Source organism: Periophthalmus magnuspinnatus, chromosome 11, assembly GCF_009829125.3.
Source record: "Periophthalmus magnuspinnatus isolate fPerMag1 chromosome 11, fPerMag1.2.pri, whole genome shotgun sequence".
Lineage (NCBI taxonomy): Eukaryota > Metazoa > Chordata > Actinopteri > Gobiiformes > Gobiidae > Periophthalmus > Periophthalmus magnuspinnatus.
This window is the reverse complement of record NC_047136.2, coordinates 1,383,063-1,503,384: the sequence shown is the minus strand read 5'-3', so window position 1 is coordinate 1,503,384 and position 120,322 is coordinate 1,383,063. Positions and strand designations below refer to the sequence as shown.

The following is a 120,322-nucleotide window of genomic DNA, read 5'->3' as shown; positions in this document are numbered from 1 at the left end:
TCTGTTCCACCTTGTGATGTCATCGTGTGGCGATACAGGAAGTGCGCCGCTGTGTTTTTAAACTCCACACACCTTCATTTCTAGAATTGTTCGGATCATTTCGACTTCTGGAAATGCAAAGGTGAAAGGAGCTGTTTAACTTGAAAACTCCCACTTGATGACATCACAAGGTGGAACAGAGCATTTTGAGCTTTGGAGATGTCACAGACTAATAATAAAGAGTTACTCAAACGCGTGTGAATGAAAGAAAAACACAAATAACAGCACTTAAAAATGTCTTTAACCAGTTAAATCCTCACGTTTTCAGCAAACAAAATACATTTAAATGAGTAAAACCGAAGAATATTAATTAAATGATACATACATTTTAATTCAAACTGTTATATAATGATGTAGACGTGATGTTTTGCGGTGTGCAGATGTATAGTGCCTTCTGTTTTCTCTTTGTACAACAGTGAAGCCACATCCAAAAGCATCCGTCAACAAGTTTTTCTATGTACCAGTATATACCAATTATCATCTTAAACAGCTCTGTATTAAGGCAAAAATAATTAAAAACAACAACTTGTATATTTGACAGGATGCATTGTTTTCCAGTGGACCAGTGTCTGTATTCCAGCCTCAAACGATCGACATATCAGGGGGTGAGGTACATGTGGGTCTTGGTTTGCCAAACGCTAATGTTTATTTCTCTACAGCCCAAACGCTGCATTTTGTTGTTTACGATGTATATTATTACTCGAGAATGTTTCCTTGGTTTTCATTTTAGAAGTAAAAGTGTTGATGTTCTCGCCACGGACTGTAAATAGAAATGGACGTAGCTAACCTGCTAGCCGCCGCGCGTTCTAAACAGGAAGTGATGAGCGTAGGCGCGCGTCCGGCTCCATGGACTCCAATTCAAACAGCGCCCCCTCTCTCTGTACCTGCTGCTGCTCAGACTCGTTATTTTGGTCTTAAATGTTCATATTAATCCGCTCGACATGATCCTAGGGTTCTTTTTTTTTCCCGCTATTTTGTATTTTGAGTATTTTTTTTTAATTATTATTATTATTATTATTATTATTATTTTAAATTTATTTTTATTAAATTTTTTTATTTTGAGTTGTTTTTTTGTTATTTTGAGTATATTTAAATTTGTTTTGTTATTTTAAGTTTTTTGGAGTTATTTTGATTTTTTTTTTTGTTTTTTAGTTATTTTGAGTTTATTTTGATTTATTACTTTTTTGTTATTTTGAGGGGGTTTTTAAGTTATTTTGAGGTTTTTTGTTATTTTGAATTTATTTTAAGTTTTTTAATTTATTTTGAGTTTGTTTTTTTGTTATTTTAAGTTTTTTTGAGTTATTTTGATTTATTTATTTTTGTTATTTTGAGGTGTTTTTTAAGTTATTTTGAGGTTGTTTTTTTGTTTTGTTATTTTGAATTTATTTATTTATTTATTTTTAAACTGTGCCCTCTCTCTGCAACTGCTGCTGTCAGATTCGTTGTTTTCGTCTTAAATGTTCGTATTAATTTCTCTACATGATCCTGGGGTTTTTCTTTAGTGATTCTGTCCCTGAGTTAAGATCTGAACATTAATAACAGACAAATCAAGTCCTTCTTTCCCCGAGGTCGCTCCTGTTAGCGTTAGCAACAGGTTTGATTGACAGCGTTGCTAAGCGCCCGCTCCCTGCTAAACCAATGATGCGGGCGAGAAGGGGCGTTACCTTCAACCGCCTCGCTCCGGATTGGCTCTTTGGTTGCTACGATACTCGCGGCCGGAACACGACTCCAAATTAGCCGCTATAACTGCTAGCCTCGACGCGCTCGGGCGACGTCGCGCTCAGTCCGCTTCTTTATACAGTCTGTGGTTCTTGCCTGGGATCCAGAACACAAACTCCCTCAATTCTTTACGACGATGTCAGTCTGGAACCTCCCCGTTTTCCAGATGGGCGTGATTGACAGGTGGATTAGCCAATCAGGGACACGTCTGAATCTGGGTCTCCTTATCGTTAAAAAAAAATCGACGAAAAACATGACGGATTTAGCGTTAGCAAGAGGTTTGATTGACAGCGTTGCTAAGCGTACACTCACTGCTAAACCAAACGGTGCAGGCGGAAAGGGGGCGTTAGCTTCAACAGCCTCGCTCCGGATTGGCTCTTTGGTTGCTATGATACGATTTGGCCCCTTGAGCTTCTTTCCACAGACGATGGTCCAGACTCGTATTAAATAAATATAAAAAGTACAGAGAGATGGTTCTGGATTCTTCAGGCAAGTCGATGTTCATTTTTTCCACCTCTACATTTGATCAGTGTAACTAGCCCGATGTTTAAAATAGCGTGATGTTCCGTTGTTTAGAGAGATTGTGTTGCACTTTTGTTCATTTCTAGACCATTGGGTTTTCCAGTGGCTCATCTTTACTATCTCCATTGTTCATTTCCATATATATTTTGTATCTGGGAGGATTCTGTGAGTGTCGTGTTGGGAATGGTGACCCCGTTCCGCCATGTTGTGCCGTCATTTTGCCTACCTGGAAAAAGTAGTTTGTGGATCTGCTCTGGTTTGTGAGTTCAGTATTTGAGTTGTTTCTACCAGTTTTTATTAGAACGAAAAGAAAGTAAAAAGTGATTTGTTTATGATTATTCCTCTTGGTTTATTTTGTTTGTTTCAAGTGAAGGCGACAGCGTCTCCATTCACTTACGTCACTTATTAAAGAATGTTTTGCTGGTGGCGATGCAAACTTTTCAATCTATATCTGTTTTATATGAATGTTATATTTCAACAAACACTTCTCCATAAATCGGTGAATGATAATTTAAAGGTTCTGTATTAAACAAACTGACTCTTTTAGCTTTAATCCATGTTCTAATGTTGTTTCCTTCTCAAAAAACAGACCTGGAGTTGTGTTTTGTTTCATTCACACATGTTTGAGTCACTTTATTATTAGTCTGTAACATCTACAAAGCTCAAAATGCGACGTTCCACCTTGTGATGTCATCAAGTGGGAGTTTTCAAGCTGACAGCTCCTTTTACCTTTAGTTCAGTTGTAGATTGGAGCAATTTCACGGCTGAAATGATCCAAATGATTCTATAAATGAAGGTGTGTGGAGTTTAAAAACACAGTGGAGCACTTCCTGTAACACCACATGATGACATCACAAGGTGGAACAGAGCGTTTTCTCAGGTTTGTTTGTTTGTTAAACGTGTGAATGAAATAAAACTCCAGGTCTGTTTGTGACGAGAAAACAACATTAAACAGATGAGAGAACAGAGTCACATGGACCTTTGACCTTTAGAGCAGATCAGAGAATCATGTGAGACGTCCCCTTTAAGTGCAGGATGTGTCTTTCTTCTGCTCGTCTCCATGGAGATTAGAATGTTCCCTCTGGTGTTATTAACTTCCATCTTTCATTTACAAAATGACATTGTCGCTCTGATCTGGAACTCGCCCCTGTGCCACCTGCTAGATAAATGTAATGCCTTACTGTGGAACATTCCATGCAAGGCAGTCACATCTCCATGGAGACCAGCGGGTCACATGATAAACTCAACTACTGCCACTGATTGGTGCATTTCAGACTCGAGAATGTGATGATGTCATGAGCGACAGGAGACAGACGCTCCGGTTTCACTGGAACGAGACATTTCACCAAAACATTTCTAAAATGTGTCTGATCATTTCTATGAACAACTGGACCATAAATCGGAGGAGGAACAGGTACTCCATTTTGTTATTCAAGTAAAAGTACAGATACTGGGGAAAAAATACTCAAGTAAAAGTGGAAGTATCACATGGGAAAACAGACTTAAGAAAAAGAGTTAAAGTTCATGTTTAAAAAATGTACTTAAAGAGTAAAAACTAAAAGTATTTAGTATTTAGATTTTGAGTCTTATGAAGATTCAGATGTGGTGATTTTGATAAAGATTTGAGCAGAATTTTGTTCAACAGAAACAATTAACAGTGTCAAAGACATAAATTAGTGCACAACAACAACCTGTTCTACAAACACAGAAAATCAACATTAGGACAAAACAAAACAAACATTTTTTACAGACCAAAGATTATTATTACTGTAAATAGTGGCACAATTGTTCATTAAATTTTATATTAAACCAACAATGTTAAAACAAGTGTGAGCGGCAGAGCCACATGAGCCACATGAGCCACAAGTGTCACACTAATCACGGCCCCTGGTGGAACCTCAGTACTGTACATGGAAATACAAAATAAAAAACAAAATGGAAAACATATATATATATATATATATATATATATATATATATATATATATATATATATATATATATATATATATATATATATATATATATATATATATATATATATATATATATATATATTCCATTTTGAATGTAAGTAAAGTACAGATTCCAGAAAACTGTATTAATTTGATCTTATTAAACATCATTGTCTTATAGAATGTCGTGACGTCACCTGAGAAACAGAAATTACAGTTTTTACGATTCTCCCTCATGATTAAAAGTTTAACACTTAAAATATAATGAAAACACGTTCAGTGCTCGTCTGATTCGGTGTTAGATCATAGTATTTTACCAAACAAAAGACTGTCCCAATAATACAAAACAAACGAGAGCACATAAACGCTACACACGAGGGTAAAACTCTCCTTTCCCAGGTGTCCTTAAACGCCTCTGTGTCTCAGCTGGACTCGCTCACGTGCGGACAGCTCGTAAATACTGGAGTTTCAGAGCGCACGGGAAAAGAGCAGCACAGCAGCCCGTCCTCTGTGTCCAACACCACCACAGCACCACCACAGCACCACCACAGCACCACCACAGCACCACCACAACACCACCACGACACCACCACGACACCACCAACACCCAACACCCACCACAACCATCCACCGCCTCAGACACCGACCCACGGCTCTGCGCTGCACCGACATGGATGCGCTCAGGTCGGCAGGGCGCGCCATCATCCGGAGCCCGAGCCTGGCGAAGCAGACGTGGACCTCGGGCAGACACAGAAGTAAGACTCCACACGCGTGAACTTTAGTTTCACTGAAAAGTTTAGTTTTGTTCCACGGGAGTGAGATTCCACACGCGTAAAGTTTGTTTTGGCTCACTTTTGGCTCACTTTTGGCTCACTTTTGGCTCACTTTTGGCTCACTTTTGGTTCACTTTTGGCTCACTTTTGGCTCACTTTTGGCTCACTTTTGGTTCACTTTTGGTTCACTTTTGTCTCAGTGTCTCTGTTTGAGTCCACGTTGCTATGATCAGGACATAATTTGCTTCTCTTTATCAGTGTTACATTAGTTTTTTGTTGTTTTGTGTAACTTTCTGAGCTCTTGTCTTGACCCTCTCCCTCCTGGGACTTGGAGTTATTTGTGGCTGGTCTGTTTTGAAATGCTGTTTCCCTCTATTCAGAGATTTTCCGGTCAGATTTATTTTGAAAGTGGCTGTGGGCTAAATAAAGGTCACGTTTGGCGCTATCGCCGTGACGCAGACGCGGGGCTGTGCGCGTGAAGCCGCAGAGAGAAGCGCACAGGCGGATTGAACTTTCTAAGAATCTCACTGACAACAATCTGACATAAAAGCGCAGGAGGAGCCTCAGCTCGACCCAGAGCCACAGAACAGGCTGGAGGTCAAACAGTAAATCTCTTTAGCTCCGCGGGGGCTCGGCCTGTGCCCAAAAATAACAGAATAAATCACACAAAAAAGAATAAAAATAACAGAATAAATCACACAAACTAAAAGAAAACGACTTTAAAGCTGCGATTTTTACACAAAACTGACTCTTGTAGCTTTAATCCATGTTCTAAAGCCGTTTCCTCCTCAAAAACAGACCAGGAGTTGTGTTTTGTTTCATTCTCACATGTTTAACACACAAACCTGCAGATTTTGTGTTTCTCTCAAACTGAAAACACTCTGTTCCACCTTGTGATGTCATCATGTGGCGATACAGGAAGTGCTCCGCTGTGTTTTTAAACTCCACGCACCTTCATTTATAGAATAATTTTGGTAATTTCAGCTCCTGGAAATGCCACTTATCTCGACTGAACTAAAGGTAAAAGGAGCTGTTCACTTGAAAACTACCACTTCATGACATCACGAGGTGGAACAGAGCGTGTGTAAAAGGTCCAGTATCACACAAAACTGACTCTTGTAGCTTTAATCCATTTTCTAAAGTTGTGTTTTGTTTCATTCACACACGTTTGAGTCACACTTTATTATTAGTCTGTCACATCTACAAAGCTCAAAACGCGACGTTCCACCTTGTGATGTCATCAAGTGGTAGTTTTTTTCAAGTTAAACAGTTTCTCCTTTTACCTTTAGCTCCGTCGAGATAAGTGTCAATTCCAGATTTGCTGAAATGATCCAAATGATTCTATAAATGAAGGTGTGTGGAGTTTAAAAACACAGTGGAGCACTTCCTGTATCACCACACGATGACATCACAAGGTGGAACAGAGTGTTTTCTCAGCCTAAATCTGCAGGTTTGTGAGTTAAACATGTGAGAATGAAACAAAACACAACTCCAGGTCTGTTTGTGACGAGGAAACAACATCAGAACAGATCAGAGAGTTGTGTAATACGGGCCCTGTGAGGTAATATGAATTGGAATCAGACTCTCTACCTTCTGGTTAGTGGGTGACGCTGAGTTATACGGTTCCATTTCTTTGCGTTCACTTTGGTGCCGGTGCCAAGGAAAATAAACTTCTCTCAGGACGGAGCTTTAATTCTAAGAACACAAAATTTTGGGTGACCTCAAAGTTCCAGCTGGACGACCACAGGCGCCGCGTTTGACCTTTAGGACGGTGTAAGAAGCGCTGAACCGGAGGAAACTCGTGTGTTTATAAAAGCGGGTATTTGTGTCTGAAGGCTAATGCTAATGCTAACATAATCTAAATCTCAAAATGGAACACAAAACCACTTTATGAACGTGCGTCTCATGACAAGTCCATTGTTTTTCTCTGTAAAATCATTCAATATTTAATATTGCTAATTTATTTTCATTTAATTTAGCATTAGCATTAGCATTAGCTTTAAGACACAAATATCTACTTTTCTAAAAACGGAAGATTCCTCCAGTCAAGGTCTTAACCATGGACTGTTTATATAAATGGAGATAGCTAATCTGCTAGCCGCCGCGTCCCAAACAGGAAGTGATCATGAGCGCACATCTAGCTCCATCGGCTCCAATTCACTTTCTATTGATAAACTGTCCCTTCTCTCTGTCTCTGCTGCTTCAGACTCGTCATTTTGGTCTTAAATGTTCGTATTAATCCACTACATGATCCTGGGGTTAATTTTTATTTTTTATTTTGAGCTTTTATTAATTAATTAATTTATTATTATTATTATTATTATTATTATTATTATTGGTTATTTTATTTTATTGTTATTTTGGGTCTATTTTTGGTTATTTTGAGGGGTTTTTTGTTTTGTTTTTTGTTTTTTTTTTATTAAAAACTGTCCCCTCTCTCTGTATCTGCTGCTTCAGACTCGTCTTTTTTTTTTTTTTTTTCAGTTATTTTGAGTTTTGTTTTTTTAACTTTGTTTTTTTAGTTGGGATTTTTTGAAATGTTGAGGGTTTTTTATTTTTATATATTTTTTTTGTTATTTTTATTATATTTTTATTTGTTATTTTGAGTTTTGGGGGGTTATTTTATTTTTTTATTTTTTTTAACTGTCCCCTCTCTCTGTCTCTGCTGCTTCAGACTCATTCTGGTCTTAAATGTTCGTATTAACCCTCTACATGATCCTGGGGTTTTTATTTCACTATTGTGTCTGTAAATCAAGATCTGAACATTAATAACAGACAAATCAGGTCCTTCTTTCCCCGAGGTCGCTCCTGTTAGCGTTAGCAACAGGTTTGATTGACAGTGTTGCTAAGCGCCCGCTCCCTGTTAAACCAGTGGTGTGAGGCGGGAACAACAACATCATATCGATTTATTTTAGCGTGACTTGGAAATCTCGAAAACGCAGTGAATGGAGCGGGAAGTGTGAAACCGGCCGGCGTTTGTCCACAGATCTGAAGGTTGATGGTTCGAATCCCACTCTTGACATAAACATCATTGGTTGAGCGTCAAATCCACTGATCCATAGGTTGAACGCTGCTGTTGTGTCCTTGGGCAAGACACTTAACCTGGTGTATGAATGTGTGTGTGTGTGTGTGCGGTTCCTTGATGTAAAACGCTAAAGGTGGAAAAGCTCTGTGTAAAAAATGTTTCCCGTTTCCCGTGTGTTGTGCGAAGAAAACCCAGAGTTCGAGGAAAAACTGAAGTGTTTTTCCTGTTTGGACGGGGCAGGGGTCCGCGCTGTCTCACCCTCGGGGCCAGTCCGCCGCTCTTTGTGAGACTCAAGGGCCACTTTGTGAACTAAATCTCACTTGATCCGTCACATAAAGTTCTCCGGGGATGACGAGGAGCTTAGAGCCTCAAACCTGCGGCCGGCTCAAGACAAAGAAGGAATGTTTGGGGTCAGGGGGTTCACGGCCCTCGCAGCTCGGATTCCAGAGGGTTTTTTTATGAATTACAGCTGCGTTTGCTGTAAAAACTTGCGCCTGCTGCTTGTAACTGAGACAATTACCTTAAAAAAAATCCCACCGATGCCAAAACTATGTGAAAGGAGGAGCGTCGATTCCAAAGAGCAGATGGAGCCGAGTGTGGACTGTGCGGGATGGGCTCGGAGAATTAGTCAAGTTAATGTTTCTTTTTTTTTCCGTGACCCACTTCAGCTCACGTTTGTGTTTGCACAGAGGGGTTTTTACAGCGTGTGTGTGTGTGTGTAACTAACCGTGACCTTTGACCTGAGCTGAGAGGCAGAGTACAGTTCACAAAAGTCGACAAAAACACCGGAGAACAATCCCGACGTTTGAAAATACCGTGTCTGCAAAGTCTCTTAACAATTTAAAACCATTATTACAAAGGCGTTTGATCAGATCTGTTCATTCGATTTGTTCTGTCGGACTCGTTTTCCGTCGTTTAATCACCTCTTTATGTTCTCCATTAGTCGCGTTTGTTTTAGTTCAATAACGTCCCGTATCTTTGCTCGATAAACGACGTCTTTAACGCAGCCCCGCAGGAATAAACCCGGAGGTGTGACGTCTGAAGAATGTGACAGATCCATCTCTTCAATCCGACGTCTGGAAATGTTTGATTAAGGAACGAAAAACACAATCTTATTAAAAACATGTGGAACCACTGAGTCCAACCGAACAAATTGAATTGATTTATCTGATCACTTACATTTTAAAGCTGTGAAGAAAAACACAGACTCTTCAAGATCCTGTTTTACCATTTTACACCAAATATAAACTGTTTTTAGGTGAAAAATAATATAATAATATAATAATAATAGTTATATATAAAGGACCTGCCACATTCACACATTTTACAGTTCGATATATCGCTTAAGTAAATATAGACGATGATAATCAATAATAAACTCATTTACGCCACGGACACAAAAACCAAGAGCAGATTTAAACCACAAAAATTATTATAAATCTACAGTATTGTTAAAAAAAAAATCATGAGCTGCGATAAATAAACGTCAGAATGAAACACTTCAGTCGTTAGTTTGTGTTTGTGATGTTAAATCAAACTTTTAAATCTGATCAAATAGACAAAAAATAAACTAAAATAACTAAAGTAACAGGATAAATACTGACCCCAAAAAATATTGTTCCAGCTTTTATAAACTGAACAACTTGATTTAGTGATTTATAAATATTATAGTCCTTATAGTTTTATGGATGAGGGGGTCGCTCCTGTTAGCCTTAGCAACAGGTTTGATTGACAGCGTTGCTAAGGCGAATGCTAAGCTAAGAATTGGTCATTTGTAGTGTGTGTGTGTGTGTGTGTGTCGGGGTGTGTGAGTGTGTGTGTGTATTGATTACATTGTTTACATTTTATTTTGTATTTCTCACCTGCTCAGGGACGACGGGGGATGTTTGTGCACACTGTCCCCGTCAAATAAACTAATAAAGAAAGAAAAGAAAGAAAGAAAGAAAGAGAGCGCCCACTTCCTGCTAAACCAATGATGCGAGCGGGAAGGGGCGTGACCTTCAACAGCCTCGGTCCTGATTGGCTCTTTTGTTGCTATGATACTTACAGCCGAAAATAAACACCTTTTTCCGCACCGGCACTGATATCCGACACCAGGATCAGGTCGGAGCGTCGCTGTAAATAGTTTCAAGTACAAGTTTTGTGATGTTTTTAAATGACCAGGTCAGAATCTGCTCAGTTTGACTTAATCTTCTTTTCCACGCCGTCTGTTCATACGGCGAAGAAGCTGTGACATCGATACGGTCGTCCAGTCGACCATAATTGAATCCAACCGCCAACCAACTGAAAACGAATTTCTGCTCGCCCCCAAAATCCCCCGTGGCTCCGCCCATCAGCGCCGCACGCTGTAAAAATACACCGTTTCTCACATGTAACTAGAATGGATGAGTCCACTGAGGCCAGGGGCAGGTGACGGCGCCATTTATCCACCGCAATAGAGACGCTCTGTTTTCAAACGGCAAACAGCAGGGTCCCTCGCTCTCTCTCTCTCTCTCTCCCCTGTCCCTCTCTCTCCCCTGTGCCTCTCTCTCTCTTTCCCCGTCCCGCTCTCTCTTTTCTGTCCCTTTCTCTCTCTCTCCTGTTTCTCTCGTTCTCCCCTGTCCCTCTCTTTTCTCTTTTTTTCCCCTGTCCCTCTCTCTCTCTCCCTCTTTCTATGTCTCCTGTCTCTCTTTCTCCACTGTCCCTCTCTTTCTCTCTCCCTCTCTGTCTCTCCCTCTCCTGTCCCTCCTCTCCCTCTCCTCCTGTCTCTCTCTCTCTTTTTCTTGTCCCTCTCTCGCTCTCTTTCTCTCTCCCCTGTCCCTCTCTTTTTCTCTCCCTCTCTCTCTTTTTCTCTCTCCTGTCCCCCTGTCCCTCTCTCTCTCTCTTTCCCTCTCCCCGTCCCTCTCTTTTTCTCTCCCTCTCTCTCTTTCTCTCTCCCTCTCTCTCTCTTTCTCTCCCTCTCTCTCTTTCCCTCTCCCCGTCCCTCTCTTTTTCTCTCCCTCTCTCTCTCTCCCCTGTCCCTCTCTCTCTCTCTTTCCCTCTCTCTCCCCCCTCCCTCTCTCTCTCCCTCTCTTTCTCTTCTTCTCCCCGTTGCCCCAGACGACCTGCAGTGCCCGGTGCCAGTGTCCAGGAGCAGCCAGAGGAGTCTTGTCTTTAGCTGTGCCTTTTCTCAGACGGAGCCGTTACGAGCCGAGTGTGTGGAGTGGGGCTCCAGCTCACGGTGCTAATAATCGTCGGGGAGTCGTGTGACGGGAAAAACGCGGCTCCTCAGACTCGCGCTTGGCAGGAAAACGTTGGATGTTCTTTTTGTCGCATTGAGGCTTTAATGATACGTTTTAGTCTAAAATTCTTAGGTTTAGATTTGAGCCGTAGAGTTGAGCCGTAGAGTTGAGCCGTAGAGTTGAGCCGTAGAGTTGAGCCGTAGAGTTGAGCCGTAGAGTTGAGCCGTAGAGTTGAGCCGTAGAGTTGAGCCGTAGAGTTGAGGTGTTTGGTGTTTGAAGTAGGACGCAATTTCCACAAGACGAGATACGAGATTTTGCTGCACGAGATTTTGGAGAGACGAGATTTTAAGATCATTTTTAAAACTGAAGCCTGTGTCTGAATGTCTCCCCCAGCCCCTGACCCCTGACCCCTGACCCCTCACTCACTCTTTATCAGACTCTACAGAGACTCAGGTCGTTACTTTCAGGTCATGTGACTCCGGTGCCGTGTTTCTATTCGTCGGCTGCATTTAAACGACACTTACGTCACTCCCGGCGCGACGAGGCCCGTACCGTTTAATGCACCTGACAAACGCGGCCGACAAATGTGCCCTGCGTTTCCATGGAGACCAGCGAAGCGTGTATCCGAGCGGACTTCGCGCACGTCTGTCTCCCATCATGCACCGCGCGTCACTTCATCTACGGGAGAAACGAGGTATTTTTCTTAAAGTTACGTAATACTCGCTACAATCGGGAGGAAATCGCCTTTAACGTTATATTTGTCTGTTGATATTCAAAGGGAAACATTAATTCCTCACTTCATTCAGTCTAAACGGAAATAAACGACGACGACGACGACGCCTCGACTCTTCTTCAGTTAAATAATAAGTCATTAAAATTAAAACTGTAATTATTTCTCAGTCCATTTTACACGTTTAGTCCCGTTAGTCAGAGGTCGTCACGATTTCTAGGCGGCGTAATGTGGGCGCGCAGACAGAGGTTGACGTACGCTCCGTGGCGCCCTTCGTAGGCCGGGTCCTTTAAACCGTACTTTGAAGTGTGCAACCGTCGAATTGAGACACGACATTGGGTGAATAAAGTTTAAACTCTGATAAAACTCGATTTGCGTCATAAATACTGATCAGACTGAACTGGAACGAGACTTTATGGACTAATAATCAGACACGTTTATGTCGATCTGGATCTCACATACGCTAAGCTAAGCGGGTTAAGCTAACAGTTTATTTAGTGTTTTATTCATAATCAGGATCAACAGTGAGATAAACCAGCTTCTGTCGGCTTCATTCTGTCGTGTTGTTGTTTTTCCAAGCTGGACCAGCACTGGACTCTACTTTTCAAGGTGCATTGTGGGAAAATTTGAGCACTGGACCATCAGACGCCGCTAAAACTTTCAGATACAGCCTGAACGATTCAGTTTACAATGTTTTACTGATTTGATTTAATATGTTTGTTTCTACTTTTCTTTTTTTCTTGGAACTGTGAAAGATTTAACTCCTCAGCACGTCACTGCGTTTTGATCCAATCCAAACGTAAACACATGGAAGAAAAAATAAATCTCACAAGATAATTTTTCTCACGTGCTCAGAGTTTTGTACCGTCCCCAGTTGGGAGCAGAAAGTCGACAGCTGTTCAAGGGTTTGAGTCAAAGCTGCGAACTCGTGTGAACTGGAACAAACGACTACTACTCATGTTAAAAATGTGTCCAGACTTACTCTGGAGTTATCCGGGCATGGGACCAGCACAAAATGACACTGAAAAATGAAAATTGCATCACTCTGCATCAATCAAACCTGTTGCTAACGCTAACAGGAGTGACCTCGGGGAAAGAAGGACCTGATTTGTCTGTTATTAATGTTCAGATCTTGATTTACAGACACAATAGTGAAATAAAAACCCCAGGATCATGTAGAGGGTTAATACGAACATTTAAGACCAGAATGAGTCTGAAGCAGCAGAGACAGAGAGAGGAGACAGTTAAAAAAAAAAAAAAAACTCAAAATAACCTAAATTAAAAAAAAATAAAAATAAAAAATAAATCTAAATAAACTCAAAATAACTTAAAAAAGAAAAAATTCAAAATAACTAAAATAAAAAAACTCAAAATAACAAAAAAATTAAAAAATGAATAAAAATAAACTCAAAATAACAAAAAAAAATAAATGAAATAACAAAAAAATAAATAAAATTTTAAAATCTAAATAACTCAGGATCATGAAAATGACGAGTTTGACAGCAGCAGGTACAGAGAGAGGAGACATTTACATAGAAAATGAACTGGAGCCGATGGAGCTAGATGTGCGTCCACGATCACTTCCTGTTTGTAACGTGGTGGCTAGCAGGTTAGCTATGTCCATTTATATAGTCCATGGTTAAGGCCTTTAGTACAATGTAAATACTTGACTGGAGGAAGCTTCCGTTTTTAGAAAAGCAGATGTTTGTGTCTTAAAGCTAATGCTAATGCTAAATTAAATGAAAATAAATTAGCAATATTAAAATAGCGCAACCATCTGAATGATTTTACAGAGAAAAACAATGGACTTTTCATGAAATGCACATTCATAAAGTGGTTTTGTGTTCCATTTTTGGGATTTAGATTAGGTTAGCATTAGCATTAGCCTTGATGAGTTGATGGAGCCGGGAGTGCGCCCATGATCACTTCCTGTTTAGAACGCAGCGGCAGCAGGTCAGCTACGTCCATTTATATAAAAGGTCTATGGTTTCTCCTCGAGACTCATTGAAGGATGGGTCAAATGCAGTGGACACTTGACCTAAACTTAACCTGACTTAAGCTTCTCAATCCAGTACGAGGAATTATAAGCCGCTCTATGAATTAACTCCAAATGGAACAACTTTTTCCCATGTTTGCGCCGCGTCCAGCCCTCCAGCCTCAAAGGTCAGGTCTATTAGGGGCCCCAGTGGAAAATCTTGTTCAGTTTTAAGAACACGAAGAGCTCCCGCGGTTGTAATTTGGGTCAGTTTTTAGTTCAAACTGTTTTTTGGGATTAGCCTTTGGTCTTGTTTGCTCTACTCACTTTGTTCAAGAGCATTTATCTGAAATGTTTATTTAACTTTGCATATTCTCTCGGGAACCTCCCCTTTTCCTGTTTTGTTTATGCTTCTGTGTGGGACCCTTGACGTCACTCATCATAAACTAGTTTGAACTCGCGCTGCCTCCTCCTGGACGCTAATCCACTGATGGACTTAAACTTGTCCAGATTTGAAGTAAAGTATGAGAAGAGACGAGTCCATCAAGGAAACCTACTGACAAACTCTTTGAAATTTACACTAAAGTTGTAGGAAAAATGTTTGTCAAACTTGATGATGATGATTAAATGCATTGAGGTCACGCTGGGGGAGTTCTACGTGTATGTCTCTGGCAGAATGTTCAGCAGTTACCATGGTGAATGCACACATTAGCAAACGCAGCCAAAAAAGTTTCAAGATCGTCTAAAAACTCTTGGTAAAAAATGCAAAATGGATGTTTAGGAGGTTGATTTTACACAAAAAAGTGAAAGTAACTCACTGAAAAACTGTTGGCTAATGCTAATGCTAACGCTAATGCTAGCTTGAGACTGTAACGTCATTTGAGGGTGACTTGTTTAACAGCACAAATCAACTCATCTTTTGTAGTTCAGATAAGTCGGACTTTAATCTGAGCTTTATTTTAACGCAGTCTGAACAGAAAGAAGTAACAACACCTCAGACAGAGCAGTGCCCACTGTTAGCATCACACCCCTTTAGGAATGTTGATGACATCAGTTGCGAAGTTTCAGTTGTATCATTCTAATTATGTGCAAGTTAACACAAGAATGAAAGTGGATCAGCTCTGTGTTATGTTCTATGCTACGATGAAATTTACTTCCTGATTTTCCAGTTCAAACAAGATCAAACTGTTTATATAAATGGACGTAGCTAACCTGCTAGCCTCCGCGTTACAAACAGGAAGTGATCATGGGCGCACGTCCATCTTAACCCGCTCTACATGATCCTGGGGTTTTTATTTCACTATTGTCTGTAAATCAAGATATGAACATTAATAACAGACAAATCCGGTCCTTCCTTACCCAAAGTTACTCCCGTTAGCGTTAGCGACAGGTTTGATTGACAGCGTTGCTAAGTACCCGCTACCTGCTAAACCAGTGGTGTGGGCGGGAAGGGGCGTTACCTTCAACAGCCTCGCTCTGGATTGGCTCTTTGGTTGCTATGATACTCACGGTCGGAATTCCAAATAAAAAACTTGGCTCCAGATTAGCCGCTATAACTGCTAGCCTGGATGAGCTTCATTTTGAACGCCGTGGTGATGTCACTCTCACTCTGTCCTCTTCTTTACTCTGTCGGTGGCAGAGATGGAAGGTGCGTCTCATGCCAGCGCTGAGTGTAAATACTTATACAGTAGTTAAGTGAAGTTGTTGGCGTGGAGTTGGCGGTTGCTACGGCGATGGTGTTTGGCGCAGAGGCATAAATCAGGCCGAGCGCGAGGGCCGGGCTCCGATGTGCCCTCGCTCATGGTTTGACAATCGAGGCCTTTGTGAGGGGAACGTCAAACCTGGAGACGACGGGGTTTAGAACCAAACACAACATCCAGAAACATGTGATTTTATATGAGAAATGTGTTTTATTAAAGGAATATTAGTTCAGTTTTTTCATTTTTTAAATTGTTAAATGTATAAAGAGGAGGTATTTACTTCTGCGGGGTATTAAAGAGGAGGTATTTACTTCTGCCGGGTATTAAAGAGGAGGTATTTACTTCTGTGGGGTATTAAAGAGGAGGTATTTACTTCTGTGGGGTATTAAAGAGGAGGTATTTACTTCTGTGGGGTATTAAAGAGGAGGTATTTACTTCTGTGGAGTATTAAAGAGGAGGTATTTACTTCTATGTGGTATTAAAGAGGAGGTATTTACTTCTGTGGGGTATTAAAGAGGAGGTATTTACTTCTGTGGGGTATTAAAGAGGAGGTATTTACTTCTGTGGGGTATTAAAGAGGAGGTATTTACTTCTGTGGGGTATTAAAGAGGAGGTATTTACTTCTGTGGGGTATTAAAGAGGAGGTATTTACTTCTGTGGGGTATTAAAGAGGAGGTATTTACTTCTGTGGGGTATTAAAGAGGAGGTATTTACTTCTACGGGGTATTAAAGAGGAGGTATTTACTTCTGTGGGGTATTAAAGAGGAGGTATTTACTTCTGTGGGGTATTAAAGAGGAGGTATTTACTTCTGCGGGGTATTAAAGAGGAGGTATTTACTTCTGCGGGGTATTAAAGAGGAGGTATAGATCAATCTTCATGCTTCATTTTGTTGTTTTGAACATTCTATACTTGCCCAAAATACCATATTGTTATTTTAGTTTCACTTTACTTTCTGACACTCTGAGCCCTCCCTTTGCTCTCTGCGCTAAGCCCCTCCCCCTTCAGAGCACCATCACAACACAATCAGCTGCATCGCACTAATGAAACTCCTGCACATCACACCAGGTTTGTGAAGTCGTAGTGTACAGTTTTGTGTCATGTTTTTGTATATTTATGGAGGATTGTCCTGTGGGAGCGTGACGTCACGTAGGCTTGTGGGCGGAGCTTCGTACAGAATCTTACATCTAACCATAAGATGGGTTCGAATAAGGCCTGAGAGAGATCGCTAGATTACTCAAACATGACATATAAAACATCCTCAGACATGTTTTTGATGAAGGAACAGTGTTAGAACATGGCAGAAACCTAAAAAAGAACACGATTTTTGCTTAATACCCAACTTTAAAGCAGCACCTCATAACTTTCTGGTGGCTGCGCGACTCCAGGGAAATCGAAAGTTTAAACTAAACTTCAAAACGGTCTCCGCAGAGATGGATCTGGTTTGTTCCGTACTGTGGAACTTTTTATCTGAAGCAATTTCCATGGGGACAAGCAGGTGTCAAATTTGTCTAGTAAAATACGCTCATTTCTTTTTATTTAAGGAAAAGACCAACAACACAAAGAAAAACAAACAAAACACATAACTGCACAAACATTAAAACAGGAGCTGATCTAAATGTTTATCTCCACATTATTAAAGTGCGTTATACTGTGGATTCGACGTTTCCAGGCTCCCGTATCGTTTCCAGACCCGATTTCCTCTGCAGTCGTGTCATCTGAGAGCGCTCACCTTCGCCGCCCTCCATCTTGATTCTCAGAAATAGATCTGCCGGCGCTTTGCTCTGCGGTCTTGTACAGAGGGCTCACCTGGTTTCACTTAGCTTAGCCTCGATTCGCACTTAGCACTGAGCACTGAGCACTTAGCACACAGCTGTTTCCTTTCACGTGTCAGGACAAGTGACCTTTGCCCCCTGAATACCCCCCCCCCGTACACTGCACTGGCTACGAGGCGCTAATCCACTCACACCGGAGTAAAAGTAAAAGTACAGGCCGCTCCATCAAGAAAACCTATTTAAAAACACATTGAAATATAAACAAAATCTGTGTAAAAAAATGTGTTTGTGTTCTACATGTGTGTCTATGGTTGAATGTTGCGCTGCCCAAAAAAGTTGTAAGATCGTCTGAAAATACAAAAATTGATTTAAACAGTGTTTTTACAGGAGCCTGTGGTCAATCTGAGCGTTTGTGGTCGTGAAGTTTGATTTTTACACAAAAAGGAGAGAGTTACTGGCTAATGCTAATGCTAGCTAGCTTGTGACTGTAATTTGAGAGGGATGTTTAACAGCACAAACCAGATCACCTGTTGTAGTCCAGATAAGTCGGCTCTTTATGGCGTGTTTAATAAAACTCAGATTAAAGTCTAACAAAGCCTCAGACAGAGCAGTGCCTACAGTTAGCATCACACTCCCATCAATTATAATATGATTCAAGAAAGTACAGTACAGTTTGTCTAATTAACACAATAATCAAACCGGATCATCTCTGTTCTTTTATATTCTGTGTTTATTTACAAAAAGTTAAATTTTAAAAAGTCAAAGATAAACAAAGGCGTTGATCTGTGTTTTCCTCCCGTTAAATCCAACCTCCGTGCCAACCTCCGTGCTAACCTCCGTGCTAACATCCATGCTAACCTCCGTGCCAACCTCCGTGCCAACCTCCGTGCTAACCTCCGTGCCAACCTCCGTGCCAACCTCCGTGCTAACCTCTGTGCCAACCTCTGTGCTAACGTGCGGGCTAACGTGCGGGCTAACGTGCGGGCTAACGTGCGGGCCAACCTCCGTGCTAACCTCCGTGCCAACCTCCGTGCTAACCTCCGTGCTAACCTCCGTGCTAACCTCCGTGCTAACCTCCGTGCTAACCTCTCAAACCAAAGGCAGCTCTCGGCTCGTCCCGTGTGAGTGCAAACATGTGTGTGCTTGAGTGTGAGGTATGCGCTCCGTCCCACGGGACTCCGCGCTTCCAGGGAACGTTTCCAAGTATTTCTCCGTCTCACACTGCCCCTCCCACTGACCGCAGATCTCTCCTCTGCGTAAACACGAGCCGGAGGTCGGGGTCGGACTTCATCAAACCTTAACCGGCCTCTGTGCCCTCGTGACGGGAACTTTTTCTTCATTTGGCGGGATTGAAACTGTTGTAAATATAAATTATAGTTTTGTACCAATATAGAAGCAGTTTGCCAAGAAAAGTTGGAATATGTTGAAAGTAACAGAAGTAGAGATTCTTTCCAAAGGTTCGGCATAAGCTGAGACTGTTTATATAAATGGACAGAGCTAACCTGCTAGCCGCGCGTTTCAAACAGGAAGTGATCATGGGCACGACTCCAGCTGCATCGACTCTGGCTCCAATTCACTTAAAAAATCTTACAATGTTCGTATTAACCCGCTCTACATGATCCTGAGTTATTTAAAAAATTTTAATTAATTAATTAATTTTTTGTTATTTATTTATTTTTTTTGTTATTTTGAGTTTATTTTTATTCATTTTTTTATTTTTTATTTTTTGTTATTTTGAGTTTATTCTTTTTTTATTTTATTTTTTTAAGTTATTTAGATTATTATTTTTTTAGTTATTTTGAATTTTTTATTTTTTTTTAAGTGATTTTGAGTTTATTTAGATTTTTTTTTTTTTTCCTTTTGGTTATTTTGAGTTTATTTTATTTTATTTTTTTTAAGTTATTTAGATTATTATTTTTTTAGTTATTTTGAATTTTTTATTTTTTTTAAGTGATTTTGAGTTTATTTATATATATTTTTTTTTTCCTTTTGGTTTTTTTGAGTTTATTTTATTTTATTTTTTTTAACTGTGTCTCCTCTCTCTGTCCCTGCTGCTTCAGACTCATTTTGGTCGCTCCTGTTAGCGTTAGCAACAGGTTTGTTTGACAGCATTGCTAAGCACCCGCTCCCTACTAAACCATCGATGCGGAGCGGGAAGGGGCGTTACCTTCAACATCTTCGCTCTGGATTGGCTCTTTGGTTGCTATGATACTCGCGGTCGGAATTCCAAATATGAAACTCTGCTCCAAATTAGCCGCTATAACTGCTAGCCTCAATTAGCTTCATTTGGACCCGAACGCTGTGAGAAAGAAACACATTTTTTCTGATATTCAACAAAATAAAGGTGTTTTCTTATATTTGTATTTGACAGAGAGTTGCTAGGTAACAGTTATGGAATTTCCTCGTATGACGCCACAATTTCAAACCAGGAAGTAACACGGTGAGCTTAAAAAACGTCCAAATTGAGAAACCGATTGTGAATGTTTCTGCAAAAATCTTAAATATAAAGATGTTAACTGCGTTTGAGTTCGATGAGGAGGCGTCTTTAGGACACACACTTTGGAACGCTGCCATGTCCGTGTCCTAAACATGATCCGCCCGACTCCGGCATCTGGTGTAGTTTTGAGGGTGGAGAGCTGTGTTTGACTCCAGAAATCCTCGCTGGACTAAACACGTGCTGCCGATCGCTGAGGGTGTGGAAAAAACTCTGAAAAGTGTCTGACCCAAACTGCACTGACAAGACCACCCCTGCAGGGGGCGTCCGTGCAAAAACGACTATTTGTGCAGAGAAGCACCAGGAAACTGTATTTATATGAACATGGATGGACTTGTGGATGATTTAATCTGCGTTTTTTTCACAGATCCCAGGGCACTCGCTCTTTAACGTCTCTTTCTGCTGTTTGTCTCGACATATTTGAGTTTTTCTTCTGTTATAATTCTCATTTTGTTTGACATATTTTACCCGTTTGTGTGAAACTGTGATGGATGAAGTACTCAAACTCAACTTTGTAAAAAACATAATTAAAAAAACAGAGGTAAAAAGTTACTCGAGTAAAAGTATCACATGAACAAATTGACGTAATTAAAAGTATTTAAGTACCCGTTTAAAAATGTACTTCAACACAATAACAACACTTGAGTAAAAGTAAAAAGTAAAAGTATTTCAAAGTGTAAATGTCGTGATATTGATTCATATTTTGGCCACAGGAACAAATCAGTGTCTTAATTTTTCTTCTGAATTTTGCGTGTTTTATTTTTATTCAGGATTTTTCCCACAAACGTGTTAAAAAAAAACAACCTCAAATCACATGAAAAGTACTTTTTACTTTTCAGTCCAGTTCAGAAATGCAGTGGAGTAGAAAGTACAGATACTGCTCTCTATTGTACTGAAGTAAAAGTAAAAAATAATCACTGTAAAATGTAGTTAAGTAAAGTACAGATGCCTAAACATTCTACTTCAGTGTTAAAGTACACAGAAAATTCTAATAATTCCGTTTTATCCCAGGAATTTTGGTAAATCCCCAAACTGGGCTCATCACAAACATCATATTTAGATTATTTTGCTAAAGATTTGAAATGTGCTTTTAACGTTCACAGCCGTCCCGTTTGTGAGTTTGTGTTTTTTTTCTGTGCTTGAGCCGATGTTTTTCCCCGTGTTTTTCCTTCCTCCGTGTTATTCCAGCGTAAACCCCTGGACGTTTTTTTTTGGATCTGAAATATTGACTTTATATTGCGACACCTTTGACCCAGAAAGAGCCCGGGTTTGTTTTTCTGGAAATGGAGCAACATAAAGTTCAACACAGTCCATTTACATTCAACTAAATATGACACAAACAAATATGGGATGTTTTGGAGATGAGATCATAATTAAAGTTTATTTGGGGATTATTACTAACGATAAGTCATAGATGTCGACCACAGACTGTATAAAGTCAACAGAGTCACCACAGCTTCAGGTTTAGAGACGAATCTGACCACGAGTGTCATAGCAACCAAAGAGCCAATCCAGAGCGAGGCTGTTGAAGGTAACGCCCCTTCTGTCAATCAAACCTGTTGCTAACGCTAACAGGAGCGACCTCGGGGAAAGAAGGACCTGATTTGTCTGTTATTAATGTTCAGATCTTGATTTACAGACACAATAGTGAAATAAAAACCCCAGGATCATGTAGAGGGTTAATACGAACATTTAAGACCAGAATGAGTCTGAAGCAGCAGACAGAGAGGAGACAGATTACACACAGAAGGTGAATTAGCAGAAAATAAACTTAAAATAACAACAACAACAACAAAAAACCTCAAAATAACCAAAAAAATTAAGAAAATAAAAAAAACTCAAAATAACAAAAAATAAAGAAAATAATATAGAAAACCTCAAAATAAAAAAATGAAGAAAATGATAAAGAAAACCTCAAAATAACAAAAAAATAACAAAAAAAATAAAAATAACTTTAAAAAAACAATCAAACTCAAAATAAAAAAAATTTAAAAAACTCAAAATAACAAAAAATAAAAATGACTAAAAAAAATAAAAATAACTTTAAAAAAACAATCAAACTCAAAATAAAAACCCCAGGATCATGTAGAGGGTTAATACAAACATTTAAGACCAAAATGAGTCTGAAGCAGCAGAGACAGAGAGAGGAGACAGCTTTTCAATAGAAAGTGAACTGGAGCCAGAGTCGATGGGTGTGGCCATGTCCATTTATAAACACAGTCGATGATTTCAACTCCAAAATTCTGAAAAGCAGTAGAGAGAAGCAAACCCTTATTTGCCGCCTCCAGGGACCAAGAACAAGATGGCGTCCTGTTTTTATTGACCCGTTTTTCTTCTGTTTGCAGAGCTCCCGGAAAACTGGACGGACACGCGGGAGACCATCTTGGAGGGCATGACCTTTAACCTTCGACACCTGGGCATGACGTTAGTCGACCAGCCGAAGGGTCAGGAGCTCTCGGCGGCGGCGGTAAAGCGGATTGTCGCCACGGTGAGCGCCTCGTGTCGACGGATTTACGATTTACTGGTTTTACAATGTGTCAAATGGAAACACTGAATATTTCCCGACAACAGATGGAGATATCGTCCGTTATGTCATCACCGTTCAAACGCTTCAGCCGAGCGTCTAATCCCAGTGCCCTTTCCTGGAGCTCACATAAACGGACGAGATATTTAAAATGTTTGTCTTAGATGTGGAAATTCTCGCTCTTTTAACAGCTCAGGCTAAGATACGCGGCTAACGCTAGCAACTTTACGGCATAACGGTTTATTTCAGAGCGTTTTCTTCATATTCAGGATCAACAGTGAGATAAACCTGCTTTTATCGTCGCGTTCTGTCCAGTTAAAGACCTGTCTCCGTCCGCTGGTGTTTTTCCGACTCTCCCAATGCCTCATGGTCTATGGCCTTCAAATAAATAAAATAAATATACTGACCGCTCCACTGACCGCTCATGCAATTCTTTTCAAGGTGCATTGTGGGAAATTTGGAGTGCGCTACTTCTTCACTAACTGGACATTTGGACAGTTCTAAAAATGGCGTGACCTCTAAATAGTGCCCCCTGTAGGAATAGTCACAGTCATAAAAGTTGGGGAAAAGGACATTTTACTTCCACAGCTGTTTGGTTATTTCTTTGAACAGAAAAGGTGTTTTTTTTTTGTTTTTTTTCACAGTGAAACTTTATTTGCAGCTGAGCGGAAAAATCCCAAACATTGTGTTGTTCTAACAGCTGTTAGAACAACACAACACAACACACATGTTTTAAAACAAAAGCAGACCACAGCTCGATTGTGAGCTCATAGACACGTGATGAGAATGTGATGATGTCATTCTCCCACATGGGGGCGCAAGAGCCAGTTTTCCCCATTGATGACATTGTACTTTGCAATGACACATCCAAACAGAAAAAGCAAAAAAGTAGAACCTGATCAATTCTATCCGTGACTAGACCCAAGATCTCTCTGTGCTACAAAAAAACTGAATTTTAACAATATTAATTTTCGCCGCCGCACGTCACTGACCTGCAGAACGTTGTGATGTCGCCTGAAACGCTACAGTCGATAAGGACAGTCGTTTGTTTATATGTGAGGTCATGTGACTGATCCGTGTCCGTGTAGTTACTTCATGATGATACAAGAATTAAGTAGTTTAATCTGTAGAGATAGACCCATATATCGTTTCGCCGATATTTGCACTGTTTTGCTTATGGGATATCGGCCTTAACTCTCTTGCTTCGTCCGATATTTGGTTTGGACTCACCTTTTCCTGCATAAAGCTTTATTTTAACCCTTCAGTACGATGATGACGTTCACAAAATGACATTACACAGGTGCATTATGGGTCAGCAGTAAAAACAGGGCTGTATTTGTCAAAAAATAACCTGTTTTGAGATTATTATAGTTAAATTATACACAAGAGTAAAAAGTACAAACAGTATTTATGTTAGTGTTCATTTCAAAAAATACATTCATGGGGAAAATGATCAAAATCAGCCCAAAAATGTGACTTTTTTTGTATTTTTTGACTAACCAGGGCCACCGTAGACTTTTCTGTTAATAGTAAATATGTTTTTGTCTGTGGAGACTGAACTGAGCGGGAAGGACGTGTTTTTCCTGGCGCTCCGGCTCTTCACACACTCAAACATGTTGTGCCGTTGACCCCGCAGTCACTTTTGTCCTTTGACCCGATTTACAAGTGTTTCCTTCATAAAACGCTTCACAAACAGCAGCTCGGCGACGTCACCGTTTGTTTTGGAGGACGATCTCACATGACACGGCGTCCACTCCCCGCTGACCCGTCCTCCTGCTCAACCAGCTGACTCTCTCTGGTTAAAATAAAACCCACTCTTTTTTTTTTTTCTTGGAATCTTTGGGGACGGTGGGTTTCGGCTGAACGTGTCGTTTGCAGAGAATCACAAACATCTTCCTTGTACTCGGTTTGAAATCTGAAAATTTGAGCGAAACATTAACCTCTGAAAGTGTCGAGTCAAAGAAGACGACATTCCGACGGCGCCAGAGCAGAACTGGTGTCCCTCAGAGCGACGGATGAACCATTTCTGTGATTTTTCTGACGAGAGTTTAAGATGATTACGCTTCAGTTTATGTTTTATTAAGAGGATTCTGCTCAAATCTCAAACGTGTCCTGAAGAATCGAGAAAAACACTGAAATATGAACAGACAAACGAACACGAGAATCACATTTCAGAATTAAATGACTGAACCACAGGACTGTGACTTCTATTGAAAAACTGTCTCCTCTCTGTCTCTGCTGCTCAGACTCATTTTGGTCTTAAATGTTCATATTAACCCTCTACATGATCCTGGGGTTCTTTTTATTTTTAGTTATTTTGAGTTTATCTTTTTAAATGTTTTTATTTTGAGTTTGTTTGGGGTTTTTTTAAGTTATTTTTATTTTTTTAGTTATTTTTATTTTTGTTATTTTGAGGTTTTTATTATTATTTTCTTTATTTTTAGTTATTTTGAGTTTTTTTTTATTTTTTTATTTTGAGTTTGTTTGGGGTTTTTTTAAGTTATTTTTATTTTTTTGTTATTTTTATTTTTGTTATTTTGAGGTTTTTATTATTCTTTATTTTTTGTTATTTTGAGTTTTTTTTTAATTATTTTCTTAATTTTTTTTGTTATTTTGAGGGTTGTTTTTTTATTTTTTTATTTTTTTTATTTTAAGTTTATTTTCTGCTAATTCACCTTCTGTGTATAAACTGTCCTCTCTCTGTCTCTGCTGCTTCAGACTCATTTTGATCTTAAATGTTCATATTAACCCTCTACATGATTCTGGGGTTTTGGTTTTTTTTAGTTATTTTGAGTTTTTTTTTTGTTGTTTTTTTTTAGTTTGATTGTTTTTTATTATTTTAATATTTGTTTTATTTTTTTTATTTTTTTCTGCAGAATAAGACGAGTTGTTGGTGCAGTTTGGGGGGAAAATGTGATACTTCCAAAAATGAAAACCTTTGCAGTTTATGAACAGCGTCAAATAACAGTTTGGATTTTGATTCCGCTGTAATTAGGCAACGTTAAGTTTATTCAAATTCCGTTGTGTATGAATTGTGCTGAACAAAACATGAATGATTTGTTTATTTTGAGCGTTTTTTTTTTAATATTTGTCCAAGAAATGAAAAAATAAATGAAGAAAATTGTAATTCATTCAGTGCAGTTTTTATTTATTTTTTTGTTCATAATATATAATAATAATAATATAATCGTACTTTTTTTTTGTACAGGCCAAAGTCAGTGGAAAAAAGCCTCAAAAAGTCTCTCTGAAAATCTCCCCGAACGGCATCGCTTTGTACGACAGCGCCACCGACAAACTCCTGGAGAACGTGTCGATCTACAGGTGCGAAACTTAACCACCCGAGGTCACGACCCCCGTCTCGGCTATTGGATAACCTCTGACCTGTGACCTTTTGACCCACAGGATATCCTACTGCACCGTGGACAAGCTGCACGAGAAAGTGTTCGCCTACATCGCCCAGAACACGGTGAACGGGACTCTGGAGTGCCACGCCTACCTCTGCTCCAAACGGAAAGTGGTACGTTCAGCAGATTCGGGACGGGATCGTAAATAATCGTTACTACTCCGTCTGTATTTGAGCCAGAACTTTTCCCCCGTAAGCGCCGATCCCCCGTCGTATCCTCATTAATCTGTCTGACGGCGCCGCCCCGGTCTAACCTCCCTCAGGAAACCGTAGACGCCGGGCGGTTTTGTGCTGTTGTTCTGTTTAGCGCTGACATCCAGAAGGACATTTTCCCTCTCATCTTTCCCGCTCGTCTCCCCTCCTCCTCTGGGATATTATGACCGTATATTAATTCCCGAAAGTCGGACATTTTAGGACGTTAAAAGTGCCATGCGCAGCGGGAAATGTTGCTTACTTATTCAATTTAAGTATCGCCAAAGCTGCTAAAGAATGTGTCCCCGTGCGTTATCTGGGACTAATCCGGATTTATACGAGGTCCCTGTATAGAAACGAAACTACGACGAAACGAGGTCCAAACTGCAAAAAGTAGTTTCCGACCAGAGCTCCACAGACCACTAGGGGGCGCCAACAATTTGAGAATCGCTTAAAAAAATATGAGTAATAATAAAAACATTGAAGTGGACCTGCAGGGGACATATCTGTCTAGCATTTCACACTTTGTCGCCACGGTGATGGATACGTCTAATGCCATAATGTGGGATATTCTCTACAAAGCAATAACGTCTCCATAGAAACAAGCAGATGCAGACGCTCCAGATTAAAAGTTACGCACGGCGCCTTTTGAATATTGCGTAATCTTTCATTTTATCTTAAAGAGTCGTGCTGGATATTTTTGATCTGCTCTCGGACAAAAAACAGATCTGAGCTCGTCCTCGTGAAGTGTCACCACACCCACGGAAAAAGACTCCACCAACTCCACCGTCTGGAGTCGGGCCCTTTAGCCTTTAGCTTGTGTGATGGTGTAGGTGGGTTTGTGTGGTGGAGTAGATGGTGGTGTAGGTGGTGGTGGAGCTGGTGGTGTAGATACTGAGTTCTTGTGGCTCTTTGTCTCCAGGCTCAGGCGGTGGCTCTCACGGTGGAGCTGGTGGTGTAGATGGTGGTGTAGATGGTGGTGTAGATGGTGGTGTAGATGGTGGTGTAGCTGGTGGTGTAGATGGTGGTGTAGATGGCGGTGTAGATGGTGGTGTAGATGGTGGTGTAGCTGGTGGTGTAGATGGTGGTGTAGATGGCGGTGTAGATGGTGGTGGAGCTGGTGGTGTAGATACTGAGTTCTCGTGGCTCTTTGTCTCCAGGCTCAGGCGGTGGCTCTCACGGTGGCTCAGGCCTTCACTGTGGCGTTTGAAATGTGGCAAGTGGCAAAAGAAGGTAAGACCAAAATGAGACTTTAGCAAAACAGAGAACCCGACGGAAACGTTTTCTTTTAATCACAGATTTTTAGTTTGTCTTTTCTTTCATTTTATTTGCGTTTGACTTTAGAATTTAATTATTGACATGAATAGACAAACAGATGATGTACAAAAACTATAACAAATCACAAATAAAACAATTACATTTAACACATAAGAAACATGAAACAATATACTGCCCCGTCCCATCACTCCCAGTCCTGGTCCAGACCTGGTCCAGTCCTGGTCCAGTCCTGGTCCAGTCCTGGTCCAGACCTGGTCCAGACCTGGTTGAGCCCCGGTTTTGCCCCGGTCGAGTCCTGTTTTAGTCCACGTTTAGTCCGCGTTTAATCCGCATTTAGTCCACGTTTAGTTCTTGTTTAGTCCACGTTTAGTCCACGTTTAGTCCGCGTTTAGTCCACGTTTAGTCCAGGTTTAGTCCGGGTTTAGTCCAGTTTCTCTTTTGGGTTTGTCCGAGTTGTTTCTGCAGGAGGCGGGTCTGAACAGGAGGTGCTCCGGGGAAAGTTCTCATTTGTTCAAGTGTTTTTACTCCTCAAACATTTGTCATACTGTGCATTGTTACTGTGAGCGAGCTTTAATGCCATGCTGCGGAACATTCTGGGCAATGCAGTAACATCTCCATAAAGACGAGCAAATCTCCCACCAGAAAAGTCCCAGAGTTCACTTGATCTTGTTCTTTTTTATCTCTTTAATAAAACTAAATGCAGTGTTTTAACATATTTTTAACACCAAACCCTCATCGTACTTATTTTTTCTTTTTAAAACACGAGCGTCGATCTCGTTGTTTATTTTTGCACCTCCTTTACAATTAAACCCAGGCCTCGCACTTACAGCTATTACCAGAAATGACTCACAGCGTTTATCTGAAAAACACAGATGGATTTGTTTATGGCTCTAATTTTAAATCCTCACCTCACGTCTCCTGTGCGCATCGTGTTTCTGTCCGTCTTGTGTTTTTAGAAAAAGGGAAACGAGCCAAGTCTGGTTCTGCTGGCGAGTCCAGCAACAGCTCGCGTTCGGAGAGGTCCAACAGTCTGGGGAGTCTCAAAGGAACAGGTGAGTCTGCGTCTGTCTGAATAAAAATAAACACTGGGTTGTTTTTGAGCTCTTCTGGATGATATTTGTGTCCTTGTGTCTCTCAGACGTGGCCACGGACAACCTGCTGGACTTTGATGACCGTGGAAATGTGCTGGAGACCAATGGGAACGTGGAGGTGGGGCGTTTGGACAACCACCGGCCTCTAGGGGGCAGTAACGACCAGGAGTGGGTACGAGATAAAGGGGCGGGGAGAGCGGCTCCACTGGACACTTGGGTCTTGTTTCTTTTATTGAGGTTTGGTTTTAGGGGCTTTTCACATAGTGGCCCAGACTCACCTGCGCAGACAGACCCAGACTCACCTGCGCAGACAGACCCAGACTCACCTGCGCAGACAGAGACAGGAAGAGACTGTGGCTGATATTACGTTGATCCAAATCGCCTCGTCAAACGTGTCAAACAGCAGCTCTGAGCTAAACCACAGGGGACGTTTTGTCACATGTATTTTTCTCCTCCAGATGGTGAAAACTTTAAGAGAAAAACTTTAAGAGAACAATAACATGCTCTTAGCAAACTGAGCTGAATGTAACAAAAATAAACTGTATGTTTTATCAAACTTCACATTTCCACTAAATAATGTCTAGATCTATATTTTTATATTAACACATTTAACAGATTCCACGTCTGATCTCACTGCGTCTTGTTTACCATTAAAACCAGAAGTAGAATTATTCTGCAATATTTTTTTTACTTAAACCACAATTACTTATGAAATACTATATTAGAGAACCATTTTTATCATTTTAATACATTTTAACACATATGAACTTATTTATTAAACAAACCAATTGCCTTAAATGCAACACATTCATACAAATATACATGATCTGAGCTTTTTTAACCGATACAAAACACTTGAGTGTCACAGCAGAGTGTAGGTCGGCCCCTGTGTTCACACTGCAACATAATGATCCACAGCGTCAGAGTCACTGTCCACTGTGGACTCAAAGTTAAATACAAGATAAAGTAAAACTTAATGAATACATTTTTATTATCTCTGCACACAGCCTTTTATTCTAACAGTATAAAGAAGACGCCGCCTGAAACTCAATCCATCCACCTCTGGATCTTTACCGTCCTCAGTCTTATCCTTTTTTAAATTCTAAATATTTCTCATGACAGTTTTCCTTATCTACAAAAACTGTGTTATCTCTGCTGTGGTTGACCGGTCTCTGCTCAATCCTTGAGTTTAAAGTGCTCATTTTCTTTTCTGCCCCCTTGTGGTTAAAGTTGGTATTCACTAAAAACATCCCCTCAGCTAAAACTGCAGCCCTAAATTAGAAAAATCAATATTGAGCCAAGGTTATGAAATCCAGACCTCAGTATAAATGTTTAAAAATGTTTCTAAATGTTTCTGTTAATCCAAAAATACCCGTAACTTTAACATTTCGTTTCTTGCAGGAGATGGAGGACGGTTTGGACGAAGCTTTTTCCAGGTAAGAGATTTTTTTTATTTTTTTTTATTCATATATAAATTCCCCTGATGATTTACGATGATTCTCCCTCCACATTTCCGCGTTGGCAAACCTTTGTCTCGTTCTTCTTTGACCTCGTTGATTCCGTAGCTGCAGATTTTAAAAGTGTGTGTGCGATGGATCAAACCAATGTTGCTGAAATCAACAAAATGGCGGCTTTGTGAGCTTTAAACTGCTCTGTGTATTATGTGTTTTGTCCCTAGCCGCGCTCTGGATAGCTATGGTTCATGCGCAGGTAAAGCCAAGTGCTATTGTTCTTAGTCTTAGTGTAATAGTCCTAATTACTAACCTTAATCCAGCTCATTTCATTTCCGCCAAACCCGATAATCCGTGTTGTGCTGGTCACCCGGGGCTCGGGCCGATAGTGTGAAGTAGAGTTCTGTAGTTTTCATGAGTTTGCACCACAGACTGAGTAAAGAAGTGACTGAGTGAGCGTCTGATTTGTCTGTTATTAATGTTCAGATCTTGATTTACAGACACAAAAGTGAAATAAAAACCCCAGGATCATGTAGAGGGTTAATACGAACATTTAAGACCAGAATGAGTCTGAAGCAGCAGAGACAGAGAGAGAGGACATGGTTTTTATATAGAAAGTGAACTGGAGCCAGAGTCAATGGAACAGGAAGTGCTCTCATGATCACTTCCTGTTTGGAAAGTGCATTTATATAAACAATACGCTGAGTTAGAGTCAGGCCCATTTAATCATCACACAAAATGACGTTTATCTTCCTCAGTGATAAGACTCACATCCTGGAAATAGCATTGCATGTGTGTCAAATCACGGGCTAATTTTAATTATTATTATTATTATTATTATTATTATTATTATTATTATTATTCCGTGTTCTAGTCGTCCCACTGACCCACACACAGACTTTAAAGGTCCATATGACTCTATTCTCAGATCTGTTCTAATGTCGTTTCCTCGTCAAACACAGACCCGGAGTTGTGTTTTTTTTTTGTTTCATTCTCACATGTTTAACGCACAAACCTGCAGATTTAGGCTTTTCTCAAACTGAAAACACTCTGTTCCACCTTGTGATGTCATCATGTGGCCATACAGGAAGTGTTTTTAAACTCCACACACCTTCATTTCTAGAATCATTTGGATCATTTCAGCTTCTGCAATTTCTACTGAACTAAAGGTAAAAGGAGCTGTTGAATTGAAAACTCCCACTTGATGACATCACAAGGTGGAACGTCGCATTTTTGAGGTTTGTAGATGTAACAGACTAATAATAAAGTGACTCAAACGTGTGTGAATGAAACAAAACACAACTCCAGGTCTGTTTTTGAGGAGGGAACATCATTAGAAGAGTCAGTTTTGTGTTTTGTGAGATTCAGGAGCTTTAATCCTGTTTTTTTTTTGCTGATGAAGTCGTTTGTGGCTAAACACTGAAAAGTCCAGAGTTGATCCAGAGCTGAGACCCAGAGCCTAAACTCACATACCAGAGCAGATCGAGGGAATCAGGAGGAAGTCAAAAGCAGGTCATGACCCTTGAGTTTGTGTGTTTGGGTTTATATTTAAATCAGGACGAGCTGAGAGTCGTCAGTTCAAATGTGGATAATGTGAGATTGTGTCGTTTGTTTGTTTTGTCTTTTTCCTTTAACCTCATCATTTACCGTATGTAACTTTTCAACTGATTACCAAATACTTTATAATCACTTACGGGTCTCACAAAACTGAAAATGATTCTCTGATCCAAGTGTGTTGATTAAATCGCTGATAATAATATGATTTTAAATGTCGATAAAACAGTTTTCTAACTTATCGTCGTCGACCCGGTGAAAAATCTGTGGGCTCTTTTTGTTCCGGGGAGGCGCAGTTTTAGAAAATACACTGGACTGACGAACTAACGCACGGACGCCATGACGCTCAGAACATGTTTGTAAAATAAGATACGTCTGCAAAGAGCAAAACATCCTGCGTTTTCATAGGAGACGTGTGGGTTTGTGTTCCGTTTCATGCAGAACGGGCGCAGAGGGGTCGGTCGTGGATCTTTATCGTCGGTTAAAGCCGTACAGTCGGGTCAAACGCGGCGTCCGGCAAAAGTCAAAGCCGAGTCAAACAAAGTGAGATCACGGCGGAGTTTTAAAGCCTCGTCAGTCGTGTGTGTGTGAGGAGGACACGGACGAGAAACACGGCCTTGAACAAAATGACCAAACGGAGCTGATACGTCCGAGTTTCCTGTGATTACGAGAAATGACCACGTCTGTCTGGAAAACAATTTATTCTTACAAAGCTACAAAAGGTTCTGTGTTTGTATATCACACCGTCACTTTTATTAAAATCAGAAAACATAAAAAAAACAACCTTCTAAAATCATTCAGTCGTCTTTATTTTAAATTTATTTGAAATTTAAATGCAGGATACTTCAGTTTGTGGTGTCGTTTTAATGTTTATTCCGTCTCAAAATTAGCATTAGCATTAGCATTGAGACACAAACACGTCTTTTTCAAAAGTCAAGTGTCTCTGGTGAAATATTCTTTTTTTTTTTTTGGTCTAGTGTTTAACATGTGACAGTGACGTCCACCTGCAGCTCCCTGTCCACAGTCTGACCCTAACCCTCTGACCTCTGACCTCTGACCTCTAACCCACCTGCAGCTCCCCGTCCACTGTTCGATCTTTAAATATTAGTTCATTTTTTCTCATGACTCTGTAAAAATCTCAGAGATAAAACTGGACAGGAAGTAGTGACGCTAACAGGAAGTAGTGACGCTAACAGGAAGTAGTGACGCTAACAGTGCTGTAGAGGGCGCTGTTGTGATTTCGATGCAGTTTGGACACTCTTCAGTCCAGTTTCGCACATTAATGTCTCTATTTATAGTTCAGACTGGATAAAGTTAACGTTCTGCGTCCTGTCCGCAGCCTGGCCGTGTCCCGTAGTCACCCCCAGGTCCTGGACATTGGGGTGACGCCTCAGGATTGGCTCGCACAACCCGACTGGGACCGGAACGCGAACGCCAACCGCCGCAACAACTGCTCGAGTCCGTTCGGGGACGACATCTTTGCCTTCTGACCGCTGCGCCGATCGCACGAGGGTCCGGAGAGGGGACGGCCAATCACGGACGAGTTCAGGGAGAGGGACCAGAGAAGCGTCACTGTGTTTGAAACGCCCGCGTAGCTCCGCCTCTTCCTCTTGTCGCACACTTTAAACGGACTGATAGAAGTGGCCGACACCGTGGCCTCACACACCAAAGCAATAACACCCACTCACTGTTACTAAAACATTTATTTTTGTTTACTCCGTCTCATTTCATAATCAGTATTTTCTCTCTTTAGTTACAATGTATAGTTTTATAATTATTTTTAGTTGTATAATTATTTTTATATGAATAATAACAGTGTTTTGCGTTTGATTCAGTCGTTGTTTAATGTAGATTATTGTACAGACAGGCCTTAATATCGAGACAATCGGATTTGCAAAAAAACAACATTTAGATCTTATTGTGAATATGAAGCACAGACGATAATAAATGTTTTTCTACGGATTCTTCTTCGTGCAAACGTCTGTGGAGGGTCTGCTCCGGGCGTTTGGTGCAGATTCTCCACAGTGAGGCCTGTTTTGTGTGAAGAGTCTAAAGGGCTGGATCATGTGATGGTCATTTCAGTGTAAACTATAATAAACCAGCAATGTACAGAAATAAAGTAAAGATATGAAACCCCTGTGTGTTCTGATGTTTCTTTTATTTATTTTAACTCGATGTTTTTAGTAGACCGGTTCGTACAAAGATGTGGGAGCGACAGTAGCTCAGATGGTAAAGTGTTTCTCTCCTTATTCCAAGATGGAAACTGTGCGGTGAGTGTAGTCTGCAATTTTAATTTTGACCCTTTTGTGACCTCAGCCCTTTGGGAAAACGGATGGAAGGAAATGATCCATTGGTTATGATGGAGGTGTGTTTATGTTCACGTTGAGTCGGGTCCATTAACTTACATCGTCCCAATCAAATACATAAATTAATTAAAGACTGGGAGTTTAAATCGACTTAAAAAACATCATTTGTAGACGGTCAGATCATAGACTGTTTATGTAAAGGGGCGTGGCTAAAGCACCGACCGCCGCCTCCATCAATGATAATAATAATATAATGCATTGGATTTATCTTGCACTTTTTTGGACACTCAAAACACTTTACACAGCATTATTCAGTTACTATTGTAGCCACAGCTGCCCTGGGACAGACTGACTGTCAATCTGCGCCATCGGCCCCTCAGACCATCACCGACACACACACACACACACACACCACTAGGCGATGTGGGTGAAGTGTCTTGCTTAAGGACATAATCTCATAGTTTTTTGCCACTAGCGCCTCCCTGTGGCTCCTGGTGTTTCCTGCGGTCTGTCCAAGTCCTCACCAGGTCGAACCCGCTCAGCCTCTGAGATCAGACTTTGACACTGAGTTTTTTTGGCCACACGTGTCGTTTTTCTTGTGCTGCAGTTCTTGTAGAGGTCGGACTTGGTCAGTATTGACTTTCAAAATGTGAAATGTAAAATCTACAACAATAACCTTTACAAAAAATTAGTTTAGAACAAAAAAGTTTAACCTTTGTTTAAATCAGCATCATTCCAAGTGTCCCCGCAGCCCCCTGGAGTCCTCTGGGTCTGGAACCATGTGTTAGGGTTAATTTTTGTCTAATTAAACTAAAATGACATTGTTCCTCTCTAGATCTAACAGCACATATGTGTATAAACATCTGTACATTTCTCCACTGCAGTTTCATCACTTTGAGCAGCAGGGGGCAGTGTTGCGTCGTCCCTCTGCACAGACCCTCTCCTCCTCCCACCCGAGGCTGAACCCTCTCACATTCTGCTCACATTCCCGCTCCTCTTTGTCACAACATGATGTTTTAAGATGTTTTAATCAGTCACTCCACTCCCGGGTGCGCTCCCACATTTAAGGCGATAGTTCAGGTCGATAAATCCAACTTTTATTCGCTCTTCCAAGACACAGACGCACACAAATAAAAGGTTTAACGTGTGTAATATTGTCCCGAGTCTGTAACGCACCAGCGCGCGTATATAATGGGCAAAGGGGGCGTGGATATCTGCTTTAAACCCGTCAGGCGTTTATGCGTCACGGCTTTACGCACAGTCCATCAGTTTTACGCACAGTCCCTCGGTTTTACGCACAGTCCCTCATCTTTACGCACAGTCCCTCAGTTTTTAACGCACAGTCCCTCATCTTTACGCATAGTCCCTCAGTTTTACGCACAGTCCCTCAGTTTTACGCACAGTCCCTCGGTTTTACGCACAGTCCCTCAGTTTTACGCACGGTCCCTCGGTTTTACGCACAGTCCATCAGTTTTACGCACAGTCCCTCAGTTTTACGCACAGTCCCTCAGTTTTACGCACGGTCCCTCGGTTTTACGCACAGTCCATCAGTTTTACGCACAGTCCCTCAGTTTTACGCACAGTCCCTCAGTTTTTAACGCACAGTCCCTCAGTTTTACGCACAGTCCCTCAGTTTTACGCACAGTCCCTCATCTTTACGCACAGTCCCTCATCTTTACGCACAGTCCATCAGTTTTACGCACAGTCCCTCAGTTTTACGCACAGTCCCTCAGTTATTACGCACAGTCCCTCAGTTTTACGCAAAGTCCCTCAGTTTTACGCACAGTCCCTCAGTTTTTAACGCACAGTCCCTCATCTTTACGCACAGTCCCTCAGTTTTACGCACAGTCCCTCGGTTTTACGCACGGTCCCTCCCTGGCACGCGCACGTTCCTTGCCACGTTCCAGTTTCTTATATGTGGACCGGACCCTGGAGAGGTTGTAGTCACGCGGATTGCTCTCCACTAACAGGCTGCAGTCCAGTGAAGTGAGTCTTTTCCCCCTTACAACAGGCTTGCTTCACCACCTGCATTATTTAAGAGTCTTCCTCCTTAAAGGGAAGCTGTGCTCAGTTTTGGTGAAGGCACGAGCTTAAATGGACACGCGCACAAAGCCTGGTTCACTGAGGCGCAGAGGTGTAAGCTGATGGACACAGCTGAAGGTGTCCGGTAAGCTCTGGCCTCAGGGGGTCGACAGAAGGGTTTCAGATGTAAGAGCCATTATTTCTGTGCTGCTTCTTCACCGAGAATATTGTGTTGATTGGAGTCTGTTCTGTTTCACTGTAAAAAAAAACCTGCACAGAATGATTTTTAAATGTGTTTGGACTGAAGGAAACATCATGTACTGGACAAAGGGACATTTTATTGTATTTTCCTGCTGATGTTAGTCTTATGATGTCAGTGTAAAGAAATGTGTGTTTTTAATGTGTGTTCACCTGCACATGGAGCTAAATCTGGTACAAATCATCTTTACCTTTGTAAGATTAATGAATTTGTACATGATCACTGACAAATAAAGAAGAAAGAAAGAGTAAAGTTTAATCCAACCTCAACACTCAATAACTGACCAAAACAAAAGTGTTAGTTCCTCATATTGGGTCAGAATAAGTCTATGGGGAAAATAAATGCACTGTATGAAATGTCTCTATAAGGGACGACTCCAAAAACTCCCTGAATTTCTCACCTGCTTATTAATTATTGATACAGAAACATTTAATCCGAGATCACATGACTGCACAAGGTGAAGGACGAGCTGCTCCAGGACTGAGACGGGAACGAGGATTTTAGCTTCACAAAAATGGAACAAACTCCAAGAACAAGGAAAACTGGAGACTTTGGTCCCACAGTCGCTGTTTAATAATCTAATAATGAACTTATATCACCACAGCTGCTCCTGTTTTTAATGATTTATATGGACTTGTTTACTTGTTTAGTTTGTTTTTTTCCTTGGTTATCCTGTATAAATAAAGAGAGAACGCAGGATTTGTTTTTTATTTTTAGCCTTTGTCTTTTGACCAAAATGTACTTCTTTTTAGTTTTATATTTGTGTTTTTTCCATCTTATTTTGTCTTAACTGTTACTTTTCATTTATTTTTACGTGGTGTTAATCAGAGACTTGTTCCTTGGCCCACACTCTGTTGAAATGTGCCTCAGCCCAAACTCAAATCCAAAGTGACCTCAAACTCGTCTTGGTTCTTATTTACTGGACACGTAGCAGAAGCTCAGCCCCGACTGTCTCTGGAGGACGGACACAAAGTAAAGGGCAGAGTGAGGACGGAGCAGTGACCTGAACAGACTCAGCCTCTCCTCAAACCTCAGGCCTCATGGAGCAAAATATAGAGATTTTTTGTGAACAAACTCAAAATCTATCAGTGAGAAAACGTTTTATTTTGTTTTATTTTCCATTTTGAAGAACTTTTTTAAATTTTTTATTTCGGTTTTAACATGTATTTCCATTTACAGAACCATTGTTCCACTTTGTACCTGTTTCTGACCGTGATTAGTGTGACACTTGTGGCTCATGTGGCTCATGTGGCTCATGTGGCTCATGTGGCTCATGTGGCTCATGTGGCTCATGTGGCTCTGCCGCTCACACTTGTTTTAACATTGTTGGTTTAATATAAAGTTTAATGAACAAATGTGCCACTATTTACAGTAATAATAATCTTTGGTCTGTAAAAAAATGTTTTTTGTGCCAATGTTGATTTTATCTGTTTGTAGAACAAGTTGTTACTGTCCATAAATTTCTGCCTTTGTCGCTGTTTTAAATGGCATAAAAAAACCCGTCTCCTGAGACCGTTCTGTCCACACTCACATGTGGAAACAGAACAACAGCGTCAAAGCTGCTGTGGACGACCCCATAGTTTAAATCTGTGTGAGCACAAACTCAGACTCAGACTTTACTCTTAAATCAGACGTGTTCTTCAAACTGTTCAGATGTTTCTCATGTTCTGGTCGTTTCTTCTCGTTGAGTCTCTGAAGTTTAATTTGGACTGATTCATGTTTGAGTTTAATCTTTAATCCACTATTTTCAAGACGCCATTTTGTCGATCTGCCCCCGTTTAACCTCCACCTGGACACGCCCACTGTGCCACGCCCACTGTGACACGCCCACTGTGACTATGCAAACAACTACTAGCATGCTAACAGTGTTTCCTCTTTCTTAAACGCTTTAAAGACGTATTTTGACCTCAGGAGCTTTTTAAACAGTTGATCTGTGTCGGGGCAGGAAACATCTGCTTAAACTTCACGCTTAAAATGTTTGTGTTTGTGTGAAACAAAAACGTTCTCCCACCGACTTAACATTGCGTCACATTGTAATTAGTCCATGACCCACTTCAAGCACAAAAACAACAACAACAACAAAAAAGAACGACTTCAAACTTTGAAACTAGGTCCACGTCGTCTCTGATTCTCTGCAGATAAATTTAACAGTTTGGGGTCGACATTTATCTCACGTGTCTGAGAAAAGAAAAGAGCGAGATGTGGAGTTTGCTCTTTTAAGGGTCACACAAACGCACAAACACACACACAAACACACACACAAACACACACACACACACACACACAAAAACACACAAACGCACAAACACACACACAAACACAAACACACACACACACACAAACACACACACAAACACACACAAACGCACAAACGCACAAACACACACACAAACATATACACACACAAACACACACAAACGCACAAACACACACAAACGCACAAACACACACATATACACGCACACACAAACACACACACACACATATACACGCACATCCACACACACTCGTGCTTCTCCTCTTGGCTGTGCACATTATCAGAGCAGCGTCTCTGTGTGTGTCTGTGTGTGTGTCTGTCTGTGTGTGTGTCTGTGTGTGTGTCTGTCTGTGTGTGTGTCTGTGTGTGTGTCTGTCTGTGTGTGTGTCTGTCTGTCTGTGTGTGTCTGTGTGTGTGTCTGTCTGTGTGTGTCTGTCTGTGTGTGTCTGTGTGTGTGTCTGTCTGTGTGTGTGTCTGTCTGTGTGTGTGTGTGTGTATATGTTTTTATGTGTGTGTGTGTGTCTGTGTCTGTCTGTGTGTGTGTGTGGGTGTCGGGGTGCGTCGGTGTGTGTGTGTGTGTGTATTTTTCCCTCTCCCCCAAACTCATTACCTGTAAGATCCATTGAAGTGTCACAGTCTGAGTGAACATGTGTAAAACCTCTGGACCTTCAGATGATTCTTTTTTTCATTATTTATAAAACACAGTCTGAAAATCAACAGATATAATATACCCACTGAGACGTGAAAAACACTTTTTTATTCCTCCCGACGTGGAGCAGCTCAGAACAGAATATGTGCAGATAAAATAAAGTTTGTATTAAAGGTTCAATATCACACGACACGGACTCTTACAGTTTCAGTCCATAAAGCCTCAAAAAGACTGGAGTTGTGTTTTGTTACACTTAATTATTCGTCTGTTACATCTACAAAGCTCAAAACGCTCTGTTCCACCTTGTGATGTCATCAAGTGGTAGTTTTCAAGTGAACTCCTCCTTTTTTACCTTTAGTTCAGTCGAGATCGGCAACTCCAGAGCTGAAAGTAAAACAAAAAAGTAAATACACAATATGGATAAAAAAATAATAAAAAAAAAAATAAAAATAAATAATACAAAACAAAATAATAATAATAATAATAATAATAATAATAATAATACAAAATCATACCTTACAGATGTAGGGATTATATATATATATTTTTAAATTATAAATACAGTTTTTTATTTAAGTAAAATGATAAAAATAATAGATCCTCACAGTCTTTAATTCAGTTTAAAGTCCAATATGACACAAAACTGACTCTTGTAGCTTTAATCCATGTTCTAATGTTATTTCCTCCTAAAAAACAGACCTGGAGTTGTGTTTTGTTTCATTCACACATGTTTGAGTCACACTTTATTATTAGTCTGTAACATCTACAAAGCTCAAAATGCGACGTTCCACCTTGTGATGTCATCAAGTGGTAGTTTTAAATTAACAGCTCCTTTTACCTTTAGTTCAGTTGTAGATCGGCAGGACTGAAATGACCCAAACGATTCTATAAATGAAGGTGTGTGGAGTTTAAAAACACAGTGACACACTTCCTGTATCGCCACACGATGACATCACGAGGTGGAACAGAGCGTTTTCTCAGCCTAAATCTGCAGGTTTGTGCGTTAAACGTGTGCGAACGAAACAAAAACACAACTCCCGGTCTGTTTGTGACGAAGAAACATCAGATCAGAGTCGCGTCTACTCCGGCTCCTTTAAACTGGAGTAAACCCCACGTCGTTGCATCATTTCCCCCGTGTGGCTGTGGGTGATGTAACACAGCGAAAGTGCCGCTCACGCCCCGCCCCCTTTAAACACAAACAAAGCCAGTGATAAGTTGCATTGAAAATATTTAATTCTTTTGAGTGGTAATACATAAGTAGACATTTATATTTCCATACAAATCGTTTATAGAGTTGACAGATCATTAGCGGAGTCATGCTAGCCCTCATGAACAGGTTTAACCCATTGAACATTGACACACACTCGAGTACAAAACACTGCAGATCCATGCGGCTTGGTTATTTAGTCCACACAAAGAACACACGGTCATAGTAACTGGCCCATAGCGTTATAAGTATGACGTAATGACGGGACGGGACGGGTCATTCGCTCAGACAAACACAGTGAGTGGTGTTCGAGGCAGGGGATTATGGGGGATGTAGTTTCATATATAAGGCAGGGGATTATGGGGGATGCATAGACTGTATAAAGAAGTGGACGACGTGACGACAGCTTCAGCTCCGAATGAAGCTCATCGAGGCCGGAGGAGGTGCACAGGTGAATTTGAGCACGGAGAGGGCGCTTAGCAATGGCGTCAATCAAACCTGTCGCTAACGTCAGCGGATTTGTCTGTTATTAATGTTCATATCTTGATTTACAGGATCATGTAGAGGGTTAATACGAACGTTTAAGAACAAAAATGACGAGTCTGACAGTAGCAGTTATGGAAAGAGGACACAGTTTTTCAAAAAATAAAAAAATAAACTAAAAAAAAAAAAATTATAAATAAATAAAAAAACACAACTCAAAATTAAATGAAAAAACAACTCAAAATAACAAAAAAAATAAAGAAAATAAACTAAAACAAAACAAAACAACAACCTCAAAATAACAAAAAAAAAATATATATATAATAAAAATTACAATAAAAACCCTCAAAATGACAAAAAAATAAATAAAAAACTTAAAAAATAATCTCAAAATAACTTAAAAAAAATGAACCCCAGGATCATGTAGAGGGTTAATACGAACATTTAAGACCAAAATGACGAGTCTGACGGAGAATCGGAGCTAGAATCGATCACTTCCTGTTTGGGACGTGGCACTAGCAGGTTAGCTATGTCCATTTATATATACAGTCTATGGGGGGTGTAGTTTCATATATAGTTGTGTATTTCAGAGGCAAAATAGTACACACAATTATATTTATACAACATAAGAGCAGCACACGCAAAGTAATAAAAATAACTGAAGAATTTGATTACAAAAATGACAGAAATGTTTTGTTCTTTCGGGATTTGTGGATTTGAGAAACAGGAGGATCGTGTTTATATTTTTATCGCAATGAAATTTGAATTTTAAAAACATTATGAGCAAATTATACATAGACTTTTGTTATGTAATATCTGTTTTTGCAAATTGACTTCAGTTTTATAAAATTAAAACATGTAATAATTTGTCTGCGTGTTTAAATAATGATCTTAAAACGCTTGAAATCGGCTGGAAAGACAAAACATCGGCGTGGACACAGGTCACGTTTGGTTGAAACTCGGACGTTGCTACAGTTTTCGGGCCTTAAAATCTCGCTGACATTTTCGTATCTGCGGGAATCTCGGGATCTGTGAGGAGGCTCCCCGGGACGCGCCGGCTACACGGGGAACGTCACAGTTTGAGGCTTTTCTAAAAGTCACAGACGAGCTGCTGGTGAAATGGAAGAGGATCCGGCGCTCGCTACATGCTAATGCTAATGCTAATGCTAATGCAACCTCATATATAGAGGATTTTAATCTCAGTGGGACTTTCCTGGTTAAATAAAGGTTAAATCAAAGCAAAAATAAATAAATAACACTCTTTATGGTGTAAAAGTAAAAGTATCACATTAAAGTATCGTTTAAAAATGTAAAGGGTAAAAAGTAAAAGTATTTCTCACAGATTTTGAGTCTTTTAAAGCTTCAAATGTGCTGATTCTGATAAAGATTTGAGCTGAATTTTGTTCAACAGAAACAATTAAATCGATATTTTTTTTTGTTTTATTTGTATATTTTTAATTATTTAAATTCTGATCGTGTTAAAAATAAACCTCAGCCTTTTCAGCAAGTCTCAAACTATAATAAAAATACTTTTACTTTTCAGTCCAGTTCATAAATGTAGTACAGTAGAAAGTACAGACACTGCTCTCAAATGTAGTGAAGTAAAAGTAGAAAGTACACACTGTAAAATGTACTTAAGTAAAGTACAGATACCCAAAATGTTTACTTAAGTACAGTACTTTATTCTTTTACTTCATTACCGTTTAATTTTGGACCTAAATGTGCAGCAAATCTGGAGAAAAAGAGACGTGTGAGAGTCATAGTCATTCAGAATAAATAAATATATAAATATACATAAATATACACACGTACAGCGATGAGGAGAATACTCATACACAAATTAAGTAGTATTTTGCAAAGTATTCAGATACACAGTCCAATCAGAGGGAACATTATCACAGAACTGAACAGATTTATGTTTTGTTTCTTTTATCTGAATAAACCTAAAATTCTGTGAACAAGAACCGTCACGTATTCATTTGATTTTATAGTAGCTGTACTTCGTAATCTGTTACTCTTACAGTACTGCAGTATTCCTACATTCAGTTACTTCGAGTTAATATTCAGAGTCTCTCATCTCACTCTGTTCACTTCAGTCTTAACTTAATGAACAAAAGAAAAATCGTGTTTTTAATGTGAAAATTCTTTAAACTAGACTTTATATTTGTTAAACTGTTGGATTTCTTTGTCGTTACAGTCGCAGCGTCTTCATTCACTCAAAATAAACAAACATCTAAACACACGGGGGCTTTAATCACATTTTAACTCTTTGTGAAGTGTCTGTAGTGGCTGTTTTACTCGCTACACTCCACAGGGGGCGCTCACGGTTCATCTGTAACACTCCGTCCACTCTGTGTCCATCAGCTGGACTCGGCCCGGTGCCAGACGATACAATATTAATGTGGCCAGTGGTCGTTAAATGTCACTAAAATCCAAACATCCATCCATTTTCTTCCTCTTCTCACAGACTTCCCACACCCCAGACGCTTCCTCCAGCTCCTACAGTGGGACCTCGAGGTGTTTGGAATACGTTTAGATTCAGTATTGTCAGATAGTAAGAAGTATATTTGATCATATACTAACAAATAAATATGGAAAACAAAGCAGACAGAAGGTTTTTGGTGCAGGGATAATAATAAATAAATAAATAAAAACAAAGATAAAAACAAAACAAACTCATTATTTTAGAGCGGCAGAGTCGTGGTCGAGCGCTCGCCTGGATCACGTTACCTCACGGTATTTCTACTTTTAGACTCAATTTAAATCCGTTGTTTTGAGGTTGTGTCTCTATGGTTCTCATCTCTGTGGATTGTTTTATTATAATTTACACTTTTTAAATCACAATATTCATCTAAAACGACGTCATAAAAGAAACAAATCCTCTGACGTCCGCGTTAGAAAACTGCGATGTCCAATAGGAGCCGACGTCGCCGTAAATGTCGTCACAATAAAGCGCCGTGTAGCTGTAGCGCCCCCTATGGACAGACGCACGTCGCACTAGAGCAGCACTTTAAAAACAAAAAAAAGTGTCAAAATGACGACGTGACGCTGGAATGTTCCATCGTATGACTTTAAACTTCTATCTACCTCCATGAACATAAGCAGAAGAAACCACAAAGCAAAGTTACAGCTCAGATCTGTGGAGAGCCGAGCCTGCTCATAGTAAAAAAAAAGCAGTAACATCCCCACAGAGACGAGCAAGTAACCAGAAAAGTCCACCAGAAAAGTTCCATAATGCACTTTTAAGGATGCATGTGAGCGTCCGGGGAAACGGGAGCCATTTCTGCAAATATAAAGCGTTTTTCCGAGCCGCAGATATGAGCCCGTTTCTCCGTTGTGTCTTTGTTTTTACTGCAAATGGAAACGAGAAGCGATTTGTGTCTGTTTATGTGACATTTATAGAGCCACAGACACACGGAGGACTCACAGCGGAGTTTCTCTGTTTCCAAACGCGATCGGGCGAACGGCGAACGGTCACATCTTTATAGAGAGACACCGGGGGGCGAGGTGGGTTAAGTGTGTTGCCCAAGGACACAACCGCAGCGTTCATTTCTGTGCTCTGACCGCTCTACCGATGCTGTTTTTTTTATCTCCAGAGCGAGATTTCGAACCATGAATCTTCAGCTCACGGGACAAACACTTTCACTTACGACACGGCGAGTCCAAATGAGTCTTCCTCACAAATCCCACCGCCATTTTGTTTAGGTAAATTCTTAAGTTACCTCATAAAACTCAAACATCTGCGGACACGAGCTGAGTTATGAGCTGGATTTGCTTTCCTGGCTCCTATAACAGAATCTTTGGGCCGCTCGCCTCCACCTACAGCCTCGCTCTCCAAATTCAAACGTCTCCCTAATGATTCTGAACCGCACATCTGTTCCTCCCGTCTGCGGCGTTACCCACAATGCACCGGTCCAGTCCCTGCGCGCGTTAAGTTTCTCGTTTGTGTGCGCGAATCGAGCGGACGTAACCTCAGCTAATGTGTGTAGCCTAAACAAACAAAAACCAGAAATGGAATAATAAAACATAAAAACTAATTTGGTCATTCAATTCTCGTAGCACAATGTCAGAGAAACTTGCCGGACCAATTGTGACCAAATATTTTTCTAATTAAACAAATAAATGTGAGGTAAATGTTCAAGAAATGACTTTAAAGTGAAACCAAACACAAAATCCAAACACTACTTAACTGTCCATATGGTGTTTTGAGCGTTCGACACTTTTCTTGCCAGTTTAATGAAAACTAAGTGCAGATTTCTGGTCCAAAATGCTTCAGTCTGAGTTTGTGCTGCCTCCAGTGGCCTCTATAATTTCAAGTAGTTGGTCACATCACGCAGGGCTGCCCTTATTACAGCCAGGTGTTTCTGATACAAACGCCGGGCTGCAGGGGCGGAGTTTGAAGTGTGGATACGTGTTAGACCAATCACACTGTTTCTTATACTGCCAGACCCCGCCCCCCGCACTCCCCCCTTTAGTCCTCCTGACCCCGCCCCTCCTCCCTCACTCCCCCCTTTAGTCCTCCAGACCCCGCCCCTCCTCCTCCCTCACTCCCCCCTTTAGTCCTCCTGACCCCGCCCCTCCTCCCCCCTTTAGTCCTCCAGACCCCGCCCCTCCTCCCCCCTTTAGTCCTCCTGACCCCGCCCCTCCTCCCCCCTTTAGTCCTCCTGACCCCGCCCCTCCTCCCCCCTTTAGTCCTCCTGACCCCGCCCCTCCTCCCCCCTTTAGTCCTCCTGACCCCGCCCCTCCTCCTCTTTCACCCTCCCGTTTAGTCCTCCATATCCCCCCCTCCTCTCCCCTTTAGTCCTCCAGACCTCGCCCCTCCTCCTCTTTCACTCCCCCTTTTAGTCCTCCTGACCCCGCCCCTCCTCCTCCCTCACTCCCCCTTTTAGTCCTCCAGACCTCGCCCCTCCTCCCCCCTCTAGTCCTCCTGACCCCGCCCCTCCTCCTCCCTCACTCCCCCTTTTAGTCCTCCAGACCTCGCCCCTCCTCCCCCCTCTAGCCCTCCTGACCCCGCCCCTCCTCCTCCCTCACTCTCCCCTTTAGTCCTCCTGACCCCACCCCTCCTCCCCCCTTTAGCCCTCCTGACCCCGCCCCTCCTCCTCCCTCACTCCCCCCTTTAGTCCTCCATGTGCGAGTCCATCTGGTCGTTCTAAATGTCCAGGGGAGCCTTGTGTGGACGCTGGACATAACGAGGTCCGTGGTGTTGAATGTGCGTCTGCGTTGGACGGTCACAACTGAAGCAGGTCCTCAAAATGGCGGCGGAAAGGTTCACAGAGACAAGACATTTCATTACGGTCAAGGCCAAAGTTTTAATGTCCAGCAGAAAGACCACAACGCCGACTGTGTGTGAATTTAAAAGGCTGACTCGTCTGTAAAACGTGAAGGATTTTTTTTGTTTTGTTTGGGTAATGTGAAAGAAAATAAAGAGCCGTACTCATTTGAATAATAAAACATGACCCCGACATTCTAAAGTTCCTCAAAAACGTCTTGCACCTCCGTGGGACAAATGAGTTTATCACTTCTGAAACTGACCAATGTAAAAACAGAAGTGAGTCCAAACGAATGAATGTGATTTGAGTTGAACTGTTTCTGTAACCAGCCACTGCCAGTCACAGCCAGCAGGGGGAGTAAAGAGCCAAATGTGCCCAAAATAAATAAGCTCTGTGCACAAACGCGCCCCCGGCCTCCGCGTTAGCATCGCTACTTCCTGTCCAGTTTTATATTGAGGCATAATAAATATCAAAACAACACCACAAACTGAAGTATTCTACATTTAAAAAACAACTGCAGTCTTTATTTTAATTAATTTGAATTTTAATAGGTTGTTTGTTTTATATTTTACGATTTTAATACAAGTTAGCATTAGCTTTGAGACAAGGAAGCTAGCTAGCGCGCTGACCAAAGCTTACAAAAAATGTGAACAAACAATTTACTTCATTAATTTTATACATCTTTTAGTTATTTGTTTACGGTATGACATTTGTGAATCTTAGTAAAATGGTAAAACGGTCAAAGCGCTAACCTTCAAATCAGTGGGAAAACGCTCTACCAACTGAGCCACTGTCGGCCATCTTGCATTTCGCCGGTGCATTGCTCACTCTCATTTTCCCGCCCGTCCCGACAGTTCTAGTTAGCGGCGTAAAACTGATTAAAGTGAGAGCGACACAGCTGCTCCAGACGAGTGTAAAAACGGTTTGAATACTGCAACTTCTCCGCCGCAGATAACGACGGCGAGGGAGTAACGAGTCCCTCTCAGCCAAACGCGCGGCGCTTTTCCACTTTTCATGTCTGCGCGCTCACACGTCAATCCGTTATTTCTAATTCCGCCGCCATCTCTCACTTTTGCCTGTGACTTTCCAGTGAAGAACCAGGGGCGGGGCCGGCGTCTGTCGCTCATTTGAATAACACATCATAATTAAAGAGGAAGTGCCCAAAGAACACGACGAGGAGGCATTCACTCGGAGAACACGGCTGATTAAACGCCAAAGAGGGGGCGTGTCTATGCACTTATGGTGTCACTGCTGATGTGAAATTGTGCTGCAAGTGGAAAGATTTTGGGTTTATTTTGGAGTTTCATGATCTCGACTTAGGAAAGCTGGAAAAATGTTAATTTAGTTACAATTTTGTTTTGATTGTTCACATACAAAACAAAATTGTGAACCGCTATATCGCGGTTCACCTTTCGCTGTTTTGCGCCTTTTCTTAGCGTAATTGTACTTTTTTTTTTCCAGTGTATGATCTTGCATTGTGTCGTGCGTCCTGATTGGCTGTTGGACTGTAGACCATTGTGTCGTGCGTCCTGATTGGCTGTTGGACTGTAGACCATTGTGTCGTGCGTCCTGATTGGCTGTTGGACTGTAGACCATTGTCCATCAGTCTCCTCCGTGCCGTGTCTCCTGTCCAGTACAGAATGTGTTCAGACAAATTTACATAAACGTTGGATCTCAGTGTGACTCTGAAGTGCTGTGCGTTTGCAATTTGTTTTCTCCCCGACAAAACCCACAATGTCGATGAAACGTTCTGCACCGACAAAGACGCCGACGAAGGTTTGAACTTTGAGAGAGTTTAAACGAGAGAGAAATGTGAGAAAATGTTAACGCCTGTGTGAGAAAAGTGTATAAAGTGTGTGGTGAGGGGTTTTACAGACAAAAACAGAGAGAATAATGTAAAAAATAAAGATGATATTTCACCTATTGTGGGTTATTTTTAGAACATAACCGCCGCAATAAACGAGGGACCAGTGTGTAGCTCTTTTCCGCCTTTAAGACCCTCAAAGTGCTTTACATCATCCTAAAAAAGCCTTTTTTTTCAGAGTTTTAGATATTGTCAAACTTAAATGCTGAACCTTTAGATGGTTAGTCCTGGTTTAGTTCTCATTTAATCCTGGTTTAATCGCGGCGTAGTCCAGACATTCACACACGAGCGCACACAGACGCTCTAAAAGCTGATATAAAACAAACAAGATAATGAATAATTTTGGATTTGTTTTTAAACCTGCTCAAGTCTGACAAGTGAAAAACTGGGAAAACCTTGTGCCGTATCGGAATTAATCAATATAAGAAAGAATTCTGGCTTATGCAGGGAAAAACTACCGTAAATTTTGGACTTTGAACCCTGCGGCCGATACAACAGTGCGGTTTATTTATAGAATTTTACTGGATAACGGCCACCGGGGGGCGCTCTCTGGCTGTAAACGTAAAAGTGAGAAGATTCTGCGCTGAAGAATTCACTAGATTTGATTTTGAACTGTCATTTTGTGCATCATGGAAAACACACGAAGAAATGGATATGATGCAGTTTTTAAGATAAAGAAGGAAATAGAGCGACTGCACGTGAGTTTGACCAATAAAGAAGGAAATAGAGCCACTGTGCGTAAGTTTGACCAATAAAGAAGGAAATAGAGCCACTGCGCGTAAGTTTGACCAATAAAGAAGGAAATAGAGCCACCGAGTGTAAGTTTGACCAATAAAGAAGGAAATAGAGCCACTGCGCGTAAGTTTGACCAATAAAGAAGGAAATAGATCCACTGCACGTGAGCTCGGCATCAATGAATCCAACTCGCGCAATGTAAAAAGACGACAAAAGGAACAGCGCGGCTAATTTATACAATTTTCTGCCTAACACTGGGGGGCGCTCTAACAGTAAATGCAAACGTGAGACATGGGGAAAGATTATGAACTGATCCTTTTCAGACACAGTAAAAAAGGAAAAAAAAGCGTTTCCTGAATTCAAACTGAAAAAACCTTCCGTGTAGCGTCTTTCTGTGTAAATATCACACGTTACAACACAAAAAACTGCGGCTTATTTTCAGGAGCGGCTTATATTTGTACAAAATTGATTTTCTTTTCAAATTTAGCTGGTGCGGCTTATATTCAGGTGCGCTCTAGAGTCCCAAATTTACGGTAAATACAAACCCATTTACCGTAGACCTGTGATGAAATATAGCCGCTGTTACTTCTGTATGCTAGCACCAAAGCTCCTCTGGTACAATGCTAACCAGTTTTCACACTATTCTCATAATCACTGGTTATATAAGAGACGCCGCGCTCTGCTCTTAACCTCCGCTTCGTCCACTGATCCAAACGCACCAAAATTCACATTCGGCCCAAGAGTTGAATCTAAAATCGCTTCTGTAAATTATTAAACGAACCAAACGTGGCCTGTGTTTCGTTACAGCACAGCGCCGATTTCAGAATGTCTGTCTCATTTATTATTTACCGCGTTGGGCTGGAGTCTGCGCTGTTCTGTGACTATTTCTTTGACCACTGCGATCAGTAAGACGCGTAGAACATAAAAAAGGAGAAAAAAATCGTTCTAATTTGCCTTCCGCGCAGCTGGGAGCGTCCTTCCGAATCGACGACACGCTGCTTTGAAAATGGGAGAATGGAAACGGCGCCAGACTTGTGACTTCATTATAAAAGTCCTTATTCCCAGCACATCCCACTGCAGCCCACGCGACATATGGGCCCCGGAACACGCAAATATACTGATGTATCTATGGAACACGCCGCTCACTCAAGAGTTTAACGTCCAAATTTGGCTTCTAGGTTATGTCATTGTGTCTGAAATAAAAAAACATGAACACGTCGCTCCAATTCTTGCATCTTTGCACTGGCTCCCTGTTCATTTTAGAATCGATTTTAAGATTTTATTGTTTGTTTTTAAAGCTTTGAACGGACTGGCCCCAGGTTACATCTCGGACCTCATCCAGATTTACACTCCGGGGCTCACACTGAGGTCCGAGGCCCAGCTCCAGCTCGTGGGGCCTAAGACGAGACGTAAAACCAGAGGGGACGGAGCCTTTTCTGTGGTCGGTTCAAATGTTTTAAGTGTTTTAAGTCTCGTCTTAGACCCACTTTTACTCTGCGTGAGTCGTATGGTCCTCTGCCTTTTATTGATTTGTTCCTTTTGATTTTATTTGCTTGTTTTATTTGATTTTATTGTGTTATTGGTAATTGTTTTATTGCTTTTATTTACATATTTATTATTTTAATTTTGCTATTTTATTCTAGTCTAAATGTTGATTTACTTAATTAGTTGTTTTTATTTAAACTGCATTTGTTTGTGAAATGTGCTTTTTGAATAACGTGGATTGGATTGTGTCTCTACAGTTCTCATAATTTACATGTTTTAAATCACAATATTCATCAAAAACGACTTCAGAGGCTTAAAAGATCTGAAAAGTCCAGTTTTTAGACGTAGAACAGGTCAGATTGTTCCATCTGTAACGTGATCGCGCTGAGGTCGGACTGTGATGCCAAGTTCTTTAAAGGTGCACTACGGAACTTTTCAGGTGGACTGTCTGTCGATTTGTCTCCATGGAGAAATCACTGCACGGCCCGGAATGTACCGTAGCGTGACATTAAACTTCTATCTGTCTCCATGAACACAAGCAGAAGACGCCACGAGGCAAAGTTACAGCTCACGTTTGTGGAGAGTTGAACCCGCTCGCAGTAAAAACGCAGTAATATCTCCAGTGTCCAAACTTTTTACTGAATCTTGATACAGTTTTTGACGCCACCACCGTTTGATAAAGCTCGGAACGTTAATTTTAGGTCTGTTTCACAACAAAATGTGATATTATTGAAGCGAGAGCAGCAGAAATACTTAAATTGCTGGAAAAATGTCTGTATGATCAGTTCAGGTCAGGTCTGAGGGCCAATAAAAATAGTCTGCGGGCCGCATTTGGCCCCAGGACCGTAGTTTGGACACTCCTGCCATAGAGACAAGCAAGTAGCAGCCTCCCTCCACCTGTATCGACGGAGGTTAAACAGGCGTAGATCATCAAAATGGCGTCTTGAAAACAGCCCAAAACATGAAATACAACGAGAAGAAACGACTAGAACCTGGAGAAACATCTGAAAAGAACAGGTCTGATTAAAGATGAACACTTTGTCTTAAATATAAAACCTAATTTAATTTGTCAACCACAAAATTCTCATAGTTTTCATATAATTTTTGTTCCACTAACACAGTCGAGTCAGAGCAGAGACGACGCTCAGCCAGACTCCAGCTTCTCTTTTCACTAGAAACGCTGCTTTTGTGAACCAAGATGGCGTCCGGGGAGTTGAACAAAATGACTCCAATTAGAATATTTTTTGCAAAGTCAGCCAAATACGATTAACTTTTTACTAACTGACAAAACACTGAGTAGAAACGAGAAGAAATGGGATGGGTTTGGAGAGTTTACGCCGGTGTTAAACGGAGCTGTGATGTGTTTTGGCAGAGCTACAGTTAATAGTGTGTTATTTTAAAGGGATCCTCCAATGTGTAAAAATAAATAAAAATACAAATTATAGAAGGAAAGGATCACATTTTGTCCATCGATCAGACGCGTTTACACCTACATCATGACGTCACACGAGCGTCTGGATGAGGATGAGTCACTGCGAGCTTAGAAACAATTTGAGAAAAAAAACAACCAAACAAAGAAACGCAGTTGTTTTGTTGGGGTAAAATGTTTCTCTGAACGACTCAAACAAATACAGATCTTTTCAAAAATTTAAAAACATCAGCACCAGACAGCGATGTGCTTCAAGAGAGTCAGACTGCGGACCTGCACCCAGAGGACCCCCCTCACGGACCTGCACCCAGAGGACCCCCCTCACGGACCTGCACCCACACGACCCTCGCCATTTTTCATTAATTTACTTTATGAACAAATTAATAACACTTTCAGGCCATTCAAATCTAAAAAGTTCATTTCAAAACCCTGATTTTTTGTAGTTGGAAACTGGCAACCTCAGTATTAGCATCTTTAGCCTCTTGTCCAATGAAGTTTTGCCGAGTCGCGCTAAAATAAATAAATATATAAAATAGATGAGACAGTGAAGAGTGACTTGAGGGTGCACGTCTCTAACAACATGTTAAGTATAAAAAAAATCAGGTGTTTGTGTCTCAATGCTAACGCTAATGCTAATTTCGATCACAAACTGAAATAATCTACATTTAAAAACAATCCAGTCGTCTTTACATTAATCCATTTTAATTCAAATTAATTGTTTAGTTTATATTTTATGCGTTTATTAAAAGTTAGCATTAGCTTTGGGACACATTGAGCTAGCTAGCATGCTCCTGTGCTCAGTGTGTAGGCTAATTAGCAGTTTAAAACATGTCACAAACAAAATCAGATATGAAACTGTGAGCGTAGACCCACATGTACAAGGGAGTGAATAGCAGAGGCAGATTAGATGTAGTTTGTCCTTGTGTGTTGCCGTAGCCCTGTGTCTGGTTAAGATTACAACAAGACAAAGCTGGAACGGCTAACGGCTAATGGCTAATGTTAGGAAATAGGTTTGGGTTTCTCTTCAAAACAATGTGAACTTCCGTAACGTTAAATCAAAAACTGCGGAAACGTCGGACTTTGCCGCTCTTTCGTTTACTCTTAGGGCCGTGTGGGCGGAGCTACGTCACGTGAGGGTCCTCTGGGTGGAGGTCTGCAGCCGGATCGCTCTCATGTGCTTAGAAAGAGAGACACAGGGAAGAGTGGAGCGGAGGATATTAACAGAAAAGAAAAAGTCCTTGATCGGCACTGAGTCATCCCCCAGACTGAAGTGGACCAGCTGTCGTCGTCAGCCAAGCTATTTTTTTTTTTTTCCTTGATACAAACCTGACAAAACGAAAAGAAAAAAAATCACTTGGGCACTGAAGTGTGATGATGCTCTCCGTCAATGTCAGCGCTGATAGATATCCGCCATGTTTGACCTTGTCCCCGGGAGCTGGCGTTCCTCGGCCCGGAGTGGAGTTGTGTCCACCGGTTTTAGAGTCGTCCAGTTTTTTGAACGCGACAAAGTGAATTTTGTCCGTCACTTTTGGAGGTGTTTAGAAGTCTGCCATTGGAAAAAGAGTTCAGTGATGGGGAGCAGTTCTTCAGGACGATGGTGATTTGGTGATGGCTTTCGGTTGGTCTCAGGAACTGGAAGAAATGAACGGATTTATGTTAGCGACATAAAAGGAACAGCGTGCGGCGTGTCCTGTTCGATGGGACGTACAGTGGTGATATAAGCGGCGGCCGAGAGGTTACAGGCTCAAGTCCAGTACTTTACTACTTTTACTTCATTACCTTCCACCACTGGGTTGAAGTGAGGGCGAAACGTAACGACCTCGACCACACCGGGATAAGAAGAGTTTGTGGAATTGTTGTATTTCAGACGGCATCAAATGTTTAATACAGATGGAGCAGCTCAAATTAAAACAGATAAAATCCAATTATTTGTTGTAACGCAGTGAATTCTTGGGTCTAGTGACTCATAGAAACGATCAGGTTCAACATTTGTGACTTTACCTTTGGATATTTCATTGTAAAGTCCGACGTAATCAACAGGGAATTCCAACTGTGAGTATCATAGCAACCAAAGAGCCAATCCGGAGCGAAACTGTTGAAGTTAACTCCCGCCCTTCCCGCCCGTACCCCTCGTTGTCAATCAAACCTGTTGCTAACGCTAACGGGAGCGACCTCTGGGAAAGAAGGACCTGATTTGTCTGTTATTAATGTTCATATCTTGATTTATGGACGAAATAGAGACATAAAGTGCGGGTTAATATGAATATTTTAAGACAAGTCTGGCAGCAGCAGTTACAGAAAGAGGGGACGCAGTTTTTCAAGAGTCGTAGATGGCGCTGGAAGTTCGCCCGTGATCACTTCCTGTTTAGAACGCAGCGGCTAGCAGGTTAGCTACGTCCATTTATATAAACAGTGTACGTTCCTGCTCTGAGGGAGAACAGATCGGCTGCTGCACTGTTCAGAGGTTTAGTCCGGGCCAAATCAGAGCCGTGTTGCGGGGCTGTTTTTGCAAAGCATTCTGGGTTATCGATCTCTCATCTGGCTTGTTTGTGTTGTTGTTTGTAGTCTATAGAGTTGTGTATATAGCACTGAAAAACTTACAAAAACAGATGTCCTTACTCTGAGACGTTTAATCCGAGTTTAAAGACCATGAAGAACTAACAAGCCTCAGACAGAGCAGTGCTTACAGTTAGCGACACACCCCCAGGGAATGTTAACGACGTCGGCCGCAAAAGTCCCAGCAGCGGTGTGGTAGAAACGGGATGTGGGGTTTGTCGCCGTGTCCGCTGTTAAACGAGGCTCAGAGCAGTCGTGGGGTTTTACTGTATAATCCTGACCGTTTATTTCCTCGTTCTATTGGCGCGTTGTTCTCCCGTGTGAGAGAAACGGCTCGACTTTTCCGGATCCATCTCGCAGCTGACAGGAACGCTGACCACATCTCCTTTGGTGCCAGGCTCACTGCTGCTGTTACCGAACAAAATCTTTGAAATACAGCGTTATCTGAAATCTGGCCCCAAGTCAGACTATTGCACTTGTGTAAGCGACTTTAAATGTGATACAGAACACGCACGAACCAATCAAAACAGGACGAGTTTAACAATAATCTGAGCGTCTGGAATGTGTCTGTTGAGTTTTCTTGTTATATGTGTTTAAAATTACTTTTTTTTTTTACCGTACTCCATGAAACGACTCCTTGCTCTGGGACTAACTGACAAAGGAGTGGCAGCCATTTTGCACCTACGGTCTCCTATAACTATACGCAGATGATGTAAAGAAGTGACTGAAGCTCCTCGAGGCCAGAGCAGTTAAGCTAAATTAAGCTAATTTGGAGCAGAGTTTCATGTTTGGGATTCCGATCGCGAGTATCTTAGCAACCAAAGAGCCAATCAGGAGCGAGGATGTTGGAAGTAACACCCCCACTTAGCAACGCTGTCAATCAAACCTGTTGCTAACGTAAGAGGGAGGGAAAGAAGGACCTGATTTGTCTGTTATTAATGTTCAGATCTTGATTTACAGACACAAAAGTGAAATAAAAACCCCAGGATCATGTAGAGGGTTAATACGAACATTTAAGAGCAAAACAAAGACAACTCAAAATAACACACACACAAAAAAAACAAAAAAATCAAAATAACAAAAAAAAGAAAAAAACTTTAAATAAAAAAAAAATCATAATAACAAATAAAAACCTTAAAAAAAAAAAAATAAAAAATAACAAAAAAAAATAAAAATAAAAATCTAAATAACAAAAAAAAAACTTTAAAAAAAAAAAAATAATAACAAAAAATAATAATAATAAAATAAAATACTCAAAATAACAAAAAAAATTAGGAAAAAAAAACAAAAAAAATCCCAACAAACTCAAAATAACTAAAAAAAACAACCAAAAAAAAAAGCTAATAAAAAAATAAAATAAAAAATAAAATAATATATATACTCAAAATAACCCCAGGATCATGTAGAGCAGGTTAATATGAACATTTAAAACCAAAAAGACGAGTCTGACAGCAGCAGGTACAGAGAGAGGAGACACAGCTTTTCAATAGAAAGTGAATTGGAGCCAGAGTCGATGGAGCTGGAACTGGGCCCATGATCACTTCCTGGGTGGAACGCGGCGGCTAACAGGTTAGCTCTGTCCATTAATATATACAGTGTATGTTTATAAGACATTCAAATGTGTTTTACCCAAGGACACAGGATCTGACAGACAACTCTGTGGTTAGTGGGTGTACACCTCAGCCCACTGCACCACAGCTGATGCTTTTGGACAACATCACATAAACAGATCAGATGTTACGATGAAATAATAGAACTTTACCACAATAATAACTCCTCACCAGTCCTGAGGTTGGAAGAATCGGTTATTGCAGAAGGCGATGCAGGGCTGGTTTCACACGTTACTTCGCAGTAGCCCCCCCTGTGGGTGCTCCGGGGTACTGCACTCTGAGGAGTTCTTGGCTTTGTCCTTGTTGTTGTTGGGCTCGTTGTCTTTGATGATGTCATACTGACGGCAGAACAGAGCGATCACCCCTGGGACACAGGCAGAGGGTCAAAGGTCAGCTCCACAGCGTGAAACACGGACGTTACATCAAGGAGACACACGCACACACACACACACATTCATACACCCGTGCGCACAGACGCTGGGGGCGAGGTGTCTTGCCCAAGGACACAACAGCAGCATTCATCTGTGGGATTCGGGTCAGCGGACAAACCCTCAACTCGAGGACAAACGCACCGACTGAGCCACTGTCGGTAAATGTATTTTTAAATGCTCTTTACTGAGACACATTTGTGAAACACTTTTAATAAGTAAATAATGAAATGACAATGTGAGTCATGAATAAAAAAATAAAAAAAATAAAAACAATTGGAACCAGCTGTGCCAGTGAAGTGTGGCCCAACGTTTTACTCAAGTACAAAAAATCTGTGAAGTATCAGCTTTATTTTTCACATTATTCTCTCTGTTTCTGTCTGTAAATCCCCTCACCACACACTTTATACACTTTTCTCACACAGGCGTTAACATTTTCTCACATTTCTCTCTCGTTTAAACTCTCTCAAAGTTCAAACCTTCGTAGGCGTCTTTGTCGGTGCAGAACGTTTCATCGACATTGTGGGTTTTGTCGGGGAGAAAACAAATTGCAAACGTACAGCACTTCAGAGTCACACTGAGATCCAACGTTTATGTAAATTTGTCTGAACACATTCTGTACTGGACAGGAGACACGGCACGGAGGAGACGGATGGACAATGGTCTACAGTCCAACAGCCAATCAGGACGCACGACACAATGGTCTACAGTCCAACAGCCAATCAGGACGCACGACACAATGGTCTACAGTCCAACAGCCAATCAGGACGCACGACACAATGGTCTACAGTCCAACAGCCAATCAGGACGCACGACACAATGGTCTACAGTCCAACAGCCAATCAGGACGCACGACACAATGGTCTACAGTCCAACAGCCAATCAGGACGCACGACACAATGGTCTACAGTCCAACAGCCAATCAGGACGCACGACACAATGGTCTACAGTCCAACAGCCAATCAGGACGCACGACACAATGGTCTACAGTCCAACAGCCAATCAGGACGCACGACACAATGGTCTACAGTCCAACAGCCAATCAGGACGCACGACACAATGCACGATCATACACTGTAAAAAATCATACAAAACTGCAATTTAAAAAAATCTACGAAACAGCGAGGGACAACTGTAATATTACTTAAGTAGAAGTACAAAGTCATGGTGCACGTAATCACTCAAGAAAGAGTCAAAAGTCTTTACGCAAACAGCTCATTCAGTAAAAGAGACGGTCGGCTACGGAGTAACTGTCTGGACCGAACATCTGATTCATAATTCATGCAACTAGAAGAACAAAACATGAAAAAAATGCAAACAAAATAGAAAAAAAACAGAAGGAGAAGTGCAAGAAATAAACATATTTAAGTTATTTCATGTTGTCAACGTAAACTTTTGTCACTTATAGATCAACTTAAAGCTTTACTCAAGTGACAGCCGCACTTTTTACACCGCAGAGACACGAGTTAAGCATCTTGCCCGAGGACACAACGGCACAACGACAGCATTCATCTGTGGGGATTTGAACCAGCAACCACGCTCTACACTTCACCCCCGAGCCTCTGTCGCCTGGTGAGTGACGGTTCTATTACACCACATGTGTCAAACTCAAGGCCCGTGGGCCAAATGCGGCCCTCCACGTCATTTTATGTGGCCCTCGACAAAGTAAATTAAAAGGTATGACTGTTTTAAAATATCGGTTTATCCTTAGATACACAGATACACAGACATTTTTTCATATTTATTCAAATCCATATGTAATATTTGTAACTTGAATAAGTAATAAATATTGAAACGCTTAATTAACAAGATAAAAACGTAGTGACATTTATCTTACAGTTGCATCTGGCCCTTTGAGAGCCACCATTTTGTTGATGTGGCCCTTCGTAAAAATGAGTTTGACGTCCCTGTATTCCACTGTCGATATATTACTCAGGAGTAAAAGTTTTGCTTGTGAAAAGTAGGTAAGTAAAAGTCATAATAAAACAGGAGTGGAGGTGAAGAGCGGCTCACTTTATGGCTCTAATAAAACAATATGACTGCAGCATTCTGTAAAGTTTAATTAAATTCAATCGATACTGTTGATTGCGCCGTTTTACAGTTTAGAGCCGCCACAGCCGTTAATGGAATCCAACAAATATATATCTCAAAATCAATATGGGGTTTATTACAGCTCTCCCCGTAAGATCAGATCGTCCTGAGACTCGAAACTCTCCAAACTTCCACCACGAAAAAGTGAAGAACATGAATCGTAATTTGTCTGCGAGGAGCCGTAAGCGATTTGGCGACTTATCTGATGGCACAGCGCCGCGATCCGGGAATTCAACTCAAACACAGATATGAGCCGCCGAGCTATCTTTGTGAAAACAGCCGGAGGAGACGCTACGAGAGACAGAAGAGCTAAAGAGAAGCGTTCAGCAGATAAACGCCGTCATGTGATCAGACCGGAGACGGTTTAAAGAGGCGGACGAAGCGACACGTGTGACGTCACCGCAGCTTCAGCTCTAAGTGAAGCTCATCCAGGCCGGAGCAGGTGTAGCGGCTAATCTGGAGTTACGTATTTGGCATTCCGACCGTGAGTATCATAGCAACCGAAGAGCCAATCAGGAGCGAGGGCTGTCGAAGGTAGCAGTCCTGCATAGCAACACTGTCAATCAAACTTGTTGCTAACGCTAAAAGGAGCTCAAGGGAAAGACGGCACTGGATTTGTCTGTTTTTAATGTTCATATCTTGATTTAGGGATAAAATAGCGACATAAAAACGTGTAAAGTGTCGTAGCGGTGGGTGTAGCGGAACAAAGAGCGCCGACTCGGGGCAGATTTACGGTGTTTATTTACAATAGCGCAGAGTTAATAGTCAATAGTTCGTAAATCACAAACGGGGACAGGGAGCGGGAGGCAGGCCAGACGGGCAGGAGACATCCAGGGTCGGAGCACGACAGGACAAGGCGCGGGAACAGGAAGGACCGGGCAGGAGTAATCCAGCGAGCGGGAGCCAGGGCGGGTGACGGGAAACAAGCCGGAGACCAAGACAGGACAGGAGACGAAGACACACGCAGGATCCCACAGACAACGACTGGAATGACAGAACGAAGGAACGACGACGATCACGCACCGAGTGTCTGGTCCTGGCTCCTCTTATACGCAGCAGGTGGAGGTGATCGCGCTGATGGGAGGAGCCAGGAGCCCCGCCCAGATCTGGCAGGTGAGGGAGGGAAAGAGCAGGACAGGAGGAAAACCAGGAGCGGACGGTGCGGATCGGGACATAAAGTGGGTTAGTACGAACGTTTTAAGACCGAAATAATGAGTTACAGAGAGAGGAGCCACAGTTTTTCAGTGTAAAATGAACTGGAGCCAGAGTCAGTGCAGCTGGACGTGCGCCCGGACTCACCTCCTTCATTTGGAACACGGTGAGCCACGTCTATTTATATAAACAGTCTACGGATCAGACAGAAAGCAAAGGGCATGATGGGTAATCTGGCTCCCAACCTCCGGGCCGGGGACTGATACCGGTCCGTTAAACATTTAAAACCGGGTCGCATGTTCTGATGTGACTGTGGCCCGTCCCCCGTGAGCCGCTAATAAACTTGTCCGTAGATACAGAAGGAAAATCCCGAGAGGAAATCGCCAAAGAAATTTACAGAAAGTAAATTTGTCACATTTAACACGTCGGCCAAAAGAAGAGCCACAAACGAGTGAAAATGAGCCAAAATAAAAGAGGATGGAGAGGTTTTTTGTAAAGAGGAAAAGGCCAAAAGAAGAAGAAGAAGAGGAGCCAAAAGAGGAGCCAGAAGAGGAAGAAGAGGAGCCAAAAGAGGAGCCAAAAGAGGAGCCAGAAGAGGAGCCAGAAGAGGAGCCAGAAGAGGAAGAAGAGGAGCCAGAAGAGGAGCCAGAAGAGGAGCCAAAAGAGGAGCCAGAAGAGGAGCCAAAAGAGGAGCCAGAAGAGGAGCCAAAAGAGGAGCCAGAAGAGGAGCCGAAAGAGGAGCCAGAAGAGGAGCCAAAAGAGGAGCCAGAAGAGGAGCCGAAAGAGGAGCCAAAAGAGGAGCCAGAAGAGGAGCCAAAAGAGGAGCCAAAAGAGGAGCCAAAAGAGGAGCCAGAAGAGGAGCCAGAAGAGGAGCCGAAAGAGGAGCCAAAAGAGGAGCCAAAAGAGGAATCAAAAGAGGAGCCAACAGAGGAGCCAGAAGAGGAGCCAAAAGAGGAATCAAAAGAGGAGCCAACAGAGGAGCCAGAAGAGGAGCCAAAAGAGGAATCAAAAGAGGAGCCAAAAGAGGAGCCTATGACCTCCAAGAAAAAGAAAGATAAATTTAACAGAAAATAGAGTCCTACTTAAAATGTGGGTTCGTTGCCACAGGTGAGTCTCTCGCGCCGAGTCGGCTCTGCGTAGAGTCGGCTCTGCGTAAAATGCGTGAAAAGCAAACGAGGCAAAACCTCACCCCCATGTCCAAACCCTGTCTGTGTGACGTGGACTTTTCTGTAGTGACGGCAACCGAGACAAAATTCCAGAGCAGACTGGACATAAGAAACACGCCGCGGGCGCCATCGTCTCCCGTCGCTCCTCGATGGGACGACCTCATCGCGAAGAAACAAACTCAGGGCTCCCTCTGATTCAGGACGGGGAGGTGTGTTTTTTATATGCTTAACTTATTTTGTAGAATTAAACCATTATTCCAGGCTGTGGTGAAAAAAAAGCTCTAAAGCGCCGCTCGTCTTCGCGCCCGCCATCTTGTTTTGTGCTCGTGTCTGGGCTCTCGGCGTCCTGGGGAAACGGCCGGGAACGTGTAGGGACAGTTATAGAAACACTATCTACAGTATCCAGGGCATGTTTGTGTCTCATTAGGCTGTGGAAAGTGGGTTAGCATAAAACGGTCAGATCTTCACGTCTACATCAGAGACGAGGCGCAATTTTGATCTGTGGACCACGTTTTGACCACATGGAGCCGTGTGACGTGGGAGTTTGGCGCAGCGGGAGTTCCATGCGCTCGTATTGTGTCCACAGCGTCGTTAACATCTTTGAGTTGACAGATTTGTAACGTTTGGGAAGATGAAGTTATAAAACACTTCTGTCGTACTGTAATGATCTGATGTTTGTGTGTAGTTCAGGGTTGACCTTTCGTTGTTGTTAAAAAAACAGCTTTTGTATGTGACACTTGGTTGCTATGCCGACAAGTTCACCTGAAGGTTCCATTGGTCAGTTACGGGTCAGTTTTGGAGACTATACTGCGCCCGAATGTCCACACTGTTCCCTTCAGGGGTCACACAGTTTTTAGTGGTGTCCGGATGATCAGTGAGTGCAAAAAAAGCGTACTCCGTATTTCCCATAAAGCGTTAGACGTAGACTGTATCTATAAATGGACAGAGCTTCTCCGCTAGCCGCTACATTTCCAAACAGGAAGTGATCATCGGCGCACTTCCTGCTCCATCAATTCACTTTCTATGTAAAAACTGTGTCCTCTCTCTGTCAGACTTGTCATTTTGGTCTTAAATGTTCGTATTAACCCTCTACATGATCCTGGGGTTTTTATTTCACTATTGTGTCTGTAAATCAACATATGAACATTAATAACAGACAAATCAGGTCCTTCTCTCCACAACGTCGCTCCTGTTAGCGTTAGCAACAGGTTTGATTGACAGCGTTGCTAAGCGCCCGCTCCCTGCTAAACCAGTGTTGTGGGCGGAAAGGGTCGTTACGTTCAACATCCTCGCTCCGGATTGGCTCTTTGGTTGCTATGATACTCGCGGTCGTAATTCCAAATAAGGAACGAGCCTCGATGAGTTTCATTTATAAAAAATGGGTGAAAATATATGTGTAATTTTCCTCATGTTTGTATAATCCTGTGGCCAAAGCTCCTTGGGCATGAGATCAGGTCTGACCCTTCTACAACAGGGGAAATATGTAAACAACAAATATGTAAACAACAAATATGTGAATAACAAATATGTAAACAACAAATACTATTGTGCAAAATGAGCTGAGAATAATGTATTTTAAAGACGACAAAGTAACACACAGAAGCTCAAACACTGAGGCTTTAGGCTTTTGTCACATCAGCCTGTCTCCTGAAATCCACCCAGGTCATGTGACTCATCCAGACCTGTCTGTGTGTGTGTGTGTGAGAGAGTGTAGGTGGGTGTGCACGTGGGTGTGTGGGTGTGGGTGTGTGTGTGTGTGTGTGTGTAGGGGTGTGTGTGTGTGTGTGGGGGTGTGTGTGTGTGTGTGTGTGTGTGTGTGTCTGCTAACAGGACCTCCACACACAGAGGATGGTGAGACAGGTGATAAATGTGCGACAGGTGAGACAGGTGTGACAGGTGTGACAGGTGCGCCAGGTGTGACAGGTGAGACATGTGAGACAGGTGCGACAGGTGTGACAGGTGAGACAGGTGTGACAGGTGTGACATGTGAGACAGGTGTGACAGGTGAGACAGGTGTGACAGGTGAGACATGTGAGACAGGTGCGCCAGGTGTGACAGGTGAGACATGTGAGACAGGTGCGACAGGTGTGACAGGTGTGACAGGTGAGACAGGTGTGACAGGTGTGACAGGTGCGACGGGTGAGACAGGTGCGACGGGTGAGACAGGTGTGACAGGTGAGACAGGTGTGACTGGGGGATTACCTGCCCACATGACCAGCACCACCACGATGATGATGAGCTCCCCGGCCCGAAGCTGAGCAGCGTGAGCAAACTCCTCCTCACCTGCAGGGGGCGCACAACAACAGAGACATTAGAGAGAAGGATGAGGGGAGAGGGAGAGAGAGACAGAGAGAGAGAGACAGAGAGACACAGAGACAGAGAGAGAAAGAGAGAGAGAGAGACGGAGGACACACAACAACAGAGACATTAGAGAGAAGGATGAGGGGAGAGGGAGAGAGAGACAGAGAGACAGAGAGAGAGAGACAGAGAGACACAGAGACAGAGAGAGAAAGAGAGAGAGAGAGACGGAGGACACACAACAACAGAGACATTAGAGAGAAGGATGAGGGGAGAGGGAGAGAGAGACAGAGAGACAGAGAGAGAGAGACAGAGAGACACAAGACACAGAGACAGAGAGAGAAAGAGAGAGAGAGAGACGGAGGACACACAACAACAGAGACATTAGAGAGAAGGATGAGGGGAGAGGGAGAGAGAGACAGAGAGAGAGAGAGAGAGACGGAGGACACACAACAACAGAGACATTAGAGAGAAGGATGAGGGGGAGAGGGAGAGGGAGAGAGAGACAGAGAGACACAGAGAGAGAGAGAGACAGAGAGAGAGAGGGATGGAGGACACACAACAACAGAGACATTAGAGAGAAGGATGAGGGGAGAGGGAGAGAGAGACAGAGAGACACAGAGACAGAGAGAGACAGAGACAGAGACATTAGAGAGAAGGATGAGGGGTAGAGGGAGAAAGAGACAGAGAGACAGAGAGAGAGAGAGAGACGAGGACACACAACAACAGAGACATTAGAGAGAAGAATGAGGGGAGAGGGAGTGGAGGAAAAAGGGAGGAGAGAAAGACAGAGAGAAAGAGAGGGGGAGAGAGAGACAGTGAGACGGAGAGAGAGCAAGAGATGGAGGGCACACAACACCAGAGCCATTAGAGAGAGGAGGAAGGATGTGTGTGGGCGAAAGAGACAGAGATAGAGAGAGAGGGGGGGGGGCTCACACATAGAGAAAGAGATGTGGAGAGAGGGAGGTGGAGAGATGCTGGGCGGCCATAGACAGAGAGAGAGAAAGAGAGAGGGAGAGATAGATGGTAGAAAGAAAGGAGGATCGTGAGAGAGGTATAGCCAGATCTACATTATTTGAGGGAAGGAGGAGAAAAAGAGAGAGAGAGAGAGACGCACACGCAGAGGGAGAGAGACAGAGATAGACAGATCGACATCATTTAAGGGAGAGAGAGAGAGGAGGAGGAGGAGGATGTGGAGACGGGGACAGCCACATCTTCATCATTTTGCTGACAGCTCTCACAGGACTGAAGAGACGTCGTTTTATCGGAAACATCACGATCTGACGATAATCCACATCATCTGTTCAAAATGTCGCCTCCTTCAAATCAAACTTTAGATTATTAATTTGACACGACCTCTTTTTGCTTCGACAACTCTCCTGGTTATAATGTCGAGTTATTAAAATGATATTGTGACCTGAATAATCACAAATGTTTGACTCAACTGATTCATTTTCTTTTTCCAGTGTTTTCCACATCGTGTTTTTGCTTCATCCCAAACACTAGAGGGCGCTGACGTCACGAGCCCGATGTCATCAACTCATGAGTGTCTAATGTGTTTTACTTAGTTTTTGTACAACCTCATCCTAAAGATTAAACAGCTTCATCGATCATGATTTAAAGACACGATAGAGAAATAAAAACCCCAGGATCATGTAGAGGGTTAATACGAACATTTAAGACCAGAATGAGTCTGAAGCAGCAGAGACAGAGAGAGGACAGTTTATACACAGAAGGTGAATTAGCAGAAAATAAACTTAAAATGACAAAAAAATAAATAACCCCTCAAAATAACAAAAAATTAAGAAAATAATTTTTAAAAACTCAAAATAACAAAAAATAAAAATAACAAAAAATAAATAAAAATAACTTAAAAAAACAATCAAACTCAAAATAAAAAAATAAACTAAAATAACAAAAAAACCCCGCTCAAAATAACAAAAAATAATAAATCAAAATAAACTCAAAATAACAAAAAATTAAGAAAATAATAAAAAACTCAAAATAACAAAAAATAAAAATAACTAAAAAAATAAATAAATAACTTCAAACAACAATCAAACTCAAAATAAAAAAAATAAACTCAAAATAACAAAAAAACCCTCAAAATAACAAAAAATAATAAATAAAAATAAACTCAAAATAACAAAAAAATCTAAATAGCTAAAAAAAACTTAAAATAACAAAACCAAACCGAAATACCCTCAAAATAACTTAAAAATAATAATAAAAAAATCAAAATAACTCAAAAAATAAACTCAAAATAACAAAAAAAAAACCCCAACAACAAACAAAACTTAAAATAATTTAAAAAAAAAATCAAAATCAAAATAACTCAAAAAAATGAACCCCAGGATCATGTAGAGGGTTAATATGAACATTTAAGACCAAAATGAGTCTGAAGCAGCAGAGACAGAGAGAGGACACAGGTTTTTTATAGAAAGTGAATTGGAGCCAGAGTCAGTGGAAGCAGAATTTCGCTCATGATCATGTCTTGTTTGGAACGTGGCAGCTAGCAGGTTAGCCACGTCCGTTTATCTCCACAGTCTATGGCTCTACACCAACCATAACGTGTTTACTTTTACAGCTAACACCAGGGCGGAGCGTCTAAACCGTATCGTTCTACGGCTCCCGACGTAAACAACGGGCCAAATTGAACTCGTATATATATTGTGAGCGACTTTGGCTTCAGGAATAAACGCCATTACCCGTTTCTATTTGCATTTTATACGCTGCGTTACAGTTAGCACCACATTGTAAACCTCAGAGTTTGCAGCTCATGTTCCAATCTGAACTCGTAGAATCCACACAAACGCATTTCATCGAGACATTTACGACCATCGCCAATTGATTTGTGGCCCCTAGCGACGGTATGGAGCATATTCGCTCGCTAATCCGATCAGCCGTAGCGTAGCGCACTGTAGCTCCCTTTGTCTTTCCGCTCTGCTCGCGCTAACGTTATCTCCTACAGCAGCTTTAACGTGGCCGACGCGGTAAAAAGCCTCCAGAGACTCGGACGCCGCGGTGACACGTTTTCAAGTGCCATATTCTGATACAGTGACATCGCCGTGGGGGGGGGGGGGGGGGGGGGCGTGTGTGTCTATGGAGGGATGTTCAGGAGTTAGTTACCATGGTGACGCGATGCACACATTAGCCTGGTGAGTTGTTTTTGGTTTTTTTAATTGTGATTTTAGAGACGATGCAAATAATAAAAGACATGAGACGTTTTGACTTGAGGCGAAATGAGGTGAACACGTCAGGTCTGAAGAGGAGACAAGAACGACTTATGGGAGTGTGTGTGTGTGTGTGTTAAGTTTAAAGTAAAAATACAGAATAGATTTAAACAGATTTTCAGGAGTCTGTGGTCCGAGCGTTCATCGTTCATGGTCCTGTTTAAATCTCAGATGAGTGGCTAATAAAAACCTGTTGGCTAACACTAGTGTGTGACTGTGATGTAAAGTTATGTGTGTATTTGTTTTGCGTTGACGTTTATGTGAGGCTCTTAGGCTCGGCTGAAGTGGTTTGAAATTTGCTGTAGAAATAAATGTGAATTGGATCAAATAATTTGGGAGAGACTTGTTGAACAGCACAAATCATCTCAGTGGAATAACGTCAGAGTCAGAGAGAGCAGCACAACAACACAACAGCAGGATTCATCTGTGGGAAAAGAAACACTTAAATATGTCATCAGTTTGTTTAATTAGTTATAGAAGCGACTTTTTTGATCCTGACTCCTCAATCTGCTGCTTCAGACTCATCATTTTGGTCTTAAATGTTCATATTAACCCTCTACATGATCCTATAATAATAATAATAATAATAAAAAAAATTTATATAGCGCTTTTCAGGACACTCAAAGTCGCTTCACAGTAGATACAATAATAAAATATCACAAAAATTTACAACATAAAATCAAGCATTAAAAGCGATTTTGAACAGGTGAGTTTTGAGTTCTTTCTTGAAGGTGGGGAGGTCAGAGGTCACGGAGGGGTTTAGGTAGTGAGTTCCAGAGGGTGGGGGCAGCGATGGAGACGGCTCTGTCCCCCCAGGTTCGGAGCTTGGTCCTACAGGGCAGGGACAGGAGGTTGGAGCTGGAGGAGCGGAGGGAGCGAGATGGAGTGTGGAGGTGGAGCAGGTCTGTGAGGAGGGGCCAGGTTGTGGAGAGCTTTGAATGTGATAAGAAGGATTTTGAAGTGGATGCGCTGAGGGACGGGGAGCCAGTGGAGCTTGTGGAGGACAGGAGTGATGTGTTCATGTGAGCGGGTGTGGGTGAGGAGCCGGACGGCGGAGTTCTGAATGTACTGTAGTCTGTTGAGGGTTTTGGGTGGTGTACCGTAGAAGATGCTATTGCAGTAGTCGATTCTGGATGTAATGAACGCGTGGATGAGAGTTTCAGCGGCAGAGAAGGTGAGTGATGGGCGGAGACGGGCTATGGGGTTCTTCTTTTTTTTCTTTTGAGTTTATTTTATTTATTTATTTATTTATTTATTATTATTTAATTTTTTTTAATTTTTTTTTTAGTTTATTTATTTTGTATTATTTAGATTTTTTTAATTAATTAATTCTTTTAAATTATTTTATTATTATTATTTTGATGGATTTTTTTATAAACCTGTCCCCTCTCTCGTCATTTTGGTCTTAAATGTTCGTATTAACCCGTGTGTGTGTGTGTGTGCTTGCGTGTATGTGTGTGTGTTTGCGTGTGTTTGTGTAAATGTCGAGCCTCACACACACACATTGCTCCACCTTTCACACACTGAGCAGGTGGATATAGTAAAGCTCGGTCCCACATCCCGTGTTTTGTGAGTCTAATCCGAGTGTGTTCTTCTTTGTGGGTTTGCCGAGCGTAGAACACGTTTAAGATTCACGGCACGGCGGTTTCACTTTGCATACTGAGAGGGCCGGTCGCAATCACTCCCCGCGCATCCTAATGGCGAGCGTGTCCTGCCCCCGCCGCGGAGTCGGGGTGTGTGTTCTCGTACGAGTTGATCAAAAGGCCGAGACGCGCGGGTTTATTGGAATTACATTATAATTTTGCAGAATCCATCAGCGTTAGTGACGGACGAGCGGCTCAAAATAGAAACTATTTTGCACAAGGGGGCGGAGTCGAGTTTGGAGTCGACATTTTGGATTCGATTTAATTCGATTTATTTTTGTCGTGCCCAAAATCAGAGCAGCAGCGTCGCCTTTTAGAGCCAAATGTGAAAATGATTTGACAGAAAGTTAGAAAATCAACAATGAAACAGAAACAAACAAACGGAGAAGTGTCCCAGAGCGCCCCCTGTGCTCAGACCCTCCTCCTGCAGCAGCACATTTAAAAGGTGGTGTTTTGGAACATGGAAAAGGTGGTGTTTTGGAGCAAGGTGTGAAAAGTGCATTTAAAAGGTGGTGTTTTGTTTAAAGGTGGTGTTTGTTTCGAGCAGTACAGTTAAAAGGTGGTGTTTTGTTGAAAGGTGGTGTTGTGGCGCAGGGTGGGGAGGGTCGTCTCCACCTGTACAGCTGTAGAACAGTCTGAGTCATAGGAACGGGGTGTGAAGAGTTCATTTAAAGGTGGTGTTTTGTTAAAAGGTGGTGTTTTGGGTCAGAGCATTAAAAAGGTGGAGTTTTGGATCAGAGAATTTAAAGGTGGAGTTTTGTTAAAAGGTGGAGTTTTGGAGCAGGATGTGAAAAGTGCATTTAAAGATCATTTTGTTGTTTTGTTAAAGGTGGTGTTTTGAAGCAGTGCATTAAAAAGGTGGTGTTTTGGAGCAGGGTGGGGGGAGGGCCGTCTCCACCCGTAGCTGTAGCTCTGTATGAGTCATAGTCCGGGTCGTGCTCACAAAGTTTCTGTCATGGATAAACAGATTCTAAATGAGAGGAAATGCAGACGCTAATCGCCGCTAATGAATCCAAATGAGAAACTTGTTAAACACCTCAATAACAGAATAAACCCTAATGGAGCTTTCAGCGAGTGACGCAGGGAGAACGTGCAAATCTGGACGGTAAAAATAGACGTTTCCGGGGCAGCTAATGGACGGGGTTTTAACGTCTCCGTCAGTCGCAGTAGATTCTTGATCAGAGGTCGCCTGAGATCCAGAAAATGTCATTTACTCCAGACTTTACGAACATGAGAGAATCTGTCTGTTTGATTGACAGGTGGATTAGCCAATCAGAGACACGCACGGTCCATTCAGGAAATACATCACAGAAAAACATGGACGATTTCTGCGGAATCTATGAGCAAAGTCCAAACTCGAAACGTGATTTTGTTTGTAAATGATGAGTGAACAATGAGCTCCAGCGTTACTAAAATCGAAAAAAAAAAAAACTTGAATCTGATTGGACGATCACGTTTGACCGGGTTTGAATCACGACGGAGGACGTGGGGACCAGACTGACATCAATCTGTCTAAAAAAAAAAAAAAGGAGTCAGTCTGGATTTGCCAAACTAGATCAGAGGCTCTGAAATGTCCAATCAGCGCTCGTTTAAAAACAAAACAAAATGGCCGACATGGGGGTTCTTCAGGCGAATTTAGCGAAAAGCAAATCAATAATAATGGGGCTATTACAATAAGTTGGTGAGATTTCAACTATCAGATCTGTGGAGCGGCGCACTTCTTCCACACAAGCAAACAGCCCCTATAAGCGGACAAAAAAAAAAAAAAAATCCTTCAAATCACTTTTTTTGCTGCATTGATTGGTCGACCTGTCCAAGCCACGAGACGAGAGGGAGGAGCCAGAAAAGTAGGACTGAACTTGAAACAGAAATAAAGCGACAGGACGAGGCGCTAACAACGGACCGACAAAAAACTGAGAACACAGGGTTTATACCACAGACTGTATTTTTAAACGGACAAAGCTAACCCGCTACCGCCGCGTTACAAACAGGAAGTGAGCATGGGCGCGCCGGTGGGAGGGGTCTAAATATTCTGCTAAATATCCAGGATGCTGTGACTCCTCACGTACACAGGGACATGAGGGATGTACGGCTCACACCCGGGATACGGCTCACACCCGGGACATTCACACACACGTAAACGCTCCGTGTGTGAGGCGGAGTGGCCCTGACTCGGTTGACGTTCTCCGTGAGGTTGTTTTATTTGAACATTCATCCTGTTTGATTAGATCTGTGTGGCGTTCTCCTCTGCTCCTCTTTTTAGGCTCAGATTAATCAGCCATGACACTGTTACTGTCTCTGCTCCACTGCCCGTCTGTCTGCTCGTCTGCCTGCCCATCTGCTCGAACGTATGTCTGCTCGTCTGTCTGCTCATCTGCCTGCACATCTACCTGCTTGTCTGTCTGCTTGTCTGTCTGTCCCTCTGTCTACCCCCACACCTGTCTGTCTGCTCACACAGCCCTGGTCTCTCTGTATATTTAATGGCAGGTGTGTGAGGGTTTGTGGTCATTTTTGAGCCTCAGTCTTTTATATTTATGGATAAGACGAGATGAGGTTTGTTTGTGGGATTATGTGCGTCTTGACCATCACCACATCTGTGTCCTCACACTTTAGGTCAGTGCACTTTTCATTTCCTGCAGGATATTCCAGTGCCAGTTTCTTTCATCTTTGGTATTGGACTTTATGTTGAGTTTGTGTCTCTGTGGATCATTCTGTCATAATTTACACATTTGAAATCACAATATTCATCTAAAACGTAAACATCATCACAACAAAGCACAGTGGGCGTGTCCCAGTGGGCGTGTCCCAGTGGGCGTGTCCCAGTGGGCGTGTCACAGTGGGCGTGTCACAGTGGGCGTGTATCATTGGAGGTTAAACTGGGGCAGATCGACAAAATGGCGTCTTGAAAATAGTGGATTAAAGATTAAACTCAAACATGAATCAGTCCAAATAAAACTCCAGACGCTCAACGAGAAGAAACGACCAGAACACGGTTAAAGATTTGAAAAGTGCAGTTTGTAGAACACGTCTGATTTAAAACTGGAGTTGCGTTGTCGTCCCTCACCTGGACTCTGTGACGCCAGCTTCTCTGACTCCTTGGGCGTCCTGAACAGCACAGGTTCACTGGGCGGGCTGCTGCCTCCCATACTGATGCTCTGGACGTGGACGATGTACTCTGTGTCCTCGTCCAGGTCCCACAGAGCGCACGAGCGAGTCGTGGTGTTCACCTCCTGGATCAGACGCAGCATCCGCACATCCTTCTTCTGCACAAACACAGACTTAAACAGGGAGAGGCCAACGGCGCCCTCATGAGCTCAGGAGGAGAAGAGACGAGGCCAACGGCGCCCTCATGAGCTCAGGAGGACAGACATGAAGATTCAAGTACATGTGTCAGGTTTTTATGATTTTTTATGAATTTCTCCTTAATCTGGTGGATAAAACCTGTTGTACATATACATTATGGTTTTACACAAATAAAGAACCAGTTTGTGAAGAAAAGATGAAAAAATTATTGAAAATGTGTAAAAAATCCCACACTGATGACATCACACTGATGACATCACACTGGGAGAATATGGTTTAATTTACACAAGAAACACATTTTTCAAATACTTAAACAGTTAAATTTATTTAAATGAGTAGTTCAGTCTGTCAGAGGCACTTTAACTGTTCTGAGGGGGAGTTTGTTTTTAGGAGTCACAGGAGTCACAGGTCAGGGTCACACTGATGCATAAAACAAGTGCTCCTTTGATTAATCTGCTCAGGGCAGTGAAGAGTCAGATCTGTTTATTTACCTCCACTTGACCTGGAGTCTGTAATAGTTCACTTTAACTGTGTGAGGACACACTGATCCAGCTTTTCAGTTCTGATACCGATTTCGATACTACAGCTTTGACGATCTGCTGATACCGACCGATACAGAGCAGAGAAACAGCATTTCATTTAAACAAAAATAAAATAATATTAAACTGACCCTGGAGCTTAGTCTGTTTATGTTGTTCTGTGGAATGAGTCCGACCTGTAAAGTGTCTGATCAGTCCCACAGGACGTCGACTGAACCGATATTAGGAATCTCACCCTCGCCTCAGTCTGTAAATATGATCATCATGTGAGAAAAAAAACACTTTTAAAGAAGTGCCTTAAAGGAACTATATGTGGCCTGTGATATTAAAGTTTTAAAACTATAATCAAAATCGATGTTTTTCTCATTCTCAGTTTATGGACAGGCCTGTGTCCAGATTCACTCAGAGCTGCAGAGGCTGCACTAGCTCTGAGTCCTGAGGCTGCAGGTGCAAGGGTTTAGTGACTGTTCAGAACATTTTAGGTTCAAAATAACTGGATTTCAGTATTAAACTGGCAAGACAAATGAGTCATGTGACGCTCATTCTGGTTTCTGATTGGACAATCATCAAAACACCAAATTATAACAACATGGCCACCATGTCCAATGTTTTTGTAACTCAGAATAAATCAGTGTTTCAAGTGTCTCCAGTAAAATCTGTGTTTGATTTTGATCCTTTATGAGTTTTGTTCTATTCATAGAACCGGAAATAATGTTGAATAAATTATATTTTTCTTATTATTCCAACTTCTGCGTTAATGCGTTCGACATAATTTCATGAATCCTGCAGACGAAACCTCACTCCCTGAAGCTCCTGGTGCAAATAAAGTGTTCACTTAAAGAGATGCAAATCTCCACTAAAGGAATCCCCTCCTCCCTCCTTCTTTCCTTCTCCCTCTCCTCTCCTCTCCTCTCCTCCCTCCTTCCTCCTCCTGTACAATCTAAGACAAACTCCTTTGTTTTAGTGCTTGAGTAAAAGTTCCCTGAGCTGTGAGTTTTTCTCATGGTTTAATTATGCAGCAGGAGGTTTAGAGTCAGAGGTTCAGAGTCTGTGCAGAGACACTGCAGCCAAAACCTCCATTGTTCCTGGAGCCTCGGGTCAATAGGAGCCGCAGATCCTCCAGGGCCAGTGTTATTTACTGTTAAAGCCACAGTGTGTTTGAAAAGCACAGGACGGAACTCACACCGACAGCCACACAGGTTTTATGTAATTAGTGTGGAAAGTCTGACACAATTTCAGATTTAATTACTGGTTAAGGCAATTTTTGAACTTGGGGAAAAAAATAATGATTAAAAAAGCAAAGAGCAAACGAGGCTGAAGACGACGCCACAGTCTGAGCTCAGCCACAGGAAAACTTCACTTATCGACAACTGACACAGACGCTCGAGCGATTCCTCTGTAATTAAACGTCTATGAGGTTTGTACAGATCAGACAGTGACCGGGAGCTGCAGCTGGGTTAGGGGTCAGGGGTCAGAGGTTAGGGGGTTAGGGTCAGACAGTGACAGGGAGCTGCAGCTGGATGTCACTGACACGTTAAACACTTTATAAATGTGAAGAAAACTTCACCTGAGGACACGTCTGTGTTTACACAGAGGTCTGTGTGTTAATGCTAATGCTAATGCTAATTTCAGAGCCTAATAAATATTTAAATAACATCACTGACTGAAATAATCTATTTCCAAAAATAATTACATTGTCTTTACAACAAATTTAGTTTTGTTGTCATGTTAAATTTTAATAAAAGGTGGCATTAGCATTAGCATTAGCATTAGCATTAACACACAGACGTGTAAACACAGACGTGTCCTCAGGTGAAGTTTTCTCACATTTATAAAGTGTGTAAAATGTTGTCACTGACCTGCAGCTGCCTGTCACTGTCTGACCCTAACCTCCTAACCTCTGACCCCTGACCCCTGACCCACCGCAAAAACCTCATAGACATGACATTACAGAGAAAACGTTGGAGCGACTGTCCCTCTGTTTGGAAACAGCCGGATTCTGTCAGACACAATTCAAACGCTTTGCAAATGAGACTTATTAGGATATAATGAAATAAGCATCTTTGAAAACACTTCATAATGTCTACTGCTTCATTTAATAAAGTGTAATAAAGCATGAACAAAGACTGAATAAGTAATGAACAGATCGTTTATTAAGGTTCAAGCTTAATCACTACTTCATTAATATCCCAATGTTAAAGGTTCGAATGTCGTTTCATCATCACAAACAGACATGGAGTTGTGTTTTGTTTATGTTTAACAAACAAACCTGCAGATTTAGGCTGAGTTCTTCTCTCAAACTGAAAACACTCTGTTCCACCTTGTGATGTCATCATGTGGTGATACAGGAAGTGCTCCGCTGTGTTTTTAAACTCCACACACCTTCATTTATAGAATCATTTGGATCATTTCAGCATCTGGTAATTGCAAATCTACTACTGAACTAAAGGTAAAAGGAGAAACTGTAAACGTGAAAACTCCCACTTGATGACATCACAAGGTGGAACGTCACATTTTGAGCTTTGTAGATGTAACAGACTAATGATGAAGTGCGACTCAAACACGTGAATGAAACAAAACACAACTCCAGGTCTGTTTTGGAGGAGTCTTGTGTAATACAGGACCTTTAATAATATTCATTAAAGGTGTAAATACTGTATTTTTATTTGCTTCTATGAAGTCTCAGTTTTTCTGGGGCAAAGGATCTGTTCAAACTGTCCTCATTCAGTCAAGTTCAGAGCAGCACAGAGGGGCACACAGCCTCACACTCCTGCAGAAAAGTACTGCATGTTCCTTCCAGTGCTCGTGGTGTTACTCTTTGTGTTCTTTTAAAATCTTTTTCAAAACGTTTCATTGTTTTGTGTCATATTTGAATGTCTATTTACGATGGGAAAAGCTCCTGATGATCTTGAGTTACATCTATACGTCTATGAACCGCCAGCAGTTTCACAAAATCTGAAATGGAAATCAGAATTTGTGTGACCAAAATTGTGAACTGAACTGTTACATTTGTCCTGTTTGTTTTACATTTTGTTTTGTGTAAATTCTTGTGTTTCTCTCGTCCCATGTCTGATTTTTATCGCTGGAGTCGTTTCCTCGTCATAAACAGACCTGGAGTTGTGTTTTGTATCATTCACACATGTTTAACACACAGACCTGCAGATTTAGATGCAGAAAACGCTCTGTTCCACCTTGTGATGTCATCATGTGGTGATACAGGAAGTGTTTTTAAACTCCACACACCTTCATTTATAGAATCATTTGGATCATTTCAGCTCTGGAGTCGTCTCTTATCTCGACTGAACTAAAGGTAAAAGGAGGAGTTAACTTTAAAACTACCACTTGATGACATCACAAGGTGGAACGTCGCATTTTGAGCTTTGTAGATGTTACAGACTAATAATAAAGTGTGACTCAAACATGTGTGAATGAAACAAAACACAACTCCAGGTCTGTTTTTGAGGAGGAAACAGCGTTAGAACATGGATTAAAGCTGCAAGAGTCAGTTTTATGTGATACAGGACCTTCACCTGTTGCCCTCTCACCTGTCGCCCTCTCACCTGTCGCCCTCTCACCTGTTGCCCTCTCACCTGTTGCCCTCTCACCTGTTGCCCTCTCACCTGTCGCCCTCTCACCTGTTGCCCTCTCACCTGTCGCCCTCTCACCTGTTGTGTTATGGCGAATCCGATGACCGGGTCGCCCTCCAGGATCTCCCATGTGACCACCGCCGAGTTGACCTCGATCTCCCTGATGGTCACGTTCAGGGGCGCAGACAGCAGCGTCTCTAACACACACACACGAGGATGTGTTAGAACACACACACACACACACATATACACACACACGTACACCCCCACACACACACAGACGCATAGACGCACATACACACACACACAGACTAATACGATCATGCTGTAGACACACACGTGTCAAACTCAAGGCCCCTGTACCAAAAGTGGCCCTCCACATCATTTTCTGTGGCCCTCAGGGTAAATTAAAAGATATGATGGTCTTAAAAAGTCATTTTATGAGGAGGTACACAGCCATATTTTTACATCTAGACAAAAGTATATGCAATATTTGTAACTTGAATAAGAAATAAATACAAAAACAGTTTATTCACAAGTTTAAAAAATAGTTAGATTTATTTTACATCTGGCCCTTTGAGAGCAGCCATCTTGACCCCTGCTGGTCCAAACAGGACCAAAACTGAGAAACAGGTTCAGTCACAGACCACACACGACATGTATTTGGACTGAAACTGAGACAAGATTAAAAGTCTGACGTGTGATGATTTTACAAACACAGGAGGAGCGAGTGTTTCAGACGGTTTTCTTAGTTTTCTTCAAGGACAAAAACCAAGAAAAAATGTCAAAAGTCAAGAAGAACTACGACTCCACTAGTGTCGAAACACTTTGGCTCATCCCATTTAACGAGCTGATACTTTGCACTGACGTCACGCTGTACATGTGTCTCTATGGTGGAATGTTCAGCAGTTACCATGGAGACGCAACACACACGTTAGCAAACACAATACAAAATGGATTCTAACAGCAAATGTTCAGGAGCCTGTGATCAGTCTGAGGTCATGGTCCTGTTCAAGAGTTTGATTTTACACAAAAAGGTGAGAGTGAGGCTAATGCTAATGCTAATGCTAATGCTACCTTGTGACTCTAATGTTATTTGAGAGGGACTTGTTAAACAGCACAAATCAGCTCATGTGTTGTGGGTCAGATAAATCAGCTCGTTATGGTCAGATTGTGTTGAAACAAAACGTCAGATTAAAGTGTAACTTGAATAACACAGCTACAGACAAGTTAGCACTTCAAGTTAGCTTCACCCCCAGAGAACGACATCAGCTGCACAGCGTCAGCAAAGAACTTTTTACTTAATTACCTCAAGCGTCTTTGCCTTTGTTTATGTTTGTCTGCATTTCAAACATCATTATTTTCACTGTAGTAAGTCCTGTCAAAGTGAACAGTATTTAGACTAAAACATCATTATAATTGTGTTTTGTTGATGTTTTTTTGGCTGCTCTTTTCATTGTTTTGTTGGTGTTTTTAGCTGGTCTTTCATTGTTTTGTTGTTTTTGGTTGCTCTTTTCATTGTTTTGTTGATGTTTTTAGCTGCTCTTTTCATTGTTTTTTGGTGTTTTTTGGCTGCTCTTTTCATTGTTTTGTTGATGTTTTTGGCTGGTCTTTTCATTGTTTTGTTGATGTTTTTTGGCTGCTCTTTTCATTGTTTTGTTGGTGTTTTTTGGCTGCTCTTTTCATTGTTTCTTGGTGTTTTTTGGCTGCTCTTTTCATTGTTTCTTGGTGTTTTTTGGCTGCTCTTTTCATTGTTTTGTTGGTGTTTTTTGGCTGCTCTTTTCATTGTTTTGTCGATGTTTTTTGGCTGCTCTTTTCATTGTTTTGTTGATGTTTTTTGGCTGCTCTTTTCATTGTTTTGTCGATGTTTTTTAGCTGCTCTTTTCATTGTTTTGTCGATGTTTTTTGGCTGCTCTTTTCATTGTTTTGTTGGTGTTTTTGGCTGCTCTTTTCATTGTTTTGTTGATGTTTTTTGGCTGGTCTTTTCATTGTTTTGTTGATGTTTTTTGGCTGGTCTTTTCATTGTTTTGTTGATGTTTTTTGGCTGGTCTTTTCATTGTTTTGTTGATGTTTTTTGGCTGGTCTTTTCATTGTTTTGTTGATGTTTTTTGGCTGCTCTTTTCATTGTTTTGTCGATGTTTTTTAGCTGCTCTTTTCATTGTTTTGTCGATGTTTTTTGGCTGCTCTTTTCATTGTTTTGTTGGTGTTTTTGGCTGCTCTTTTCATTGTTTTGTTGATGTTTTTTGGCTGCTCTTTTCATTGTTTTGTTGATGTTTTTTGGTTGCTCTTTTCATTGTTTTGTTGGTGTTTTTTGGCTGCTCTTTTCATTGTTTTGTTGGTGTTTTTTGGCTGCTCTTTTCATTGTTTTGTTGATGTTTTTTGGCTGCTCTTTTCATTGTTTTGTTGATGTTTTTTGGCTGCTCTTTTCATTGTTTTGTTGATGTTTTTTGGCTGCTCTTTTCATTGTTTCTCGGTGTTTTTGGCTGCTCTTTTCATTGTTTTGTTGATGTTTTTTGGCTGCTCTTTCCATTGTTTTGTTGATGTTTTTTGGCTGCTCTTTTCATTGTTTCTTGGTGTTTTTTGGCTGCTCTTTTCTTTGTTTTGTTGATGTTTTTTGGCTGCTCTTTTCTTTGTTTTGTTGATGTTTTTTGGCTGCTCTTTTCATTGTTTTGTTGGTGTTTTTTTGGCTGCTCTTTTCATTGTTTTGTTGGTGTTTTTTGGCTGCTCTTTTCATTGTTTTGTTGGTGTTTTTTTGGCTGCTCTTTTCATTGTTTTGTTGATGTTTTTTGGCTGCTCTTTTCATTGTTTTGTTGGTGTTTTTTGACTGCTGTTTTCATTGTTTTTTTTTGGTGTTTTTTGGCTGCTCTTTCCATTGTTTTGTTGGTGTTTTTTAACTGCTGTTTTCATTGTTTTTTTTGGTGTTTTTTGGCTGATCTTTTCATTGTTTTGTTGGTGTTTTTTGGCTGCTCTTTTCATTGTTTTGTTGATGTTTTTTGGCTGATCTTTTCATTGTTTCTTGATGTTTTTTGGCTGCTCTTTTCATTGTTTTGTTGGTGTTTTTGGCTGCTCTTTTCATTGTTTTGTTGGTGTTTTTGGCTGCTCTTTTCATTGTTTTGTTGATGTTTTTTGGCTGCTCTTTTCATTGTTTTGTTGATGTTTTTTGGTTGCTCTTTTCATTGTTTTGTTGGTGTTTTTTGGCTGCTCTTTTCATTGTTTTGTTGGTGTTTTTTGGCTGCTCTTTTCATTGTTTTGTTGATGTTTTTTGGCTGCTCTTTTCATTGTTTTGTTGATGTTTTTTGGCTGCTCTTTTCATTGTTTTGTTGATGTTTTTTGGCTGCTCTTTTCATTGTTTCTCGGTGTTTTTGGCTGCTCTTTTCATTGTTTTGTTGATGTTTTTTGGCTGCTCTTTCCATTGTTTTGTTGATGTTTTTTGGCTGCTCTTTTCATTGTTTCTTGGTGTTTTTTGGCTGCTCTTTTCTTTGTTTTGTTGATGTTTTTTGGCTGCTCTTTTCTTTGTTTTGTTGATGTTTTTTGGCTGCTCTTTTCATTGTTTTGTTGGTGTTTTTTTGGCTGCTCTTTTCATTGTTTTGTTGGTGTTTTTTGGCTGCTCTTTTCATTGTTTTGTTGGTGTTTTTTTGGCTGCTCTTTTCATTGTTTTGTTGATGTTTTTTGGCTGCTCTTTTCATTGTTTTGTTGGTGTTTTTTGACTGCTGTTTTCATTGTTTTTTTTTGGTGTTTTTTGGCTGCTCTTTCCATTGTTTTGTTGGTGTTTTTTAACTGCTGTTTTCATTGTTTTTTTTGGTGTTTTTTGGCTGATCTTTTCATTGTTTTGTTGGTGTTTTTTGGCTGCTCTTTTCATTGTTTTGTTGATGTTTTTTGGCTGATCTTTTCATTGTTTCTTGATGTTTTTTGGCTGCTCTTTTCATTGTTTTGTTGGTGTTTTTTGGCTGGTCTTTTCATTGTTTTGTTGATGTTTTTTGGCTGGTCTTTTCATTGTTTTGTTGATGTTTTTTGGCTGGTCTTTTCATTGTTTTGTTGATGTTTTTTGGCTGGTCTTTTCATTGTTTTGTTGATGTTTTTTGGCTGGTCTTTTCATTGTTTTGTTGATGTTTTTTGGCTGCTCTTTTCATTGTTTTGTGGGCGTTTTTTAGCTGCTCTTTTTATTGTTTCTTGGTGTTTTTTGGCTGCTCTTTTCATTGTTTTGTTGATGTTTTTTGGCTGCTCTTTTCATTGTTTTGTTGATGTTTTTTGGCTGCTCTTTTCATTTTTTTGTTGATGTTTTTTGGCTGCTCTTTTCATTGTTTTGTTGATGTTAATGGCTGGTCTTTTCATTGTTTTGTTGATGTTTTTTGGCTGGTCTTTCATTGTTTTTTTTGTGTTTTTTGGCTGCTCTTTTCATTTTTTTGTTGATGTTTTTTGGCTGCTCTTTTCATTGTTTTGTTGATTTTTTTTGGCTGCTCTTTTCATTGTTTTGTTGATGTTAATGGCTGGTCTTTTTATTGTTTTGTTGATGTTTTTTGGCTGCTCTTTTCACTGTTTTTTGTGTTTTTTAGCTGCTCTTTTCATTGTTTTGTTGACGTTTTTGGCTGCTCTTTTCATTGTTTTGTTGACGTTTTTGGCTGCTCTTTTCATTGTTTTGTTGATGCTTTTTGGCTGCTCTTTTCATTGTTTTGTTGATGTTTTTTGGCTGCTCTTTTCATTGTCTCGTGAGACACTGGTTTTGTGGTTTTGATGGAGTGACTGCCTTAACACCAAAAGACAAATGATCCAGATCTCAGCTCCAACTATCACATTTTCATTGGGTGAGACACTTCAGCGCCTCGTCTCTGAGTGTTTTATGATGTTCTAATCGGCCTTTGGCACAGACCGACAGCCGCACCTCGAATGCCAGAGTTATTTAGACATTCTCCAGGTCCAACTGTATTAAATCAGCCTCACTGTGCTTCTGTCGCTCTATAGTTATAATCTATGACACTCGTGGATCATTATGTCATAATTTACACATCTTAAATCACAATATTCATCTAAAACGACTTAATAAAAGAAACAAGTTCACTGACTTCCACGTTAGAAAACTGGGCAACACTTTATAAAAACTAAAGCCTATTTAGCCTTAATGAAGCATGAACAAAGACTTAAATAATAATGAACAAACAATAATGATTCATGTTTAATAACTACTTAATTATGACCTAAATTAACACGTGATTAGCAATGAATTGGCCTGTGTTGTATATATAGTTATATTTATTTCACAATTGGTTCCTCCTCCAACTTTCAGTGACAGTGACTTGTCTTTTCTCTTCTTGTTTCTTCAGCTGATTAATTCTCAGTTTCATTTTTTGATGATGTTGTGTTGAAACTTTCTACTTCTGTGTCATAAGTGTCATTTTCTTCATCAGAAACCTGATTGTGGCTCATGGATCTGGGGCCAAGGTAAATAAAAAGTAATCGTTCTTCAACTCCTTCATTTTCTCATTTTGAAGGTTTTTCACTTTCGTCTCCAACATTTTCACTTCTTCAGTTTTCTTTGGTTTGTTAATGATGCTTTTGGGTCAACTGATAAACTTAAAACACATAAATACATTTATAAAAAGCAAATTAGTCCAAATTCAAACACTTTAGCACAATTTATTTCCAATTCCTGATTAAATATTGTTTTTACTAACTTTTCCAAACCCATATGAACCAGTAAGAGTTTTTTATTTTTTTTTAAGGCCAACAAATGTATTAAATAATTTCACAATATATTAAATTATGTAATAAATTGTAGACTAAAAAGCACCTTTAAGAGGCTGGAGTGTAGAACTGCAGCCCAAGTATAAAACTGAATTGAACCGTTGGACCCATTACCACTGCACACTGTGGTGACTGGGACAAATGCACGGGTCAAACGCACGGGACAGAAAAGAGTCAAGTTTCCAGCTGCATGTGTCTGCGTGACATCAGCTCGACTCTGCTCATGTGGGAGGATCAAGATGTAATGATAAAGTTCCTAAACTTACCAGACATAGTGAGCTCGAGTACGCAGTAGACCCAGAAAGAAAGATTCAGGGAGGGTAATTCCTCTTAAAAATAAATAATGGAAGAGTGTATTAATGCTTTAAAAATGTACATTATGTAAAGGTAAAAATCAATAAGGTCGTCCCGCCCCAGAATCAGTCAAATGCAGAATAAGCCCCATACAGGAGGCAGGACAGTAAAGTCACTACAGGCCTCAATTATCATTAGTAAATCATTATCTCATAGTTTACTAATCATTAAAAAGTGTTTGAGTTGATACTTAACTAACCATTTGTGTGTATCTGTAAGTGAATATTTAAGGAGTAACTAAAACTATGAATAACTATATACAACACAGGCCAATTAAGTGTTAATTAAGGTCATAATTAAGTCGTTATTAAGCATGAATCATAATTACTTAAGTGTTTGTTCATGCTTTATTAAGGCTAAATAGGCTGTAGTTATTATAAAATGGGGCCGAGAGCTCATTTTAAAATCAGCACTTGACAAAACGAAAAGATGAACTGATAAACCCAAGAATCCCACATTTTCTTAACGGCAGGTGCGAGATTTAAAGTCACTGCGCCAACTCAAATTGAAACTGAAACTGTGATTTGTGTAAGTTTACATAACGCAGATACACGGTCAGATTCCCCCCCTCGCCTCCAGCCTGGACGTGTTCCTCTACAAACCCTTTTGCCCTGAGCCTTCTCCTCTTGTCTCCTCTGCCCACAACACAGCGCTCCTTTCATTAATACCAGCTTTAATTACCCAGCAGCCCCTTCTTCTCATCTGTCACTGTCTTGCTCTTTGTAAGCTGCACATACCTCTTCTCCGCGTTTCCCTCCGTCGCCCCCGCACTCCTCATTAGACTCCTGAGGTTTCTCTCTCTCTGTTTTTTTTTTCCTTTTTACAGTAACAACCCGCTCGGTAATAAAAGCAGAGAGACGTTTGGGTGATGGATGCCTCACGAGCAGCAGCTGTGATGTTAATACTCTGTAATTGTGTTTGAGTTTCATTTGTGTAGGTGGATGTAGAGGAAAAGATGCGTTTGCGATGAGTCGGTAACATCAGACTTAGAACCTTGACGTTCACAGTATTATGTTGTATAATTTAGCACTTACAGAGGTCGTATATTAAGACCCCAAGTCAAGGGTAATTGTAAATGCATTTTAATACAAGGGCGAGGCAGGTGAGAGCTGAAGAGGGGCATTCGTCTTATCGGTTCTATTACAGGAAGCTGGAAACCTCCCTCAGCTACAGGACAAGTGCTATATAAAAATCCATCTGCTTGAAAGGTTTTTATTCTGCACTCTGCTCTTTTAATGGTAATTTTATGATGATTATTTGTGATTATTTATGTTTTGATTGTGTGATTTTAATGTCTTTCTTATTCTGTAAAGCACTTTGTGTACAAATTGTGCTATACAAATAAACTTGCTTTGCTTTTTTACTCACTGTCTGACATGAAATCAGACTCAACCTTTCCTGTTTTAGGTCAATTAGGATTAACAAAATTATTTCTTTTTGCTAAATGCCAGAATAATATCAGATGTTTTTTTTTTAGACAATTTTCATGACACACACATATACACTTCATATAAATGGCCTCAGCTCCTCCTACATCACTATGGGTTAGAAATGACAGACCTCTCCTGTGATTGGTGCATTGTTTGCGAGCTGGCACCTGATTGGCTCCTGGGCTGGGTTCTGTCAGGAACATGTCACTTTTGTTCTGTGTCTGTATGATTCTTGTAACTTTAACTTTGTAATTGAGACACTCGTAGATCTTCAGTTAGTTCTGACACTGGTTTGTTTTGTGTTATTCTAATTTCTGTACTTTTCTTTTTGTAAGTTACACATTGAAAACTACTCTCTTTTTTACTTTAACCTACCTATATAACTTTAGTTTTACAATTTTCCATCTTGTTTTGTTACTTCCTCTTTCCCTAACTGAGCTGGGTCGTAACATTTCCTTCCACAATCTTCTCACAACAGTTAACAGAAATTTTGTACCATTCCTCATGACAGAACTGGTGTAACTGAGCCAAGTTTGTGGCCTATTTGCACCACACCTGCCTTTTCAGGTTTATTCACACATTTTCAGCTGAGATCAGTGTTTTGTGATGGCCGCTCCAAAACATCGACTTGCAGTACGATTCAGACCCATTTCATCCAAGCGACTCTGACCTGCTCCGTTATATCAAAACCACAAAACATCACCACGGCAACAGCCAATAAAACCGAGTGTCAGACGTAGTGACGGACACAGGCGGAAGATACAAACTCAGGAAATGGCAAAAATAATTTAATGACGACTTTATGACTCAGCTCTGTAAAGTTGTAAAATTAAACTGCACGATTCTCATCCATTGCAACTTTATTTAATCTGATAGCGACTCTACTTCCTGTGTCATTTATCTCCAGACATCTGCGCAGTAACAGCATTTATTTGAACCATTTCACAAATAATAATAACACAGTTTGGACTTGTATCTAAACTAGAAGCGCAGAGATCTGTTTGGAACACTTTAGAGCAGACACAGCTTGCAGTGTACGGTCTCTTTGCTGCAGTCATTGTGCTCAGAGACTTAAAATCTCATCTGATTCTCCTCATGTCTGTGTTCTGTGCTTTTTTTTCACAAGTTTAAACTATTTTTCAAGTGCGCGGCGGCCAAAAATAACAGACAAAGGAGTAACCCAAACACCAGGACAGTTACAGTCACAGATACAGGTGATGTTGAGTTTACTGACAGGAAATCAACTGGAACGAGGACGTCACTTTTTCTGCCGCAGTAACACATTTAGAACTGAAATATCTTGCTGTGAAAATAAACGATAAATGATTACACTGAAACAAATTTATGCCACAGATTTAAACCTCAAAAACGATTCTAAATGTAAAACACTGCTAAAAAAAAAATCACAGGCTGCAATAAATAAACAGCAGAATGAAATACTTTAGTGGTTTGTGTTTGTAATGAGTCAGACAAATTATTTATTCAACCTCCTACAGCTCAAATCTTTTCATAAAGCCAAAAAATAACTTAAAATTTCCCAGTTACAGTTTAACTCTAGACTGAAGACCCATCTCTTCTCCCTGGCATTTCATTTTCTTTCATCAGCTGGAGATATTTTAAATGTGCTGTAAAAATAAACTTGAATTCATTTATGTTTTAATACTTTCCAAACAACTATTTTGAAATCTTCTGGACATTATAGCTCCGTCTGGCTCCTTTTGGGCTCATCTTTGGTCACTTTTTGATAATGTGATTTGTACATAGAGCAGATACTGTGCGATCGGCTGTAGACTTGTTTGAACTCCCATAATTGCATTACTTGAAGAAAACTGCTCAATTCTAATCCAGTCAGCTCTATTGAGTACTCACACTCCACCAGCGTGAAAGGGAGCGAGAATCCGTCAGCAGGTACGTGGCCTGAATACCTCCTCCTTTGTCCTCTTCAAACAGCCACACGAAATTAATCAAAGGTACAATAGTAATGAGGAGTCACCCCAAATTATATTCTGATGTCGTTTTCTCAAAATGATCCAAAATCACCATCGGAATGATCACATTTAGCAGATAAAAAGGACGAAGTTTTATATATTGTTTTTTTTCCTCAGCAAACGGTGTCATCTCGAGTCTCCATTGACTGTATGAAGAAGAGTGAACAGTGTAAATACAGCGTGAATACAGCATGAATACAATGTGAATACAACTCTGTATCACACTTCACCACATGGTGTACAGAAAATCATCTTCAACTCAACCTCAAGAAAACACAAGAAATTACCTTTGGCCCTGGAATATTTGACCCTACCAGTATTAACAATATCACAATAGACACTGTTGAACATTTCAAATATCTTGGACTCACAATTGATCATAAACTGACTTTTGACTTTCACACTCTGGACATTTCAAAAAGATGCAATCAAAGACTTTCTGTTGTCCATAAGTTAAAAGGACTCCATGTTTCACCACATCTACTGCTTATTCTGTCCACCAGCATCGTCCAACCTGTCCTACTGTACTGTCCACCGTGTTTTCTTACCAAGCTCACAGTTAAAAACCGTAATTCATTTACAAAAATAACCCACCTAGCAGCAAAAATCATTGGTCTCCCTCCTCCCAGTGTCACAGTTAAACTCTAAAGCCATCACTCGTATAGCACAGACAATAACACAGGACCACACTCACCCACTGCACCGGTACTTTACTCTACTGCACCGGTACTTTACTCTACTGCACCGGTACTTTACTCTACTGCACCGGTACTTTACTCTACTGCACCGGTACTTTACTCTACTGCACCGGTACTTCACTCTACTGCACCGGTACTTTACTCTACTGCACCGGTACTTTACTCTACTGCACCGGTACTTCACTCTACTGCACCGGTACTTTACTCTACTGCACCGGTACTTTACTCTACTGCACCGGTATTTTACTCTACTGCACCGGTACTTTACTCTACTGCACCGGTACTTTACTCTACTGCACCGGTACTTTACTCTACTGCACCGGTACTTTACTCTACTGCACCGGTACTTTACTCTACTGCACCGGTACTTCACTCTACTGCACCGGTACTTCACTCTACTGCACCGGTACTTTACTCTACTGCCTTCAGGACGACGATACAGGACTCTCAGATGTAACAAAGCACGCTTCAAAAATAGTCTCATACCCACAGCCATTATTAACTTGAACAATTTATAGACTACGGAACTCTAATTATCATTATGCACTTTTACAATGTCAATTACCTGCCTTTGTGTTTGTCCAATATATGTGATGTGTTTGTGTGGCATTGTTTGTATGTATGTATGTATGTATGTATGTATGTATGTATGTGTGTATGTGTGTATGTGTGTATGTGTGTATGTATGTATGTATGTATGTATGTATGTATGTATGTATGTATGTATGTATGTATGTATGTATGTATGTATGTATGGCGTTTTTCTCTGTGTGTTTTGACTGTGAAGACAAATTTCCCCTCGGGGACAATAAAGTAACTAACTAACGTGAATACAACATGAATACAACATGAATACAACGTGAATACAACGTGAATACAGCATGAAAACAAGGTGAATACAGCGTGAATCTAGTGTAAATACAGAATAAAAAACAAATGTGCTGTTTCAGTGACACATTTGCTTGATACAAAAACACTTTTCCTGTCGTCCTGCGTCACGCCGAATGATTGACAGACGGAATTAACCATAAATCACGAGACTTTACTTAAATCAGACCTATTCTGCAAAACAGACTTTTCAGAGCTTTTAAGCGAGTTCTAGTTGTTATGAATCATGTGATCTGGTATGAAATGTTCTGGTGTCAATGATTAACAGCAGTTTGTGACGTCGTCTCTTATAGATAAACACACAGAGCTGTTTTCTTCTAACAGACAGTGATGGGGAAACTACTTTTTCATAGAGAAACTGTGATGAGTTTCAAACCCATCACTTGTAATAAAACGGGCAGAGCAAAAAGGGCAAAATAAGGTGAAAAGAGCAGAATAAAAAGGGCAGTGTGAAAGAGGAGCAGACTGTTACATAATTCTGATGTTTTTTAAAGATAAGTTTTCATCAAGCCAAAATATTGTGATTTAAAAAGTGTAAATTATAACAAAATGATCCACAGAGATGAGAACCATAGAGACACAAGCTCAGCAGGTTTTCTTTAAGGGCAACGCAATATTAATATCAACCTGTACAAGAATCTCTTTAAAAAAATATGACACAATGAACAGAATTCTGATTGTTAAAATATTTGCAAGTCAAAAAAAAAAAAAAAAAAAAAAAAAATCACAATTGGACATTTATTCTAAACTTGTTCAGCCCAAGTGTCGAAGCTAAAATGTAGTCTCACAATCACAGTTTTTACACAAACAGGAGGTGAAGTGTCTGATGTCTGGAGCGGGGGGTGAGTCACATGACCCTCGTTATCACAGAGAAGGGGGAGGGGCTCACGACGCGTCTGTCATCCCGCTGTTTACGACACGACCGCGACGTAACGGAGGTTTTATGACGGGGTTTAAGTCTTTCCCCCGTCCCGCTGCAGTGAGGTCGGCTCATACGGGGCGTCGCTATAAACCTGCCTCTTGAATACAGAGCGACAACGATCGAAATCAAATTGAAATCAAATCGAAATCAAATCGAAATCAAACCGAAATCAAATCGAAATCAAATCAAAATCAAATCGAAATCAAATCGAAAACAAGTCGAAATCAAACCGAAATCAAATTGAAATCAAATCGAAATCAAATCGAAATCAAACTGAAATCAAACCGAAATCAAATCAAAATCAAATCGAAATCAAATCGAAATCAAATCGAAATCAAATCAAAATAAAATCAAAATCTAATTAAAATCTAATCGAAATCTAATCACAGTCGCTGTTTGAACGTTCACAATAAGATCATCACAAACACTGCAAATACGTCTAAGTCTAAACAAACAGCAAACAGTTGTATTTAGTGATGCACAGATCTCATACGAGTAACAGATATCGGCAATAAAACTGAAACGTTTGCTGGATCAGATATCGGCTTCCAAATATCGGTTGAGTCGATATCCTGGTTGGACAGATATATATATGTAATAAGATGTAATAATAATGTGTAATAAGACTTTACAGATGGTAGTCGGCCCAGAAAATGTCACAATGTTTGAACGTTTATGTCAAAAATCTGTTCTTGTTCTTGTACTTGAGATAAATAACAGCGACATAAAACATTTGGACTAGTTTTATCTTATTTTATTTTGGTTTAAATGAAATAAACGCTGTTTTCAGTCTCTGCTCTGGTATCGGTCGATATCAGCAGATACTTATAAGACTGAAAAAGCTGGATTTATACGTCTTTAGTTTTGTTTGTGTGATAAAAGCGGCAAAAACCCTGTAGTTCAGATCTCCACGTGGGTTCCTCGTGTTGGTTTATTAAGTTCACGTTTCCGCCTTTTTTTTCAAATGTTAATGCAGCTGGACCAATTTAAAATCTGATCATGTAAAATTTAAATTGCACAATAATATATGGGTCAGTGTCGATTCCAGTTAAACGTGTGTGTGTCCAAATGCCTTTATATACAGACCGACTTTTTAATTTTACATTTCCACATAAACACATTGAGCTTCAGGCACAAACTGCAGAATTAGACGGACTCCATGTGCATGATATTGGGTGAAGGGAGTTTGTACGGATCATTATGGCTGATGCTCATTCGTACAGACGCGCGGACGTTCCCTTTTCAGTTTCTGCACTGCGTTTTCTTACTCCGCCTATTTAAAGTTCGTGGTTACGCCAAATTGACTCATACGAGCTTTAATCCATGTTCTAATGCTGTTAGCGCATCAAAAACAGACCTGGAGTTGTGTTTTGTTTCATTCACACATGATTGAGTCACACTTTATTATTAATCCGTTACATCTACAAAGCTCAAAATGCAACGTTCCACCTTGTGATGTCATCAAGTGGTAGTTTAACAGCTCCTTTTACCTTTAGTTCAGTCGAGATAAGTGGCAATTCCAGATTCGCTGAAATGATCCAAATGATTCTAGAAATGAAGGTGTGTGGAGTTTAAAAACACAGTGGAGCACTTCCTGTATCACCACATGATGACATCACAAGGTGGAACGGAGTGTTTTCAGTTTGAGAAAAGCCTAAATCTTCAGGGTTTGTGTCTTAAACATGTGTGAATGAAACAAAACACAGCTCCAGGTCTGTTTGTGATGAGGAAACAATGAGGAAATATGGCTCCTTTAATAAATATACTGTAGTGTTCTGGTTTGAGGAAACACGGTGAAGTTCTTCTGGTGGTTTATTTTCTGAACACGAGGGCTGTCGGCCATAATCTGCGTCAAAACAAGAGCAAAACAGCAGCAACTCACCAGAGCCAGTCTCCAAAACAGACCAGGAGCCGACCAATAGAACCACAGACTGTTTATATAAATGGACGTGGCTAACGTGCTAGCTGCTGCGATACAAACAGGAAGTGATCATGGGCGAACTTCCTGCTCCATCGGTTCAATTCACTTTCTATTGAAAACCTCTCTCCTCTCTCTGTACCTGCTGCTGTCAGACTCGTCATTAATTTTTTTTGAGCTATTTTGATGTTTGTTTGGTTTTTTTTAAGTTATTTTGAATTTATTTAGTTTTTTTATTTTTATTTTATTATTATATATTTATTTTTTGTTATTTTGAGGTTTTTTTTTTTTAATTTAGATAGAGCTTGGAGTAGAGCCGCTGATCCTACACGTTGAGAGGAACCAGCTGAGGTGGCTCGAGCATCTGCTCAGGATGCCTCCTGGACGCCTCCCTAGGGAGGTGTTCTGGGCATGTCCCACCGGGAGGAGGCCTCGGGGAAGACCCAGGACACGCTGGAGGGACTATGTCTCTCTGGCCTGGGAACGCCTTGGGGTCCCACCGGAGGAGCTGGAGGACGTGTCTGGGGTGAGGGAAGTCTGGGAGTCCCTGCTTAGACTGCTGCCCCCGCGACCCGGCCCCGGATAAGAGGAAGAAAATGGATGGATGGATGGATAGTTTTTTAAGTTTTTTTGTTATTTTGAGAGTTGTTTTTTTTTTGTTATTTTGAGTTAATTTAATTTAATTTTTTTTAAACTGTCCTCTCTCTGTCTCTGCTGCTTCAGACTCATTCTGGTCTTAAATGTTCGTATTAACCCTCTACATGATCCTGGGGTTTTTATTTCACTATTGTGTCTGTAAATCAAGATATGAACATTAATAACAGACAAATCAGGTCCTTCTTTCCCCGAGGTCGCTCCTGTTAGCGTTAGCAACAGGTTTGATTGACAGCGTTGTTAAGCGCCCGCTCCCTGCTAAACCAATGATGCGGGCGGGAAGGGGCGTTACCTTCAACATCCTCGCTCTGGATTGGTTCTTTGGTTGCTATGATACTCGTGGCTGCAATGCTGGAACAGCTCACACTCACTCAGTCCACTTCTTTATGCAGTTTGTGGTTTCACTTTATGCAGGTTTGCAATTTCATGAGGTTTTATGATGTTCCAAATTATTCTGAAGCTCACGCTGTAGACCTGAGCGTGTGCAGACTGTACAACGCGATGGTCGTATACACAGACCAGAGGAGGGCGGTGTGCGGAGAGGTGGACATGTTTGCGACACGCCATCGTTTCATACAAGAACATTTAAGCATCTAAAACAACAGAGAAACACGTTAGCAAAACCGCGGGCAATGTTAAAGCTCCATATTACATCACAAAAACAGACCTGGAGTTGTGTTTTTGTTTCATTCACACATGTTTAACACACAAACCTGCAGATTTAGACTGAGTTCTTCGCTCAAACTGAAAAAAAACAAACAAAAAACACTCTGTTCCACCTTGTGATGTCATCATGTGGTGATACAGGAAGTGCTCCACTGTGTTTTTAAACTCCACACACCTTCATTTATAGAATCATTTGGATCATTTCAGCTCTGGAATTGCACATTCTTGACTGAACTAAAGGTAAAAGGAGTGTTGTTAACTTGAAAAAACTACCACTTGATGACATCACAAGGTGGAACGTCGCATTTTGAAGCTTTGAAGATGTTACAGACTAATAATGAAGTGCGACTCAAACATGTGAATGAAACAAATACAGGATCTTTAACTTTAGAACGGTTTGTTTAAAGTCGCTGGTTTTGGTCTCCGTCCGTCTCGTTTGTGGTGACGTCTTCAGTGGCGTCTCAGATCTCCGCTTGTTCTTCCGACTCTAAACATTTGACACGTTCAATTTGAGAGACACAAATTGCAAAACCATTTCATCACCGAACTAACGCTGCAGTTTGGAATCACTGCCTCGGCTTCGTCAAATATATACTTGAAGTTATAACTCAGATTTGACGTAATCTTTGTCATTTATACAACGCTTAAAACAAATATGGTGGATACAGATAAATAAATGAACTTATCTGTTGTTTTTAGCTCATATCTGTGGTTAGATTCACATTTACAGATTTATGCACTGAGGCACAACTCTGAGCAGAACGACACTAAATATGTTTTTTAGCTTTTTTTCTGCCTCATTTTTGTCCCGGAGGCTATTTTCTTTAGCTCAAATAACTTTATATGACAAAATGTAAACTGAAAATAGTTTCTCATTGTTGTTTTGACTGTGTAGAGGTTAGCTAGCCTGTTAGCCTGTTAGCCTGTTAGCCTGTTAGCTAATGATATGAGGGAGATAAAGGACACAACAGTGAACCAAACCGCACAGACTCATGTTCTTTAAGGAGGTTCTGTCTGTATCAGCGTGTGGTTTCACTCTGCACTGCTTTTATTCTGTTGACGTCATTTTGTCGTTTTAAATGTCGTCATTTTGTCGTTTTAAATGTCAGGTACAAACTCCAGTCTGTGTAAAGAAGTGACTGAGTGAGTGTGACGTCACGTTCAGCTCCAAACGAAGCTCATCGAGGCCGGAGCAGGTGCAGCGGCGAATTTAGAGCAGAATTCCATATTTGGACCTTGACCACGAGTATCATAGCAACCAAAGAGCCAATCAGGAGCGAGATTGTCGAAGGTAACGCCCCTTCCCGCCCACTGTCAGTCAAACCTGTTGCTAACGCTAAAAGGAGCGACCTTGGGGAAAGAACGCGCCTGATTTGTCTGTTAATAATGAAAAAAAAAATCAAATAAAATAATAATAATAATACAACTCCAAATAACAAAAAATAAATAAACCCAAAATAACAAAAAAATTAAATTAAATTAAAATAACTAAAAATAAATAACAAAAAAGGTCAAAATAATAAAAAATAAATAAATAAACTTAAAATCACAAAAAAAAAAAAAATAGAAAAACTAAAAATAACAAAAAAAAAAAATAATAAACTCAAAATCTCCAAAAAAATTAATTAAATAAAAAATAAAATAAACTCAAAATAAATAAATCAATAAAAGGGAACCCCAGAATAATGTAGAGGGTTAATACGAAACATTTAAGACCAAAATGAGTCTGACAGACGCAGGTACAGAGAGAGGGGACACAGTTTTTCAATATAAAGTGAATTGGAGCCAGGGTCGAGGAGCAGCGGCTAGCAGGTTAGCATCTATGTCCGTTTATATATACAGTCTATGGCACAAATGAAATATTTAGCAGATTTGTGGACTTTTATGTAGCGGCTCTGTCACATTTTGGATTTAGTGTTTTTATCTTTTACAGGACAAAAATCTCAGAGCTGACCTTTGACCCTCAGAACGTTCAATAATGCTACTCGTTCTAAAAAATCTGAATGCTGTGATGTATCTGCGTCATCTCTACGGACTGATCAATGTCTTCTCACGAAAAATGAATAACTTTTTTTTTTTTCCAGAAAGGATCCATTATTCAACCACAAAGATGAGACTGATGTCATTAGTGGTAAAGCTCAACCACAGACTGTATAAAGAAGTGGTATGTTCTATAAATAACCCGCAATATGAGAAATCTGCGAAGTATCAGCTTTATTTTTTACATTATTCTCTCTGTTTTTGTCTGTAAAACCCCTCACCACACACTTTATACACTTTTCTCACACAGGCGTTAACATTTTCTCACATTTCTCTCTCGTTTAAACTCTCTCAAAGTTCAAACCTTCGTAGGCGTCTTTGTCGGTGCAGAACGTTTCATCGACATTGTGGGTTTTGTCGGGGAGAAAACAAATTGCAAACGTACAGCACTTCAGAGTCACACTGAGATCCAACGTTTATGTAAATTTGTCTGAACACATTCTGTACTGGACAGGAGACACGGCACGGAGGAGACTGATGGACAATGGTCTACAGTCCAACAGCCAATCAGGACGCACGACACAATGGTCTACAGTCCAACAGCCAATCAGGACGCACGACACAATGGTCTACAGTCCAACAGCCAATCAGGACGCACGACACAATGGTCTACAGTCCAACAGCCAATCAGGACGCAGGACATATTATTTCCTTCAAAAAACAGTGAACTTCCCGTACACTTAGACGTCAGATTCTAGAACGTGGACATAATCTCTCGTTCTTTCCAGTCACATCGTAAACAAACAAGAAAACAAATACAGCGCACACAAAACGAGCTCCCTGTCCCCGGAAACATTCAACAATTTATGAACCGAAAATTCTAAATAGTTTTTCTGTTGAATTACATCACAGGCCTGACGTGTGTGTTACATAAGACACAGAGTGAGAACAGGATAAAAATATGCAAAATAATCAAAAATACATGAGCCACTACAGGCTGTGTGCTCCAGCGCCGTGAACACGCACACTGAACACGCACTGAACACAGCCTGAACACACACTGAACACGCACTGAACACAGCACAGCCTTAACATGAACAGAACACAGCACAGTCTTAACGCAAACTGAACACGCACTGAACATGGCCTGAACACGCACTGAACACCGCCTGAACACCAACTGAACACCGCCTGAACACCAACTGAACACCGCCTGAACACCAACTGAACACCGCCTGAACATGAACTGAACACAGCACAGCCTTAACACGAACTGAACACAGCACAGCATTAACATGAACTGAACACAGTACAGTGTGAGAATCCTCAGGCGCGAGGATAAAAATATGAAAAATAATCAAAAATACATGAGCCACTACAGGCTGTGTGCTCCAGCGCCATGAACACGCACATCACCTGAACACACACTGAACACAGCACAGCCTTAACATGAACTGAACACAGCACAGCCTTAACACGAACTGAACACAGCACAGCCTTAACACCAACTGAACACAGCACATCACCTGAACACTGACACAGAACACTCACATCGCCTTAACACAAACTGAACACAGCACATTGTTTTAACACGGACACAGAACACAGCACAGCCTTAACACTGAACATAGCAACATCACCTTGACACTAACAGAATACAGCACGTCGCCTTAACACATGTGGACCAACACTAAATCCAAACATCCAAGCAGTAAATCCATAGAATAACTGAATGAAGAGTCGTCAAATGAAACTCACTGGTGCAGGTTCAGACGTTTATAACCATCTTCTCCCTTCAGCCTCAAACGACTCTGACTCTGAACACCACAGGAGCCAGTCGTGTATATTTTTGTGTTTAAGTGAACGACAGAACGACACCTGATGTTCTAATGGGGCTGGGACACGCACGATGAGACGAGACGCAGGATTGTCTCCACGAGATCATTTAGAATCTAAATATTTGTTTGGTTCCGTTCACAATTTTGGCCCTTATCATTTTGTATGTATTTAACTTTTGCTGTGTTTTAGAACGGCATTTTCGAGCTATAGCTTCTCAAAATGTTAATTCAAAATCACTTAAACCTTTTTTGTTCAATCCAGATGCAAACATAAGGGGAGATCTTGTGGTACGAGATCTTATCCTGTCTCTTTGTTCTGACACACTGTCCAAAATGTACCAGCTAATGTTCCAGTGCTCAAATGTTCTAAAGACAATTTCTACTCAAATACTTGTTAAAATCCACAGGTTTTGAACAAATGTTTCTTTTATGATTTAAAAGACAGAGTCAGGACGTTTCTCCATCGACTCCATGTGTCTCCATCGTCTGATCCACTGGAGTGAACACACGTGTGAAATGTTTAACTGTGGGCTAAAAAAATCCTTCATTAAGTCAAAATAAAAAGGCCCCTAACAACAAATATCTTCAACTCAAACTTTTTTTTTTTTTTTTTTTTTCTGCACATCTGCCACTAGCATGCAAACGCCACTGTAAGCACATCTGTAGCACCATTATGTCATGAACTCCAACCATTTCCACTCTTCATCTGGCCTGGTGTGATGTGCAAACACGTCCACGCGCACATGCACCGGGACCTGTGTCATCTGTAATGCAGCAGCTTCAGACCATCCGCCTCAACTCTACAACTCTGTGTCTGTCTCTTCTGTCTCTGCTTCTGTCTCCGCTTCTGTCTCCGCTTCTGTCTCCGCTTCTGTCTCTGCTTCTGTTCACAAATGGCTCCCTCCTCCCCCAAAAACCCCACAAAACTCACCTCCACGCACGGACAGCGCCAGGACGCCGAGCGGGAGCAGCGCAAACACCGCGCACAAGCCTCGTTTCTCCATCCCGGAGCCTGCTGTGTTCTAGCGGGGCTTCACATCCTGCCCGGCCCATGGACAGGATCCCGTTTACCCGCAGCACGGACCGACCATCGCGCCGCGGGGCTGGGGGACTTGTTGTTGTGCCGGACTGCAGAAAGAAAGAGACGGGAAGGCTGCAGAAGAGAGGAGAGGTGGAGGAGAGGAGAGGTGGAGAGGATCCTCGTCCTGAAGGAGCGTGGATGGAGGGATGAGAGAAGAGGGATCTGCTTCTTTACTCTGTGCGTGGAAAGTCAGAGGAGCGTGGAGCCAGTGCGCAAGTGCTGCAGATGCAACGTGCCACGGCAACCGCCTGGTCTGTCCCTGCGCGCACGCGGGCCACGCAAACACCTGCAGATCCGCACGAGACACGCGCGCGAGGCACGCGGACGCACGAGGGACACACGCAGCGTGGAGCGTGTCACGCACCGAGAGACTGAGTCTGATACACTGACCTCATGTGAATTATAGGGACTGGGCTCTGGGGCCCCCTCTCTGCAGGGCCGGTCCCAGCATTTAGAGGGCCCAGGCTGAATGTGTCTCTGGGGCCCCCTCCTCTCAGGGGCCCACAGCTGAATGTGTCTCTGGGGCCCCCTCCTCTCAGGGGCCCACAGCTGAATGTGTCTCTGGGGCCCCCTCCTTTCAGGGGGCCCACAGCTGAGTCTGGGGCCCCCTCCTCTCAGGGGCCCCCTCCTGGTGATTCAGCTGTTGGTGATTCACATTTGACACATTCTGACTCTCATCACTTTGACCAGTTGTTTTTATTTTTATCTGAACAACATCAGAGATGAAAACATCCAGAACAACACAAACACAACAGACACAACAACAACACAAACATATAAGAGCAACACAAACACACAACAACAGAACACAAACATGGGGGAGATTTTTGAAATTGTAGACGTTTTTCCTTCATTTCTGTTGGATTTTCCTTTGTTCCAGTTGTGTGTTTCTTACATTTTACGTCGGGTCTTTGCTTTGGTGTAAACACAGAACTGCAGATATTTTGCTTCTATAGATATAACACAAATGTAATAGTTTCAGGGGGATATTTAGTCACACAAGCCCCGTGAACAATAAAACTTCATATATTCATTTATTCAATATAAATAAGGGGCTCTTGGGGGCCCCTGGTGACCTTGGGGCCCTAAGCTGCTGCTCAGTCTGATTATAGTCTGGGCCGGCCCTGAGTGTCTGATGTAGTGATGAGACATTTATGAATGAATCGGCTCTTTTGGACAGTTCCTTAACGTGAAGGGTTGGACGTTGAAACCAGATCAATTTTTTTTTTTTAAAGAGACGAATCTTTTTCTTTCTAATTTATTTGCATTTTTATCCTGATTAACACAAGAATCAGTCTCTCACTTTGACCCATTTAAACATCTGAGCCGTGTTCATTCCTCTGTGATTAGTTTGTTGTTAAATCTGTTCTCACGTCGGCTCCTGTCGTATAAACGAACATAAAAAGAGTCAAGTCTGTGGAACGGCTCTTTGAAATGAACAGATTCAAAAGATTCAGATCCCATAAAAGAGCCGAAAGTCGCGTCACTAAGAGCCCGACGCCTCAGGGTCAAAGTTAAATCACTGGAGTAAAACTGGACTGGACGACTCACCTGCCACCGAATAAAACATTTGATTTACCAGGAGCCGTTCCGGACACTAAATCTCTACACAAAAGTTATAAATGCACAGTAAAAACGCACAAAAGCTCAGAGTTAAAGGGCCAGCGCGTTTGGTCTGATGCTGCGGTGAACAGGCCCAAACAGGTGAGAATTACGTTGACGTTACACACACACGTTCTTCTATCTGAGTCGCTTTTGTGTGGGAGAGTGTGTAACGTGTGTCGTCGTGGGCTCATCGTAATAATAACGTCTGCGAGTCGCCCGTGACGTTTGTGAAATGGATGAACCAGGGCTGAAAGCAGAGTGAACTGACTGAGGGCGGAGTTTCAGAGACGCAAAAATGTGACACGTGAACGTTTGTCTGGGGAAACATCTCACTTCAGGTCCACCGGTCATCATGAAGAGGACGGAGCGGCGGAAGAGACGTAAACGAACGTCGCAGAATGAAGCTGAAAACATGGGATGAAAGACGAGAGAGAGAACTGTGTGAAGAAGTGACTGAGCGAGTGCGACGTCACCACAGCTTCAGCTCCAAATCGAGCTCAACGAGGCCGGAGCAGGTACAGCGGCGAATGTAGAGCAGATTTACAACCGTGAGTATCATAGCAACCAACGAGCCAATCAGGAGCGAGGCTGTTGAAGGTAACGCCCCTTCCAGGCCCTTACCAACGCTGTCAATCAAACCTGTTGCCAACGCTGACCTGATTTGTCTGTTATTAATGTTCAGATCTTGATTTACAGACACAATAGTGAAATAAAAACCCCAGGATCATGTAGAGGGTTAATACGAAATAAAAAAAAACTTACAATTAAAAAAGAAAAGAAAAGAAAAAATCTAAATAAATCTAAAAAAAAGAAAAAAAAAAAAAAGATTTTAAGTAAACTCAAAATAACTTTAAAAAAAAAACTCAAAATAAATCAAAAAATAAACTAAAAAAAACCCCCAAAAACTTAAAATAGAAAAAAAAATCTAAATAAACTCAAAACAACCTCAAAATAATAAAAAAAAAAGACCACTTGGATCATGTAGAGGGTTAATACGAACATTTAAGACCAGAATGAGTCTGAAGCAGCAGAGACAGAGAGAGGAGACAGATAAAAAAACCAAAGTCAAAATAACAAATAATAATAATAATAATAATAATAATAATAAAGTAAAAAAAATAACAAAACAACCTCAAAATAACAAAAAAGAAAAATAAAAAATAAAGAAAATAACAAAAAAAACCTAAAAATAACAATAAAAAAGAAAAAAAAGACAATAACTAAAAAAACAAAAACAAAAAAAAAATAAATAAATTTAAAAAAAAAACAATTAACTCAAAATAAAAAATAAAAAAATGAACCCCAGGATCATGTAGAGCAGTGGTCCCCAACCTTTTTATCACCGTGGACCGGCCAACGCTTGAAAATTTTACCGTGGACCGGGGGGGGGGGGCCTAATCCTAATCCTAATGCTAATGCTAATGCTAATGCTAATGATTACACATGATACACATTTGACCCACAATTAAGTCAATAGCAGAATAAACCACACTTACTGATCAGGAACATCCAGTCCATCAGCACATCAGGTCCTCTGCTCCTCAGTCCATCATGATCTTCACTCGGTTCCATGAGCCGCTCCGGGTCCAGATGTCTCTAGTTTAACTTGTACAAACATCCACAGTGTCCTCGGTCGTGTACTTCCTTTGTTTTGTCCGTTTCGTCACGTTTAAAACGCAAAACTGCTGCGTAAAATTACGCAATACGCGCAGATCTTTATATCCAGTCTCGTGTTTTTACGTGAAGTGACGGAACAGATTTCACTTTCCTGCAGCAGATTGGACATGGAGGCTCTAACTTCCTTTGTGGACATAATTTCTTGACTGGATTATATTCTCTGGACCTTTACGGAACAAATGAGACCAACTTTGTGTGAATATGTTGATGTTTGACAGAACCAGAGCCTCAATGGTAAGTGAAGTCCAGATCCACATTTCTGACTTCTCTGTAAAAACGTCTTTCCTGTCAGCACTGTGGTGATTCGAGGTGTAAATGGTTTACATATTCATAAAGATGAATGTCGTAGCTTTCATTTGATGTGTAGATTGTTTGTGTGGGTGACGCAGAAATACACGTACATTGCTGTAAAGTTGTATCGTGTAACGTGGGCGGGCCGTCGGAACGATAAGGGGTTAAGTTGTCGTCGCTCAAGTGACGGAAATGTAACCGAGAGAATCCGGTCTTTTTTCAAAATAAAAGATTTTTCAAAATAAACGATTGTTCAGACTCAGATAATAAATACAACGGAAATAATTAATTATTTCTTGGACGGCCCGTGGCCCGGTACCAATTGATCCACGGACCGGTGGTTGGGGACCACTGATGTAGAGGGTTAATACGAACATTTAAGACCAGAATGAGTCTGAAGCAGCAGAGACAGAGAGAGGGGACAGTTTAAAAAACAAACAAACTCAAAATAACAAATAATAATAATAATTAAAAAAGTAAAGAAAATAACTAAACAATTTCAAAATAACATAAATAAATAAAAATAAAAAATAAAGACAATAACAAAAAAAAAAAAAAAACCCAAAAAACAAACAAAACTAAACTAAAAATAAATAAATAAAATAAAAAAATACAATTAACTCAAAATAAATAAAAACCTTTTTTTAAAAAAAAAAAACAACCCAGGATCATGTAGAGGGTTAATATGAACATTTAAGACCAGAATGAGTCTGAAGCAGCAGAGACAGAGAGGAGACAGTTTTACAATAGAAAGTGAATTGGAGCCAAAGTCGATTAGCAGGTTAGCTACGTCCATTTATATATACAGTCTATAGTCATGATGAAGAGGAGCAGAATGAAGCTGAAACAACGGGATGAAGGAGGAGAGAGTGTGAACTGAACGGGGAATGCAGCAGATGTGGATGAAGTACAGGAAACACCCCCCACCCCCCCCCCCCCACACCCACCCACACCCCCCCCCCCACACACACACACCCACCCCCACACACACACACACACACACCCCCCCCCACACACACACACACACACACATACACACACACACGTACATGGTCTGCAGGTTGGATTCAGACTCATCGCTGTGACGTTCAGAGACACATGGAGCCACGTGGGTCGTATTTTATCGCGTGTTCTCGTGACTCCTTGAGAATCCTTGACCCGTCCGTCGCTGTGAGTGACGGGCTGACGCTGTGCAGTTTGTGTTGACACTTATATTTCAAATGTGCGTTTCAGCTCAAGGACTTACGTGTTCTGCATCATCGGGCGGGATTGTGATTATTAGATTTATATATTTATACGTCTGTGCTCTGCTCCTCATCAAAAACACCAAGACTGCTGTTCGGGCTCTTACTGTAGTTTGACCAGAGCTGCACCAAACTGTGAATAAATGTTTCTCCGCCCGTTTTACTACGTTCATTTTCATTTCATTATCTTTTATTCATTCGTAATTTTATTTTTTATTATATTATTGAGCAAATGTGAAGTATTTCTCCTCGGGGATTAACAAAATTTCACTCTGTAATAACGGCGGGAATAATGGTTCTGGATTTTTAAAGCGTTTATCCACTGATCTGAAGGTCGCGGGTTCGAATCTCGCCCTCGATATCGGTCAGATCCACCGTCCCGCGGGTTGACGATGCGATTCCAGCTCCCACGGATGAACGCTGCTGTTGTGTCCTTGGGGGAAAATGTCTGCGATCTTTACATTCATGGCGTACTTTGTGAGTTTGGACTATTCATACGACACACAACTCTAATTTGAATTTAAATGTTCTTCATGAATCATAATGAGCTCCGCGGTCTCCCACTCGGTCTCCAGGGCTGCGGTCCATGTGCAGGACGCCCACACAGGGACCAGACCAGACCGCAGATTAGATCGATCAATACAACATTAGAATTCTCAAAGGCAGAGTTAGATTTTAATGAGTGAATGGGATGTCCACTCTTTTATCTCCCCGTTTACTCGGAAGTGTCTTTGGCTCAAGGTGAGTGATTTATTTCTACGTCCTGGATCATGTCTTGGTTTTGTACATATATATTGTAAAAGTCTGCTGTACGGTGTCTGCGAATTATAGAGCACTTTTATCACTCAAAATAACAATAAAAAATAAAAAAATAGATAGAGATAATAAAAAAATAATAAAAATAATAAAAAGACAATAACAAACAAAAAAAAAACTCAAATTAAAAATAATAATAAAATAAAATAAAAAAATAACTAAAAAAAACAAAAAAAACAAAACAATTAGCTCAAAATAAAAATAAAAAATAATAATAGAACCCCAGGATCATGTAGAGCGGGTTAATATTGAACATTTGAGACCAAAATGACGAGTCTGACAGTAAAAAAAAAAAACAAACTCAAAATATATAATAATAATAATAATAATAATAATAATAATAAAAAAAGTAAAGAAAATAACAAAAAACTCAAAATAACAAAAAATAAAGAAAAATAAAAAATAAAGAAAATAACTAAAAAAAACTCAAAATAACAGTAAAAAATAAAGAAAAATAAAGACAATCTGTCTGCTAATTATAGATCACTTTTATCGCTGTGAACCAGGAAGTAAGGCTGTTGGGCTGTTAGCATGCTAGTTGTTAGTAGCGATGCTCAGAATGTGTGAGGAAAGCGAGAAATAAGTTTGGACTAAAATGAACTAGTTTTGTTTTTCATGTTTTTCTCTCTACATGACCCTGGTGTTTTTATTTCACTCCTGTTCCCTTCCTCGCTCCTGACGCCTCATGGTACCTGCGTTAGCCCCATGTGGACGTGTGACCTCGTGTGTCGGGATAAACAGGGCGGATGCACTGATGGGAGATGGTGGAGGGAGCGGAGAACGAATGCAGGTAGATCCATATCTCCTAAACATTTCAGTTCATGTTTTTACGCCTTATATGCCGTCATTATGCTAACCGGAGCTAATGCTACGCGGTGCTAGCTGCAGCTAATGTGAAAGCTAATTGTACTTTCAGTGTTTTGGTAGATTTTGCTCGTGGATGTGGATGTCGGCAAACTATTTAAATGTAGTTAACAATCACTAAAAGTTGATCAGTTAATGCTGCTACTTTCTGTAAAGCCTGATGTTTGTGACTAGACACTAAAGGCGCTAGTTTAATGTATTTAAACTGTACAATTGTGACTTTGTTATGGTGTTATAATGTACATCCAGAATTTATTTATTTATTGCAATAATGTTGAAATGTCAAATACTGAAACTGGAATGTCACAGGCCAGGTTCCTTCCTCCTCCTTCTTGTTTTGGATTGAAATGCCAATGTCCCACAGACTTCGGCCACATCAATGACACTGAAGAGGGTTTGAAACATTAATATCGTAACAACACTGGAGCAGAGCCATCTTCCCGTGGACTCTTCACGTTGTGCAGGTCTCAGCTCGTCGTCTCTGGAGCGGAGGGAGGAAAGAGCATGCAGATGTGGATGGAGGGATGCAGTGAATGAGAAAAAGGAGAGATGACAGAGGAGCTGATGGATGCCTGACCTCTGCATCTCATATTAGACCTCACATTAAACAAGTTTATGTGAGCACGCGGCGCAGGGGCAGATACAAGACAGAACCAATACGGAGGCAGTGAAAATGGACTATGAGGATTTACAGTGGACCCGTGTATCTGAGGGACGGTTAGTCGCAGCGTTTAGGCCACGGACATGAAATATCACAGGTTTAAAGGAGCGTTACCTGAGGTTTACGAACATGAAATATCACAGGTTTAAAGGAGCGTTACCTGAGGTTTACGAACATGAAATATCACAGGTTTAAAGGAGCGTTACCTGAGGATTACAGTCTTAAAAATATGAAAAACCAAACTAGTTCACTTTAGACGGTTTACACAAAATGTCTCTCCACCTTCATGACACTCAAAGCGCTTTACATCAAGGAAACACTCACCCATAAATGTCTTGCTCAAGGACACAACGACAGTATCGATCTGTAGGAGCGGGATTCGAACTGCCAACCTTTAGATCAGTCGACAAAACGCGACCGACTGAGCTACTGTCGCCTTCGATTACCTCCTGAAATCCAAGAGTTATTCACTGCGTTGAATTTACAAGTTCTTTTCAAAACGTTTAACGAGACCGGAACAAACTAGAGCTAGCATGCCACCGCACACTTCCTGATTACTGGACAATTAAACACATAATTAGACTCAACACATTCTGACCGAAAGAGTCAGAGTCACTGGGGCAGGACAAATGTGACTCAGAAACATGTGAAAAATCAGACGGTTAAACGCAGAGGACAAACTTCTCTGTACATGACGTTCACAGAGTCACCGTTGCCGTAGCGATTACCAATTTAAAGCTAATATTTTGAACAGGGAAAAGGTTGAAGCTGATTTTTTTTTCACATTTTTAGTCTGAAACTGATCATTCTGTGGGTTTATACGGTGTTGTTTTGTGTCTTTTTAATCGTTTTAAAGGTGTGTTATGTAACCTGCTCGTCTCCACGGAGAAGTTATGTCTTTGCCGTGAACCTTCCACAGTTTGGCATTAAACTTTTTTTATCATGGAGACGAGCGCTAGGCCAAATTACAAGTCAGTTCCCATGTGGACATTGGTAAATACAGCCAAAAAAACAACAAAAAAACAAACAAAACACATTAAGATAATCTGACTAACTCAAGAAAAAATACAAAATGGACACAAAAAGCACATTCCCGAGCGTTCATGGTCCTGTTTAAGAATTCCGGTTGACGGTGCGATTCCAGCTCCCACAGATGAATGCTGCCGTTGTGTCCTTGGGCAAGACACAATCCACCTCGCCCAAAGGGATGAGGGTGAGTGTTTTCCGCTTTGACACATATGTAAAAATGTGACTATTGAGTATTTAGAAATAACTCTGCAGAGATATTAAACTGGTACAAAACAGTATGTATGTATGTCTATGTTGGAATGTTTAGCGGTTGGCATGGAGACACAATGGACGTGTTAGCCCCCCCAAAAAAACAAGCTTGTCTTAAAACTCAAGAAACAATACAAAAGTGATTAAAAGAGATTGTTCTGTTCTGTTCTGTTTAGGAGTTTGATTTTACACAAAAAGCTGAACTAACTGCAAAAAACGTTGGCTAATGCTGAGGCTAGCTAGCTGTCGTCTGTAATGTTATTTGAGAGGGACGTTTAATATCAGCTCACCTGTTCTAGCTCTAACTAAACCAGCTCTTTCTGGTCAGATCGTGTTAAAATAAAACTCTTAACAAGCCTCAGACAGAGCAGTGCTTACAGTTAGCATCACCGCCCCAGGGAATGTTGAGGACCTCAGCTGCAAAGTGTCAATAAAGATGGATATGCCGTACTGTGGAACATTCCAGACGACACGATATGTCCACGGACACGCGCCGGTGGATCCTCCAGACACAGTCCAAGTTTTAATTGTTCATTTTTTTCTTTGTTTAAAAATAAAAGTTTGTAAAAGTCTGTTTCTGTTCGAGCTCCTGCTGTTTTTATTTTCAGACTCTGACGTTGCCCTTTAAACACCACCAGCTCATTTCTGCATTCTCACATTTTTGATCTGCTCTTATGAGTCTGTGTATTTCTCATATTTGTTATTTTTGTTCTTACCAGACTGTGAGAATTATTAGTGTTAAAAATGTACAAAGTGTTGGTCTTAAAAATGAGATAAATAAGTATTTTTCCCTCTGGGTTTGGCTCCTACAGAGACACAAACACAAACACAAACACAAACACAAACACAATCACATTCTGTCTTTAATTTAAACTGAAACTGTGAATCTCAGACAAAGGAGTTTGTCATGAGCGACACGTTTCACTTCTTATAGCCTCACAAGCTCCACGTGACGGTGTAGTGACGGTGTAGCTGTAGTGATGGTGTAGTGATGCTGTAGTGATGGTGTAGTGATGGTATAGTGATGGTGTAGTGACAGTGTAGTGATGGTGATGCTGTAGTGACGGTGTAGTGTAGTTTGATCTATGTCTTCACTGTCGCCTCCATCGCTGCAGCCCTTCTGTGTGATAAGGTGATTTCTCCCTCGTCTCAGTTCATGTTCCTTGGATCTGGTTCGTGCCTCTCCGTTCGTGGCTCTCTGGTGTTTGTTCCAGAGGGAGATACAATTTCATAATTTCTCCACTTTTCTTGATTAATAAAAACTCATTAACATTTTGTGACTGAACCTTGAACATTCTGGTCTTTTCTCTTGTGGATATAAACACACGTCGGGCCAAAAGTGGAGAAATGAACCTGTTTTCTGTTTTATCAGCTCTGAGTGTTTGTGTAACGAGTTTTATAAAACAGAATCATGTGAACAGACGTGATTAGTGTTATTGTTCATTCAGTGGCTCAGTTGGTAGAGCCTTGAAGGAGGAAAAGTGCTGATTTGAGCATTTACTCTGTCACATGTGCAGAACGGCAGCCACTGTCTGATCATTCTGTCCTGAGGCGGATTTGGCCCCAGAATAAGCTGAGTGTGAAATAAAGACGACACACACACAACACTGTACACACACCTCCACACACACACACAACACTGTACACACACCTCCACACCCCTGAACATCCAAAAACAGCTGACTTCATCTGCCCTGTTCATTCACACTGACCTTTGACCTTGGAGAGTCTGTCAAAGCCTCACACCTGGCACGTGCAGGGGTGTGTGTGTGTGTGTATGCAAGTGCATCTGCACGTGCCACCCAAGGGCATGTGTATGTGTGCATGTGCACGTGTGTGCACACGTGCACATGTGTGCGCGCATGTGCTCATGTACATGTGCGTGTGCACATGCACGTGTTCTGTTTAATGGGACACTCTCGTGCACATAGTTCTTTCATGGTGACTGTAGTTAAATGTGTGTGTGTGTGTGGGGGTGTGTGTGTGTGTGTGTGTGTGTGTGTGTGTGTGTGTGCTCTGTTTAAAGGCGTGTGTGTGTGTGTGTGTGTGCTGAACTTCAAGGCCGTCCTAAAAACAAACCAGCCATGAAACAACTTAATCGGGCCGAGCGAGGACAGACTTTTGTTTCATGAGTGAAGGAGCTGGGACTTTGTGTGTGATTTTACACACAGTGAAGTCAAAGTACTACACATACAAGTATAAGTACACATACAAGTATAAGTACACATACAAGTATAAGTACACATACAAGTATAAGTACACATGTTAATTATCTGTACTTAAGCACATTTAAAGTGGATACTTTTACTTGAGTAGTAGAGAGCAGTATCTGTACTTTCTACTCCACTACATTTTTGAACAGGACTGAAAAATAAAAGTATTTTTCTGAGTGTGAGTGTTTATTTTTAACATGTTCACAATTTGAACAAAACAAAAATATATAAATAAAAACTGAAAAAAACAATCGATTCAATTGTTTCAAAATTCAGCTCAAATCTTTATCAGAATCACCACATTTGAAATTTTACAAGACTCAAAATCTTTTTGAAATACTTACTTTTTTAAACAAGTACTTTAATACTTTAAGTCACACAAACTGAGTACTTCTACCACTGCTGCAAACTTTATCACACTGGAGGGTTTTAGGAGGAGGGTCCAGTTATGGCCCATGTGATTCTGTAACATTTCCAAAGGCTTTGGTTTGATTTAAAGGACATTATTATTTTTCTCTGAGCTTCTGGAAACTTCTGCAACTTTTACAGAGAGCTTTTTTACCAGTGTGAAATTATGACAAAATGAACATGGACGTGTGGAGACGATGTTAAACGAAACAACTGAGACTGTGAAATATAATCTAATCAGGGACAGTGTTAATGAGGATCAACGTCCAGACACACGTGACAAAACAAACAAGTAAAAGACGTGAGAATTATAAGTAAACAATAATAAACACTCACAGTTTTATACAGTTGTGGTGGTCTCCCTGTTTCAAAGATTTTTTTTGTGCAATTTCACATGTTTTTTTTCCAGTGTATGAACGTGCATTGTGTCGTGCGTCCTGATTGGCTGTTGGACTGTAGACCATTGTGTCGTGCGTCCTGATTGGCTGTTGGACTGTAGACCATTGTGTCGTGCGTCCTGATTGGCTGTTGGACTGTAGACCATTGTCCATCAGTCTCCTCCGTGCCGTGTCTCCTGTCCAGTACAGAATGTGTTCAGACAAATTTACATAAACGTTGGATCTCAGTGTGACTCTGAAGTGCTGTACGTTTGCAATTTGTTTTCTCCCCGACAAAACCCACAATGTCGATGAAACGTTCTGCACCGACAAAGACGCCTACGAAGGTTTGAACTTTGAGAGAGTTTAAACGAGAGAGAAATGTGAGAAAATGTTAACGCCTGTGTGAGAAAAGTGTATAAAGTGTGTGGTGAGGGGTTTTACAGACAAAAACAGAGAGAATAATGTAAAAAATAAAGCTGATACTTCACGGATTTGGGGTTACTTTTAGAATGTGACCCCCGCAATAAACGAGGAGTTGGATCCAAACCTCCAGCTTTGAGATCAGTGGACAAACGCTCTACCAACTGAGCCACCGTTGCCTTGATGAGACTAAGTGGGCGGGGCTAATTGTTCAAATTAAAACATGTCCCTGACTCATGGTTTGAAATAATCTTTAAACTCTTTACTTCAGCTAAAACTGGGTCTAGACACGACACCATGAACCCAAACCCACAGCGCGTCACTCCGTCCCCGTGTTCTCCTGTCGTCCTCGTGTTCTCCTGTCGTCCCCGTGTTCTCCTGTCGTCCTCGTGTTCTCCTGTCGTCCCCGTGTTCTCCTGTCGTCCTCGTGTTCTCCTGTCGTCCCCGTGTTCTCCTGTCGTCCTCGTGTTCTCCTGTCGTCCCCGTGTTCTCCTGTCGTCACCGTGTTCTCCTGACGTCACCGTGTTCTCCTGTCGTCCCCGTGTTCTCCTGTCGTCCCCGTGTTCTCCTGTCGTCCTCGTGTTCTCCTGTCGTCCCCGTGTTCTCCTGTCGTCCCCGTGTTCTCCTGTCGTCCTCGTGTTCTCCTGTCTCCCCCGTGTTCTCCTGTCGTCCTCGTGTTCTCCTGTCGTCCCCGTGTTCTCCCGTCGTCCCTGTGTTCTCCTGTCGTCCTCGTGTTCTCCTGTTTTGACACTTTGAGCTCGATTTACCGCCGCTCGCTCTTTAGCCTCTTATACTTCCACAAAGACACACTTCCTCATCCGAACAGCAGCAGGCGCCGTCCGGGATCCCTCACACACTCACTCATCAGAGCCAGAGAGGAGACGGGGACGGTCCATTTCCTTAAGTGTCTGCGGGACGGGGGACGGGGGAGGGGACGGTGTTGGCACATCGCAGCAGGACCGTCCCCGTCACACTGAGAGCGGGACAAGGAGACAGCGGCAAAGTGACAGAGACAGACGGGCTCGACGGGCATCACTGACGTCAGGCGACCCCCCCCACAAGGACGACGTCAGGAGTGTGAGAGGTGGGGGGAATTTACATGGGTGGAGTAGTAAAAATGTGCAGCGGACTCCTTAAAGACGCTCCACCTGGTTTTTACAGTTTTAAAAAGTGTGTTTACAGAGGTCCAAAGTTATTCCTCACTCACTTTACGCTTTCAGAACATCTAAACTATTCACCACGATGAGTTTATGAACAACAACCAGCATGCTAACACGTACTTCCTGATTAGCAAACAATAAAATCCCCTCCCAGACCGTCTCAGGGCTCCACAGACGTAATTGTCTTTTGTTTTTAATGTCTTTTTCACTGCAGCACTTTGAGATTTGTTGTTCAAATGTAAAGTGTGTTATAAATAAAATGTATTATTATTATTATTATTATTATTATTAAAATCCTTTGGAATTAGATCCAGGGGGCGTATTTTGACCTCATGAGCTGCTGGTACGATGCAAACACATCTCCATTTTGAAAAATGCCTAAAATTGTTCTTCTTTTTGATAATGTAAAGTGAATTGTATCAAGAAGAGATGGATTTATATTATGACAACAGGAAAATGCATTTGGCTTTTGAAAATATGACAATAACTACAACTACAGAGTTTTTCAAATGGGATTTAATTGTTTTTGCAAATGAACTCTTCACATACGTGTACCGGGCAGGACAAATACTGAGAGAAAAATCTGATACAGGACATTTAAAGTCTGAATTTAACAGATTGTGACTGGACAATTCAGAAACTAAAGGAAAAAGCCACATGTGCTGTGTGATTCTCCCGAAAGACTAAGTGGCTGAAATATCCTCTCAAACCAGACGCACCTCGCCCACATGTCAGGATCTCCTCAACAACTGCATCCTTTAACTCACATGTGTCAAACTCAAGGCCCGGGGGCTAAATGCAGCCCGCCATGTCATTTTATGTGGCCCGCGAGAAGGTAAATTAAAAGGCATGACTGTCATTTTTTTAAAAAGCCTATACTGTTTTAATGTGCGCACTGACAACAAACTAATGAGATTTTTCCAGCAAGTGAGAGCAATGGAGTGAGAAATATTTGCAAATAATCATCACAAAATGTTCATAAAGAGGAAAATTGTCAGCGTGGAAGGAAGGTGGAAGGAAGAAAAGTGAAGGTGAATACAACTTTGTGCTTTGAGGAGAAAAACCTGTATGTTTTTTGTGTTATGAGGTGCGGTCGATACAATCTACATTGACATTCGGTTACATTTAGTGACATTTACACTGCCGCACAGTTACATGGCCCTTCATAACGGCCATTTTGCTGATGTGGCTCTCGGTGAAAATGAGTTTGACGCCCCTGCTTTAACTCAAAAATGTTTTAAAAATAAACTATACACACTTAAACGCGGAAACAAAATACATAAAGACGTTGAAACAGAAAAAATTTAACTTAACCCAGTTCTCTCCTCGACTTGGTCCAGCCCACGACCACAACCAAGGCCCATCGCAAAATGTTCAGGAAGAGAAAAATTGTCGGTGTGGAAGGAAGTTTCAAGAAAGACGCTGAAGGTGAATACAAGTTTGTGCTTTAAGGAGAAAATCTGTGTGTTTTTTGTGTTATGAGGCGCGGTCGGTCCAATCTACGTCGACATTTTGACACCAAACACGGAGCTAAGTGTGAAAAAGTGGAAAAACTGCAAGAAAAACAACAAATTGTCCAATAATTAAAAGTCTTTAGGTGATACACACTTTTAAAAATGTCAGTTTATCAGAAAATACACATTACCACTGAGTTACACAGACACGTAATATTTCCAACTTGAATAAGTAATAAACACAGAAACAGTTATTTAACAAGTTTAAAAGTATTTACATTTATTTTACATGACATTTGTTTACAGTTAGTGACATTTATCCTGCCACAGTCACATCTGGCCCTCGATGGCGGCCATTTTGCTGATGTGGCCCTCGGTGAAAGTGAGATTGACGCCTCTGAACTAGAACATGGAGAAACATCTGAACACGACAGTAGAGGAGATTTTCAGATGCTAAATATTAACATTCAGCAGTGACCAGCAGCTCATTGGACAGTTCCGTGGCTCTTTTTATTTTCTTTTTAATATTCTTTTGGCTAATCTAAGTCTTTGGACCATTTGGCTGCAGGAAACATCGCATTTTTTTTTGCAAATACCAGTTGCTTTTTGACAAACCGAGCACTTCTAATGCTCCAGAACTCCCAAATGAGCATTTTCTTGCCGGTAAAACCCTGCAGATATGAACTAATGACGCGGCCGACTGTATATGTTATCCCAGTGAACACTAAGTGCATCTTTTTGCATAATATTTTGACACCGCCGCCAGATTCCCAACGGCTTCAGCTCCGTCTCCGTGCGGCTCTAATGACGCTATGAGCCTCTGCGAGCGCACGGATCGGCCCACGTGAACGAGACTTTATGAGCGTAATAACCGTGCACTTCTCAATATCATTTTTTAAAAGATATTCATCCACATCCCTCACTCTGGCTTTAAAGAAACACATCTGTCTGGAGTTTGGTTCTGGCGTTGTGGTGTTTTATTGTTGTTCTTTACCTGTGTGTGGTGTTTTATGTTTATCTGTGTTTGTTTGTTGTTTATGTGAAGCACTTTAGTTGTATTTTAAGTTGTATTTTAAATGTGCTCTACAAATAAAATGGAATGAAGTGACTCACACAGAGATGAGATTCCACAGACACGAGGTTTTCAGGGGAGAGTTTGTTGTGCTATCGATCGGGAAACAGATTGTGTAATTGCTTATTTTCTCACAAAGGTGCATAATGTTCTGTTTCCCATCATGCAGCAGTGGCCGTATGTCACACACATCATCAAGGGAAGAGGAGCCATGTTGTGGTTATTCTGGTTCAAGCTGCACTTCTTATCTGTGGCCCCTCTGATCTGAGGAATAAAACACTGATGCCATCACATCGTTCGACTTTGCTTTAAATTTCTTATCTGTAGAATGTGTAACCTCCGCTCTGGGAGTAGAGAGAAACATTGGTATAATCTTTGTTTAGACTCTGTTATGGATATCGCTTAAGACTAGACCCTACACTAGACTCTATAGACTCTACACCCCTTGATGGGGGAAACCGGAGTACCCGGAGGAAACCCATCCAGACACGGGGAGAAACATGAAAAACTCCACACAGAAAGGCCTGGGCGACCCGGGGATCAACCAAACCTTCTGCTGTGAGACATGAGCCACTCAGCCACCGAGATATACACACAAAAACAAAACAACAGGAAAAATCAGACAAAACAAGAAAAATCAGCCAGGCGAGGAGGAGGAAGACCAGACGAGGAGGAGGGAGGGGGGCGGACGAGGAGGAAGACCAGGCTCCAGTGAAATGAAACCCATCGAGGCCGGAGCGATTACAGCGGAGAGTCCAGTCCCATATTTGGAATTCCGACCCTGAGTATCTTCCAGCTCCATCGACTTTGGCTCCAATTCACTTTCTATTGAAAAACTGTGTCCTCTCTCTGTAACTGCTGCTGTCAGACTCGTCAATTTTTTTAAAATTTATTTATTTTTGTTATTTTGAGTTTCTTTTTTTTTTAGTTTATTTACTTTATGTTTTTCAGTTATTTTGAGTTTTTTTTTTTTACTTTGTTTAAGTTGGGATTTTTTTGAAATGTTGAGGGTTTTTTTTTATTTATTTATTTAGTTAGTTATTTTTATTATATTATTATTTGTTATTTTGAGATGTTTTTTTTTTTTTTTTTTAACTGTGTCCTCTCTCTGTCTCTGCTGCTTCAGACTCATTCTGGTCTTAAATGTTCGTATTAACCCTCTACATGATCCTGGGGTTTTTATTTCTCTATTGTGTCTGTAAATCAAGATATGAACATTAATAACAGCCAAATCAGGTCCTTCTTTCCCCGAGGTCGCTCCTGTTAGCGTTAGCAACAGGTTTGATTGACAGCGTTGCTAAGTGTCCACTCCCTGCTAAACCAGCGGTGAGGACGAGTCTGACAGCAGCAGTTACAGAAAGAGGAGCCAGAGTTGACGGAGTTGATCACTTCCTGTGCGCCCATGATCACTTCCTGTGCGCCCATGATCACTTCCTGTGCGCCCATGATCACTTCCTGTTTGGAACATGTCCACTGTGTCCATTTCTATGTCCAGTCCGTGGTTATTTCAGGGGTTGAGGTTTAGCGTAGCGACTCTGTTTAAGGTCAGGATCAGTCTCCGGAAAGTAGCGTCAAATCTGTACAAAATCTCATCATCATCTTTATATTATCCCCACGATGTTTGGAAGTTTTTCTCCCTCATTAATGAAACCCATAAATAATGCATCTGATGTGAGCGTCTCAGTTTAAACGCGCGGCGCCGTCAGGGTGAGTTTGTAAGGACAAGAAAAACGGATTTCAGGAAAATCATTAGCTAATTAAAATTCATACAGCACCAGGGCTACGCTGATTATGCAGAGTGAAGGAAACAGAAAAACAACTTCTGAAGTCTGCGGAGGATTCCAGAGTTGCCAAATAACTGTTACTGCTCAGATTTCTCTTCACGCTGTAAAAATGCAACGTCCCAAAGCTCCAGGGTGAGACGGAACGAGGCGGACGAGGCCTGGTCTGAGATGTACCCCGGAGATTTCACTAAAACAGTTTCATGTTTTTATATTTATTTTACAAATGTTTTATCCATATCGACCCCAAAGTCCCCGGACCCCAGTGTAAAACCCCCCATGTGCGAGTGTGCGGTTGGCGTGCTAACTTTACCTTCACAGCAGGTTCACCTCTCCAAAGATCTGACCTGTAATTTGGCCTGATATTTTTTTTAATTTGAATTAGGACAGTACATATTAATCAATGCGTCTACAAAACAGTTTCCACATAAATATGCCGGAGTTGGAGCTAAATTTCATCCGTCGTCCTAAAGCAGAACATGAAACATTCAATATGAAAACACAAACATTTAGACAATACACCAGACACAAACGCACAACAACATGATATCACACTATTTACAATCCAAGTGTCTCAGTCGAGAGCAGAGACGTCAAACTCATTTTCGCAGACGGCCACATCAGCAAAATGGCTCAAAGCGACAGTGTAAATGTAACTGAATGTAACCAAACATAATGTAAAATAAATGTAACTACTTTTTACTCTCGTTAATTAACTGTTTTTGTTTTTATTACGTTGCAAATGTTGCATATGAATTTGCATAGATGTGAAAAAATGGCTGTTTAACTGTATCTCCTGATGAACTGATATTTTAACACAGTCAGACCTTTTTTTTCACCTTGTCATGGGCCACATAAAATGACACGGTGGGCCACATTTGGCTCGCGGGCCTTGAGTTTGACACGTGTGGTCTAGAGTATAAAGAGCCCAAGACAAACGGACAGTCGTCTGTGAGTCCAGGCTGCGTTTTCACCCAGTTCTTTAGGGTTTGTTTGAAGGTCGAGTCGTGTCCACAGTTTCGGTCGTGTGTTCCATCATTTTGAGCCTGACAGATGTTAAGTAAGTTTCATAAGTTTGAGTTTAAGTTTAAGTTAAGTTTAAGTTTCATAAGTTTGAGCCTCTGACAGACGCCACAGTTTGACAAAATTTAGTTCTGCACCTTTGTATATCACAGTCTCCTCTTGTTAATGCTCTGGTGTTTATCCCAGTGTTATTTGTTTTATTAATAAAATCCTTTAAAGATGGAGGAGCAAACACATTTAGAACTTTAAAAATGAGACGAGCGTCCAGGAACATCTGAAAACTTTCAAAACCTAAGACGTTGTACTTCCTCAAAATGTTCCAATAATGACAGAGTTTAAAGGCTTTTTGTCTAAGGCTTTCAGAGTTTTCTTAAACAGAGACTTGAGGGGCTTTAAAACTCTCAGGAGTCTGGGACCATGTGGTATGACAGTAGTTCATATCACTAAGTATCATTCAGTGCTTGTTTCCATGGAGATAAATTCAAACTGTGGAACATTCTAGGCAAAGCAATAATGATGCAGATGCCGTCACTATTCTGAATGTTTAAAATGGAGAGTAATGACATTTTGTGCAAAAACTAAATGTGTTAAAAGTCCAGATCTGTGGAGTCACTGGTCACAGGAGTCAGGTGGCGCCCTCTAGTGCGTTAAGTTGGTATATCATGGGCTTTTATTTGCAGGGATGTGTTGATTTGACAAAATGTTATAATGATCAGTCTGCTCCTCTGTCTGCTCCTCTGTCTGCTCCTCTGTCTGCTCCTCTGTCTGCTCCTCTGTCTGCTCCTCTGTCTGCTCCTCTGTGTCTGCTCCTCTGTCTGCTTAATTTATTTTTATTTAAAGGCACATGTCTTCCTGCACAAATGAGACACATTGTTCCTTGAGGCACAATTGTTTCTCATTTTGTTTTTTACACAAATGTCTGTGTTCAGGCTCTTAACAGTTTTTGCAGATAAAGTCGTGCAGGAGCTCGAGTCTCAGGAGGTTATACTGTGTCTCATATTCTGCCGTCAGCTGTGATTTAGGGCTGGGGTAAAGTGCAGGGATTCAGCCGTTTGGTTTATCCGTGATGCTGCGTGTTGCCGAGGGGGACGGGGGGGGGGACTCATTTGGGCTGTTGGCAGAGACGCTCCACGCTGCACTGGCTCGTCGGACTGCTGAGACGTGCACTTATTTATGTTTGTGTCAATGGGGTGAAAAAAACAGAGTGGAGAACTGGAAGGTGGAGGGAGTCACCGGGGACGTCCGACCGCCAGAGGGAAAGTCTCGCTACAGTTTTAAAATCACCTTATCAGCAGTGAGGTGAGGCTTTCTCTTAAACTGCAACCAGTGGAATTCATAAATATAGTAAAAAGTACCGGGCCCAAAATTGAGCCTTGGGGGACTCCTTTATTTAAAATGAGAAAATGTGACTTAAATCCATCGGGTGCTGCTGCCTGGGTTCTGTTTGAAAGATCATTCTGGAAACAATCACATGAAGTTTTATCAAATCAAATCTACTTCAAAAACAAAAAAACAAACAAAAGCTTCAGTTAAATCGATAAACAAAGACACAGAAACATGTTTGTACCAAGGGCTGAGACGACGTCCTTTAAAACGTTTGTGTTCGCAGTGACACGACTCTGCTCTTTTCTCAAACACAGACTGAAAGTTTAAGTCTGGCAGCAACACTATTTACTCTTAATAAAGCATGAACACAGACTTAATTCATAATGAACAACAGTTTATTAAGAATTATTCAAGCTTCATCAGCAGAGCACAGTGACACCAGAGCAACACATTTATGACCTGAATTTGATCACGAGCTGCCAACTTAAATAATAATAATAATAAATAATAAAATAATAATAATAAAACTACAATTTAGAACAAGAAACACAAGAAATTAGACATAATTAGAAATAAAATATGAATTAATCTCACTCTCCAACTACAAAGGTTTGGACATGGTCTCACATTTACTACTTTGTACATATTATATACACGTACATTTATATATCTTCTCTTTTAATGTTCATTTTATGGTTATTCCTGTTTTGATTTGTTTGTACTGTGATTTTTCTTAAAGCATTTGAACGACTGTGGTGCCATTTGTGCTTTACAGATAAATTTACCTCCACTTTGCCTCACACAGGACGTCAAATATATGAAGTAAATACTGTATTTTCAGGAGTATAAGTAAAAATGCATAATAATGAAGAGAAAAAAACATATTTCACATTTAAAAGGTGAAAAAGTGACACTTATAGACCAGAAAATACAGTATATGGAATTATGTAGCAGTGAAAAAAGTTTAAAAACTTTACTAAATATTTTTCAACAAAGCAACGAGTGGAGACTTTTGAAATAAAATATAAAACATGTTTAACATTTTAGTCCTGCTACATACATACATTAGACGTTTTGTGTGTGTATGTAAAATGTCAAAATAAAAAAAAATATATATATAAAAAAAACACACACATTTGATGGGAGGGTGTGTTTTTTTTCTTGGTCGTGTAAATGGAGGGTTAGACCTGAGGAGTCTGGACACGTGGGACTGAGGACACGGGACACGGCTCATTCTTCACACACTGAAAACACAATATATTTAAAATGACCATGAAAAGCACATTATGAAAGTGTCCGTGGTGTAAAAGTCCCACCTGGCGTCTCTGTCGTCTCCCGTCTCTGCTCGTCTGTGTGGACCCAGTGCAGTCTGAGCTCGGCCTGGTCAGTTTTACCCAGAATGTGACGAAGCTGCAACGGAAACAGCTCATTATTCAAAAGAACCTTTACATTTATGAGTAAGATAAACAACAAGTACAATTTTAAATCTAAAAAAATGTTGTTGTTTTTTTTTTTTTTTGTAAAATCTCAGACCACGATCCACAGACGACCTCTGAACCATCACCATGAAACTGGGTAATTGTGAAAAAAAATAAATATATATATATACAAGAAGAAAGTAACCAATTATTGTTTCTTGGATACACAAGTTTTGATAGTATTCATTTCTAAATGTTTGTGTATTTGCTTTGACAGGATCAAATCTGATCTTCACCCTAATCCCACAGTTTGTGATGCATCTTAAAGTCTGTGTCATATTTACATCTTAAAGTCTGTGTCATATTTACATCTTAAAGTCTGTGTCATATTTACATCTTAAAGTCTGTGTCATATTTATTATTCATCTCTTGTGGTTCCAGATGAGTTTGTGCCTCTTTGTGTTTTATAAATGATTTTGTGTCTCTGGTTTGTGTCGGACTCTTACCTGGTGTAAGATCTGCTCCTGGACTCTGGGATCGTTCAGGTCGATGTCAGACTGGACTTTTAACTTAAATGTGTTTCTTGTCTTCATGTTTCCAGCAGAATAAACTCCCTGGCAGATGTACGCGTGCTCAGACTCACAGGAGACCTTTCTCCACTCCCCGTCGTTGGTCCTGGCCACTGCACACTTCACAGGGTCCGAGCTGGTCTGGTTCAGGAGCAGATCCTGCTTCCTGAAGTTGTTGAAAGTGAGAGGGAGCTGGTTTGACCAGCGCCCCCAGCCCTGTCGGTACAGACCGATCCACGAGAGCTCTGAGAGCAGAGCGGAGACGTCTGTGTTCTCCGTCAGGTCCCTCACACTCACCAGGTCTGTGTAGTTCTCTCTGCAGTGAGACTGAGCCTGTTCCCACGTCATGGGCGTCGTCACCAGGATGTACTTGGATGGACCACGATCTTTCAAAGAAAAGCAAAAAGTCTTTTATCAACAAAATGAACATTAACAACTAAGACGGTTCCTTTATGTCTGAACTTTGGATGAAACATCTGCACTGAGACACTGGGTCTACGTCCTCTGGCTCTGATGATACTCACCTTTATAATTCCAGGGAATATAAGTTTAAATTCTTCAACTTAAACTGTTTCTTGATTATGAATGGAAACATCACTGCTGACAGTTAAATATTTTTCTCATATATTTTTTTCATAATTCATCATTTCTTCCACAGTGAATAGAGACAGTTCTCTTCCCTCAGATGCCCTGCTCTGTGCTACACGTCTGTTTTTCTGAACAAACTTGTGACATCAAACGGAAATAGAAGAGCATATGAGCATACGATACTTTAACCTCCTGAGACCTGGTGTCCTCATCAGTGGGCAGCACATTTTGGATTGTTTAGGCCACAGTCCAACAAGAGCATGTTTAATTTTGAATATTTCTGAGAGTTTAGAATATTTATTTAGTTTTATTATTCATTTATTTATTTTTATTTTATTTTTTATTTATTTATTATTTATTATTTTATTTATTGTATGTTAATTTATTTTTGTTAATTATGTGTATATATATATATATATATATATATATATATATATATATATATATATATATATATATATATATATATATAAAATTTATTTAAAGGCACATGTCTTCCTGCTCCTGTCGGCAGCACAAATGAGACACATTGTTCCTAGAGGCACAATTGTTTCTCATTTTGTTTTTTTACACAAATGTCTGTGTTCAAGCTCTTAACAGTTTTTGCAGATAAAGTCCTGCAGGAGCTCGAGTCTCAGGAGGTTATGTAAACAGGTCACCAACAACAACAGCTTAACAACAGCGTAAAGATGTCATGATGTCAGTTTTCCCTGTCCTCCCGTGCTCTCTCCCCCTCCCCTACCTGTGTGTCTGGAGCTGGGTGGAGTGCCTGACTCCTCCCGTGCACACCTGGGGTGCATCAGCCTAATCACCACCACCTGCTGCTGAGTACAAGAAGGCTTGGCAGTCTACACTCGGTGCCAGACCGTCCGCGTGTAAAACGTGAATGTTTCTTGCTAAGCTTTGTTATATGGTACTTTCCGGCAAATGCTCATTTGGATTTATGCACCCTCCAGATTCCTGCCTCTACTCGCCCAGCTCCTGCCGCCACGTTCCAGTCCCGGTATCGCTTCCAGCTCGTCTTGTCTCCTGCTCGTCTCGTCTCCTGCTCGTCTCGTCTCCTGCTCGTCTCGTCTCCTGCTCGTCTCGTCTCCTGTCCGGTCCTGGTCTCTGGTTTGTCACCCGCTCCCCGCTCTGGTCTTCGTCTGATCCGCCTGCCCTGGTACCGCACCTGCTTCTGTCCCCGTCCTGGTCCTGTCCTGCCCGCCTCTACCTGCACCGCACCCGCCTGACCCGTCTCCCGCTCCCCGGTTCCTGTACCTGCTCTTGTGACCTGTTTAAAGACTGCATTTTCACCGCTGTAAATAAACACTGTTAAAACTGCTCTGGTCTGCATCCTTTGGTCCTATCCGCACCGTTACGACAGAACGGTCTGGCCACTATGGACCAAGCAGGCTCAGATCCGGACCAGACGCGCCGCCTCACGCACTCTCACCCCGAGGCGGTGCTGGGTCAGCATGAACAATCCATTCGAACTCTATTGGAGCTAAATCAGACATTGTCCCAGCAGGTGGCACAGCTTAACCACCAGGTGGCCGCGCTCCTCGTCACCCCGCCTGCTGCAGCTGGAGCGCCGCCACGCCTCCCGGAGCCGAGAGGCACGGATCCGGAGCCGTATGCTGGACAACCTCACCTCTGTCGCGGATTCCTGTTCCAGTGCGAGTTCATGTTCCAGCAATGCCCTTCTCGTTTCAGCTCGGGGGCCACCAAGATCCGATATATATGTGGATTACTCCGGGGCAGAGCTCTCCAGTGGGCAGAGGCGCGCCTAATGAAGACGTCTGTGGATAGCCTGGATTTTAATGAATTTGTGTCCACGTTTAAGCTGGTGTTTGACCACCCGCACTACCAGGACAATGCTGCCTCCCGGTTATTGACTCTCAGCCAGGGTTCCAGGACGGTAGCGGATTATTCCATTGAATTCTGGACACATGCGGCGGAGCTGGACTGGACGGACAGCGCGCTGCGGGCTGTGTTTGTGCGGGGCCTGAACGAGACTTTGAAAGATGAATTGGTTTCCCGGGACGAACCCCCCGACCTGCGGACCCTCATCTCCCTCACTCACCGTATAGACAACCGCCTACGGGCTCGTCGCCGAGAGAGACGCCGGTCACCGGTCCCGCCGGAGCCACGCGCTGCCCCGCCCCCGCCGGATGAGCCCATGCAACTCGACAGGACCCTTGTGTCGGCCGAGGAGCGTCAACGGAGGCGTCGTCTGGCCGGGGCTTGCCTCTACTGCGGTGAGCGCGGACATTATGTGGTCACTTGCCCAGTTCGGCCAAAAGGGGGGGGGCCCACCAGTAGCACTGGGAGTACTGGTGGGCGAGCAACACATCCTGGACTCTTCTAATAGACTGCGGCTCAGCGCCACCCTGTGCGTTCGCACAGAGACCTTATGCGTTTCCGCCCTTATCGACTCCGGGGCTGAGAGGGACTTTATTGATGCCCAAGTCGCGGAGCAGCTCGGGGTCTACCTGGAGCCCCTCGAACGCCCCTTAAATGCCCAGGGGCTCAATGGACGTTTTCTGGGGCACATCACTCACATCACAGAACCTGTCACCGTGATTCTGTCCGGCAACCACCAAGAGAACCGTCAGTTTCATGTCCTGTCCTCCTCCGCTTCTCCTCTGGTCCTTGGTTACCCCTGGCTACGCGCCCACAACCCTGTTTTCGATTGGGCCAGGGGCGGAGTTTCGGGCTGGAGTCCCGATTGCCACGCCAAGTGCCTTCGGTCCGCCCTCCCTCCGGCCGGGAGGTCCGTTCCTGTCGCTGATCCGTCCCCAGACACCCCCAATCTGTCCTCGGTGCCTGCTGAATATCACGACCTGGGGGAGGTTTTTAGCAAGAGCAAGGCCCTCTCTTTACCGCCCCACCGTCCATATGACTGCGCCATTGACCTCCTGCCGGGTGCCCCACTACCATCTAGCAGGCTATATAACCTGTCTAAA

General features: G+C 41.3%; 2 protein-coding genes across 3 annotated transcripts; one reads left to right on the top strand and one right to left on the bottom strand.

The window, feature by feature from the left end:
- The first annotated feature begins 4,669 nt into the window (after nucleotides 1-4,669).
- ldlrap1a (low density lipoprotein receptor adaptor protein 1a) lies at nucleotides 4,670-89,515 on the top strand. 2 transcript variants are annotated; one of them, XM_033975434.2, is made up of 9 exons: nucleotides 4,670-4,990; nucleotides 22,251-22,393; nucleotides 25,638-25,750; nucleotides 25,832-25,946; nucleotides 27,185-27,257; nucleotides 28,259-28,354; nucleotides 28,441-28,565; nucleotides 29,795-29,829; nucleotides 32,738-33,535. In XM_033975434.2, the coding sequence occupies exons 1-9, from the start codon at nucleotides 4,906-4,908 to the stop codon at nucleotides 32,886-32,888; spliced, it is 936 nt and encodes a 311-aa protein (XP_033831325.1). In that variant the 5' UTR covers nucleotides 4,670-4,905; the 3' UTR covers nucleotides 32,889-33,535. The 2 variants fall into 2 exon arrangements, with proteins under 2 accessions (XP_033831325.1, XP_055081121.1); XM_055225146.1 differs by lacking the exons at nucleotides 29,795-29,829; nucleotides 32,738-33,535 and adding an exon at nucleotides 89,413-89,515 and having other exon boundaries at nucleotides 4,704-4,990.
- fndc5b (fibronectin type III domain containing 5b) lies at nucleotides 52,864-81,841 on the bottom strand. Its single transcript, XM_055225345.1, has 7 exons — nucleotides 81,745-81,841; nucleotides 75,049-75,167; nucleotides 70,606-70,804; nucleotides 69,040-69,053; nucleotides 62,570-62,645; nucleotides 55,702-55,894; nucleotides 52,864-52,996 (listed from the first exon to the last, which is right to left on the bottom strand). The coding sequence occupies exons 1-6, from the start codon at nucleotides 81,839-81,841 to the stop codon at nucleotides 55,755-55,757; spliced, it is 645 nt and encodes a 214-aa protein (XP_055081320.1). The 3' UTR covers nucleotides 52,864-52,996; nucleotides 55,702-55,754.
- Nucleotides 89,516-120,322: the final 30,807 nt, after the last annotated feature.

What these genes read in the sequence shown, in the direction of transcription:
- fndc5b (XM_055225345.1), bottom strand. Translation starts at nt 81,841, where the DNA reads ATGAGGAGTGCGGGGGCGACGGAGGGAAACGCGGAGAAGAGGTATGTG. An exon ending in TGAGAAGAAGGGGCTGCTGG is followed by an intron (nt 75,168 to 81,744) that starts GTAATTAAAGCT and finishes TGTGTGTGTTAG; the next exon opens with AGACGCTGCTGTCTGCGCCC. An exon ending in GATTCGCCATAACACAACAG is followed by an intron (nt 70,805 to 75,048) that starts GTGAGAGGGCGA and finishes GTGTTTGTGCAG; the next exon opens with AAGAAGGATGTGCGGATGCT.
- ldlrap1a (XM_033975434.2), top strand. Translation starts at nt 4,906, where the DNA reads ATGGATGCGCTCAGGTCGGCAGGGCGCGCCATCATCCGGAGCCCGAGC. An exon ending in GACCTCGGGCAGACACAGAA is followed by an intron (nt 4,991 to 22,250) that starts GTAAGACTCCAC and finishes TTCTGTTTGCAG; the next exon opens with AGCTCCCGGAAAACTGGACG. An exon ending in GGGGAGTCTCAAAGGAACAG is followed by an intron (nt 28,355 to 28,440) that starts GTGAGTCTGCGT and finishes TGTGTCTCTCAG; the next exon opens with ACGTGGCCACGGACAACCTG.